This window comes from Hemicordylus capensis, chromosome 6, assembly GCF_027244095.1.
Source record: "Hemicordylus capensis ecotype Gifberg chromosome 6, rHemCap1.1.pri, whole genome shotgun sequence".
Lineage (NCBI taxonomy): Eukaryota > Metazoa > Chordata > Lepidosauria > Squamata > Cordylidae > Hemicordylus > Hemicordylus capensis.
Genome location: NC_069662.1, coordinates 69953259 through 70097437, shown reverse-complemented (window position 1 = coordinate 70097437; position 144179 = coordinate 69953259). Strand labels below are relative to the sequence as shown.

Here is a 144179-nt window from a genome sequence, read left to right as displayed (position 1 = left end):
CTTTCACATTCTAAGAAGCAGGGCAGTTTGGAATAAGCCGATCATTCGATGCCTATGCTAATGAAGTTTGCAACACCCGTACCCTCTTCCTCCACCCTGTCTGTCCTTGGCAGATAAGTAACTCAGCAAGGAATTTTCCATTCCACACTTGCAAACTCTATTAACCATTTCTTGACCAGTGCAAACCTGAGTTCTGTCTCACTCTTTTCGCAAAGACACTTTCCCATTCCATGAGAACAAAGTAATTACAAAGCAGCTTTCAGAAAAGGCATTTCCCCCTCATTCCACATTTCCCCCCTTAGAAGCCATTTTATGGCTTCTCTTCTTGAGGTACATAGCCATTATATGGGGAGCAGTTTCTTTTCTTACTATCGCTGAGATAGTGGATTGCAAAGCACTGGTTATACATAGTATTATGCAGGGCAACAGTAGCAGTATTAACACAACAATAGGAAAGATCATAAACGCAGATTTCAACCAGTTTAGATCCAGTGAGCCAATTCCATAAGTCCCAGTCTGTCACACTGCCGATCCTCTGAAGGCTCCCCTTCCTTTCACTTGACCACTGCTTTGGTCTGTAACAGAAAGACATCCCTCTCGGGAGAGACAGTTCAAGGCAATCCTGCTTATGCTAGAAATAAAAGACAGATGCATGTTTTACCAATTTCCCTCCCCTGGGTAGGGACAACATGCTGAAACTGAGTTCCTGAGTAGCCCAATACAATAAATAAACCTGAGGCTATTTTCAATTTGATCTTTTGGCATTTTCTTTCCAATTTATGTTTTTGTTTTCCTGCTTGCCCTCTTTTCTCCCCCCGAAGTCCAAAACAGAAGATAATGTCCTCATTTACTTCACCTGATGAGCAATCCTGAGCAGGAGGCAAAAACAATGAAAATCAAAAAGAGAAAATAATAATGTTCACATCCATACCCCCTTGTGGGTTTGTTGACTGTAAAGGCATTAAAATCCGACAGGTCAAACAGTCTTGTCTCTCGAGAGGCCACAACATAAGCTCCAGTGCTCGAATATCCAGCTGTTTCTCCAAAAAGTCCAGAGCGGTGTACTGCATAAGTCTGCTCTTTCACAACAACCCTTCGAAGCAGGCCAGGCCGTTTAAATAGCTGGCCCAGTGTCACCCAGCAGTGTGGTCGAATGAGGATTCAGACTCAGGTCTCCCTGGTCCTAGTCCACCACTCTAACCACTACGTTGGCTGCCTACATACTTACAGACTTCTGTCAGGGCAATCAATCTCCATCCAGTGTATCTGACTTCATTATTCGTCAGTGACATCTGGCCTTTGGGATTTTAACTGCCCCCATCTAAGCCACGTGTAGGTAGTGTTCCAGCTCTCCATCTTCAGCCTCATCACTAGCAAGCTTGGTAGGGCAACAATATCATCAGAAAAACCTATAAAAGAAACAGTCCTTGCCCCCCAAGAAAAATACTATACCTATTGAAACAGGATCAAAACCCCTTACGTGAGGTCCAGTGTCTCATGAAACAAACAGGCTTCCTAGTTAAAAGATAGCATCAAGAAAAATGTCCATAGTTTCGCCGAGGAGTGAAGCCTGTGATAAACACAGTCATTATCCAATCTCTAGTCAGGAGCTGTGAAAACAGGGTACGGATTGTACGACAACACACAAACTTGATTCCTATTAAACTGGGAGGTTTTCCAGGTAACATGCAAACCAGTCTTGTGGAACTCCCTTCCACTTGCAGGAGTGGCAAAACAAAATTCCTTTCACCAAATCTCATGTCTGGGATCTGGAATTTCAAGATCCAGTTGCTGTGAAGGCAAAGCAGGGCTGGCGGTGGGACAAATTTATAAATTTTGAAGCCTCAGACCCATTGATAATAGTTTACAGCAAAATCAATTAGCAGAAACATTTCATACATATTACAAAAATATAAAACAATAACTGCATTTGACTATCTGACTTAAAATCTTTTCCTTCTTACCCACAATGACAAGTTGCTGTTCAGAGATCTTCCTTTTCACTCAATATTGGGAGTGAGGAGACTACACTCCAGTCATAATTTAGCATTTGCATGTTGGAAACACTTTTCCATGTACAGTCTATACAAAAACAACTGAAACAGAGTTAGAGGAATCTAAGAGCCCCCTCTTTTTAGTCAAGCAATTTCATTACAGCCATAGGCCATACAGAAAATGTAAAGAAAATTAAAAGTATACATTAATACAGAACTTTTCTCCAAGCTCCCTTTAGCTCAAGAAAGTATTACAAGTTTGTAATAAGGAAATCACCATAAGCCAATACTACAGTATAAAATCACATTTGGCAAAAACAATTGCATCTGAATGACAAGGACACACACAATCAGACATTTGGGAGAATGGAGTGGACAGAACTCGCCCTTTCTTCAGCATATATATACAACCTAGCCTCTATATAGCAAATTACCAAAACACTCTCACATATATGACAAAAAAACACCCATCAGCAAAACAAATAGGCAGAAAGGCAGAATACCCTCTGCATTTTATCAAAACGTGGAATTTCACACAAAGCCTAATAGAAACAGAACTGAACAGAAATAAAGTTCTCAGGAACAGAATCTTCACAGAAGCATCTCTGGACACCCATAGAAACATACACACATATACACACCCACAGCTCCCCTGAAATTAGCATCAGTCACAGTTAACATTTAAACAAACATTTTTGATGGAAAACAGGGAAGTTCACATTTTAAATATCATTTTAAAAACACAACAAAATAAACAGCTACATATTTCAAACTGCATTTAAACAAAATAAACTGTGATATAACATTTAAGTCTGTTTAGGGCTTAACCCATGAGCAAGTTAACCAGTCAAGCGGAACAAAGAAACCCCAAGAAAACACAGTCACTAGCAAACTGGTCTATAAATCAACATTCTTTTCATTCCGTTGAAAACTTCCCTTTTGTCAACACCCCGGGTTGGTGTGAGCAGATGCAGGGACTTGGTGAACTGTCCCTGCCCCGGGAAATCAGTAAGTCAATTTGGATATACTCAATTAGGCCTGCCTCTACTACCTGAGCCCCAAGGAGCATAACGGGCTCCTATCCTGGCACATGTCACGTAACGTGCACAAGCTTTTTTCTCCTAAGTAGACATGTTGCAGACATGTAGGGATTCCTGCAGTAGCCTTGCGGGGCCATTTCTTCCCCTGTGGGTGGACTGATGGTAGTGTTCTACCAAAGTGTGTCCCAACCCTCTGGGCATTGCCTGCCTGCTGTCTGGCTGAAAGGACCAGCCCTGGTCCCTGGCTGGTGACTCAGCCATCCTGGTTTCATCCTCTGGGTGTTCTGGGTGCTGTGAGTCCCAGAGATCTGTGAGTTTGGACAACAGGATCCCCTGTCGGGCTGGATCTGCTTGCAGACCCTCAGCCACTCTTTGGGCTGCCTGGTCAGCCCTCCTGTTGCCTTGTGCCTTCCTGCCATCCCCCCTTTGGTAGCCCCTGCAGTGCATAACAGCCACTTGCTGGGTACACCAAACAACCTTGGGCAGGCAGAAGATCTCCTTACTGTGTCTCATCTTCTGGCCCCCTGTGCTGATGGTAACCGGTTTGTCCTCGCCCTCCTTGGGGAGGCCAGGCTGACAAAGTCTCCTGGCTCCTGCCTCTCGGGGGCCCCTGTGATGGTGGTCTTCCAACACCTGTCCCTGTGGCATCCTTCTGCCAGACTTGTTGTGACCACCGACCTGCAAGGCAGGAGTTTCCGGTTTCTCGTGGGGCACTCCTTCCCTTCCCTGTGACCCTCCTCTCTATCCTGACCTGTTCCTTCTCCTGCTCAACTTACCCATGCCTTCTGAAGTGGTGGCCGCCAAAAGTTAACCTTTTGTCTCTGGCCATGAGCCTTTCCTTGGGCATTCTCTGCCCAAGCCTACTGAAAGGCTCCTGGCTTCGTCCTGCGCTATCAGGACTTTGGTGGCCTCCGGTTTCCCGTCCCACCATGCCTTCCACTTCCTTTCTATCTCCTCTCCCCTATCTGCTGCTTTCCTTCTCTGCTCTCCTACAACCCTGCTTCTCCACCTTCTGTCTGTCCCTCCTTGTCCTACAACCACCCAAACACTACCTTCCTGGCTTCACAACAAGCAACTCCAAACAATATGCCAAACCTTCAGTACTTCACACTTTTCCTTTTCCTTTCCTTAAACCAGCCTCTTTCCATCTGCCTTTCAACAATTAACCAGCTTTACATCACATGCACCAAATAAACCTCCGGAAACGTCTCTACCTCTCTGCACCTTTCCAAGTGAATCTGTGCCAATCTCCTGCAACTTGCACTTCTCCTCTTGAGATTTACCTCCATCTCTGCTGGGCAAATGGTCCCAGCCTGCTTGCCTGGGCCTCTGCCCTCATGGCTACTCAGAGGGTTGCCTGTTGCTTGCAACAGCTCCTGAGCCATGGGGGAGGGCATTTGGTCTCAGGGCCAACCTGGTACCTATGTAGGGGTTTAGCCTGGGTCCCCTGTACTATATTCCACACCTTCTGGGTTACTAACATCTTCAGTTGGCCAGGATCATGATGATCCCATAATCTCCTGCCTTCCTGATTTCTGAGTTGGGGGAGAGAGCAAACTGCCTCCTTCCTACCGTGTTCCTAATTCCCACTGGCCTTGGGGATACAGAACCCCAAGTGCTTCACACGGTCCTGGCAGGCTTGGGCCTCTGGCTCTCGGGACTCTTGTAGCCTGAAGTCCCTCAGAGCCCCCCCAAGCCTGGCTTGAAGCTCTTCAGCATCGACCCTTCCCCTCCCATTGTTTTCCCAGAGGCGTGCTCTCTTACACTCTGAACAAACAGACAAGTGTGGGGGGGGGGACGGACTGCGGGTAAGGGATCCACGCAGTGAGGCACAAAAGGATTTTAGACAGACAAATTCACACTTCGCACCTCCAGTTTCCGCTCTCCTCCCGTCGCCGGGACAGAAAACGTACTCAGGAGTCCCGCCTCTGCCAGTGCAGGGCCACACTCGGGGTGGGTTTCCCCCTTTGGGGTCCCCCTCTGCACTCACCAAACTTTCAAACTGCACACATTCACACCAACTCCTCCCTTGTACCTCCTCCCAGAGCCTGTCCTGCTTTTAGGCAGTGCCCTCTGCCCACAGCGGCTCTTGACCTAGGGTGGGCTACTCCCTTGGTCTCCTACCCGTCCCGGGACTCCCAATACATCACCTGTCCGGACCCCTTGCGTTGGTGTGCCTCGTTCCGCGCCCGTCTTCGGTGGACTTGGGAGTCTGGGTCTCACGCCGCGAGGGTCAAAACCTTCCTTCTTACAATGGGAGAAGTGGCGCCGAAGGGTTGCTCTCCCACGACGTGAGAAAGGGACCCCCAAGTAGCCACCGATGGGCAGGTAAATCACCAGCAGACCATCCGAGTCACGGCACCAGTTTATGTTACCTGGGAGACCCCAGTTACCACAAACCAGACAGACAAGGATGATTGAAGGAAGCAATAGTCACCATTTATTGAACCAAAACCAGCGCTGGTGGCTCTTTCCTGTGCCTCGTGGCCTACCAGGAAAGACGCGCCAAATACCCAGTGCCTTGGGGTTTTATACCTTGGCATTGTTACACAGCTGGGCGTCCCCCATTCAGCCCGAGGGACCAATTAATTCATTACATTTACACATGTGTTTGCCTTGAGGCTGGACTTTGCCCTAAGTTTCGGTTCTTCAGCAGACAGATAAGCAAATTAAGAGAAGATTCTTTCACATTCTAAGAAGCAGGGCAGTTTGGAATAAGCCGATCATTCGATGCCTATGCTAATGAAGTTTGCAACACCCGTACCCTCTTCCCCCACCCTGTCTGTCCTTGGCAGATAAGTAACTCAGCAAGGAATTTTCCATTCCACACTTGCAAACTCTATTAACCATTTCTTGACCAGTGCAAACCTGAGTTCTGTCTCACTCTTTTCGCAAAGACACTTTCCCATTCCATGAGAACAAAGTAATTACAAAGCAGCTTTCAGAAAAGGCATTTCCCCCTCATTCCACACTGCCACTTCACCTGCCAGCCACTCCTGGCTCCCCGCCACCCTCCCTCCCTTTCTCCGTGACCTCCTTCGCTCTTCCCCATTGGGGATGGGTTTTTGAACTGCAGGTTCAGCAGTGAGGAGGGTGAAAAGGGAGCTGGTTCCTCCCACACTGCTGATCTGCAGTTCAAAGTCCCTCCGCATGGCAGTGAAGAGGAATGGGTGCATGAAAGAGGCAGTTCTGGCCTTGTCCCCGGATGCTGCCATCAGTGTCAAGGGTGTGGCCAGCAGCGCATGGACCTCACCTCGGGCAGCATCGGCACTGGAGCTGACACTGGATCTAGCGCTACAGCTGAGCGACTTTGAAAAAGCGGCTGTCTTTGAGAAGTAATTGCCAAGTGATGACCAAATGACGAGGGAGGAGAAGAATGCCGCCTCAAACCCCATTAAGTTTCTGAACTAGAGGGACCAATGGTCTGACTCAGTGGAAGGCAACTTCCTATGTAACTATGTTTAGGCCTCTCTTTAAGAGGGAGGAGAGGGCGCAGTGGGAAGGCACCGCAGCCAATCGAATGGAAAAGAGTGGCTGACATCCCGAGCAGCAAGAGGCTGCTGCTAACTCATCCAGAACGTTCCCAAGCAGCAGAGTGTGCATGCAGCAGGAGGGAGGAGCGATGTTCACTGTTCTCCCTGCCTCTGTCAGTATCCGTTGCCTTGCAAAAAGAGGTCCCTGAGGGATTTCTGGAAGGATGTACTTTCCGGATTGTAGGTATGTCTCAACGTTGAGATTCATATTTCAAAACACTTGATGGACATTCTGCCATCCATGGATGTCTCTCCCTCATGTGACTTCTGAACCTTGCTGAGAAGTAAAGTGAGCCGCCAAGTCAGTGTTGACTCCTGGCAAGCCCAGGGGCGCAATTCCAGTGCTTGCCCTAGGCGCTCTTTGCCCTAGATACGCCCCTGGGGGAGAGGAGCAATTCTGGCTGCTCTTTCCTGCCCCCATCAGTGCTCTTTACCTTCCTATGACGAATCTGTATGCAGTTGATGCAAGAATGCAGCCAGCCAGCAGGGCAGGCAGACGCTGTGTGGCCTGCTGGGCAACAAACAGCAGCACACAAACTACGGAACAGCAGCATGAAAACACCCAGCAGTTGCTGCTGCAAGTCTCCCTGCCACGTGGACCCTGCTTGGTGCGGGTGGCCCAGACAGCTCTCGGGCCTGGCCTGCGCTCTCCACCATCCAATGGGAGCACCCACCCGCCGCCCCCGTCCCACGCTGCCCAGAGATCTCGTGTGAGTGTGCTGCTGCAGCCTGTGCAAGTGAGTGGGGGGGGGGTTCGGGTGCCACTGGTCCGCTCGCCGGCCACCTGGGATCCGGAGATACCGGGACACCCCAGCGGCGCCCGCTGGTTGAATCTTGTGATGGTGGGGCATGGAAATTATGCCCCCTTCAGGGGGCGCCCAGAGCACGTGCCCTGGCTGCCCCACCCTGGATCCGCCTCTGCCCTCCGCTCCGGAACAATCTGGCTGAGTTAGGAGCAGATTTTCTGGTTGCTGCTCTGGATATCAGCCTGTAATAAATATAAGGTTGCGATGATGATGATGATGATGATGATGATGACGATAACGATGATGGTGATGAACAACTTTGTTAGCTATCCCATAACAAATTGTTGTCTGGGCGGCTGACAACATGAAATTAAAACATGAAATGAAAACATACAACACATTAAATCATAAGAGACCAAAAGGGGCAGGGGTGGGAGTGGGGAGAGGAAATACAAAATGCAATACAAAGACATTTTAAAACTCTTTTAAAATCAGTTTTAAAAAATCAAATTTGAAAATCAAAATTTTAAAAGTCCGACAGAACAAAAAGGTCTTTAGGTGGCATCTAAAAGAACAAAGTGAGGAAGCCAGTCGAAGCTCACTCAGGAAGCTATTCCATAAATGGGGAGTCAGCACCCAAAAGGCCCTCTCCCTAGTAGCCACCCACTTCACCTCCTTTGGCAAGGGCACTCAGAGGAGGGCCTCTGAAGAAGAACTTAAGGTCCTGGTTGGGACATATGGAGCAAGACACTTTGAACTTTGGGGCCGAAGTCCAGGGCCTCCAAAAGTGTTCTCTCTAACAGGGATTCGCAGATGTTGTTGACCACAGCTCCCAGAATCCCCAGCCAAAGGCTATTGCAGCCAAAGGCTATTGCTGGGAGTTGTAGTGAACAGTATCTGGAAATCCCTGCTAGAGGCAACACTGGCCTCCAAACCCCTTGGGGGGCCCCCAAATCCTTTTTAGTTTGTTTTGGGTGGTGTGGTCTCCACTGGCCCTCAATCGACCAGGCACTCAAGTATAACTGTGACCTGTTTCAGGTGCTTTAGAGACAGAGGGGGGAGTGGGGGGAGATATGTGGGATGGGAATATGTTAAGTTGTGTGTTGAAACATTTCTGCTAGTGCATATCTGCATAAGTGTATCTGTTTTATATTCTTACATTCTTGTGAGTTCAGTTGCTGTTTGTGCCCTCAAGAACCCACGTATTAAAAATATTGCATGTGTGTTTGTGTGTGTGTGTAGGGGCATGATGCTTAAGTTGCAGGGTGGGGTGCTCCAGAAACCTTTAGGTCCAGGCTCCAAAATTACCTAGGTGCAACCTTGCCTCTGATAGAGCAGACTGTTTGGAGTAAAGGTGTATGTGGTTGGTTTGTGTAGTGCTGTAAGCAAATGTGCTCAGGCTGGCCTAGATGCAGCAGATTCTCTTTAATGTCTGTTTTCATTCTGTCAGGTCCACAACACCACCCCTGTTTGCACCTCCGTCTATACCTCCATTTGCACCTCCATCCACACCTCCATCCGTATATCAGTCTGTACCTCCATCTGCACCTCCATCCTCACCTCCATCCGTACATCAGTCTATACCTCCATCTGCACCTCCACCTGTACCTCTATCTGCACCTCCATCCTCACCTCCATCCGGACATCGGTCTGTACCTCCATCCGCACTTCCATCCGTACATCAGTCCGTACCTCCATCTGCACCTCTGCCTTTACATGGGGTAAGTAAATGTAGAGTAATCTGGGCCTGCTTCTTCCTTTCATTAACCTTGTCATATTAGAGCTGGTCTGTAAGACAGCCTAGTACAAAGTACGATTGTCAGATACATTTTTTTCATGGTAGCTAATTTGCACAACCTTTTACTCATACCAGTTGACTCTACCCTACATGAACCATCCACTCCCCCTTTGAGCAGACTTAATATAGGATGCTCTGCATGCATTGCAATATACTTAGGCTTAAAACAATCACAAATGAATCAGTTCCCACTAAGACATAGTCAGAAAAGAAATGGAATCTCTGCTTGTTAAAGGTGGGCCAGAGAAAGTTGTTTTCAGTACTTCACCCACTCCCAGTCTCTGTCCGGGGCGTAGGATGGCTGGCAGCAACCCTGGACAGGCAGGTGCCTGCCCTTTTCCTGCCAATGCTGCCAGGCCGGACCCCCCGCCACGCAACGAGGTCTCCTCTGCCAGCACCGGGTCTCCCTACACACATACTGCTACTGCCGCTGCCTCCTCCTCTGATGTCAGGCTTGTCCCTGGCTGTGCTGTCCCCGGCCGGCCATAACCCTTCCACCCTGTGTCAGGACACCAATGCTGGAGGCGTTTCTGGGGCTGAGCAGCATGTGTAGCGCATCCAACTGGAGAGTGCATTCTGTGTTGGCCCAGCTGGGGGCTTCTTTGCCCTGCTTGCCAGGGAGATGAAGGAAGAATCCTACTGGGCCAGTGCAGAAAGCACTCGCCGACTGAATGGGCCATGCAGACACGTAATCTGGGTGGGGGAGGCAGGGCACATGCCCTAGGCGCCAGTTGCAGGGGAGCGCCAAGTGCTTGCCATGCCCCGCACTCAAGCATCACAGGTGTGTGTGCTTTTTTCAGGGTTGGTTTGTTTGTTTTGGAAAATCCCCCCTGCTGGGTGCCTGCTACCACCCCCACTCACGCAGCCGCGCAAGTCGCACAAGAGAGATCTGAGTCCCGGCAGAGAGCCTGCGCCCCCGCCCCTACCCCCACAGAGAACTGACTTTCCGATTATTTTTAGGGAGCGTTTGCTGCCTTAAAGCATCTATTCCCCTTTCTCTTCCTCCAGAGGGGGAAAATAGATGCTTTCAGGCACCAAGCCTGCCCTGAGATGAGACTGAAGAGCTCTCTTCAGCTCTTTAGAGGCCACACCCCTTTGCATGTGATGTCATCATGTGATACTTCACATGCAAAAGGGCGTGGCCTCGAGCTCTAAAGAGCCGGAGGGAGCTCTTCAGTCTCATTTCAGCGTAGGCTTGCTGCGTGAAAGCACCTCTTCACTCCAAGGTGTGCTCCTTATTCAGTAAACAAAATTTTGCAGGCAACCCCTCTCCCCATCCAGCTCAAATCCAATCTTCCTTTCTTTGGCTGGGTTTTCTCTGTGCTCTGTTGTTGGAGGGGGTTAGAGGGGAGGGGTGCGGAAGAGAGTAGGTCCTTAGCTGTGCTGGTTTGCCCTTCCAGCAGCTCATGGGTAATAGCTTTGCTGTCTGCTTTCGTGGAATAGGGATTTGCAAAAATAAATTGCTTTGAATTATTTTGTAGAAGGCATAACTCTTATGCAAGTAGTGTTCATGGTTCATCTTTAGTGATGTATTATAAAACTGTATTTAGTTTTTTGCACTGGGTTTTTTCTGTGTTTGTCCAGACAGTCAACAGTTGATGGTGACATGCTAGAGGGCTTTTTTCTTCTTCATTCCACAGATTAGCTGTAGAAGCTGTCTCAGGGCTAAGATGTGCCTTCTACAACAGACACATGTAATACTCTCTCGGGTGTGGCTGGTTGGGATTCAAATTACACATGGCCACTGGCAGTTGCGAGTTTCAGCAGAGAAATGGGTGGAGTGTTTTTTACCTCTGGCTGCTTTTTTCTCACATGGATGGAAAAGGAGCCTTGAGAGGGCAAATTTAAGGAGGAAAAAAATAACTGCTGGGGGGAAATATCATGATCCTTTGCTTTTTGTCCCTTTGCTCAGACGTATAGTTTTTCACTAGCTGATTTTAATTAAAAAAGCAAAACAGTTGCGGTGACTGGTACCTGCATCTATTGCATAATGTTGATTTGCCTCACTGTTCCACTGTAGTGCTGTTAGTGCAACTAACCGTTCTCGGCATGCAACTTTTGACACTTATAGATGCTCTGCAACACTTTCTTTTTCCTTTTGGATTGTAGCACTGTGTTCTGCTTCCTCCTGTTGTGGTCCAGGCCTGATTTATATACTGAATATGCTCATTAGCTAGCATACAAAATGAGGCCTGTCTCATAGTGTCACCAAGTGACCAAGTTCTTTTATATAGTGACCATGTAGGATCTGGACGCAAGGAAGAAAAGAGATCAAACCAAACCTAAATGATTCAATGGGCTTTATTGAGTATAAAAGAATAACAACATCAATCTAACTGAGCAGAAAGCAGAACATTCTATCAATATTACTAACAGTATTTCAACCCTAACCAGCAACAATATTCACCCAGTGTTCCTAACTAACACACATGTGTGTGTATTAAATCTTCCTAGAGCCTAATACAACTCAGATAGAGATGGAAAAAGGGGGGGGGGTAAGGAAGGTTGAGGACTGGCATGGTTTGGGGAGATCAGGAATTAGTAGAGGGACGAGGGGAATGGAGAAGAAGGGGAAAGGATGGAAGGATCCAAGGCTTGTAGAGGCAGCATATTACCAGGATCAGAGGCTTGAGAGTGGTGGATCTTTCAGCTGAAGGAGAAAAGCTGTTGGCTGGAGACAAGAGCTTTTGGATCAAGCATGCAGTTTGCTCAGAGCATGGCTGAGAGTCAGAGCACCATGGCTGGTGAAGTCTTGACTTCTCATTGTGCAGTGGAAGTCACAGACAGTTCCTGTCCATGGCCAGAGTTCCTGCCTCTAGCCCTACGGCTTGGGCAGCAAACCCTTAGATTGCTCATGAGCAGATCTTGCTTGTAGGCACAAGATTGCGTGGCACGTCTCATACTCGAATTAGAATTGTATAAACCAGCCCACTATCAGGAATTACGGTTTTGCAATAATTTCAGTCCGTAGGAGACCAGGTTTAGAGCGGGAATGCTGCAAGACACCTTGTCTGTGTAGCTGCAATCCTGTCAAAGATCTGTGAGAGCCAGAATTGGGCTGTGCTGGCAAACCACAAAGCAAGGTTTGAAGGTTATGGAGAAGCAATTGTGAAAACCAGCCCACAGTTTCTAGTTTGCCATTGTAATGGCAACAAAGAAATGTCTCCCAGATTCACTGGGGGAAACCCAATTTACTGAGTGCATTTTAATTTAATGATTTTATCTACTTCATATTTTCAGAAGTTCGGGTGCAGGAAGCGAGGGGGGAGGAAGCGAAACCGGAAGAAGAGAAACTGAGCGGGGAGGAACATGAACTGGAAAAGCCTGACCATTGTTATTTTTGTAAATTATTATTATTATTCCTATTATTGTTGTTGTTTTTATTGTTATTATTATTATTATTATTATTATTATTATTATTATTAAAAAAACATAATTTTGAAAGACACACCTCTTCTTCTCCTCCATGGTCTCTGCAGCAGGAGTTCTGCTTATATACCGAACAACATTTGGAAGCTTCGGAGGTTTTGTAGAGCATTCTGGTTCCTGCTCTGAAATGGGGAGACCTGTGCACTGTGCGTGCCTCTAGGGCAGGAAGAATACTCCTGTCCCTCAGTTACTTGACAATCATAACTCTAGCAGCATAACTCTAGCAGCAGCAGGGGCAGATCCGCCTGAGGACTTGCTCACCCACCATTCGCTGCCTCTGCTGCAGGCCCCCCACTGACCCCACCAACCACTGCCTCTGGTAGTAACTTGTGAAAGGCTTTGGTGTACGGGCTTAAGGGGAGGAGACTGCTTGGTGGAAGCAGTTTCTCATTGCCCAGCCCCCAGTTGCCAGTCTTGAAAGTGTTGGGAATTCTCTCTGGTAAGAGAATCCCTTTTTCATTACAGCAGAGTGTACAGAGGCACAACACAGCGGAATTTGGTTAGGCATGCGTGTATGCTGAGAGTAAAGTAACTTGGAGCCAGTTCATAGTTTCAAATCAATATAAAAGCCATTTATTAAAGAACTCCATTCTAGTGCAAAGCAGGAAGGAAGGAAGTTAGTCCCTAAGAGCAGCAATCTACATTTCAAAGGGATAGTGTCAGAGCAGTAGAGAAGGGATGACCAGTGTCTTGACCCTCTAGCCCTCTGACTCACTAGTCTGTCCTCCACTGTCTTTGAGACAAGAGACTGTGCAAAGTCCTTCACTTCCAACAGAAAGGTGGCCAAGGTAATGAGAAAAGGCTGCCAACTAGGAAACAGTCTCCTCAACCTGTGCCCCTTTAAATGCTGTGGAGGGTGTGAGGCTGTCATAGCTTTCCTCAGGTGAGCAAGAACCTGGGTCTGCTCCTACTTGGCAGGGAGAAAGTCCCGGAAGAGTAAGCTGAGTTTAGATCAGGGATGCTCAACTCTGGTCCTCCTGCAGATATTGGCTTCCAACTCCAATAATCCCTGTCTATTGGCTACTGTGCCTGTGGATTATGAGAGTTGTCATCCCAAAACAGCTGGGGGGCCTAAGTTGAGCAGGTCTGCCTTAGAGGTATCAAGTGTTCACAACACCTCTGACCACTGGCAGAGTAATTTGTCCCTCAGAGTTATCCCCTAGCGCCATGCCTTGACTTGCCCTGCTGCCACAGGGTCAAAAGGAGAGCCTGGCACATGCTAAACATGAAACATGCTTTCTCGTGCTAGTTGGATAGGACTTCATCATGCCAAGTCAGTAAGAGACTGTCTGTTACCAGGGCTTTGTTTCTTCCCAGTTTCTGGCCCGCTGAGTGACTAACTTGAGCATAACAGAGTGGCACTGGAGACACATCTCGGTACTTGGAGCGCTGCCTGCAGGAATTTAGATTGTACAAGTTCCAGAGCCACAATGTTGGGGAACGGGCCCAATTGGGCACCATCGAGCAGCTAGCTAGTGACTGGGCTGTGAACAGTTCAAGGGCCGCTGATACGTAATGGTCTCCTCTTGTCGGCAGGCATTTGAGAATGGCCGAGGCACTTCTCTGGACATTTAAAGCCAGGTGTTCTTTATAGCCTTTCCTAGAGCCACCAGAATGGAAAACTACTCCCAAGTCTTGGAAGCGTGCAGCTTGCTCAATCTTATGCCCCTCAATGTGCCAAGAGTGGATCTTGGGCCTCCTGACAAAGGCCATCATTTTAGTTTTGTGATCATTGATTTCCAGGCAGTTCTCCCTGCAGTGCAGCATCAGGGCCCTCAGTCTTCTTCTAAGGCCAATGGGGGGTCCTTGAGAGGATGGCTGCATCAACTACGTATAACAGGATGGCAATGTATCTCCCAGCGCGCTTTGGAGGGTGGAAATCTGGGTTGTTAAGCTGGCCCATCATAGAGTTAATGTAGAAGTCGAAGGGGAGTGGAGCCAGAATGCATCCTTGTTTGATGCCCTTCAGCTCTTGTGAGGTGGCCTTGGGGGCTACATCTCACCTGGAGTGATGTGTTCGCGTGCAGGGTGCGATGAAGTTATAGCAGGCGCCGGTCAATGGAGGAGGCTTCCAGCTTCTCCCTTCATTTGACTCGTGAGATGGAGTCGAATGCTGCCTTAAGGTCGATGAAGGCGGCATAGAGGGAGGTCACCCGGCAGGAAGCGTATTTCCCCATAAGGTGCTGTAGAACTAGGCACTGGTCGATGGTGGAACGCCCTTCCCTGAAGCCCGCTTGTTCCTCAGCAAGAAGATTTTCCTCCTCCAATCCATCTTTAAGCTTCCCGGATAGGTGTCTCGCATTAGGTTTGCTGATGGTATTGAGCAAAGTGACGGGTCTGTAATTGGCAGGATCATCCTTCTTGCCCCTTTTAAATATAAGGCAATGATCACTGCCCCCCCAGTCCTTGGGAATTTGGCCACTCGTGTCAACATTGGTGAAGTGCGAAGCCAGGACAGGGGCCCACCAGTCTAGCTTATTTTTAACGGCCTCTGGTGGAATAAGGTCCTCGCCTGGAGCCTTCCCCAGTCTTAACTGGGTGACTAGACTGTGAATCTTTGAGGTTGACACTGGTGCCCACGCTGGAGTGTCTTCAATGGCACAGGTGGAGTTTCTGCAAACAGCAGCAGGCTCTTTGCATAGGTCATGAAAATAGTTCTCCCTGTTCTCTGGATGAAGATGACAGTCCAGGTGATTTGGATCATAAGTGGGAGAGTGCTTTGTAAAGATGCCAGAACATGGCAGAATCTTTGGCTCTAATGGCCTGAATGAGACCCATCCAGGCATCTTTCATGGCATCTCTTTTCTTACGAAGCAGCAGAAGTTTGTGCTGTCTTTTCTGCAGAAGGAGATTCTGTACGGCCAACTGTCCAGAACTAGCTTTATAGACTTGATAGGTGTAGGGATGGGCTTTTGGGGCTTTAGCACAGTCCTTATCCAACCACTGCTTGGAGGCCTGTTGGCACTGTGCACGTAGCTGACAGATCTTGCGAGAGAGGAGCGGCTGTTATTCCTGGACGAGGGCATTGTAGGACACCAAAGGTGGAGAAGTAGGGTCGTTAGTTAGTGAGGATGATTGAATACGCTGCAGGTGGTCAGAGGCGAATAGCTCACTTAGTGTTGGATCCAGTTGTGGAGACCATTTAGCACGGCAATATGCTCCTCCCGCCAAGGATATGGTGGGATGATCATGGTTCTCCATAAGGGACTGATAGATGAAAGGCTTTAGAAGGAGCGAGATGGGGAGATGATCACTGTCAAATTTGGGGAAAACCTCAAAACCATCCACCAGAGGGAGAAGGTTCCCTGAAGCGATAAAGTAGTCAATCAGACACATCCCAGAGCCGGCCAGATAAGTGAAGCTGGAAAGATAGTCATTTTCAAGCGAGTCCTTCAGAATGAAGAGATTAAGTCGGGTGGTCATTAGACTCAAGCAGAGAACTGCATAACTTGAGCTTTGGTCCTTTGAAAGACGGATAAGAGGGAGCCCGTCTGCCTCGGGACTGGAAGCCTGAGGCTTCCTCCGTATCGGAGAGAGATAGATGTTAATTTTCAGCAGACTGCAGCAGCCAAATTGAATCAAAACTGCCATAGCATATTGTTTGAGTGGTGGAAGCAGCTTCGAGGATGCGTGTAGAGAGGTAGCAACAAGCACACCCAGGCCACCTTTGCACCTGCCACAGCCTGCCCCAGGTACAGCTCCAACTGTATAAGAGTGAAAGGCATTGAGTAATATCTCCCCGGATGAGTCGGAACAGCAAGTCCTGGGGACAAACAACAGGGCAGGCCTGCGGTCTTAATGTCCTGCTTGTGGGCTTTCATGAATCATCTGGCTGATCACTGTTGGAAACAGGATGCTGGACTAGATGCATCAATGCAACCCAGCAGAGCAATTCTTACATTTGTGTTAAGCTGATGAAAATGGTCTCTTTATCATTTGGCCACCTGCCTCTCTACCTAGTCTACCATTTCAAATTACAGAAAATTTAATCTACAATCCGATCTTCAGATGCAAAACAAAAGCACTTAAAAACAGAAATAACACCCAGCATCCCTGCCAGCCTCTACTATTCAGCACCCCCAGTTTCCTCCCCACACTTCTGAGATTTCACCAGGTACTAGACACACCTTTCAAGACCATCATTACAGCCTTGAGGACGGTAGATCTTCTTTTAGAAGAAAACGTCTCAGGACATTGAATTTCTTTCAAAATACTGTGCTTGTGCAATGCAACGGTAGAATCAGGGAGCACATAGACTTCAGGCACCTGCTGGATCCAAACACAGCTTTGATGTAATGCCTCATATGACCTCTGTAGCACAAGATGGAGCCACACTCCAGTAGCTCCAATCATGCAAGCAAAGCATCTCCGATGGGTGTGCCCAAGCACACCCACATCCATGCCATGTTTCAGGCAGGACTGAAGCTCACCTTCCATCCCTACCCCTGGGAGAAGAACTTTGTGCAAATCATCCAATACAGGATTCCCAACCTTTTTAAAAACAAGCATACCTTTTCTGCTCACAGACCAGTCCTTCAATTCAGATACCCTGTAGAGATTGTCTGTGTGTGTGTGTGTGTGTGTGTGTGTGTGTGTGTGTGTGTGTGTGTATTGATGGATGGATGGATGGATGGATTGATTGATTAAGTGCTGTCAACTCTTAGCAACCACATAGATCGATTCTCTCCAGGGTGATCTCTCAGTTCTCTCAGTGATGCATTCATTGCTGTCATAAGCGAGTCCATCCACCTTGTTGCTGGTTGTCCTCTTCTCTTTCCTTCAACTCCCCCCAGAATTATAGACTTCTCAAGGGAGCTGGGTCTTCGCGTAATCTGTCTGAAGTACGATAGTTTGAGTCTCATCATTTGTGCCTCGAGTGAAAATTCTAGATTGATTTGTTCTATGATCCATTGGTTTGTTTTCCTGGCTGACCATGGTGTCCTCAAGAGTCTACTCCTGCACCAAAGTTCAAAAGCGTCAATGCTTTTTCTATCTTGTTTCTTCAAAGTCCGCCTTTCACATCCATAGAATGTCATGGGGGAAACCATTGTCCAAACGATTCTAATCTTTGTAGGTGTAGACTCCTCACGGCATCTAAATATCCTTTCTGAGGCCTTCATTGCAACCCTACCAAGTGCTTGTCTGCGGCGTATTTCTTGACTGCTGGATCCTTTACTGTTGACAGTCGATCCTAAAAGGGAGAAGCTATCCACCACTTCAGTGTCTTCAGTGTCTATTCTGAGGCTGGTTGCTGTACCCCTTTCTTGTCTTTAGTTTAGTCTTCTTTAAATGTAATTGTAGTCCCATATTTTCACTGTGCTCCTTCACTTTCATTACTAGAGCCCCATTCTCAGCTCTCAGAGTGGTGTCATCAGTGTAGCGCAGCTTATTGTGTATCTATGCACACACAAATCTAAAGGTTACAGTTATGAAACAGCTTACTCCAGTCACTGGCTTACATCCAGACTCAGTTACTCAAGAGTACTCCCACTGAAATTAATCAACTTGTCCCACTAATTTCAAGAAGACTGCTGATGACTAACTTTCTCTGGATGTAGGTCTGTGGCTGGAGTAGCCTACTTCATGACTGTAGCATTAAAACTTGGCACTAATATTCCGTCGGTCAGGATGAGGGAAGGAGTACGCTGAGCTTCCGCACGTCGCCAGCCAGTCAGAAGCACAGGGAGAGAGCCTTCACCCTCCTCCCTCTCCTTCTACAATAGATACATCGCTGTGAACATGTTGGCTTCCAGCCGGCAGTCCTCAGATGAGGAACACATCGCGTGGCAGGAGGTCTCTGCATAGCCCCGAGAGCCCTTCAAGTACCACTAGGGGTACTAGTACCCCCTGTTGGGAACCCCTGTTCTATATACAGAGAGTTCTTTTTAAATTCATATCCAGGTCTCCATCTGTACCAGAGAGAGGCCCTTTCCACAGCAAGTCTGCACAGCTACAAATGGCAAAACGTAACCAATCACTATCTTGGCTTCAATGGCTGGTCTAGTTGCCTCATCACAGTAAGGATGACCTGCTGTTTTCACTGTCATTTCAGTGAAAAGAAGCTTTCATACCAAGTCTGCAGGTATGCTTCATTTAAGTGTCATGACTTCCCTTCATGGGTAGGTGAGAGAGTAAGCCAGTAGCTCATTGTGTGCTGAGCGTAGACAGAAGTCTGCCAATTGCTAATCACTTCTATAACCAAATGGTCTGGGAATTCACTACCTCGGAGAAGTGATGAACTAGTTTGATCTAATATGTAAGCAGCTCTCCACTGTAAATGTATTGGGTCTACGGATGTGGATTGGCTTTGGTAGCCAGCTCTTCATTGTTGCCAACTTCCTCCCCAGGGATGTCTGCTTGCCCAGCACAAAGCCAGACGACTCCTCCCTCCAAATTCCCAGTGTGTGGAGAACTCAGGAGTTGAGAGGAGTCTCTCATTTTGTGCTCGCCTACAGTATTGTTGCCGGAAATATTCCTAGTCACTCATGGTGACCTGCAAAACGTTGAGATATAAAGGCAGTTCACACAATGCTCCTGTTTTAGGATTGTGTGCAAGGGAAAGGCTGGAGAGAGAGAAGTGATTTCTGGGGGAGAGGAGCTGAGCCAGAGAGTGCCTTCCTACCCAGCTCGCATGTCCAGCAGTTTACCCAGGCAGGTAGAAACACATGTCTGTTCTAATCAGAGCCATGTGAACTGCCTCACAGAGTACCTTGAGGGGGATGAGGTTTGGAAAGGAAGCATGGGATGGATGGAAGTAGTGGGACTTCTATTATTTTATTATTATTATTATTATTATTATTATTATTACACTTTTATCCCGCTCTTCCTCCAATGAGCCCAGAGCGGTGAACTACATACTTGAGTTTCTCTTTCACAACAACCCTGTGAAGTAGGTTAGGCTGAGAGAGAAGTGACTGGCTTAGAGTTACCCAGCTAGTTTCTTTCTTTCTTTTTTCATTTCAATTTTTTTATTAACTTTTAACAATAACAGTAACTATAACAATCATAATAAACAGAGTTACAAGTTGACTTCCCGCGCACCTCTTTTCGTGATACCAACTATAAATTTTACCCTTATTGTAATATTAATTAAAAAGGAAAAACACAAATTTAAACCTTCCACCACCATTAATCTGCCCAACCTGCATTTCAAATTTCAAATCCTGCTGTAAGATCCATAGTAGGAAAATAATTCTTTAAATAAACCAAAAAAGGTTTCCAATCTTCCTTGAAGCGTTCTAAACTTTGGTCTCTGATCAGTGTTGTAAGTTTTGCCATTTCTGCATATTCTAAAGTTTTTATCAGCCAATCTTCTTTTGAAGGCAGTTCGTTAGTCTTCCATTTCTGTGCAGATAATATTCTGGCCGCCGTAGAAGCATACATAAAAAAAGTTAAATTATTTGTAGAAATTGCTCCTTGTGTTATTCCTAGCAGGAAGGATTCTGGCTTTTTAGGGAATGTCACTTTAAATATCTTCTTCAATTCATTATATATCATGTCCCAATAGGCCTTGGCCCTCCCACAGGTCCACCACATATGAAAAAAAGTACCTTCAGTATGCCCACACTTCCAACATTTATTTGAAACATTTTTATACATTAATGCCAGTTTTTTAGGCGTTAGATACCATCTATACATCGTTTTGTAATAATTTTCCTTCAAAGCATAACAAGCAGTAAATTTTAAATCACTTTTCCATAGCTTCTCCCACGCTGCCATTTCTATATTAAGTCCAACATCTTGAGCCCATTTTATCATAGTTGTTTTAACCAATTCCTCTCTAGTCTCCTCCAAAAGTAGTAATTTATACATTTTAGAGATCAATTTTTCATCGTCTTGACACAATCCCTTCTCAAAATTCGAAATCTGATCTTCAAATCCAACTTTAAGGTCTTTCTTATACACCTCATTTAACTGATAGTACTGAAACCAATCTCTAACCAAGTTTTGTAATTCAGTTAAAGATTTTAACTTACAATCGTTTCCCTGAAAATACAACAGATCTCTATATGTACCCCCAGACATCTGCATATTTACTTCTTTACGTGATAAATCTTCAATTGGGGATATCCATAACGGAGTTTTTGGTTCCAACCAATTTTTATATTTTAACCATACCCTCATTAAACTCCTTCTTACACAGTGATTCAAAAAATCTTTATGTGCTTTAGTGTTTTCATACCATAGATAAGCATGCCATCCAAACCTTCTATCAAATCCCTCCAGATCAAGGACTCTAGGGTTTCTCAATGTTATCCATTCCTTTAGCCATGTCAAACATACAGCATCAAAATACAACCTTAGGTCTGGCAAGGTAAGACCACCCCTTTCCTTTGCATCTGTTAAATTCTTAAAATTTATTCTTGGTCTTTTCCCCTGCCAAACAAATTTAGCTATATCCTTCTGCCATTGCCTAAAACAAGTCAAGTTATTAATTATAGGAATAGTCTGAAAGAGAAATAACATTTTAGGCAAAACATTCATCTTCACCACTGAAATTCTTCCCATCAAAGATAAATTCATTTTAGACCATCTTTGCAAATCTCTTTTCATTGAGTTCCATGTTTGAACATAATTATTTGAAAACAGCACAGAGTTATTATTTGTTAACCAAACTCCCAAATATTTCACTTTCTTCTCCACTTTTAACTCACTTATTTCACCAAATCTATCTTTACTTTCCTGATCAATATTTTTAGTCAGAACCTAAGTTTTAGTCTTGTTTATGTAAAATCCTGCCAACTGGCCAAATTGCTGTATCTTGTCCAAAAGTCTTTCAATCTTATCGATTGGATTCTCTAAAAATAACACAACGTCGTCTGCAAAGGCTCTCAGTTTGTATTCTTGTCTCCCGATTTTGGGACCATGTAATTCATCATCTTCCCTAACAGATCTACAAAGCACTTCTAAAACCAATATAAAAAGCAATGGAGAAAGTGGACAACCTTGTCTAGTCCCTTTTTGTATTCTACAATTGTCTGATAATTCTCCATTTACAATAATCTTGGCATATTGTTCCAAGTAGATAGTTTTAATTGCTCTAATGAAATGTTCACCGGCAGTTATTTCCTCTAATAAACCCCACATAAACTGCCACGAAATATTGTCAAAAGCTTTCTCTGCATCCAAAAAAATCATCGCCATCTGTTTTTCATTATGTTTTTCATAATACTCCAATACATTCAAAACTGTTCTAACATTGTCTCTCAGTTGTCTCTTTGGCAAAAAGCCAGCTTGATCCTCATGAATAAAGTCTCGTAGTACCACTTTCAGTCTTCTTGCCAAAACCGCAGCAAAAAGTTTATAATCATTATTTAAAAGTGATATTGGCCTATAATTTTTGACTAATGTTAAGTCTTGATCTGGCTTTGGGATTATTGTAATATTTGCATATTTCCACAAATCTGGCATAATCCCTTTTTGTAAAATGTCATTCATAGTCCATTGAAGAGGTTGTAAAATTTGATCTTTGAGTGACTTGTAATACAAAGCTGAGAGTCCATCTGGCCCAGGGGCCTTGTTGGATTTAGCTTGATTTATTGCTTCTATTATTTCCATAACTGTTATTGGAGCATTCATGATTTCTATTTGTTGAAGAGAAAGTTTTGGAATATTTTTAGTTCTAAGAAACTGCTTAATTTTTTTATCTTCTACTATTTTGCCTTGATATAATTCCGAGTAATATTTTAAAAATTCCATCCTTATTTCCTTTCCATTATAAGAGAGCCCATTTTTAGTTAATATTTTAGATAAATTTTTTTTCTTCCTCTCCAGTCTAATTTTCCAAGCCAGCAACTTGCCTGGTTTATTTGCAAATTCAAATGATCTTTGCTTGATATACTTCAGATTTTGCTCAAGTTCATTTGCTATTAGCATAGAGAGTTGTTGTTGTAAGATCTTAATAGCTTGAGAGATCTTCTTCTTATCTTTAGTGCATATCAATTCTCTTTCCTTTTTGGAAATCTGCATCAGTAGTACCTCTCTTTTCAATCCTCTTTGTTTTTAAAAATATGCATTTTGCTGTATGAAAAAACCTCTCATAACCGCTTTGCTTGCATCCCAAACAATTTTGTTGTCCAATCCTTGATTTAAATTCAATTCAAAATAATCCTTTAACTTCTTTTTGGCTTTCTCAACCACATCTGGTTTTTTCAAAAGATATTGATTCAGTCTCCACCTAAATGAGGTCGCTCCTTCCTTCTTCCATGCAAAACAAATCGGATTATGATCTGAAAATGTCCTAGGTAGAATGTCCATTGTTTTCATATGAGTTATAATGGTTTGGGATGTCCAGACCATATCTATCCTGGAATGTGACTGATATCTTTCCAAAAAGTAGGTATATTCTTTTGCATTTGAATTTTTAATTCTCCATAGATCATAGAGATCCATATGATCTACTAATTCAAAAAATGCTTTAGGAAGTTTACCTTGTAAATTCTTTTCTGATAAATCAGATTTTCTGTCCAAAACTGTCGAGACAACTCCATTAAAATCTCCCAATAAAAGCAAATTAGCATTTGATAGATCTGCCATCTTTTGATCCAAATAGTTATAAAATTCAACTTTCCTTTCATTAGGGGCATAGATTCCAATTATCACTGTTTTAATTCCAGATATTAAAACTTCCAATGCTAATATCCTACCTTCTTCATCTTTAAAAATCAATTTAGGTTCAAATTGTTGTTTGACATAAAATACTACTCCTCTTTTTTTTTCTTATCTGAAGAAACAAATTCTTGTCCCAGGGCTCTATTTACCAAAAATTTCCGATCATGTTTTCTAATATGAGTCTCTTGTAAACACACTATATCCAAATTTTGTTTCTTAAGAAAGTGGAAAACCCTGTTTCTCTTAATTTTTGAATTCAGACCAGTTATATTCCAAGATAAAAATCTGTAAGTTTGTTTATAATCTATATAGAGTGACTTAAGTTATATGTTTATGAAGCAGAATGTTCAGAAGATAAGTCTTTTTTGTATTTCCGCCAGAATTCTTGTGCTTTCAGGAGCTCAGTGAATCTATTCCTCTTGCTCTTGTAGAAGAAGGAGATTCCCTCTGGTAATTCCCATCCAAAACGTATTCCTTTAGCATTTAATGCATCAACCAAAAATTTGTAATCCTTACGTTTTCTTAGAATTCTGGCCGGAATCCCTTTCAAAATTTTTATCTGATGAGTTTGAATTGTTAAGGTTGTAGTAAAGTGAGCCTGAATGATTTTCTCTGCTATTGATTTGGTGGGAAAATGTACTATGCAGTCTTTGATTAATTTATTTCTTGTTGCAAAATCGAGTTTACACGAAAGGCTGTCTCAATCTGGGCATCCATCTCAACAACCGTAATTCCCAAAAGTGATGCAAGTTCCACTCCAAGTAATTTCCTAATGTTCTCATTAGGAATTTCAGGAATTCCTCTGAACCGTAAAAATCTCTCTTTTTGTCTTAATTCTAACAAAGCCATTTGATCCAGTAATTTTTCTCTGTCATCTTTCAGTGATTGCACATCTTTTTCTACAACATCAACCCTTAATTGAAATTCTTTATTGTCCTGTGCCAATTTTTTGACAGTCTCATCAATATTTGAGGTCCTATCATTTATCTCAGCCATATTTTGCTTCATTTGGGTTACATCAGAAATGACCTGTTTGAGGTCGGTGGCATTTGATGCCAAGGCAATTGCGTTTGACTGCAAAATTTGTTTCATCTCAATCAACGTCTGGTCCATGGCTGCAGCTACTTTAACTTCCCCTGCACTTGTATCTGGAAGTGAAAGTTTCCTTGCTTGTAGATGTGTTTGGCTTAGATGAGGTTTCTCCCTGCCTTTCATAATGACATGAAGGAGTTAAAGAAGAAAATCCTTTGCCCAAGTATGTTTGTCCTTGATCTCAAAACAGAAAGTAAAAACCTGAGCTTGTACTCAAATATAAACAATTGTGCAGCATATCAGTGGCCGTCAAAACTTTCTCACGGTAGCGTGGAGTATTTAAAAAAAAAAAAAAAAAAGACAGGAGAACGTCTCTTCTTTAAACTTGAAGAACAACAATCCCCACTGATAGAATTCTTTCCAGATATTAAAACCAGCAATTTAAGTTTCCAATCTTAGTAGTTAACAAACAGAAGAAGAAGGAAGGAGAAGGGGGGAAAAAAGAGAGAAAGTCCTTTCTTTAATTGTAATCCAAAAGAGAACTTACAGGCTTATCTGCGACGGCTTTCCCAGAAACGCAGGAGAATTTATCAATCACTGAGTCACTAAAGAGGTGAACTTCTTTGAACTTTTCACATTAATTATATCCAAGCCAAAGAGACTGTCCGCTCGGCAGCTTTAAAATTCCTGAGCAGGAGATTAGCAAAGATGGACCCCTTTTCCCTGCTGGTGAACTTGAGACAATAAATCGTGCTCTTAAGCCCGATCCATGTATCAAATTACCAGCATATTAGAAGACGTGGGTTATATTGAATCAAGCCTTTGATCTAGGATGATGAAGGGAGGATTTTGAAGACTCAAAATCCTCTTTTTCTTCCTGCTCAGTCCTCCCTTGTCAGAGAGGCAGCCACTGCGTTGGCGGTCCCAACCAGAAGTCAGAGTTACCCAGCTAGTTTCATGGCTGAGTGGGGATTAGAACTTGGGTCTCCCCAGTCCTAGTCCAGCACTCTAAGCACTACATCACGCTGGCTCTGCCTTTCCCTCTATTGCTCTCAAAATTCCAATTTGAACAATTTCAGAATATATCTAGTTTTGAAGAGGAGTAGAATAAAGAGGAGGAAGTGAGGTCTTCACTCAGGAGCCAATGTCTGAAGAATCCTGGCTATTTAACACAAATGTGTTATATAGATAGATAGATAGATAGATAGATAGATAGATAGATAGATATATCTCCCCCCCACAATGCACTACATGCACAATGCAATGGGGGATTTGCCTGTCAGATTCTGTATCTCCTAGGGCTGAACTCAGCCCAACGAGACACACAATAACCGGCAGCCAGGTTAAGGTTGCGCTTGCAAAATCTTAGCTAACAGCTGGGTTGGTTTGAAGGGTTAGGTAGGCGAGAAGCATCGGGATCCACGGGGATCCCGGCCTAACATCAGCTGGGCTGCCCTTGCCCGCGTTAGGCTGGTCATGAGAACAGTCCCATTGATTCTCAGGCCCAAGATACAGCATTCTTTAGACATTCACCCAGCTAGCATTGATTATTAGCTCAATCATTCTCAGCAACAAATTGACATGCCTAGATCTTCCTGTCCAGTCTTCTAGATTCTAGGCTCGGTTAGGATGTTGGATAACAGCTATCTTTATATGCATTGACAGTAATAAACTCAACTCAACTAAAACTAAGACATGCCTATATATCTCAGACCAATCTCTTTTTCTTATAACAGAAAGATATTGTCTTTCAGAGTTTCTTATGGCCGCCAAGAAAGCCCAGAAGCTTGCAGTACATCAAGCACTCTCGGACACATTTCGAAAGATCCTGCTTGTTGTTCTAGGCAAGGCCTTTTCCTTTAAAAAATAAAAACACATTTTTAAAATCCTGATTCTGTTCCACTCTTACCTGGGGTTCCAAGTGGTTTCCATCGACAGGACGGATCAGATTCTCACCTGCTTAGCTGAGTTTCTCCCAGACCATTTTCTGAGTCCTAGGTGGAAGAGCAGAGACACAAGTTACTGGCTTTAAAGCTTGGGATCTTCTCCAATGATGGTGGGAATTGTGGAGGAGGAGACTTGCCATCCAGAAATGCATGGTGACGAAGGCCAAGGGCAGCAAAGAGTGGGCTAAGGCATTCTTCATCCAGATGAGATGGCTCCCCCATGAGGCAAGGTGAGGTGACAGTCTCAGGCGGCACTTATGCCCTAGGATGGCAAGTGTAGGCACCCTGCCCCCTGCAGGTGTAGTCTCGCCTGCCTGCTATCACCGCCTCCCACCAGCTCCTCTACACTCTGTCACCCTCCTTTCAGGTGTCCTCCCCTTTATCCTGGCCCCGCTCCTGATGCAGACAGTGGTCTCTACCTCTTCTCCATTGCCCAGATGCCTCATCTTTTGAAAATTTATTTAATCTATTTTAATTGATTTTTACATTTAGATCCCACTCTCCTCCAAGCAGCTTAGCGTGGTGTACATGCCTTTTTTTATCCTCATGACAACCCTGTGAGGTAGTTTAGGCTGAGAGATATATGACTGGCCCAGAGTCACCCAGTGAGTTTCATGGTGGAAAGGGGATTCCAATTCGGGTCTTCCTGGTCCTAGTCCAAAACTCTAAACAATACACTCTGCTGGCTCTTCTGGGCATGTCACTGTATGAAACTGCAAGTCAGCAGTGGAGACAGAGAAAATGGTGCTTCTAGCATAGAGTGGTGGCCTCTCCTCATTGCTTCTGCTTTGCTAGCTACAGTAGCTGGTTCTCTACCCCCAACCCCATCAGCAGGGGAGACTTGTGCATAGGAAGAAGAAAACAAGAAGGAAACTGATCCAGCTACTGGAGCAAGAGAAGCAGTGGCAACAAAGAGTCAGAAGCCTACTCTGTGAGGAGCAGACACAGCTTGAGGAGGTGAGCAGGCTTTTCTAAACAGAACAATTAGCCTTCCCCCCTTCAAAACAACTAACAGGAGGAGGGGAGATTTTGAGGGGCTGTTTTGTCTTTAAGGAGTGTGTGTGTGTGTGTGTGTGTGTGTGTGTGTGTGATTTGCCAGAGCTAGCATTTGCCAAGGCTAGCAAACCCCAGTGTTTTTGTTTGTCCCGACCTGGAGGGGGCAGAGTCAGCTAGGGCTATGGGAGACCCCACATTCCTTTGACATTTCTTGGACCCACATCCTGTGCCTCAGTTGGAAGCCTACTCCCGACATAAGAAGTGAAGGCCCAAGAACATAGCGAACAGAGCATAGTGAACAGGGATAGCAAACAGGACGTTGGCATTTTGCAGTTGTTTAGCGGGAAGTGTGCGGAGGAGCCTGGAACAAGCCCCCATGATCACAAGGAGCGCAGAAGAGAAGAGAATGTAAGTACGAATCCCTCCATCATATTCTTGAGAAAGGCTGTTTGGACAGCTAAATAGCTGACCAGTAGAGCTGAGACCTATCCTAATAAACTATTGCTAAATACTGCAAACAGCCAACAAAAGCGGTACGGAGACAGAAAGTCAGCAGGGAAGGGGGCACTTCCCAGTGTATTGCACAGAGTGCCACATGTATGACTATTTGCCCCATGGGCCGAAGTCATGGGTGTGTGCTCGGTGCAATGAGCTCCTGGCTCTCAGGGAACAAATTTGTTCCCTTGAGACCAAGGTGGTGAATCTGGAGAAGCTCCGAGAGACAGAGAGGCATGCGGACGAGACCTTCAGGGACGCAGTCAAGACATCCCACTCCAGGGCTGATAGCTCCTCTGCTGTCAGGGAGAATGAAGGTCTCTGGCAAGGAAGACATTGGTCTGAGGAAGAGGGAAATGCTCCTTTAGGAGGGACCCCTTCATTGGAACATGAGCTCATATCCTTTCGCACAGGGGATACTCCTGCGGGGCGGGGCCTCTTTGTAGTGGGTAATTCAATCATTAGAGGTATAGATAGATGGGTTTGTGACCATGTGTTGACTGCACGGTGACTTGCCTGCCTGGTGTGAAGGTTGCGTACATCACACATCGTGATGCTGACGGGAGCTGGGCAGTATCTGGTTCGGCAAATTCCATCCCATCCTCGATAGAAAGGACAGGGAGGGGCGCCTTGGAGGTGGAGTAGCACTGTATGTTAGGGATAGAATCTAACAAGCTAGAAAACAGAGGTGGACTGGAGTCCTCCACAAAACCCTGTGGGTGACAATACAAGGCATGAAAGGAAACGTGCTACTGGGGACATGCTATTGCCCTCCGGATCAAAACGCTGACAGTGACTGGGAGTTGCAGGAGGAAATCAGGGAGGCGTCAAGAAAAGGCAGGGCTGTAATAATGGGTGACTTCAATTACCCACACATAGACTGGCTAAATTCAGTCAGGTAATGACAGAGAGGTCAAATTTCTAGATACACTCAATGACTGTGCCCTAGAACAGTTGGTCTTGAAACCAATCAGAGAGAAGGCGACCTTGGACTTAATCCTGAGTGGCACCCAGGACCTGGTGCGTGATGTCAGTGTCATCGACCCTTTAGGGAACAGTGACCATAGTGCCATCAAATTCAGCCTACGTACCGGGAGAGAATCACCAAGGAAGTCTAACACAGACATTTTGCATTTCAGAAGAGCAAACTTCTCCCAAATGAGGAGTATGGTGAAAAGAAAACTGAAAGGGAAAATCAGGAGAGTCACTTTGCTCCAGAATGCATGGAGTTTACTGAAATCCACAATACTAGAAGCCCAGTTAGATTGTATATCCCAAAGGAGGAAAGGTACCACTAAGTCCAGGAGGATGCCAGCATGGCTAACAGGTACTGTCAAGGAAGCCATCAAAGGGAAGAAGACTTCCTTTTGAAATTGGAAGGCCTGTCCAAACGAAGAGGACAGAAAGGAACACAAACTCTGGCAAAAGAGATGCAAGGTGACAATAAGGGAGGCAAAAAGAGAGTTTGAGGAACATTTAGCTAGAAGTATCAAGGGGGATAGGAAAAATGTCTTTCAATATATCAGAAGCGGGAAACCTGCCAGGGAGGCGGTTGGACAATGAGGGAGTGAAAAGGATGATTAAGGAGGATATGGAGGTTTCAGAGAAGCTCAATGAGTTCTTTGCGTCTGTCTTCATGGTAGAGGATACTGAACATATAGCTGTTCTTGAACCAGGCTTTTCGGGGATGGAGGCTAAAGAACTGAGTCAGATAGAAGTGACAAGAGATGATGTTCTAAACTGTCTGGGGGGAAAAAACAAACGAACATTGACTTGACTTTCAGATGCCTTCAGTTGCTTGTTCTCCCTCCATGCTCTCTTCACTCATCTGATACCTTCAGTCTCCATAAAATCCCCCATGCCCCAACTCTTTGGGGTAGAAAGCTGGTCCTGTGGTAGCGTGCATGAATTGTCCTGTTTGCTAAGCAGGGTTGACCTTGGTTTGTATTTGGATGAGTGAGCATTATGAGAGGAGAACTGGTCTTGTGGTAGCAAGCATGACTTGTCCCCTTAGCTAAGCAGTGTCCACCCTGGTCGCATATGAATGGGAGACTAGAAGTGTGAGCACTGTAAGATATTCCCCTCAGGGGATGGAGCCGCTCTGGGAAGAGCAGAAGGTTCCCAGTTCCCTCCCTGGCTTCTCCAAGATAGGTCTGAGAGAGATTCCTGCCTGCAACCTTGCAGAAGCCGCTGCCAGACTGCAAAGACAATAATGAGCTAGATAGAGCAATGGTCTGACTCAGTATATGGCAGCTTCCTAGTAATGGTCAAATTCTCCCCTTTGGGTTGGGGCTGTAGTCCTGTGGTAGATCATCTGTCTACATCTCTACAGAGCATCTGCTCTGTAGAAATGCTTTCCCATTTAAAGGAAGAATTTAAATGTACAAGTTCCCAAGTTGAATCCCCGGCATCTCCAGGTAGAGGTGGGTAAGACTCCTGCCTGGAACCTTGGAAAGTGGCTGCAAGTCAGTGTAGAAAATATTGAGCTAGATGGAGAATGGTCGGGTAGAGGCAGCTCCCTATGTTCCTAGGACTCTGCCCATCAACTTGTGTTCTACCCTATTATTCAAACTCCTGCCCTCCTGACTGCCCTTCTTCCTAATAAAAACTCTTGACTACACCGACATTTTGTAATGGTTGTTGCACGTTTGCCTTTGCCCTCCTCCACTCCCCTTCCCTTGTGTGCCTAGCCTTCCTGAGGGCCAAGCCAGATGTGATATAGGAGTTCCTGCTGCCAGATCTCTTGTGTCCTATCTAGTTGGACTCTGGATTGTAAGCCTGAGATCAGGGCACGTGTCTTCTTTTTGCTGCATGTAGAAGACCAAATAGCTGTCATGGACTCTTTAGAAAGACTAACATTAAAATCATCATTTCATTCCAAACCTTGAATAAAGGTGAGGAATGTTACAAAATAATAGACAAAAGGATTTTACTTCTAATTATTCCTTTGTTAAAACTTGGCCTTGTTAACTTGTCTGTTTCAGAGAATGGGAAAGTGGCAGTGGAGTATAGCTCTCCCCAGGAAGACCCCATTGACTGTTTAGCAGAAGAGGGACTGAAAGGTCTCATCCCATCATTCGCAGATGAGCCTCATCTTGCTATGACCTAGCAAGCTCAGCTCTTGAACATCTTAGCTTCATGAGTTGGGAGGAGTGAGTAGGGAATGAGCATTCTCTCTCATTTCAATGCATGGACTTTTAAATTCAATGGGCTACCTGTATGTTTATAGGAAACATAGGAAACATAGGAAACTGCCATATACTGAGTCAGACCATTGGTCTATCTATCTCAGTATTGTCTTCACAGACTGGCAGCGGCTTCTCCAAGGTTGCAGGCAGGAGCCTCTCTCAGCCCTATCTTGGAGAAGCCAGGGAGGGAACTTGAAACCTTCTGCTCTTCCCAGAGCGGCTCCACCCCCTGAGGGGAATACCTTACAGTGCTTTACACTTCTAGTCTCCCATTCAGATGCAACCAGAGCAGACCCGGCTTAGCTATGAAGACAAGTCATGCTTGCTACCACAAGACCAGCTCTCCTCTCCCGTCAGGTGCTTAGACCAAGGACGGACAGGTTCCTCGGGGGAGGGTAGACTGAAGATAGCCAGAGATAGCTGGGCTGAATGTTAGATGCTTGGAGCCACAGAGAGAGGACTCACTGGTCTCCCGCTGTCAGATCCTGGTTCAATGTGAGTTAACCACAGTGGGTTGACCAGAATTGCCTAGGAAATCTGCATTCTCAAAACCAGCTCCACAGGCAACCACACTAATCACTTTATGGCAACCACACTAATCACTTTATGCAATCCAGATCCCTGTATGTCAGTCAACAAGTGTTAGTTTCACATTCAGTTCTCCACAGAGCCAACAGCTCCAAATAGCTCAAGCCCATCAACTGATTGTCTGTGCATTTGGGCCTACATTGTTGCCATAGCAGTCATGCTCGGAGTTCTGCAAAAATGATGTCACTGCCGTGGAATGCTCAGGGTGCAGACTCTGATGTCCAACCGACGTTGGAGATCAAAAGATGGCAGGAATGGTTCAGCTCTGTAGTATGGTCCCTGTTGCAAGCAACAGCAACAGCAACTGCAATTTGCTGTTCATGATCTTTTTGGATTTATTTATGGGAGTTGGGCACCGCAGCCATAGGTTGGGTGCAGAAGCCATAGGGAATTATTCCAACCCGTGCCGTAGCACCGTAGAAGTCCTCAATCTTTGGAAAGTCACCAGACCTCCTAGACTCCACCGTGTGCCACCTCCCAGTGCGGCTTTCCACCTGTGAGTACTTCAACCTCACTTCCAGAACTCGGAGGATAGAACCCTTTTAGGGAGAGCCTTTCATTAGGAGTGATGTAGGTGGGATAAGATACTTCTTATTTCGAGGTAGCTTTACTGATGCCTTTTAAAAAAAGATTTGATACCCCTCTTTTCATCCAAAGGAACCAGAGCAGTTTACAACTCAATAATAACAATTTCGAAAAAGAAAGAAATGGGAACAGCCGTATAAATGGTATGAAGCACAAAAAGGGCCATAGATGGGGAAGGGGAGCCAAAGGGGTGAAGGAAACAGGGATCCCACTGCTCTGTTTAAAAAGGGGGGAAAGGACCCAATGCCTAGAGCGTTTCATAGCTACTGAACAGGCACTTCAGATGTGTCCCGAAAGAGCATTCAGCAGAATCATATAGCCAAACGAGCAGGCAATGGGGAAAAAGGTACAACAGGGATTCCAACAAGTAACGTCACCGCTTCCTTTGCCCAGGTTGATTCAGGCATACACGTTGACTAGGCACTCGCCTAGACAGAGGTGTAACTAGGGAAAATGGCGCCTAGGGCAAGCACTGAAATTGCGCCCCTATCCAAACAGGGATGATGGGACTTGTAGTCAACAATATCTGGAAATCCCTCTGAAAAGGAACACTGTACCATCTAGACATGGTTGTTGATCCAAACCTGAAAACATGAGCCATCTCAGGAAAAGACTTCAAACAACAGTCGGGAGTTATGCGAGGATTCCAAGTGTCATTTTCTCTGTCTCATCTCATGCTTTTTAAAAAACATGACTTTGTCCTAGAGGATCACCTGCCCAAATAGCCACTAGCAAAATAGGGGAAGAAGAAGTTGGTGGTGTGTGTGTGTGTGTGTGTGTTTGTGTGTGTGTATAAACCAGTGAATGATTCCTGCCAGCCTTTGTCTTATGATGACTGTTGGCTCATGATGGGGTATATGTGAATTCACCACACTAGTGCTTACTTTGACACCAAGAGGGAGGAGGATACATTAGTTTGCCACACTAGACAGAGGAATGTGCAACAGGAGCAGACAGCCAAGTTCTGCCAGGGCCCAAACCAGCCCCTGCCAGACTAAGAAATCCTTGTAATTTGCCCCTTCCTGTCACAAGCAGTGTGCTGTTGACTCTATTATTGACTCTAACTCTCAGATATCCCAGTCGTGGATGGAAAATTCAGGGTTACAAAATTACAAGAGACACATTTTCTACATGGAAGTTTCTTCTGTGCAGGTGCTGTGCAGAAACCCATGTGTAGTGACCGCCAGGGGCATAGCAAGGTTGGAATGGGCCAAGATGAGATTTCAAATTGGGCCCCCAGCCCCTCAAAGTCCAGGGCCTCCACACACCACAGGCCCCCAAGGATTTAAGTCGGATCTTTCAAAATACGTATGCTGCCTGGAAATACATTTCACTGAATACACACATGCACACTTCACAGTATATAGTGATATACATCGAGTACTATATATTTGTGCTACTTTTAATGCCTAGAACACACTAGCAACGCTAATGATTAAAATGGCCCCCTCGCTGCGGATTAGCAAAGGAGACTTTCAACCCTGCAGGGTGAGCCAATGTTTGTTTTCTCAGAATTCTGAACAAATTCAGAAAAGTTTGATCCAAGGAGATTTTTCACACCAGGCTTTTAAAGCCCTTTAACACACATCTCCTCTGGAATAGAGGTGCTGCATTCACATGTTGGCCAGATTTACCCTGAAGTCGCTGCAAGTTATTGGGGAGCAGTTCACACACAAGAAAAATAAAATAAAATAAAATAAAATAAAAGCACAACACATGCTTCACAGTTCTCACTCAGACCTTCTGGGTTGCAAAACAACTTGAACATAAGTGCATTTATGAATGGTTGAATGAAAATAAATAAAATATACTTGTTCCAGAAGTTTTGGTAATTTTCTGCCCTGAAACAAGCCACTTATAGGCCTTTTTAGATAGTTTTTGTTTTTAAAGCCAGCACATTTTCCAGTCTGCTTTCAATTAAATATTCAGAGATTTCTCAGTCTCGCCCCCCCACCCACCCCCATATCAAAGCCCTATGGCAAGCAGATTCCTATAGGGGTGGGGGGACCCCAAAAAGGAATTCACAGCCTACCTAGCAATAGCTGTTCTGGATGGTCTGGGCAGGGGGGCTGCTGCTGCTGCTGCTGCTTTGGAGAGCTCTGCCTGCTTCCTCCTTCCTTGCTTGGAGCCTACTTGAGTTCAGGCTTCAGGGAGGCCTACTGGGAGGCCTCTCTGGAAGCCCCGCCCACCCGCCGATCAGCTGAGAGGCGGGGAGAGAAGAACTCTGCAGTTTGCAGGCCTTGCCGATCCTAGGCCGGAGCTGGAGGCAAGTGGCTGGGGGGCCCTGGGGCTGGGCAGGGGGGCAATGGGGTGGGGGTGGCAGGAACTGGTGTGGCGCCCCCACCTCAGTGGCGCCCAGGGCACCTGCCCTGCCTGCCCCCCCCCCCCCGGTTCTGCCTATGCGCCTAGAGCAGCACAACTTGCATTGTGCCTGCACAGGAAGAAGTGTACAAACCAGGGCTCTTGTCTTGTTTCTGCCGTGGCCAGCCTCCTGCACAGAGTGAGAGCAGCATGACCCCGAATACGCTGCCACATCAAGATGTCCTGCCTTGCCCTGCCTGGAATGACAACCGATGGAGCTGGTGCTGCTGCTCCGTGTGTCGCTTAGGCTCTCCGGCACCCCCTATCCTGACCAGCACAGAGAAACCAGGCAACCTTTGCAGAACTTTGGGGAGGCTGCACAGTAGGGTTGCCGTGTGTTTTGTCCCCCCACCCCCGGCAGGAGTCCTCTGCCTTTTAACAGCTGCAACTGGTAGAAATCTTGACGGGAACGTCTTTGCATTACTGTAGCCCTAGGCTTGTTTTTATTTTTATTTTATTTTTTATTTTTTACCCTGCAAAAACAGCTTAATGTGAAAAATCCATCAGAAGATGCTACATAAGTCATTGTAATTGTGTGTGTGTGTGTGTGTGCGCGCGCGCATGCGGTGAGGGGAGGGGGCAACGTTCAGGACTTTATCAGCTTGATCTCCTTTAAGGCATCGTTGTCTAGATAGGGGCTTGAATTTACTCACAAGTAGCAGCTCTGCAAGGCCATAATGTGTATTGGGACCAGGATGTGGATGTAGAGGGTGTCTAACCCTTTCTGTGCCCTTTTCTGGTCTAAAATGATATATCTCAGTGGCTGTTTTCAGAGTTAGATAGCCATGGGGGTGCATTTTGTTAGTGCAGAAAGAATAGGTGAAACACCCCTAGCTCTGAGCCATGGTCCTGATACAATTTGCAGCTCCACAAAGCTGCTCTTTGTGAATAGATGTAAGCCCCTAACTTGATGAAGACACATTGAATGCCTTGCCTTGTTTGGTCTACACATTTTAGTCCACCACTCTCGTGCCAGTCTTCTAGCTGGTGGTGGGTGCTAGCTGCTTTTCCATTTGGGGTCACACACACTGCTACACAAAATGAACGAGGCAGCACAGATAATTCCTCTCAAGAGGGATTGTGTGGCTGTTAGGGCCTGGGGGGGGGACACTGAGAAGCTGGTGCTGGCAGTTGCAGTTGCTGGAGATGGTGGGGAGGGAGGGAGTCTCTCAGATGTTACTTCAGCACTCTCATCCCTCAACCTTGTGGTGGCCGCTTGGCTTATGGTAGGCCTTAGGGCCCCACCCCCCGCCCGTTGTTTTTGGACTACAGTTCCCATCATCCCCAGGCACAGTGGCCAATAGCCAAGGGATATGGGAATTGTAGGCCAGTATCTGCTGGAGGGCCAAAATTGAAGAGCCCTGGCTTATAGCGTCCGTGCCTTATGAGGGCTTCCTTCCCAGAATCCTCCAAGAGAAAACAAACCAGGGCAGCCTAAATCGAGGGGTTCCCACCCTTGGGTCCCCAGATGTTGTCTCCCATCGTCCCCAGGCCACCATGGTGAAGGCCATTATGGCCAACACAATGGAGTTGTAGTCAAACAACATCTAGAGACCTAAGGGTGGAGACCCTTGGCACAGATGACCTTCCTCAAGAGGAATGCGGGGCTTTTAGAGGCTGGTGGAAACACATAAGATGCACAGAAGCACAAAATCAAACTTTGTCTGACTCTTGGGAATCACCACTTGAAGGCATCCCACTTAGAAATATCGATTTCAACATCATTCCCTTGCCCCTGTCTGTTTCTCCCCCCTAGGGATTCCACTGGGAACCTTGTTTCGATTGGAAAACAAAGCTGGACTGTTGGGAGAACTCCTTTTATATTATCAACAATTTTGTAAGTTCACCATGATAACTTTTGCTAAACCTAAGTGGGCAGATAGCTCAGAACTAATATTTTCTTGCCAGATTGCTGAGGAGATGACTAGATCTACATCTGCCAAGTAGATTGATAAAGTTTTCAAAGCATGGGCAACACAGAGAGTTTGAGCTTGGGGTGGGGGATACATTTGGTAATACCTTAAGAATGAATGCAGATTCTTAAATATCTTTGTTCATTTTGAATTAGATATACATTCAAAATGGGACAGGGGTAGGGACTTCAAGATGAGATGGAGAAGCTTAAATCTCAGATTTTGTATGGGGTGTTATTATGTAAGCATGCAATTTCCAAGACCTCAGATATATGGATGGGTGGTAAAGATTGTCATCACAATTCAGCAAAGGAGATTGATCCCTGTAAGCAGCCTTCTGCATGCGTAATTGACATGGAAGGAGGTGTGCATTCACACTGTGACACTTACTCAGGCTGGATATTGAACTGGTACTGGTTAGATGCCTTTTGTTGTCTGTGGAAGGGGATGCACATCTCTGTCCAGACTTGTTGCTCATGACTGCAGCTGGACTGGAATTGGAGTGCAGGATGAAAGTATCATGCTTATGCCCAATCCATTAAGACAGAAAGAGAGGCTGTGATCCTGGCTGTGCGATGTTCTCAAACTTCCCTTCACCTCTCCAGGACTTTCCATGGCAACAGTTTGAGCAAACTTCAGGAGGGCTCACTTTCACTTACGCATCGGCGGTAAGTTCTCGTTTCTTGGAGTACGGTGATTGCTGACTCTCTGGGTCAAAACTGCGCACCCATATGTGATTTTCTCCCCGGGGTGAATGGTGGCGGGGCAGATCTTTGTCAGCATAGGGGGAATGGGCTAAGCCCCCTCCCTTACTGTGGTCTTGATCCAGCTCAGGACACGGCTATTTCAAAATGTCATGTAAAGTGGCTAATATGTTGACTATACTTATTAGACCAAGGATGGCCAACTGGAACTCTTGCCAGTTCCCAGGGCAATTTTTACGTGGCCTTACAATATTTTAATCAATGGGTGATAAAAGGTTTGCTGACAGTTTCGTGTATAACGAAAATAACAATATTTCCAACTCATAAGGAACAGAATTCTTCCATGCAATTACATCTGTCTCTGATCTTGGATGTAGCATGTCTAGAACACGTTAGTAGTTGACATACTGCACAAGGTTATATTATTATTATTATTATTATTATTATTATTATTATTATTATTAATTTGATTTATGTGCTTTTCCTATGTAATGTTTGAGCAGTTTCACAAGAGCATTTGAGCACTAAATGCATGAATTGTGCAAACACGGTTGTGCAATTGACAACCATTCTTTCCACTTTGTGCAACTACCTTTGTGCAGTCCTTGTGTGCATGAATGTTACATTGCAAGGTGTTAGATTGCAAGATTGTGTCTGAATGCATCGGTTTCATAACTAGGGAGCCTCTTCTGATAGATACATCAGCTTTATTTTGGAGTCTGCCCACTCATGATGGGATCAGGTTGTGCAGGAAAATACACTCCCACTTTCATATTTTCCCCGACCATACTGACCGCCACCTGGAGAATAGATTGGCCCTTGAGAATATAGAAGTTGGTCCCTTCCCGCTTAGACAGGGTAATCCTGCATTGTAGAACTCTGGATTTCCATCTAGAAAATGCAGCTCTGGCACAAATGAACTGTTTGACCTTGGGCAAGTTACTCTTGGCTTGGCTTTCCTGCTAGTTCAATGGAGTCAGCAAATGGGATTGCCAATGACCCACCCTGACATGGTCATCATGAGGGTAAATGAGACCATACATACAAGGCTTGTGCACAAAGTTGCTTCGGCACCGGCGGGGGTAATCCTTTAAGGGCGGGGGAGGGTGCACTCACCCCTCCCGCTGCATTTCCCCCACAGGCGCTCTGTTATTTTTAAGCCCATCGGGGCAGCAGCGTTCGTCCCTGCCGCCCCGTTGTCGTCATGGTCCGGAAGTGGCCCGAAGTAGCAAGTGTACGTGCGCCTGTTGTGTGCGCACGCGTACATGGCAGATGGGTGCGTGCGCACACGCGCTTGCTACTTCCGGCCATTTCCGGCCGACGACGACAACGGGACGGCAGGGAGGAACGCTGCCGGTGGGGGAAATGCGGTGGGAGGGGTGAGTGCACCCTCCCCCACCCTTAAAGGACTACCTATAGCGGGGGCTATTTGAAAACAGTGGGTCTAACTCTACTCCAAATGATATCCGAGAGAGTGCACAGCTTTCTTGGTGGCCCTTGCTCCTATGCCTTGAACAGTGAGGCTATTCCCAGGATCAGGAGAAATCGGGCTAGGGGAACTTAGCCCGATTTCTCCTGACCGCGAGAACCACCAGGTGGGCAGGCGAGCCGACCGCGAGAACCACCAGGTGGGCAGGCGAGCCCGGTGGCCTCCAGCCGGTTAACCCACCAAAACAACCCTCCCCTTCAACCGAGTTTGCGGAGCGAGTGCTCCGCAAACCCGGTTTTTAAAATCGTGAGTAGACCCCCAACCGGGAAGCTGAAAAGCAGCCTCCCGGCTCGGGGGTCCCTCCAGCATGCCCTGCCAGCTCGCGCCGGGCATGCTGGAGCTTCCAGGGGCCACGTGGCCCCCGAACTCACCAGCCCGTGTGAAGAGCCTCAGTGCTTGCACTGCTGACCTTGCAGGTAATGCTGTTTGTCCCCATGCCATTAAATGCTTCACCTGCTAATTTCTGCAGACCAAGCTGCTATTGAGAGTATGAGAGGAGGCCAAGGTCAGTTGGCAGTGAGGATTTCAGCACTACTGAGGTGTGCAAATCGTTTTATTTGGATTGAGGCTACAGAGCAGAATGGAAACAAACTCAGGGAGAATTACATTCTTACGCCAAGCTCCCAAGTTTCTAGCAATGCCTTGTTTGCTGAGCCTCAGAGCCAAACTGGACACCCATACATGCAGTTCTGAGCAGGAGCATGGAAGATCTGTTCCGTTTGGGGTTGTGTAGATTCCAGTAGCGGCTCGTGAATGCGCCCCTGGGAGGGGGGCGGCGGGAGGCATCTTTAAGGGAAAAAGTTGCTGCTTACCTCAGCAGCGTGCCTCCCAGCAGGGTAATCACCGCCTGCGGCGGGGAATCGCCGCCACCACTCACCTGGCGTAAATGGAGCCGCGCCCCCGCCAGCAGCCAGGTGAGTGGTGGTGGCGATTCCCTGCCACAGGGGCTGCTGGGAGGCACACTGTGGAGGGAAGCAGTGACTTTCTTTCCCCTTAAAGACGCCTCCCGCCTTCCCCCCAATGGCGCTTCACGAGCCATTGCTGGTAGATTCTTGTCTTCTCTTCAAGCTGACCAGGCCAGGCCAGGGGCACTGGATGAGAAAAGACAAAACAGAGAAGCCGAGTGCAAAAGGTGGAGTTGGACACACCTTTGTAGTCTCCCTAGTTTCATCATTGCTATGTGCTCTTTTAAACAGGGACTTGTCAAGTAATGCAATCCAGACCATTGAGACGAATTCATGTGAAGCTGTCCTGTTTGTGCAGTTTATGTAAGTCACTAAGCATCCAAACCAGAGGCGTATCTAGGGAAATTGGCGCCTAGGGCAAGCACTGAAATTGTGCCCCTATCCAAACAGGGATGATGGGACTTGTAGTCAACAATATCTGGAAATCCCTCTGAAAAGGAACACTGTACCATCTAGACATGGTTGTTGATCCAAACCTGAAAACATGAGCCATCTCTGTTCAAGACTTAGAACAACAGTCAGGAGTTATATGAAGATTCCAAGTGTCATTTTCTCCCTCTCATCTCATGCTTTTTAAAAAATATGACTTTGTCCTAGAGGATCACCTGCTCAAATAGGCACTAGCAAAATGGGGGGGGGGGGGAGGGAGAGAAGAAGGTGACAGGGTGGGGGTGGGGAGGCTATAAACCAGTGAATGATTCCTGTCAGTCTTTGTCTTGTGATGACTGTGGGCTTATGATGGGGTGTTGGGAATTCTCTCTGGTAGAGAAACTCTTTTTCATTCTAGCAGAGTGCACAGAGGCACCATACAGCGGATTTAGTTAGACATACGTGTATGCTGAGAGGAAAGTAACTTGGAGCCAGTTCATAGTTTCCAATCAATATATAAGGCATTGATTAGACAACTCCATTCTAGATAGGGCGCGCGGCCCCTTCGGCAGTTAGAAGAAGGCTGGTGCTGCTTTCTCTTTCCCTGCAGGGAAGAGCTGCTCCTGGGCTGTGTTGCGAACGCAGCACCAGTCTTAGCTCCTGAAAGGGCCGCGCAGCCCCTTCGGGAGCTAGTGATGCTGGCCCTGCGTTTGCAGCGCGCAGCCAGGAGCGACTCTTCCCTGCCTCCTTTGAACCCGTTGGCCCAGTGGTGGCTCCGCCCCTTCCAGGGTTGCAAAACAACTCGAACATAAATGCATTTATGAATGAATGCATGCATGCATGAATGAATAAATGAATGTAGTATTGTTCCAGAAGCTTTTGTAATTCTCTGCCCTGAAACAAGCCACTTATAGGCCTTTTTAGATAGTTTTTGTTTTCAAAGCCAGCAAATTTTCCAGTCTTTTAAAAATTAAATATTCAGAGACTTCTCAGTCTCCCCCCCACCTCCTATATCCAAGCCCTATGGCCGATCCTAGGCCGGAGGGCAAGGCAAGCAAGATGGCCAGTGGCTGAGGGGCCTTGGGGCTGGGCAGGTGGGCAATGGGGTGGGGGTTGCGGGCACTGGCATGGCACACCCCAGTGGCGCCTAGGGCACGTGCCCTGGCTGCCCCCGCCCCCAATTACATCCATGATAAAAACCATAAATGGGGATGGGGTGGGGGAGCACAGATGGATTCGGTTTCCACCCTGTGGTTCTGGCCCTACATCTCCCAAGCTTGAGAAAAGACAAAACAGATAAGCTGAGAGAGAAAGGTGGGGTTGGACACACCTTTGTAGTCTCCCTAATTTCATCATTGCTATGTGCTCTTTTAAGCAGGGACTTGTCAAGTAATACAATCCAGACCATTGAGACGAAGTCATGTGAAGCTGTCCTGTTTGTGCAGTTTATGTAAGTCATTCAGCATCAAAACCATCAATGGGGATGGGGTGGGGGAGCACGGATGGGTTAAGTTTCCACCCTGTGGTTCTGGTCCTATATCTCCCAAGCTTCTGCCCTAGAAGCAGTTTCCCTCCAAGAGGGTTCTGGGAGTCAGGCCTGCTGCTAGGGGCCACCGTCTCTGAGTGTGGGAGCTTTGACCCATAATTCCGGGTCTGTATGGGGTTGGGTTATTCATTGCTGAGCGATGTGTACTGTGCATGTGCTTCTTTAGAACTGTTTTCCATTTTTCTGGACTGCACACAGAGTTCTCAAAGCAAGGCTGAGCCAGATCTCAGTCCTGGAATCGATTCTCATATGTGATGCCTTGTTTCTAGAAATCTCTCTGCAAGAAGGCTCACTTGGTACCTGGTCTCGTGGTAGCAAGCATGACCTGTCCCCTTTAGCTAAGCAGGGTTGGATATGCATGGGAGACTAGAAGTGTGTGCACTGTAAGAGATTCCCCTCAGGGGATGGAGCCGCTCTGGGAAGAGCAGAAGCTTCCAAGTTCCCTCCCTGGCATCTCCAAGATAGGGTTGAAAGAGCGTGGCGTGAGCCCAAGATTGCCAGAGTCTGAGAGCGTGGCTTCCAGGCCAGCTTAAACAATGGCACTCTTCTTCATCTTAGAAATAGGCACTGGAGCTTCAGACAAGAGATGAATTAGCACCACTAGATGAGGGAGTTAGGAAAGAGTCTTTGGACATGAAAAAATGAATCCACTTTTTGCACCTTTTGAGGGGCAACCTTAAACTCACAGTAAAGCCTCATGGTAAAGCTTGCTGTTTGAATAACATCCTGGAAACAGCTGCCCCACTGGAAAGGACACCACCTTCATACTTTGCTGCAGGGGCTTCATGTGGCAATTCGACTCCCACCATCAGACAGGAATCTCAAAGGAAAGATAGTTTTTCCTATCCCATCTACCTTTAAAAAACATATTAAAATGTAATGCTTATTTTGTACCATGCAAAATCCTGTGCACAATGCTTGTTTCCAGAGACCTCAGCAGCAATCTCACTGAGAATCTCACTCATGGGTCATTCGAGGTCAGGAATGGAACACAGTTTATCAAGACGTAAGTGAATGCAAATGTGAAAATAGTCAACCTGTTATTGCAGAGTAAGGTACTTTCTTTGACCCCCGGGAAGGTTCAACCCGCCCCCCAACTCTTTTGAATGGCAGAGTTCAACCCTAGTAGATGTAGCATATGGTTATATTCATTCATTCATCCATCCATCCATTCATTCATTCATCTATCATATTTTTATACTGCCTGATATGTATATCTCCAGGTATACAGATATTAGATAGATAGATAGATAAGATAGAGATATGTCTATCTCTAGGTGGCGTGTAATGAAAAGAAGCTACGGCTTTGAAGGAGGCTTCCTCCAGTGCTTCTCTCTTTTGAGAAGTTATTAACCGCTGATGCCAGGGCTGGAAATTTGATGCACTGTGCAGGTCAAACATCTCTCCTCAGTGTCTTCAGAGACACTGGGAGGCAAATACCATGTGTGTGTTTGTGTGTGTATAGTGCAATCCAGATTGGGACGATCAGTAGAGCTGGAAGCTTGCTGGTGGCTCAGGGACAGGCTGCTGCCCTTGCACATGTGCCAGCCCTGCCCCCTGTATCAGCGTCAGATGCACACTGACACAGGGACCATGCTAGCTCTGGGAAGGGTGGGGGCATTGGCTGGCGGGGGGGCATGTGGTGCCTTGCCTGCTCCCAGGCTGCACTTTCTTTGTCAGCTGGGTGCTTTCTTCCTCTCTCCTGCGCGGAAGGAGGGGGTGGCAAATAGCTTAATCCGCCCCTGCCTCCTGGAACTTCTTCCTGCATTTTGCTCAGCTTGTGACCAGTGGGTCTAATTCCTCCCCACGGCAGGCTTCTCAACCATCATCCGCTGAAAGTCACTGATGATGCCAGTTTTTACAGGCTTCCCTCACTGAAGCTTCTGTAAGTACCTGAAATGAATTAGTTATTACCGTGATCACTGGTTTTTCTGCATCTTAGACGGACACTCTTCTTCAGGGCCACTGGGTGGTCCAGAAGAACTCATCAGACTTTCCCCTTTTCTTCTTCCTCTTCTTCCTCTTCTTCTTTTTTTTTTTTGGTGATGGTAAACTCTGAGGGTACATTTCTGACTATGTGAAAGTGCCTCTGAGTATATGCAGAGTATAGGGCATTTCCCTGTATCCTGTTTTTAATGCAGGGCTTCAACTCTAAAATGCATGATATAATTAGAAGAAGAAGAAGAGAATTTCTTGGAGTATGTGCAGATTGCCAAGTGTGTTTTGAGCCAAGATTTTGTGCCTGGAAAATAAGAATGAATGATAACGAATTAAGCTCCTTTGATCATGTGCAGGCTGCTTTTGTGTCATCACTGAATAAACTTGATCAGTCCTCATGCATTTGATACTGGAGGTCCAGCTTGCTGGTCGGAGGCATGATTTCAGGGCAGGCTGAAGCTAGTTACTCAGTGGTGAGAAAAATACACTGTTGACTAAACTGTACTGTTGACTAAACTGTTGGAGATTCTCTTGTGGTGAGAGAATCCCTTTCTCAATATAGCAGAGTGCACAGAGGCACAACACAGCGGTAGATTAGTTAGGCATGCGTATGTGCTGAGAGTAAAGTAACTTGGAGCCAATTCATAGTTTCAAATTAATATAAAAGACATTTATTAAGGAACTCCAATCTAGATAGGAAAGTGAGGATTTAGGATCTCTAATCTATCTATCTAACTAGATGCAAATGGATTCTGCATCCTCTCTGCACAAATGGTGCAGGGAGAGAACCTTGCCATGTTGCAAGGTAGGCGGGCAGGTAGCAAGAGAGAGAGGAAGGAGGAAGTCCCTGAGATTAGCAATCTACACATCAAAGGGATAGCATCAGAGCAGTGGAGAAGTGATGACAAATGTCTTGACCCTCTAGACCTCTGACTTACTAGTCTGTCCTCCACTGTCTGAGGCAAGAGACAGCGCAAAGTCCTTTAACTTTCCAACATAAACAGTACTCCAGAGCTAAGACTCCAGAGCTAAGCCATGATGCTTTCTCCCTTTTCTATTCTGCCTGATGTGGAGTTGTGTGGTTCAAAAGCAGCAAACCCAACAAGCTTCATGAAATCGGGTCTCCCTAGACATTATTTCTGCTACACCACACTGGCTTTCTCTTTCTCTTTGGTATCCTGCATTGCAAAAAGTCTCTCTCCTTATTTCAGAAACCTTCGTTCTACAGAAATGACCCCAAAGATATTGGAGGACCTGATCCAGACCTCCCTGCAATTGAAGACTCTGTAAGTACTATGTACACCCTTTTCCTTTTGCTGGTTGCCAAAGGAGAGAAGAAAAGAGACAAGTGGAAACGGGGAGTCAGCCTTGTTCTAACCCCCTCCTCCTCCTCAGCCCTCTAAGTAGGTCAATAGGGGCAACTTCAGAGGCTGTAGTTTTCCCTGCGAGGAGGACAGGAGGACGGTTGACCAATACTCACACTGCTACCAAGTTGCTAGCCAATCCACACTTCTTGCCCAACATGCTATCAGGCTTTGCTGTGGGAATGGAAGTCATGCTAGAGTGGTGGTTGAGGGAACAGGCATTCCTCAGACCCGTTACAGGGGCTTCTCAGCGAGGTGGTCAGAAATGACAGACAAGGAGGGGACGGAGCGCAGGGACGGAGCGCAGGTACTTCTCGGCTTCTCTGACTGTTGGGGTGTGCATGGCCATGGGGGCTGCCATAGAGAGTGGCTGCACTTCTGCATTTGCAGTGACATCACTGCCTGAAGCTTGTCTACCACTACCCAACTTCCCACTGAAATATGGAGCTACAGGACTGTTGGGTGTCTTCCAAGCTGTACGCTCAGTTCGTGTGGACCAATGGTGAGGGCATGCCCCCTGTGTGGGTTGAAGGAGTGCAGGAACATCCCCCAGAATCCTCTGCAAGAGACAGGAAGTGGCAGATATGCAGGGAGTCTGCAGGAGACAAAAAACACGGAAAAGATTCCCTGATGGTAAAAAGTCTGAAAACCACTTAGCTAGAGTCATGAGTATCTTTGGGCATCATTTTGAGACATCTCCCAGTTCCATCTTCTCCGGAAATAGCCCTTCATTGAAAAAGGTTTTCTTTCTTCCTTCTTTTCCTTCACAGGCTGAATGCTTTCCCTCACCAGCACTCAAACACAAATGGAGTGGGACCATAGCTTAATGACAGTGCTCTGCACATGCAGGGTCCCAGATTCACTCTCTGGCATTTCCAGTTAAAATAATCTCAGGGAACAGAGCTAGGAAAGACCTCCCTCTGAAGCACTGAAAAACCATTGCCAGTTAGAGTTAGAAAGCACTGAACTCAAGGGGCCAAGGATTTGCCACAGTATCAAGCAGCTTCCTACTTCTTCGGCAAGTAATAATTTCATCAGAAATTATTATCCCTCACAGCAAAGGGAGACTATGATCTCCCTCACAGCAAAGGGAGGAAGATAATATCCATTATCTCCCTCACAGCAAAGTCAGCTCAATCTTCCTCAGTATATGGAGATGGGAATATCCCTTCATAGGACAGTTTTGAGTTAGAAACATTTTCTGAAGAGATGTGGGGGATATGTGGAGAGCCCCCAAAGTGTGGGTCGGCATGGCACCCTCCTGAAAGGACTGGATTGGTTGTGGGGGTTGCCAGTTACTGTCCTCTCCTGCAAGAAATGCCAAGAAGCTGTGAGGAGTTCTGTCTTTTTCCTTCACAGCATCTTGCCTAACAAGGTGTTCTGCTGTCTTTGCCATCTGAAGGATGACATTGAAGTTTTGTCTGATACGATGAAGTTGGACTGCACCGACACGTGTACCACAAAGGAAAATCTCTGCGGTAGGCTAGTAGTAGTTGATGAAATTCTGTATTGTTTTGAATGTTAAAGAGCATTTCACAATTTCCCCTCTAAGCAGGGGAAAACCTGTTGCAAAATGAGCTCATCGGCAGAATGTATTAAGAAAGAACACCTCAAATGCCAATGATGCAAACTGCACAGAAATCAAAGTAGGTCTGCAAATGTCTCCTTTTGGGGATAAAGTGATTTTTGGACCTTTGCTTTGATTTCTGGAGTCCTTCCCTTGGTCCAAAATATGTATCCTTCCTCCATGATTCTAATTTGTGCAGAGTGACCTCTGAAAGTGTAAGGGTAATACTTTCTAGAGGCCCTTACTCTCCTTTTCGGGGGGGGGGGGTCAGCTTCCTGGGACTCTCATTATTTTTCAGCTTTGATTGCCAAACCAGGAATTGTACTGCAGAGAGTAAGAGTAGGTTCCTTTGACCACACTCCTGCCCTCTCTTTTCCCGGAGAGAAAACCGTCTTCCCCACTATGCTGTTGAGAGAGAGACTGAGCAACTGGGGAAGAGATGGCAGGTGGCGCCCTCTCTCTCTCTCTCTCTCTCTCTCTCTCTCTCTCTCTGATGGTGAGAAGGATTGGACTACTGGCGCTGCCCCTAGAGAGAATGCAAGCTACCAAATTCTACCCCCTTGCCTGTTGGGTGGGGTAGTGGGGAAGATTGGGCTTGCTGGACCCAATCCCCGCCACATGTTGTCTAGAGAGAAAAGACAGATATGCCAATAGATCAGGCCTGCTCAACTTAGGCCCTCAGCTGTTTTTGGACTACAACTCCCATAATCCCCTGCCACAGTGGTCAAGAGTCAGGGATTATGGGATTTGTAGGCCAACACCTGCAGGAGGCCCAAAGGTGAGCAGCCCTGCAATAGAGGCAGCTGCTTGTAGAAGGAGCAACCTCATCTTTTCACCCACTCTTGTGTACTCTCCCTCGGATCAGAAACTATGGCAGCTGCTCTTGGTAACAATCACCTTGCAGGAGCAGCCATCAGGAGTGCCTTCCTGCCACTCTGTCTCTAAGCAGCATGGAAGGCAAGCGAATGAGCAGCCACCGCTGCTTCCAAGCACTCACTTACGCTTTCCCTCTTGAAGGCTCTATCTGCTCCCTCACAGATTGAATGAACAACTGACCGAAAGGAAGCTGGGGCGGATGGCAGAGATCGCCTCTGCTTGTTCCTGTTCCTGTTCTCTCTCTCTCTCTCTCTCTCTCTCTCTCTCTCTCTCTCTCTCTTTCATGCAGTAGGAGAAATGGGGCTTCATCGAGAGGGAGAGGGAGCAGGCAAGCAATCGAGGCAACGGCTCCTTGCATGAGCAGGCCACTTGCACACTCCATCTTTGGTCATCACAGTGGTAGGGATGGGGGAGGAGAGCTGGTTTTCAGGTAGTGAGCATGAATTGTCCCCATTGTAAAGAAGGGCTTGGACTTGGTTGGGTGACTACATGTGAGCACGGTGAGATCTTCCCCTCAGGGAATGGGGTCATAGCTCAGTGGAAGAGCATCTGCATGCTCAGGTTCACTTCCTGGCTTCTCCAGATAGGTCTGGGAAAGACTCCTGCCTGAATCCTCAGAGAGCTGCTGCCAGTCAGTGTAGACAATATTGAGCTAGATGGGCCAAGGGTCTGACTCCCTCAAAGGCAGCTTCCCAAGTCCCCATGTTCTCCTGCTGCACCACCCAGAGAGGAGGGAGGGCGAGCGAATGGACAGCGGTGACTCGGCTTGCGCTTTCTGAGCAGTTCCATGGGGTTGAAGACTCCCTGTCAGGCATCTTGGAGAGACAGAGAGGAGGAACAAGCTCCAGGAGACAGCACGGCCCCCATTCTCCAGAGTCAGGAGAGGCTGCCTCCTTTCCTTGCCTGCCCTCTGAGGAGGAGTGTGGCTATTGGGACACACAAGCAAAAAAGGAGACCGCATCTCACGGGGCTCGCTGTGTAGCATTGATTGAAGCCCAATGCCTTTCAGCCTCAGAGCTCTTCAGGGGCAATCATTAGTCATCTTTCAAAAAGAGCTTGAGTGAAACGCCTTTGCCTGGTTACAAGCTACTTGCTCATAGGGGTGTGCACGAACCGGTCCGGAGGCCATGTAAGAGGTGGTCCGGCACCGAGGGGGGGTCTCCCTTTAAGGGCGGCGGGGGGGTAGAACTTACCCCTCCCGCCGCTCTCCCCCCTCCGGCGCTGTAGCGTTAAGTGAAGATTTTGGGGCGGCAGCCCTGCCCCCGTCCTTGTTAGGAAAGCCTTCGTAAGAGCACTCTCAGAGCAGCACGCATGCCTTTCCTGCAGAAAACATAGCGTACAGTTTGTCACTGAGACTGTTAAGCAGCAGCCTCATTTCTTTCTCACTCTCCCCCTCAAGTGCCTCGGAATTTTAGTTGGCCCCCCTCCCATGGAAGGTGGGCTCTTTTCAAATTCCAGCTCACATTCTAGCTCCCTCATTGGTTTACTGGAATGAGAGCTGCCTAAAAGGGTTACAGGAGGAAGATCCCATCCCTAGAGCAAGAGATGTTTGTGGGGAAACTGAAGAAATGCATATCAGTAACTGTCGTTTAAAGGTAAAGTGTGCCACTTCTTTGACTCCTGGTTTTCTTTGGTAGAATACAGGAGGGGTTTACCATTGCCTCCCCCATGGAGTGTGAGATGAAGCCTTTCAGCATCTTCCTCTCTCGCTGCTGCCCAATATAGTAGCAGCGGGGATCCGAACCGGCAACCTTCTGCTTGTCAGTCAAGCATTTCCCCGCTGCGCCACTTAAGGTGGCTCTGACTGCTCTTGACTTTCAGGCATAACCACACAACAGAGCGGGAGCCATACAGAGGCAATTTCTAAACGGGTTCCTCTTCTTAATGGATGTGTGGAAGGAGCATGCCAGAATACTGGTCTATCATCCTGCTCCTCTGCGCTGGCTGGCAGTCCTGCCACTGCCACTTCCTCCTTCCCTCCTCCTGGGTAGGGACTAAACCACCTGCTGCAGCCCCTTGCCTGAGATGCAGCGGGAAGGAAGGCTGGACTGCTTCTCTCTCGGGGACACTTGGTGCAGTTTGGGCTCACCTTGGCTCACCTGCCTCCTTTTGCTGCTGCCTCCTTTTCTGCCTGCTGGGAAAGCAAGGGACAGGAGTGGGGAGAGAGAAGAAAGGGACGCTGCAGCCAAGTGCCTGAGATGAATTCATGGCCCTGAAAGAGGGAGAGGAGGGGGCAGAGGCGATGGGATTGCTTGCCAGTGGAGCAAGAGGGATAGACCTGTGTGTGATTCACTGCTCTACTACAGGCCCATGTACTTATTATAAAAAGAGGCTCATTGTGCCTTGAACGTGGTCTAAGCTTGCTTATTCTATTTTATTGGTCTACACCTTTAAAGTGGTTTCAAGCCACCTAATGGCGCAGCGGGGAGGCAACTTGCCTCGGGAGCAAGAGGTTGCAGGTGTGAATCCCCGCTGGTATGTTTCCCAGACTATGGGAAAGACCTATATCGGGCAGCAGCGAGAGAGGAAGATGCTGAAAGGCATCATCTCATCCTGCGCGGGAGATGGCAATGGTCAACCCCTCCTGTATTCTACCAAAGAAAACCACAGGGCTATGCAGTCGCCAAGAGTCGACACCGACTCGACGGCACAACTTTAAAGTGGTTTCAAGCAGAGTCACTTTCCCCCTTCTGAGGGAACCCTGATAGAATTTTGAAAAGTGGGTGGAAGCTAAGGGTCTCTAATCGACAGTTCAGGTGGTACAAACGGATACAAGTTTGTCACGAGGAGAAAGCCTTGGGGATAGATCAGGAAATGCCTCTACTGGAGACTGTAATTAGTCCTTCAACACAGTGTTGCCAAATATCCTTCAGCGTCCACCTCATGCCTCCAATGAAGTAGATTCTTGCCTACAAAAACTCAGGACATTGTGTTAATGGAGCTACAAGGCTCTTTGTTGCTGTGATTTTGTCAGTCACACTTATAGACTTTCAAACAGCTAGAAACTTCCTTTAAAAAAATAAAGCCGAGATGTATGGTGCTTCCAGCAGCAATAAATTGTGCAACTTTCAGTGGAGTCTTGCTTACACAGACTCCCATCGGCTTCCATGCTGCTGCTTCTTCTCTGGCCACGCACTGATCAGAGACCTTGTGCTATTTTCTCAGCGCCACCTTAGGTTGCTATCTTGCTAACTGGTGCATCTTTGCTCTGCATGTCCTTGACAGGATGAAATGCAGTCACACATTTGTCCCTTTACAACTTCTCTTCTTGCAACTTGCTAATGATCTGAGCATCAGGTGCTTTTGGACATTGGATGATCCTGTTCTTTTCTTCTTGCTTCTGAGCAGAGAAAGATGAGGCTTTGAATAGGATGCAAAAAGAAGTAATGAGGGTGTTGGGAATCAGGAAGCTGAAGACCAGCAGTACACGGGGCAGGCCAAGGACAGCGTCGCTGCACAGGTCCGACCAAGCTGTTATGCAGTCCACACCTAGCATCCCCTGGTCGACAGCTACCATCATCCTGGATGGCGGAGCTCATGGTGAAACTCCCTGGCTTGAGGGAGACCATGATGAGGCTGACCTCAACAAGTGGCGCTCTTCCCTTATCCCAGTCACACTAGTGAGGAGCCGCTTAGCCCACGTGATCCGTAGGCTCAAAGTAGACTGCACAGAGTCCAAGGTCCAGCTGGCCTGTGCTAAGATGATTTCCAGGCTCACGATGCTGCTGAACCTCTTCAGTGAGAGAGAATACGTCAAGGAGACATCCTCCCTGTGGAAGTCATACTGCCGGCCTATGAAGAATGTCGCCAACCTGGCCACAGGAAATCCAAGAAAACGGGTGAATCCTGAGGTAAGGGGCAAAGCTTGTCAAGCCTGAGGGGTTGTCAAGCCTACTAATGCGTTGTCAGGAGGAGCTTGGGCAACGATCAGCTGACCTGGATGTGGCTCACTGGGTGTGAACAAGGGGAGGCAATGGGAGTTCACCTGGTACTGGCTTCTTGAAAGCATAGAGTCAAGCCATGAAACATTTGGGTTTGTCGTTCATGCTTTCTTTTCAAATTGCAATAAACTCTGTTCCAATTGAGACACGGCCTTTAAAAAGTGGTTGGGTAACCGATTCAGGCCATTTGAATTGGTTTTGAATTAATTTAAATATATTTCACACAGAAAAGATCACACTCTTTTGCAGAATATATTTCATGCAGAATAATATCAATCTCTCACTTCTATCTGTAAAATAAGTCCCACGATATCCATTGCACTTGAGAACGACAATGCATTCGTTCTCACGACCAGCACTAGCCATGCTAGTGCAGCCCCACCTGGGCAGATCTGCTCATGAGAACTGCCAGGATCGGTCCCAATCCCAGCACTCCTCGACTGGGTAGTCCAGGTGAGGTAGGAGGGTGTACATGCAGCCTTCTCCCTCACCATCTGGTCATGTGGGCAGCTGGGGTGCTGGCAGCTCCCTTCAGGCTGCTGGCAACCATTTTAATGATAGATGCCAAGGGAAGGAGCAACCCAGACTCTAGGGTTTCTCCATGCACAATGCTGCTGGTGTGGTGCTGCATTGTGGGATTCCTGGAGGCCAGGCTTTGCTTCCCCAGCCTCCAGATTGCTGCGCTGCTGCTCATCGCAGTGGCGATCATGTGGGTGGGGAGATGAATGGCAAGGTTGGGAGGGAATGGAGGTGATGAGGTGAAACCAACTGCTGGCCATTTGCTACCAATCTGTGATGTGAATGGAGGTTCTTACCATTTCTCTGTGATGCATTCAGATGATGTCACTAACCATCACACAATTACACAGCACCATCTGCTGGCCATTTGCTACCAATCTCTGATGGTCTCAAAAGACTTGATTCCCACCATGGATTGGTAGCAAATGGTCAGCAGGTAATGCTGTCAAATTTCACAATGGCCAACAAACCCGTCAGATCACCCCTTGGAGAAATTGTGTAAACTTCCATTTTCAAATAGAGTTGTTCTCTCTTTGGCAATGTACCCCATGTCTTGCATTCAGGAGAGTCCAGGCTTAATCTCTAGCCTCTTAGTTAAGGCTTCAGGGCTGAGAGCAGCTGTAAAAAGGAGTAGACAGTACTGGGTTGAATGGACCAATGTTTGACTTGGTAGAAGACAATTGCATATGTCCATATGAGAGCAAGTTCAATAGAGAGCAGTACAAGTGGTGTTTTTTATTCTGAGGGGGGTGGGGGGAGAAAAAGGTAGAAAGACAAAAAAGCCTGTTTTCCCTTTCCCTTTCCTTTGTCCCACCTTGCAGATTGCAAGCCAGGGAATCCCAGAATATGGCTATGGCAAAAGGCTGTTTGCTATTTCAGTGACTGCAGTGATAACGATGATCATGGCAGTAATTTGCCTGTTTGAGGTAAGCTAAAATGCATTTTTAAGTTGGATTTATGAACTGCCATATCCAAGGGCTTGGGGTGGGAAGCGAATGTCCCACAAAGACACAGTCCCCCCCAACTGAGGAAGAACTACTTTGACACGGGATATGCCAAATACTCATGCTTTGTAGAGAGCTTTCATTTGAGCCAGAGTTCATCCTGCCTCTACCTCTGGTGAACTCAGCTGCTGTTTCTAATCCCAGAGCTCCGACCTGAAGCGTGCAAAGACAGCAGGGCCTCTGAGCACGTTCAGTGTCTTTCCCTCACCCCTGAATACCCACAGGCATTTCCTCACAACAGGGATTAGAGTTGGGAGATCCAAGCAACAATGAGCTCCAACACCTCTCTTTTTTAGGAGCACTATCATGACAGGAATGCTAACAAACCAATTTCTTGGTTGACCACCCAAATCATTGGCTCTGGCCAGCTGCAGGAAATCTTTACGTGGTGGTTGGTTGCTCATGGTCTTTCCTCTCTTTTTCTTGACAAACAGATCTGTTCTCAGCTTTCTGCAATTAAGGATGGCACCCCTCAAAGGAAACGGTAAGCCTTGCTCAGGAATGCCTGGTCTTCTGTGATTCTGCAGTCTTGGGACTCTACGCACAGGACCTGGTCTCAAGCTCAGGATTTGGGTGTCCACTTCCATGTTAAAAAAAGAAAACCATTTTTTAGGCCTTAAGGCAGTGGATGAAAAGTTGAAAGGATGCAAACAGTGTCTGTCCGATCCTCCAGTGTTCAGTGGGCAGAACTTCTGTGTGCTGCAGAAGTCTCTGGCCATGTTCTTCAGCTACCCACACACTCCCAGACTTCATATTCCAAAACCTCTCCTCCTAGTGTCATTATGCCTTCTCCATTTTTGACATTTCAGGGTACAAATCTATCCCATGTGCACCATTTGCACAACCCTTTTCATGTAGGGGGAAATTGGTACGCCAGCTGTGACTACCACTAAAAAACACATATCACCCATTTCTTTGAGAGAACGTTTCATTCAGTTTGTTCCATTCTCTCCCTCCTCCATCTCCCCTGCTAACTTGGCAAAGAGGCACCTTTTAACATGATGGTTCTCTTTATTTAGCAGGGGGAGAGTAACTGGCCCTATCCACCCCCAGCACAGTGCCTCCAGTGACTGTAGCTGGTCTCTGTCTTATGTTTCTTTTAGATGGTGAGCCCTTTGGGGATAGGGATCTATCTTATTTGTTTGTTATATCTCTGCGTAAACCGCCCTGAGCCATTTTTGGAAGGGCAGTATAGAAATCCAATGAATAATAACTAAATAAATAAGCATTCCAAGGCAATGATCAGGCCTGGGTGTCAATTTCTTCTTTTTATTCTCATTCAAAGGCCCTTTCTAGGCAGAAAGAAGAAAGGTGCAAAACAGGTAAGGAGATAGCTTATGTTCTCCCATCGTCAACAGAGATATGGATTTTCTGGAAACCTTTGTTGGCAATTCATCTGAAAAAATTTCCCAAGCAAATTTCTCCTCATTTGCTGAATATTTGTGGGGGTGGTTTTGCCCCAAAAGCCAATAAATACTGTAGAAATTTTCCTGATTCCCTAAATAGACTGAGATCTCATTTTGCAAGTTATTTGATCTGATTATGCAAGTTCTTGATTTAAAAAACCAACCACTCTACACCATCTTAACTTCCCTTCATTGTACCTCATATGATTTTCAAGTATCCAAACAGAAATTTTAGAAATAGACATTTTTGTCCTCACCACAGCAGTATTCTTCACTTGACCTTTTTTCTGAAGGAGGCGATCTTCCATTCACTTTTCTGTGAAAGTGAATGTTATGTCCACTTAGAAACTATTTGATGACGAGAACTAAAGCTGCTCCTTGTCCCCGCGATGAAGACTCCTCCTCCTGCCCACAGAGGCACATTTCTTCCTCTGTATGGCCCCAATCTGGGTTCTTCCCTTTGGCATTCTAATGTCAAGAAATGGTGGGCATTACGATCATATATCCAGGATGTTTTCTAGACGGCAGTCAAAGATGCTCTGTATAGAACTTGCAAATCAATACAAGCTGAGAGTTTACAGAGAATCCAGACCCACCCCAAGATTGGTGCTGATTTTTCTCCTGGGATCTGATGGGGAGGTCACGTGGGGAAAAGGCCCTTGGTGCAATGTTTGCTGCACCCCCCTGTTGGCCACTCCTTGCTTTTGGTGATTAGCTCACATTCACCAGCAAATGAATTTGAAAAGGGGTGGGTTAATAACGAGAAGCAAGAGGTGGCCAGCAGGGGGCGCAGTGAAAATCGCACCAGCAGCCTCCTTCCCATGTGACCTCCCCATCAGATGCCAGAAGAAAAAAGCAACCATCTGCAGGAGGCTCTGGATTCTCTGTGCACTCTCAGCTGATATTCATTGGCAAGCTCCGTTTGTAGCATATTTTACTGTCATCTAGAAAACCTCTAAATAATGGCATGATAGCCACCCCAAACCCTGAAGTTGGTTTGTTGTGACTCATTGTCACGAGATTGTGACCCACGGACCCCTTCTTCTGCTCAGTCTTCCAGTGCAGGTTCTCCAGTGCTCGATAAGCCTCTTCGGCTCAAGGATTTGTATCAGAGTGTGGATAAAGTCGGGGGAAAGGAACAGCATGATGAGGAATCCTCAGGAGACAAGGCTATATTCAGCTGGGAGAGGTATAAACGAAAGGAATATTCTCAGATCTGCATGAGTTACAGAACATCCTATCTCTGATTGCTCCCACACTAGCCCTTTCCTTCAGAATCACTCTCTTTCAGTCACTCACTTGTTACAGAGAATCTAGATGACGTCATTTCTAGCCTGTTGCGTTCCGATGTTTTCAGCATCCCTCTCCTGTCCTCCCCCCCCCCCGGTGGACAGGCATTGCATTATTGAGGCTGTGCGTGGGAATGGGCTGTGCTTAATATCCGCTTTCATAGCCTGGGCACTGTCCAGATTACATGCTACAACCGTGTCACTACTGCCCCTTCAGTGTGCTTCCGTCCTGCCTGTGTTTCGGCATCGCGGTCCCTGCGCTGTCAGCAAGGTGGCGTTCTCGTTTCTGATGTCCAGGGGTGTCCCGCTAATAGGGAAAGGGAGACGAATGCCTCCTGGCCCACAGCCTCGGAGGGCCCCCCGCCACCCGCCCAGTCCTCGCCCTCTCCATTCTGCCGTGCAGCATGCCTGCAAGGGAGCGCAAAAGTAGCTGCCTGCCTGCCTGCCATCTCTCTCCCTGCTCCCTCGCCCATGCAGCATGCCTGCGAGAGCGAGAGGGAGCTGCTGGGAGCCCGAGTTCATGGAAGGAGGGAGAGAAGCAAACTTCCCCTTGGGGAAGCTTCCTCCTCCCCGACAGGCTGAGGCCGCTGAGAAGAATGGTTTGGATCGCTGCTGAGCTCTGTCCTGTTGTTGCGGGAGGGGGGCGATTCTATCTGCCTTCTATTGCCCAGGCTGGATCTGGAGCTGGAAGAGGGCGGGAGACACTGTCGAGAAGACAAGAACAATTAAGCCCCCACCCCGTTCATGTTGTTTTGCCCTAGTATTCTCTTCGCTTCAAGAGACAGTTAATGGCTTCCCCATTGGAACCGTTTGCCTGTCATTCAGCTGTAAAGCTGAATCAAATGTGGGACTTCGGCACTGGGCATAGATCTCTGTGCCCTCCCCCTGGCTTGTAGAAGCAGAAGGAATTGTGCAAACCTGGAAAGACATGATGCCATACTCTTTCATGTACGTCATTGATTCCAGTTGCAGGATTTCGCCTTACTTAGCACACCATTTGGATTTGCTCTTTCTAAAAGTGTAGCCAGTACCCTGTTCTCGATACAAGCGGTTCATCGCTAAGGCTATCTCTTTTCGACCACTAACACAATCTTGGCCATGATGCGAACCACTTTTGCAGGGCAAATTGGTGCAGTGTCGCTGTGCCAATACAGCCAGGTTCATAACAGCCAAACAGTCTTGGAGACATGATACCCAGTTGTGAAACCATTGGAGACCCTATTACTGCTCTGCAAGCGCCACATAACTTTGGCTCTTCTCTCTTTGTCAGAGTGCCACCAGCGCCACCTAGCCCGCCAGGTCCACCAACCCCGCCAGCAGTAGAACAATCGCCTCCAAGAAGGCCCAGCTCAAGAAGAATGTAAGTAATGGTGGTATTCTATCCAATGAGGCTATTCTCACGATGGAGGAAAACCGGGCGAAAGGAGCCCGGCCCTGTTTTCCATCCTCGTGAGACTCACCAGGCTCGCGGGTGAGCCCAGTGATTCTCTGGCAGCTAGCCCGCCAATGTAGCCCTCCTTTCAACCCAGCTGAGTGAGTGCTCCACTAACCCGGGTTTTCTGATCGAGTGGCGTCTTGGCATGGCTCCGTGCCACGGCCACACACAAGGAGACCTCCGCCGGGAGGCTCAAACAAGCCTCCTGATCCCAGGGGTCTCTCCAGTATTCCTCCATACACTCGCGTGGGTCATTCTGCTAACAAGCAGAAGGTTGCTGGTTCGAATCCCCGCAGGTACTATATGGGGCAGCAGCAATATAGGAAGATGCTGAAAAGCCATCATCTCATACTGCGTGGTAGGAGGCAATGTTAACCCCTCCTGTATTTTAGCCAAAGTAAACCCCAGGACACTGTGGACTCCAGAAGTCGAAATCCACTTGACGGCACACTTTACTTTACTTTTATTTTTGTGAGACTGCTCCCCCGTTCTTTACATTTTGAATGCCATTTTGAATACGTTTTGAATGCCAAATCACTACTTTGGGGGCAAATGGCCGCTTTGGTATGGTGGGGCAAATTTTCACATGGATAGAGCACAGTAGGAAAGTCTTGACTCTGCCCCTCGCTGCACAACACATTCCCAGATTGGGGCCCCCTGTGACAGAGTTCAAAGGGTCTGCTTCCAGGTTGCACTTGTCTTCTCATGATGGCTCTCATGTCATGTGCAGGTTGGCCATCATTTGCTCACCAGGGCGCTTTCCAGATTGTGAGCCGTGCACCGCAAAAAGCGGTGTAAACTGCAACGTTTTGTGGCGCCAAATTCAACCGACATTAGAGAGCCATTATAAGGGGGAAAGCCTCCTACAACGGGCAGACACAGCTATTATTTTATTTTATTTTTGCAATGCAGACGCAACATTATAGGGCTGTGACACAGCAATAAAATCCAAAAGGCGGCGTCGGAAATAGGAAAGGCACCTTCCTTACAACACAGGGGCTGTGATGTCAAAACACAGGCTCCACAGAAGCACACTGAAGGGACCCTTTGTGACAGTGTGATAGCGTGCAATCCGGAAAGCGCCCTGTTCACACACTTGGAATCAGTTCTGCATTTCAAGCACAATGACAGCAAAGGCTTCTGCTTGCAGAATAACAGTCCCGCTTGAGTGCCCTGCCCTTTGCCGGCCAGATGTCATTTCACCTGCCAGCCACTCCTGGCTCCCCGCCACCCTCCCTCCCTGTCTCCGTGACCTCCTTCGTTCTTCCCCATTGGGGATGGGTTTTTGAACTGCAGGTTCAGCAGTGAGGAGGGTGAAAAGGGAGCTGGTTCCTCCCACACTGCTGATCTGCAGTTCAAAGTCCCTCCGCATGGCAGTGAAGAGGAATGGGGGCATGAAAGAGGCAGTTCTGGCCTTGTCCCCGGATGCTGCTGTCAGTGTCAAGGGTGTGGCCGGCAGCGCATGGACCTCACCTCGGGCAGCATCGGCACTGGAGCTGACACTGGATCTAGCGCTACAGCTGAGCGACTTTGGAAAAGCTTCTGTCTTTGAGAAGTAATTGCCAAGTGATGACCAAATGACGAGGGAGGAGAAGAATGCCGCCTCGAACCCCATTAAGTTTCTGAACTAGAGGGACCAATGGTCTGACTCAGTGGAAGGCAACTTCCTATGTAACTATGTTTAGGCCTCTCTTTAAGAGGGAGGAGAGGGCGCAGTGGGAAAGCACCGCAGCCAATCAAATGGAAAAGAGTGGCTGACATCCCGAGCAGCAAGAGGCTGCTCCTAACTCATCCAGAATCTTCCCAAGCAGCAGAGTGCGCATGCAGCAGGATGGAGGAGCGATGTTCACTGTTCTCCCTGCCTCTGTCATTATCCATTGCCTGCAAAAAGAGGTCCCTGAGGGATTTCTGGAAGGATGTACTTTCCAGATTGTAGGTATGTCTCAACTTTGAGATTGATATTTCAAAACACTTGATGGACATTCTGCCATCCATGGATGTCTCTCCCTCATGTGACTTCTGAACCTTGCTGAGAAGTAAAGTGTGCCGTCAAGTCGGTGTTGACTCCTGGCAACCCCAGGGGCGCAATTCCAGTGCTTGCCCTAGGCGCTCTTTGCCCTAGATACGCCCCTGGGGGAGGGGAGCAATTCTGGCTGCTCTTTCCTGCCCCCATCAATGCTCTTTACCTTCCTATGAAGAATCTGTATGCGGTTGATGCAAGAATGCAGCCAGCCAGCAGGGCAGGCAGACGCTGTGTGGCCTGCTGGGCAACAAACAGCAGCACACAAACTACGGAACAGCAGCATGAAAACACCCAGCGGTTGCTGCTGCGAGTCTCCTTACCACGTAGACCCTGCTTGGTGCGTGCGGCCCAGACAGCTCTCGGGCCTGGCCTGCGCTCTCCACCATCCAATAGGAGCACCCACCCGCCGCCCCCGTCCCACGCTTCCCAGAGATCTCGTGTGAGTGTGCTGCTTCAGCCTGTGCAAGTGAGTGGGGGGGGGGTTTCAGGTGCCACTGGTCCACTCGCCGGCCACCTGGGATCCGGAGATACCGGGACCCTCCGGCGGCGCCCGCTGGTTGAATCTTGTGATGGTGGGGCATGGAAATTATGCCCCCTTCAGGGGGCGCCCAGAACACGTGCCCTGGCTCCCCCACCCTGGATCCGCCTCTGCCCTCTGCTCCGGAACAATCTGGCTGAGTTAGGAGCAGATTTTCTGGTTGCTGCTCTGGATATCAGCCTGTAATAAATTTAAGGTGGCGATGATGATGATGATGATGATGACGATAACGATGATGGTGATGAACAACTTTGTTAGCTATCCCATAACAAATTGTTGTCTGGACGGCTGACAACATGAAATTAATAGATGAAATGAAAACATACAACACATTAAATCATAAGAGACCAAAAGGGGCAGGGGTGGGGGTGGGGAGAGGAAATACAAAATGCAATACAAAGACATTTTAAAACTCTTTTAAAATCAATTTTAAAAAATCAAATTTGAAAATCAAAATTTTAAAAGTCCGACAGAACAAAAAGGTCTTTAGGTGGCATCTAAAAGAACAAAGTGAGGAAGCCAGGCGAAGCTCACTCAGGAAGCTATTCCATAAATGGGGTGTCAGCACCCAAAAGGCCCTCTCCCTAGTAGCCACCCACTTCACCTCCTTTGGCAAGGGCACTCAGAGGAGGGCCTCTGAAGAAGAACTTAAGGTCCTGGTTGGGACATATGGAGCAAGGCACTTTGAACTTTGGGGCCGAAGTCCAGGGCCTCCACCAGTGTTCTCTCTAACAGGGATTCCCAGATGTTGTTGACCACAGCTCCCAGAATCCCCAGCCAAAGGCCATTGCAGCCAAAGGCTATTGCTGGGAGTTGTAGTGAACAGTATCTGGAAATCCCTGCTAGAGGCAACACTGGCCTCCACACCCCTTGGGGGCCCCCAAATCCTTTTTAGTTTGTTTTGGGTGGTGTGGTCTCCACTGGCCCTCAATGGACCAGGCACTCAAGTATAACTGTGACCTGTTTCAGGTGCTTTAGAGACAGAGGGGGGAGTGGTGGGGGGAGTTATGTGGGATGGGAATATGTTACGTTGTGTGTTGAAACATTTCTGCTAGTGCATATCTGCATAAGTGTACATCTGTTTTATATTCTTACATTCTTGTGAGTTCAGTTGCTGTTTGTGCCCTCAAGAACCCACGTATTAAAAATATTGCATGTGTGTATGTGTGTGTAGGGGCATGATGCTTAAGTTGCAGGGTGGGGTGCTCCAGAAACCTTTAGGTCCAGGCTCCAAAATTACCTAGGTGCACCTTTGGCTCTGATAGAGCACAGACTGTTTGGAGTAAAGGTGTATCTGGTTGGTTTGTGTAGTGCTGTAAGCAAATGTGCTCAGGCTGGCCTAGATGCAGCAGATTCTCTTTAATGTCTGTTTTCATTCTGTCAGGTCCACAACACCACCCCTGTTTGAACCTCCATCTGCACCTCCATCCACACCTCCATCCGTATATCAGTCTGTACCTCCATCTGCACCTCCATCCTCACCTCCATCCACACTTCCATCCGTACATCAGTCCGTACCTCCATCTGCACCACCGCCTGCACCTCCGCCTTTACATGGGGTAAGTAAATGTAGAGTAATCTGGGCCTGCTTCTTCCTTTCATTAACCTCGTCATATTAGAGCTGGTCTGTAAGATAGCCTAGTACAAAGTACGATTGTCAGATACATTTTTCTCAAGGTAGCTAATTTGCACAACCTTTTACTCATGCCAGTTGACTATACCCTACATGAACCATCCACTCCCCCTTTGAGCAGACTTAATATGCTCTGCATGCATTGCAATATACTTAGGCTTAAAACAATCACAAATGAATCAGTTCCCACTAAGACATAGTCCGAAAAGAAATGGAATCTCTGCTTGTTAAAGGTGGGCCAGAGAAAGTTGTTTTAAGTACTTCACCCACTCCCAGTCTCTTTCTGGGGCGTAGGATGGCTGGCAGCAACCCTGGACAGGCAGGTGCCTGCCCTTTTCCTGCCAATGCTGCCAGTCCGGACCCCCCCCCCCCGCCACCCAAGGAGGTCTCCTCTGCCAGCACCAGGTCTCCCTACACACATACTGCTACTGCCGCTGCCTCCTCCTCTGATGGCAGGCTTGTCCCCGGCTGTGCTGTCCCCTGCCGGCCATACCCCTTCCACCCTGTGTCAGGACACCAATGCAGGAGGCGTTTCTGGGGCTGAGCAGCATGTGTGGCGCATCCAACTGGAGAATGCATTCTGTGTTGGCCCAGCTGGGGGCTTCTTTGCCTTGCTTGACAGGGAGAGGAAGGAAGAACCCTACTGGGCCGGCGCAGAAAGCACTCGCCGACTGAATGGGCCATGCAGACACGTAATCAGGGTGGGGCAGGCAGGGCACGTGCCCTAGGCGCTAGTTGCAGGGGAGCGCCAAGTGCTTGCCATGCCCCGCACCCAACCACCACAGTTGTGTGTGTTTTTTTCAGGGTTGGTTTGTTTGTTTTGGAAAATCCCCCCCTGCTGGGTGCCTGCTGCCACCCCCACTCACGCAGCCGCGCAAGTCGCACAACAGAAATCTGAGTCCTGGCGGAGAGCCTGCGCCCCCGCCCCTGCCCCCCCAGAGCACTGACTTTCCGATTATTTTTAGGGAGCGTTTGCTGCCTTAAAGCATCTATTCCCCTTTCTCTTCCTCCAGAGGGGGAAAATAGATGCTTTCAGGCAGCAAGCCTGCCCTGAAATGAGACTGAAGATCTCTCTTCAGCTCTTTAAAGCTCGAGGCCACACCCCTTTGCATGTGATGTCATCATGTGATACTTCACATGCAAAAGGGCATGGCCTAGAGCTCTAAAGAGCCGGAGGGAGCTCTTCAGTCTCATTTCAGGGTAGGCTTGCTGCGTGAAAGCACCTCTTCACTCCAAGGTGTGCTTCTTATTCAGTAAACAAAATTTTGCAGGCAACCCCTCTCCCCATCCAGCTCAAATCCTATCTTCCTTTCTTTGGGTGGGCTTTTCTCTGTGCTCTGTTGTTGGAGGAGATTAGAGGGGAGGGGGGCAGAAGAGGGTAGGTACTTAGCTGTGCTGGTTTGCCCTTCCAGCAGCTCATGGGTAATAGCTTTGCTGTCTGCTTTTGTGGAATAGGGAATTGCAAAAATAAATTGCTTTGAATTATTTTGTAGAAGGCATAACTCTTATGCCAGTAGTGGTCATGGTTCATCTTTAGTGATGTATTATAAAACTGTATTTAGTTGTCTGCACTGGGTTTTATGCTGTGTGTGTCCAGACAGTCAACAGTTGATGGTGACATGCTAGTGGGCTTTTTTCTTCTTCATTCCACAGATTAGCTGTAGAAGCTGTCTCAGGGCTAAGATGTGCCTTCTACAACAGACACATGTAATACTTTCTTGGGTGTGGGTGCTTGTGATTCGAATTACACATGGCCACTGGCAGTTGCGAGTTTCAGCAGAGAAATGGGTGGAGTGTTTTTTACCTCTGGCTGCTTTTTTCTCACATGGATGGAAAAGGAGCCTTGAGAGGGCAACATTAAGGAGGAAAAAAATAACTGCTAGGGGAAAATATCATGATCCTTTGCTTTTTGTCCCTTTGCTCAGACGTATAGTTTTTCACTAGCTGATTTTAATTAAAAAAGCAAAACAGTTGAGGTGACTGGTACCTGCATCTATTGCATAATGTTGATTTGCCTCACTGTTCCACTGTAGTGCTGTTAGTGCAACTAACCGTTCTCAGCGTGCAACTGTTGACACTTATAGATGCTCTGCAACGCTTTCTTTTTTCCTTTTGGATTGTAGCACTGTGTTCTGCTTCCTCCTCTTGTGGTCCAGGCCTGATTTATATACTGAATATGCTCATTAGCTAGCATACAAAATGAGGCCTGTCTCATAGTGTCACCAAGTGACCAAGTTCTTTTATATAGTGACCATGTAGGATCTGGACGCAAGGAAGAAAGGAGATCAAACCAAACCTAAATGATTCAATGGACTTTATTGAGTATAAAAGAATAACAACATCAATCTAACTGAGCAGAAAGCAGAACATTCTATCAATATTACTAACAGTATTTCAACCCTAACCAGCAACAATATTCACCCAGTGTTCCTAACTAACACATGTGTGTGTATTAAATCTTCCTAGAGCCTAATACAACTCAGATAGAGATGGAAAAAGGGGGGGGGGGTAAGGAAGGCTGAGGACTGGCATGGTTTGGGGAGATCAGGAATTAGTAGAGGGACGAGGGGAAAGGAGAAGAAGGGGAAAGGATGGAGGGATCCAAGGCTTGTAGAGGCAGCATATTACCAGGATCAGAGGCTTGAGAGTGGTGGATCTTTGAGCTGAAGGAGAGAAGCTGTTGGCTGGAGACAAGAGCTTTTGGATCAAGCATGCAGTTTGCTCAGAGCATGTCTGAGAGTCAGAGCACCATGGCTGGGGAAGTCTTGACTTCTCATTGCGCAGTGGAAGTCACAGACAGTTCCTGTCCATGGCCAGAGTTCCTGCCTCTAGCCCTACGGCTTGGGCAGCAAACCCTTGGATTGCTCATGAGCAGATCTTGCTTTTAGGCACAAGACTTCGTGGCACGTCTCGTACTCGAATTAGAATTGTATAAACCAGCCCACTATGAGGAATTACGGTTTTGCAATAATTTCAGTCCGTAGGAGACCAGGTTTAGAGCGGGAATGCTGCAAGACACCTTGTCTGTGTACCTGCAATCCTGTCAAAGATCTGTGAGAGCCAGAATTGGGCTGTGCTGGCAAACCACAAAGCAAGGTTTGAAGGTTATGGAAAAGCAATTGTGAAAACCAGCCCACAGTTTCTAGTTTGCCATTGTAATGGCAACAAAGAAATGTCTCCCTGATTCACTGGGGGAAACTCAATTTACTGAGTGCATTTTAATTTAATGATTTTATCTACTTCATATTTTCAGAAGTTCGGGTGCAGGAAGCGAGGGGGGAGGAAGCGAAACCGGAAGAAGAGAAACTGAGCAGCGAGGAAGGTGATCTGTGAAACACCAACCTTTGTTTTTTTTGTAAATATAATTATTTCTGTATATTATTATTATTTCTATTATTGTTATTGTTACTGTTGTTATTATTATAATTAAAAACACATTATTCTGAAAGACAAACCTCTTCTTCTCCTCCATGGTCTCTGCAGCAAGAGTTCTGCTTATGTACAGAACAACATTTGGAAGCTTCGGAGGTTTTGTAGGGCATTCTGGTTCCTGCTCTGAAATGGGGAGACCTGTGCACCGTGCGTGCCTCTAGGGCAGGAAGAATACTCCTGTCCCTCAGTTACTTGACAATCATAACTCTAGCAGCATAACTCTAGCAGCAGCAGGGGCAGATCCGCCTGAGGACTTGCTCACCGACCTTTCGCTGCCTCTGCTGCAGGCTCCCCACTGACCCCACCACCTACTGCCTCTGGTAGTAACTTGTGAAAGGCTTTGGTGTACGGGCTTAAGGGGAGGAGGCTGCTTGGTGGCAGCAGTTTCTTGCCCAGCCCCCAGTTGCCAGTCTTGAAAGTGTTGGGAATTCTCTCTGGTAAGAAAATCCCTTTTTCATTACAGCAGAGTGCACAGAGGCACAACACAGCGGAATTTGGTTAGGCATGCGTGTATGCTGAGAGTAAAGTAACTTGGAGCCAGTTCATAGTTTCAAATCAATATAAAAGGCATTTATTAAAGAACTCCATTGTAGATAGGAAAGTGAGGAGTTAGGATCTCTAATCTAGCTAGCTAGCTGGATACAGATGGATTCTGCATCTCTGCACACATGGTTCAGGGAGAGGAGCTTACATGTTCCAAGGTAGAAGGAAAAGGAAGAGAAGGGGGAGAGGAAGGAAGTGGCTGGAAGGAAAGAAGTGTCCCTGAGAGTAGCAATCTACATTCCAATGGGATAGTGTCAGAGCGGTAGAGAAGGGATGACCAGTGTCTTGACCCTCTAGCCCTCTGACTCACTAGTCTGTCCTCCACTGTCTTTGAGACAAGAGACTGTGCAAAGTTCTTCACTTCCAGCAGAAAGGTGGCCAAGGTAATGAGAAAAGGCTGCCAACTAGGAAACAGTCTCCTCAATCTGTGCCCCTTGAAATGCTGTGGAAGGTGTGAGGCTGTCATAGCTTTCCTCAGGTGAGCAAGAACCTGGGTCTGCTCCTACTTGGCAGGGAGAAAGTCCCGGAAGAGTAAGCTGAGTTTAGATCAGGGATGCTCAACTCTGGTCCTCCTGCAGATATTGGCTTCCACCTCCCATAATCCCTGTCTATTGGCTACTGTGCCTGGGGATTATGAGAGTTGTCATCCCAAAACAGCTGGGGGGCCTAAGTTGAGCAGGTCTGCCTTAGAGGTATCAAGTGTTCACAACACCTCTGACCACTGGCAGAGTAATTTGTCCCTCAGAGTTATCCCATAGCGCCATGCCGTGACTTGCGATGCTGCCACAGGGTCAAAAGGAGAGCCTGGCACATGCTAAACATGAAACATGCTTTCTCGTGCTAGTTGGATAGGACTTCCTGATGCCAAGGCAGTAATAGACTGTCTGTTACCAGGGCTTTGTTTCTTCCCAGTTTCTGGCCCGCTGAGTGACTAACTTGAGCATAACAGAGTGGCAGTGGAGACACATCTCGGTTCTTGGAGTGCTGCCCGCAGGAATTTAGACTGTACAAGTTCCAGAGCCACAATGTTGGGGAAGGGGCCCAATGGGGCACCATCGAGAAGCTAGCTAGTGACTTGTCTGTGAAGAGTTCAAGGGCCGCGGATACATAATGGCCTCCTCTTGTCGGCAGGCATTTGAGAATGGCAGAGGCACTTCTCTGGACATTTAAAGCCAGGTGTTCTTTATAGCCTTTCCTAGAGCCACCAGAATGGAAAACTACTCCCAAGTCTTTGAAGCATGCAGCTTGCTCAATCTTATGCCCTTCAATGTGCCAAGAGTGGATCTTGGGCCTCCTGACAAAGGCCATCATTTTAGTTTTGTGATCATTGATTTCCAGGCAGTTCTCCCTGCAGTGCAGTGTCAGGGCCCTCAGTGTTCTTCTAAGGCCAATGGGGGTCCTTGAGAGGATGGCTGCATCAGCCACGTAGAACAGGATGGCAATGTATCTCCCAGCGTGCTTTGGAGGGTGGAAATCTGGGTTGCTGAGCTGGCCCATCATAGAGTTAATGTAGAAGTTGAAGGGGAGTGGAGCCAGAATGCATCCTTGTTTGATGCCCTTCAGCTCTTGTGAGGTGGCCTTGGGGGCTACATCTCACCTGGAGTGATGTGTTCGCGTGCAGGGTGCGATGAAGTTATAGCAGGCCCCGGTCAATGGAGGAGGCTTCCAGCTTCTCCCTTCATTTGACTCGTGAGATGGAGTCGAATGCTGCCTTAAGGTCGATGAAGGCAGCATAGAGGGAGGTCACCCGGCAGGAAGCGTATTTCCCGATAAGGTGCTGTAGAACTAGGCACTGGTCGATGGTGGAACGCCCTTCCCTGAAGCCCGCTTGTTCCTCAGCAAGAAGATTTTCCTCCTCCAATCCATCTTTAAGCTTCCCGGATAGGTGTCTCGCATTAGGTTTGCTGATGGTATTGAGCAAAGTGACGGGTCTGTAATTGGTAGGGTCATCCTTCTTGCCCCTTTTAAATATAAGGCAATGATCACTGCCCCCCCAGTCCTTGGGAATTTGGCCACTCGTGTCAACATTGGTGAAGTGCGAAGCCAGGACAGGGGCCCACCAGTCTAGCTTATTTTTTACGGCCTCTGGTGGAATAAGGTCCTCGCCTGGAGCCTTCCCCAGTCTTAACTGGGTGACTAGACTGTGAATCTTTGAGGTTGACACTGGTGCCCACGCTGGAGTGTCTTCAATGGCACAGGTGGAGTTTCTGCAAACAGCAGCAGGCTCTTTGTATAGGTCATGAAAATAGTTCTCCCAGATCTCTGGATGAAGATGACAGTCCAGGTGATTTGGATCATAAGTGGGAGAGTGCTTTGTAAAGAAGCCAGAACATGGCAGAATCTTTGGCTCTAATGGCCTGAATGAGACCCATCCAGGCATCTTTCATGGCATCTCTTTTCTTACGAAGCAGCAGAAGTTTGTGCTGTCTTTTCTGCAGATGGAGATTCTGTGCGGCCAACTGCCCAGAACTAGCTTTATAGACTTGATAGGTGTAGGGATGGGCTTTTGGGGCTTTAGCACAGTCCTTATCCAACCACTGCTTGGAGGCCTGTTGGCACTGTGCACGTAGCTGACAGATCTTGCGAGAGAGGAGCTGCTGTTATTCCTGGACGAGGGCATTGTAGGACACCAAAGGTGGAGAAGTAGGGTCGTTAGTTAGTGAGGATGATTGAATACGCTGCAGGTGGTCAGAGGCGAATAGCTCACTTAGTGCTTGATCCAGTTGTGGAGACCATTTAGCACAGCAATATGCTCCTCCCGCCAAGGATATGGTGGGATGATCATGGTTCTCCATAAGGGACTGATAGATGAAAGGCTTTAGAAGGAGCGAGATGGGGAGATGATCACTGTCAAATTTGGGGACAACCTCAAAACCATCCACCAGAGGGAGAAGGTTCGCTGAGACGATAAAGTAGTCAATCAGACACATCCCAGAGCCAGGCAGATAAGTGAGGTTGGAAAGATGGTCATTTTAAAGCGAGTCCTTCAGAATGAAGAGACCTGCATAACTTGACCTTTGGTCCTTTGAAAGACAGATAAGAGGGAGCCCGTCTGCCTCGGGACTGGAAGCCTGAGGCTTCCTCCGTATCGGAGAGAGATAGATGTTAATTTTCAGCAGACTGCAGCAGCCGAATTGAATCAAAACTGCCATAGCATATTGTTTGAGCGGTGGAGGCAGCTTCGAGGATGCGTGTAGAGAGATAGCAACAAGCACACCCAGGCCACCTTTGCATCTGCCACAGCCTGCCCCAGGTACAGCTCCAACTGTATAAGAGTGAAAGCCATTGAGTAATATCTCCCCGGATGAGGCTGAATAGCAAGTCCTGGGGACAAACAACAGGGCAGGCCTGCGGTCTTAATGTCCTGCTTGTGGGCTTTCGTGAATCATCTGGCTGATCACTGTTGGAAACAGGATGCTGGACTAGATGCATCTATGCAACCCAGCAGAGCAATTCTTACATTTATGTTAAGATGATGAAAATGGTCTCTTTATCATTTGGCCACCTGCCTCTCTACCTAGTCTACCATTTCAAATTACAGAAAATTTAATCTACAATCCAATCTTCAGATGCAAAACAAAAGCACTTAAAAACAGAAATAACACCCAGCATCCCTGTCAGCCTCTACTATTCAGCACCCCCAGTTTCCTCCCCACACTTCTGAGATTTCACCAGGTACTAGACACACCTTTCAAGACCATCATTACAGCCTTGAGGACGGTAGATTTCTTTTAGAAGAAAACGTCTCAGGACATTGAATTTCTTTCAAAATACTGTGCTTGTGCAATGCAACGGTAGAATCAGGGAGCACATAGACTTCTGGCAGAGGAGTGGTTGGCCTGCTGGATCCAAACACAGCTTTGATGTAATGCCTCATATGACCTCTGTAGCACAAGATGGAGCCACACTCCAGTAGCTCCAATCATGCAAGCAAAGCATCTCCGATGGGTGTGCCCAAGCACACCCACATCCATGCCATGTTCCAGGCAGGATTCAAGCTCACCTTCCATCCCTACCCCTGGGAGAAGAAGTTTGTGCAAATCTTCTAATACAGGATTCCCAACCTTTTTAAAAACAAGCATACCTTTTCTGCTCACAGACCAGTCCTTCAATTCAGATACCCTGTAGAGATTGTCTGTGTGTGTGTGTGTGTGTGTGTGTATTGATTGATGGATGGATTGATTGATTAAGTGCCATCAAGTCGGTGTCACCTCTTAGCAACCACATAGATAGATTCTCTCCAGGGTGATCTCTCAGGTCTCTCAGTGATGCATTCATTGCTGTCATAAGCGAGTCCATCCACCTTGTTGCTGGTTGTCCTCTTCTCTTTCCTTCAACTCCCCCCAGAATTATAGACTTCTCAAGGGAGCTGGGTCTTTGCGTAATCTGTCTGAAGTACGATAGTTTGAGTCTGGTCATTTGTGCCTCGAGTGAAAATTCTAGATTGATTTGTTCTATGATCCATTGGTTTGTTTTCCTGCCTGACCATGGTGTCCTCAAGAGTCTACTCCCGCACCAAAATTCAAAAGCGTCAATGCTTTTTCTATCTTGTTTCTTCAAAGTCCGCCTTTCACATCCATAGAATGTCATGGGGGAAACCATTGTCCAAACGATTCTAATCTTTGTAGGTGTAGACTCCTCACGGTATCTAAATATCCTTTCTGAGGCCTTCATTGCAACCCTACCAAGTGCTTGTCTGCGGCGTATTTCTTGACTGCTGAATCCTTTACCGTTGACAGTCGATCCTAAAAGGGAGAAGCTATCCACCACTTCAGTGTCTTCAGTATCTATTCTGAGGCTGGTTGCTGTACCCCTTTCTTGTCTTTAGTTTAGTCTTCTTTACATGTAATTGTAGTCCCATTTTTTCACTGTGCTCCTTCACTTTCATTACTAGAGCCCCATTCTCAGCTCTCAGAGTGGTGTCATCAGTGTAGCGCAGCTTATTGTGTATCTATGCACACACAAATCTAAAGGTTACAGTTATGAAACAGCTTACTCCAGTCACTGGCTTACATCCAGACTCAGTTACTCAAGAGTATTCCCATTGAAATTAATCAACTTGTCCCACTAATTTCAAGAAGACTGCTGATGACTAACTTTCTCTGGATGTAGGTCTGTGGCTGGAGTAGCCTACCTCATGACTGTAGCATTAAAACTTGGCGCTGATATTCCGTCGGTCAGGATGAGGGAAGGAGTACGCTGAGCTTCCGCAAGTCGCCAGCCAGTCAGAAGCACAGGAAGAGAGGCTTCACCCTCCTCCCTCCCCTTCTACAATAGATACATCGCTGAGAACATGTTGGCTTCCAGCCGGCAGTCCTCAGATGAGGAACACATCGCGTGGCAGGAGGTCTCTGCATAGCCCCGAGAGCCCTTCAAGTACCACTAGGGGTACTAGTACCCCCTGTTGGGAACCCCTGTTCTATATACAGAGAGTTCTTTTTAAATTCATATCCAGGTCTCCATCTGTACCAGAGAGAGGCCCTTTCCACAGCAAGTCTGCACAGCTACAAATGGCAAAACGTAGCCAATCACTATCTTGGCTTCAATGGCTGGTCTAGTTGCCTCATCACGGTAAGGATGACCTGCTGTTTTCACTGTCATTTCAGTGAAAAGAAGCTTTCATACCAAGTCTGCAGGTATGCTTCATTTAAGTGTCATGACTTCCCTTCATGGGTAGGTGAGAGAGCAAGCCAGTAGCTCATTGTGTGCTGAGCGTAGACAGAAGTCTGCCAATTGCTAATCACTTCTATAACCAAATGGTCTGGGAATTCACTACCTCGGAGAAGTGATGAACTAGTTTGATCTAATATGTAAGCAGCTCTCCACTATAAATGTATTGGGTCTACGGATGTGGATTGGCTTTGGTAGCCAGCTCTTCATAGTTGCCAACTTCCTCCCCAGTGATGTCTGCTTGCCCAGCACAAAGCCAGACTCCTCCTCCCTCCAAATTCCCAGTGTGTGGAGAACTCAGGAGTTGAGAGGAGTCTCTCATTTTGTGCTCGCCTACAGTATTGTTGCCGGAAATATTCCTAGTCACTCATGGTGACCTGCAAAACGTTGAGATATAAAGGCAGTTCACACAATGCTCCTGTTTTAGGATTGTGTACAAGGGAAAGGCTGGAGAGAGAGAAGTGATTTCTGGGGGTGAGGAGCTGAGCCAGAGAGTGCCTTCCTACCCAGCTCGCATGCCCAGCAGTTTACCCAGGCAGGTAGAAACATATGTCTGTTCTAATCAGAGCCATGTGAACTGCCTCACAGAGTACCTTGAGGGGGATGAGGTTTGGAAAGGAAGCATGGGATGGATGGAAGTAGTGGGACTTCTATTATTATTATTATTATTATTATTATTATTATTATTATTATTATTATTACACTTATATCCCGCTCTTCCTCCAAGGAGCCCAGAGCGGTGAACTACATACTTGTGTTTCTCTTTCACAACAACCCTGTGAAGTAGGTTAGGCTGAGAGAGAAGTGACTGGCTTAGAGTTACCCAGCTAGTTTCTTTCTTTTTTTTTCATTTCAATTTTTTTATTAACTTTTAACAATAATAGTAACCATAACAATCATAATAAACACAGTTACAAGTTGACTTCCCGCGCACCTCTTTTCGTGATACCAACTATAAATTTTACCCTTATTGTAATATTAATTTAAAAGGAAAAACACAAATTTAAACATTCCACCACCATTAATCTGCCCAACCTGCATTTCAAATTTCAAATCCTGCTGTAAGATCCATAGTAGGAAAATAATTCTTTAAATAAACCAAAAAAGGTTTCCAATCTTCCTTGAAGCGTTCTAAACTTTGGTTTCTGATCAGTGTTGTAAGTTTTGCCATTTCTGCATATTCTAAAGTTTTTATCAGCCAATCTTCTTTTGAAGGCAGTTCGTTAGTCTTCCATTTCTGTGCATATAATATTCTGGCCGCCGTAGAAGCATACATAAAAAAAGTTAAATTATTTGTAGAAATTGCTCCTTGTGTTATTCCTAGCAGGAAGAATTCTGGCTTCTTAGGGAATGTCACTTTAAATATCTTCTTCAATTCATTATATATCATGTCCCAATAGGCCTTGGCCCTCCCACAGGTCCACCACATATGAAAAAAAGTACCTTCAGTATGCCCACACTTCCAACATTTATTTGAAACATTTTTATACATTAATGCCAGTTTTTTAGGCGTTAGATACCATCTATACATCCTTTTGTAATAATTTTCCTTCAAAGCATAACAAGCAGTAAATTTTAAATCACTTTTCCATAGCTTCTCCCACGCTGCCATTTCTATATTATGTCCAACATCTTGAGCCCATTTTATCATAGTTGTTTTAACCAATTCCTCTCTAGTCTCCTCCAAAAGTAGTAATTTATACATTTTAGAGATTAATTTTTCATCGTCTTGACATAATCCCTTCTCAAAATTCGAAATCTGATCTTCAAATCCAACTTTAGGGTCTTTCTTATACACCTCATTTAACTGATAGTACTGAAACCAATCTCTAACCAAGTTTTGTAATTCAGTTAAAGATTTTAACTTACAATCGTTTCCCTGAAAATACAACAGATCTCTATATGTACCCCCAGACATCTGCATATTTACTTCTTTACGTGATAAAGCTTCAATCGGGGATATCCATAACGGAGTTTTTGGTTCCAACCAATTTTTATATTTTAACCATACCCTCATTAAACTCCTTCTTACACAGTGATTCAAAAAATCTTTATGTGCTTTAGTTTTTTCATACCATAGATAAGCATGCCATCCAAACCTTCTATCAAATCCCTCCCGATCAAGGACTCTAGGGTTTCTCAATGTTATCCATTCCTTTAGCCATGTCAAACATACAGCATCAAAATACAACCTTAGGTCTGGCAAGGTAAGACCACCCCTTTCCTTTGCATCTGTTAAATTCTTAAAATTTATTCTTGGTCTTTTCCCCTGCCAAACAAATTTAGCTATATCCTTCTGCCATTGCCTAAAACAAGTCAAGTTATTAATTATAGGAATAGTCTGAAAGAGAAATAACATTTTAGGCAAAACATTCATCTTCACCACTGAAATTCTTCCCATCAAAGATAAATTCATTTTAGACCATCTTTGCAAATCTCTTTTCATTGAGTTCCATGTTTGAACATAATTATTTGAAAACAGCACAGAGTTATTATTTGTTAACCAAACTCCCAAATATTTCACTTTCTGCTCCACTTTTAACTCACTTATTTCACCAAATCTATCTTTACTTTCCTGATCAATATTTTTAGTCAGAACCTAAGTTTTAGTCTTGTTTATGTAAAATCCTGCCAACTGGCCAAATTGCTGTATCTTGTCCAAAAGTCTTTCAATCTTATCGATTGGATTCTCTAAAAATAACACAACGTCGTCTGCAAAGGCTCTCAGTTTGTATTCTTGTCTCCCGATTTTGGGACCATGTAATTCATCATCTTCCCTAACAGATCTACAAAGCACTTCTAAAACCATTATAAAAAGCAATGGAGAAAGTGGACAACCTTGTCTAGTCCCTTTTTGTATTCTACAATTGTCTGATAATTCTCCATTTACAATAATCTTGGCATATTGTTCCGAGTAGATAGTTTTAATTGCTCTAATGAAATGTTCACCGGCCGTTATTTCCTCTAATAAACCCCACATAAACTGCCACGAAATATTGTCAAAAGCTTTCTCTGCATCCCAAAAAATCATCGCCATCTGTTTTTCATTATGTTTTTCATAATACTCCAATACATTCAAAACTGTTCTAACATTGTCTCTCAGTTGTCTCTTTGGCAAAAAGCCAGCTTGATCCTCATGAATAAAGTCTCGTAGTACCACTTTCAGTCTTCTTGCCAAAACCGCAGCAAAAAGTTTATAATCATTATTTAAAAGTGATATTGGCCTATAATTTTTGACTAATGTTAAGTCTTGATCTGGCTTTGGGATTATTGTAATATTTGCATATTTCCACAAATCTGGCATAATCCCTTTTTGTAAAATGTCATTCATAGTCCATTGAAGAGGTTGTAAAATTTGATCTTTGAGTGACTTGTAATACAAAGCTGAGAGTCCATCTGGCCCAGGGGCCTTGTTGGATTTAGCTTGATTTATTGCTTCTATTATTTCCATAACTGTTATTGGAGCATTCATGATTTCTATTTGTTGAAGAGAAAGTTTTGGAATATTTTTAGTTCTAAGAAACTGCTTAATTTTTTTATCTTCTACTATTTTGCCTTGATATAATTCCGAGTAATATTTTAAAAATTCCATCCTTATTTCCTTTCCATTATAAGAGAGCCCATTTTTAGTAAATATTTTAGATAAATTTTTTTTCTTCCTCTCCAGTCTAATTTTCCAAGCCAGCAACTTGCCTGGTTTATTTGCAAATTCAAATGATCTTTGCTTGATATACTTCAGATTTTGCTCAAGTTCATTTGCTATTAGCATAGAGAGTTGTTGTTGTAAGATCTTAATAGCTTGAGAGATCTTCTTCTTATCTTTAGTCCATATCAATTCTCTTTCCTTTTTGGAAATCTGCATCAGTAGTACCTCTCTTTTCGATCCTCTTTGTTTTTTAAAATATGCATTTTGCTGTATGAAAAAACCTCTCATAACCGCTTTGCTTGCATCCCAAACAATTTTGTTGTCCAATCCTTGATTTAAATTCAATTCAAAATAATCCTTTAACTTCTTTTTGGCTTTCTCAACCACATCTGGTTTTTTCAAAAGATATTGATTCAGTCTCCACCTAAATGAGGTCGCTCCTTCCTTCTTCCATGCAAAACAAATCGGATTATGATCTGAAAATGTCCTAGGTAGAATGTCCATTGTTTTCATATGAGTTATAATGGTTTGGGATGTCCAGACCATATCTATCCTGGAATGTGACTGATATCTTTCCAAAAAGTAGGTATATTCTTTTGCATTTGAATTTTTAATTCTCCATAGATCATAGAGATCCATATGATCTACTAATTCAAAAAATGCTTTAGAAAGTTTACCTTGTAAATTCTTTTCTGATAAATCAGATTTTCTGTCCAAAACTGTCGAGACAACTCCATTAAAATCTCCCAATAAAAGCAAATTAGCATTTGATAGATCTGCCATCTTTTGATCCAAATAGTTATAAAATTCAACTTTCCTTTCATTAGGGGCATAGATTCCAATTATCACTGTTTTAATTCCAGATATTAAAACTTCCAATGCTAATATCCTACCTTCTTCATCTTTAAAAATCAATTTAGGTTCAAATTGTTGTTTGACATAAAATACTACTCCTCTTTTTTTTTCTTATCTGAAGAAACAAATTCTTGTCCCAGGGCTCTATTTACCAAAAATTTCCGATCATGTTTTCTAATATGAGTCTCTTGTAAACACACTATATCCAAATTTTGTTTCTTAAGAAAGTGGAAAACCCTGTTTCTCTTAATTTTTGAATTCAGACCATTTATATTCCAAGATAAAAATCTGTAAGTTTGTTTATAATCTATATAGAGTGACTTAAGTTATATGTTTATGAAGCAGAATGTTCAGAAGATAAGTCTTTTTTGTATTTCCGCCAGAATTCTTGTGCTTTCAGGAGCTCAGTGAATCTATTCCTCTTGCTCTTGTAGAAGAAGGAGATTCCCTCTGGTAATTCCCATCTAAAACGTATTCCTTTAGCATTTAATGCATCAACCAAAAATTTGTAATCCTTACGTTTTCTTAGAATTCTGGCTGGAATCTCTTTCAAAAATTTTATCTGATGAGTTTGAATTGTTAAGGTTGTAGTAAAGTGAGCCTGAATGATTTTCTCTGCTATTGATTTGGTGGGAAAATGTACTATGCAGTCTTTGATTAATTTATTTCTTGTTGCAAAATCCGAGTTTACACAAAAGGCTGTCTCAATCTGGGCATCCATCTCAACAACCATAATTCCCAAAAGTGATGCAAGTTCCACTCCAAGTAATTTCCTAATGTTCTCATTAGGAATTTCAGGAATTCCTCTGAACCTTAAAAATCTCTCTTTTTGTCTTAATTCTAACAAAGCCATTTGATCCAGTAATTTTTCTCTGTCATCTTTCAGTGATTGCACATCTTTTTCTACAACATCAACCCTTAATTGAAATTCTTTATTGTCCTGTGCCAATTTTTTGACAGTCTCATCAATATTTGAGGTCCTATCATTTATCTCAGCCATATTTTGCTTCATTTGGGTTACATCAGAAATGACCTGTTTGAGGTCGGTGGCATTTGATGCCAAGGCAATTGCGTTTGACTGCAAAATTTGTTTCATCTCAATCAACGTCTGGTCCATGGCTGCAGCTACTTTAACTTCCCCTGCACTTGTATCTGGAAGTGAAAGTTTCCTTGCTTGTAGATGTGTCTGGCTTAGATGAGGTTTCTCCCTGCCTTTCATGATGACATGAAGGAGTTAAAGAAGAAAATCCTTTGCCCAAGTATGTTTGTCCTTGATCTCAAAACAGAAAGTAAAAACCTGAGCTTGTACTCAAATATAAACAATTCTGCAGCATATCAGTGGCCGTCAAAACTTTCTCACGGTAGCGTGGAGTATCAAAAAAAAAGAAAGAAAGAAAGAAAGAAAAAAAACAGCAGAACGTCTCTTCTTTAAACTTGAAGAACAACAATCCCCACTGATAGAATTCTTTCCAGATATTAAAACCAGCAACTGAAGTTTCCAATCTTAGTAGTTAACAAACAGAAGAAGAAGGAAGGAGAAGGGGGGGGGGAAAAAGAGAGAAAGTCCTTTCTTTAATTGTAATCCAAAAGAGAACTTACAGGCTTATCTGCGACGGCTTTCCCGGAAACGCAGGAGAATTCATCAATCACTGAGTCACTAAAGAGGTGAACTTCTTTGAACTTTTCACATTAATTATATCCAAGCCAAAGAGATTGTCCGCTCGGCAGCTTTAAAATTCCTGAGCAGGAGATTAGCAAAGATGGACCCCCTTTCCCTGCTGGTGAACTTGAGACAATAAATCGTGCTCTTCAGCCCGATCCACATATCAAATTACCAGCATATGAGAAGACGTGGGTTATATTGAATCAAGCCTTTGATCTAGGATGATGAAGGGAGGATTTTGAAGCCTCAAAATCCTCTTTTTCTTCCTGCTCAGTCCTCCCTTGTCAGAGAGGCAGCCACTGTGTTGGCAGTCCCAACCGGAAGTCAGAGTTACCCAGCTGGTTTCATGGCTGAATGGGGATTTGAACTCAGGTCTCCCCAGTCCTAGTCCAGCACTCTAAGCACTACATCACGCTGGCTCTGCCTTTCCCTCTATTGCTCTCAAAATCCCAATTTGAACAATTTCAGAATATATCTAGTTTTGAAGAGGAGTAGAACAAAGAGGAGGAAGTGAGGTCTTCACTCAGGAGCCAATGTCTGAAGTATCCTGGCTATTTAACACAAATGTGTTATAGATAGATAGATAGATAGATAGATAGATAGATAGATAGATAGATAGATATATCTCCCCCCCACAATGCACTACATGCACAATGCAATGGGGGATTTGCCTGTCAGATTCTGTATCTCCTAGGGCTGAACTCAGCCCAACGAGACACACAATAACCGGCAGCCAGGTTAAGGGTGCGCTTGCAAAATCTTAGCTAACAGCTGGTTTGGTTTGAAGGGTTAGGTAGGTGAGAAGCATCGGGATCCACGGGGATCCCGGCCTAACATCAGCTGGGCTGCCCTTGCCCGCGTTAGGCTGGTCATGAGAACAGTCCCTTTGATTCTCAGGCCCAAGATACAGCATTCTTTAGACATTCACCCAGCTAGCATTGATTATTAGCTCAATCATTCTCAGCAACAAATTGACATGCCTAGATCTTCCTGTCCAGTCTTCTAGATTCTTGGCTCGGTTAGGATGTTGGATAACAGCTATCTTTATATGCATTGACAGTAATAAACTCAACTCAACTAAAACTAAGACATGCCTATATATCTCAGACCAATCTCTTTTTCTTATAACAGAAAGATATTGTCTTTCAGAGTTTCTTATGGCCGCCAAGAAAGCCCAGAAGCTTGCAGCACATCAAGCACTCTTGGACGCATTTCGAAAGATCCTGCTTGTTGTTCTAGGCAAGGCCTTTTCCTTTTAAAAATAAAAACACATTTTTAAAATCCTGCTTCTATCCCACTCTTACCTGGGGTTCCAAGTGGTTTCCATCCACAGGACGGATCAGATCCTCACCTGCTTAGCTGAGTTTCTCCCAGACCATTTTCTGAGTCCTAGGTGGAAGAGCAGAGACACAAGTTACTGGCTTTAAAGCTTGGGATCTTCTCCAATGATGGTGGGAATTGTGGAGGAGGAGACTCGCCATCCAGAAATGCATGGTGACGAAGGCCAAGGGCAGCAAAGAGTGGGCTAAGGCATTCTTCATCCAGATGAGATGGCTCCCCCATGAGGCAAGGTGAGGTGACAGTCTCAGGTGGCACTTATGCCCTAGGATGGCAAGTGTAGGCACCCTGCCCCCCCTGCAGGTGTAGTCTCGCCTGCCTGCTACCACCGCCTCCCACCAGCTCCTCTACACTCTGTCACCCTCCTTTCAGGTGTCCTCCCCTTTATCCTGGCCCCGCTCCTGATGCAGACAGTGGTCTCTACCTCTTCTCCATTGCCCAGCTGCCTTATCTTTTGAAAATTTATTTAATCTATTTTAATTGATTTTGACATTTAGATCCCGCTCTTCCTCCAAGCAGCTCAGCGTGGTGTACATGCCTTTTTTTATCCTCACGACAACCCTGTGAGGTAGTTTAGGCTGAGAGAGATATGACTGGCCCAGAGTCACCCAGTGAGTTTCATGGTGGAAAGGGGATTCGAACTCGGGTCTTCCTGGTCCTAGTCCAACACTCTAAACACTACACTCTGCTGGCTCTTCTGGGCATGTCACAAATTGGCTTGCTTGTTTGTTGTCTATTCCTCTCCTGCAGCACTTAGGAGCAGGAAGATGAACTGTGCATTAGGCCTTGTTCCTCGAACACAGGACAGGGTAGTAGATGGACGTCCTGTCACCATTGGGTTGGACTGGAAATGCAGATAGGGACTGCCCTCTGGTAGCTGCTGCTGCTGATGGTTGGTTTCCCTGGGTCACTGTTGATGGAGACTCCCTTGGGATCACATTCTGGTGATGGATCCAGGTATTCCTTCGATCTGGGAAGGACCAATCCTTCTTGGAAAGACAATTCAAGGCATTGTTGGTTGCAAACCTGTTTACTTGAGAGAAAGACAGGCAAGTGAGTTGCCAATTCCCTCCCCCCCCCATGTAGGGACAGCATCCTGAGACTAAGTCTCTGGGTGCCAACCATTAGCACAAAAGGAAAAGTCAAGTTTTCAAGGCAAATAATACAAAGGATGGACAAAACCTGAGGCTAATTCAATTTGGTCTTTTGGCAATTTTTCCCCCCTTTTTCCCGATTTATATTTTTGTTTCCCTGTTTGCCTTGGGACCCCCTTTCCCTGAAGACCAGAACAGGGGATGATGTCTTCATTTAAGGCTTGGTGGCTTGTGTTGTAGGCTGGTTTCTGATCACGAGAACAAAACAGCAATCCTGGGCAAAAGCAAAGCAATAAAATCAAAAAGAAAAAGGCATTCACATTTTTCACCCCCCTTGTGAGTTTGGGGTTTTGAGGAGGCATTAAAGCCTTTCAGGTCAAGCATAGTCACTGCTAACAAAGTCCAGTTTCCATGTGGCATCTCACATTCTCTTCTGCATCCTGTTCTTCCTCCTTACAACAACCCTGTGAGGCAGGCCAAATCATTTGAGTTGTAGGCTCTGTGTTGCCCAGCAAGTGTCTTGGCTGAATGAGGATTTGGACTCGTTTTTCCCCGGTCCTATTCCAGCACTCTAATCACTGCACTATGTTGGCTGACAATCATACTTACAGTCCTTTGTCAGGGCAATCAATCTCCATCCAGTATAACTGACTTCATTCTCCACCGTCAGTAACATCTGGCTTTGGGATCTTCATCTAGGTCACGTGTAGATAGTTGTGGTGTCCCAGTTCTCCATCTTTAGCCTCATAATTAACAAGTCACTGATGGATTCAAGTTTGGGTTTGACATTTCTGTAAAGCAAAAACAACCTCTCGAGACAAGGAAAAAGATTGCCCACACAGGTAAAGTCAATCCCTGTCCTCTGTCTACCCACAGCTTGGGCATTACCTGACTTGGTATGTCCAGTGAGATACTATACCTTGGTAAAGTAGGATTGTTTACTACACAAATTACACAGGCTGTTGCCACATGTTCTGCAAAAGGGTACATCCAAGAGGCACAAAAGTGTCTTTGTATTGACTAGGAAAAACCAAAGGATTGGTTCTGCAAGAATTCCACATCCATCTGCTGTTCTTTACCAGCCATCCTCTTCTAAATGCGCCCCCCCACCCTGCTGTGGTGCAAAGTCGATGTCCTTTTTCTGAATATGGGGGGGGGGGTTGTGCCAAGATAGTTAGCACAGGAATCTAAGATGCTTGGAAACAGAAATAGAAGGAGCAGCGGTTTTAGCTGCAGCATCTGCCATCCAATTACCCTTTGTCACTGGGTCATTTCCCTCTGGTGACCTCTGGTATGGATGACTGCAACCTCTTCTAGTAGTGTAACAGCAGTCTAGAGTTCTGATCTCTGTGTCCCATATTTTACTTCCTTGTTTCCCACCGTTAAAAATCTTCTTTCTTTCCAAGTGGCTCCATGAGTTGTGTAAAAATTACCTTGAAGGTGATGAGCTCTGCAAGCTGTGCTGAGATACCTGGAGAAAGAGCATGGTCAGTCACTTCTCCATAGCCAGCTTACGTTGTCCATCTTACATGAAGCTGCCTCCATCTGTGTACAGTTCATCTTTACGATCAGGATGGCTTGGCATAGATGCAGTCCACAGCTTGCAAGCAATCATGTTCTTGGTCTTCTGTAGGCTCAAAAGGAAGTAAAGTAGCTGGATTAAGAATAAAGTAGTAGCCATGGAAACCCCAGAATTCCCCAACAAAGTCACATGATATTCAGTCATGTGTGAGGGAGTCAGCCATCTACTGCCCCAGACTAATCCCTTTTAGCTGGGAAATTTCCAAGGTGAATTGCAAACCGGTGCTTTGGAACTCCTTGCCACTTGCAGGATTGGCAAAACAAAATTCCTTTCATAAAATCTCATGTCTGGGGTTTTAGGATTCAGCTGCTGTGAAGGCAAAGCAGGGCTGGTGGATGAGTCAAATTAAAAAATTTTTGAACCTTAGACCATTTGATCATTATTTCTCAGTTTACATCAAATTCAGCTAGCAGAAATGTTGCATAGATTTTGCAAAAACATGACAGTAATACAATTAGACTAATTTATCTTAAAATCCATTTTTCCTTCTCACCCACAATTACAAACTGCTGTTCAGAGAACCTCTTTCCCCCTCCCATCCGGAAATGGGCGGAGTTGACATTGTTCATCAGGGATCAGCTTTCATTTGTGAGGAAGAATTTGGAAGGGAAACTTCCGGTTTAGAGAAAAGTTTTTTGTTTTTTTGTCCCCCCCCCCCCTTCTTCAGAAAATAGGTAAGATAGACCACGCCAAGGAAATCAGTAAACATAACATATAAAGGCTTATGATACTCAGTAGTGGCAGAAATATAACAATCAACTTAACATAAGAATGAAATAGAGCTTGCTCTCATGCCTAATGCATTTAGCCATAAGCAGCACTTCTGCAGAGGTGGGAAGATTCAGCCCTCAGTTGGCCAGCTGACTGCTGAAAGCTCCCCCTGCTGCATAACTGCTAATTTTGGAATTCAATGTCAGAGCAGAGCAAGTTTGGTCTGGAGCAGTTTACAGAAAAAAAACACATGTCACTAGAATAAATACATTCACAAATACAACAGAATAAACAGAATAAATACAACAGAAACCTCATCTTCACAGAGATGAGCTATAAGATTGATGTGGGTTGAATTCCTATACAGAACCAGAGCTTTGGGCTCCCTCTCAGAAACATGCGCGCACGCACACACAGAGAGGCTTGTCTTGTGTATTTCACAGAACAAAGGACTAAACAAAAGAAAACTCCGTATGAGTCACAAAGAATTTTATAACATTTTCAATATGTTAGCCATAAACTCAGTTAAGAAAGTAGCTTAAATAGAACAAACTTATCACAGCCATCCATAAAAACAACCTGTAATTCTATATTACCTTTCCACATCACAATCTTATAACTTACTGGTGCTTTTCAAGCATTTTTCTTTTTGTTGTTGTTAACAACCTCTAACCAAAATCCTTTTACGTGTCTCCTTCTAGTTTTCCCCCCCTTTTGTCTGCAATTCCCATATGCATTCAAAACTCCATTTTCTTTCCTCTTTTCCAACTCAAGCAGTTGAAGAGAGATAGAAAAAAAGAAAAAGAGAACAAAAGCAGCCTTTTGTTCAGAGAAACTTTTGCAGCTAGAACACTGTTATCTTTTGGCTTGGTTACAACAGGACAATGGCAGAGACTGTTTGCAGACTGTTTGCAACACAAGGACAAAGTTTGGAAACAGAACACAGAGACAACATGATTTTAGCAAAAGACAATCATTTTTCCCCTCTTTAATAATTTCCCCAGACCCCTTGTTTTCCATAGCATGTTGGAAAGGAGAAGCTGCTTGGGGCACTTGCTATTTCTACTTCCCATAGTCCCCCGCCCCCTCGTTTGCTCGTGCTTGGGCCGTTTATTTTTGACTCAAAGTCGCCCCTCCCTTGGGCTTTTGGCTTGTTGCCCCTCTCTTGGGCAGTAAGCTTAAGATTGCCCCTCTTGGGCAGCCCTTCTTCGGCTGTTGGGTAGCCCTTCTTCGGCTGTAAGATTTCCCCCCTTGATTGGGCTGAAGATTGCCCCTGCCTGGGCTTTTTCCCCTTTGCCCCTCTTGGGCTGAGGAGAACCAAAAGATGTCTTTGGATTTCACTCTCTCACTCACTCACTCTCTCTGTTCACACTTTCATTCACTCTTGCCTCGATTCCCAGATGTGGTGCGTTGTGACGACTGGCGCATCCCGGGCCCATGAGAATCCTCCACAGACAAAATGCTATGAGACGCGCTGGATCTCATTGTCCCCTGGCGGGTCAGATTGTCCACCCAGAGTAACATCCGACTGTCACGGCACCAAGTTGATGTGAATACCGGTTCGTCCCTGGGTCCGCCTTTTTGCCAATCAAACAGACTCAGTGGGGATCAATTAGAGGCAATTTTATTTGCTGCTGCAGCCAGCAAGGTAAATCAATGGGCTATTGCTCTGCATTGAAATATAAATTGGTTATAGGTGCATCTTACATTTATACAGACAATCTGAATGATGTTGACACCCTAGACATAGTATACTTGGCAACAAAATGGTGGACTAAGTATCTAGTACGCATGCGAAAGATTCATTGTTCACCTGGTGATCACTCCTTATTTGGTTACATCCTGTTTTCTTTAACTGTCAGCAAAGAACAGTGAGCATTCATCTGGTGAGAACCAAGTTTCTTTAGATACAATTTAGTGGAGAAATTACGTTGATCATGTGAGGCCGTGCCTTGAGCTGGCCTGGGGTTACTTTAAGTTAGAGTGAGGTATTCTAAGTAAAATGGAGTTTCTTTGGTTTTCTAAAACACATCACATTCATTCATAAATGCACTTAAATTCAAGTTGTTTTGCAACCCAGAAAGTCTGAGTGAGAACTGTGAAGCATGTGCTGTGCTTTTATTTTATTTTTCTTGTGTTTGAACTGCTCCCCAATAACTTGCAGGGACTTCAGGGTAAATCTGGCCAACATGTGAATGCAGCACCTCTATTCCAGAGGAGATGTGTGTTAAAGAGCTTTAAAAGCCTGGTGTGAAAAATCTCCTGGAATCAAACTTTTCTGAATTTGTTCAGAATTCTGAGAAAACAAACATAGGCTCACCCTGCAGGGTCGAAAGTCTCCTTTGCTAATCTGCAGCGAGGGGGCCATTTTAATAATTAGCCTTGCTAGTGTGTTCTAGGCATTAAAAATAGCATAAATATATAGTACTCGATGTATTTCACTATATACTGTGAAGTGTGCATGTGTGTATTCAGTGAAATGTATTTCCAGGCAGCATACTTATTTTGAAAGATCCAACTTAAATCCTTGGGGGCCTGTGGTGTGTGGAGGCCCTGGACTTTGAGGGGCTCTGGGCCCATTTTAAAATCTCACCTTGGCCCATTCCAACCTTGCTATGCCTCTGAATGGCTCATGTTTTCAGGTTTGGATCAACAAACATATCTAGATGGTACAGTGTTCCTTTTAACAGGGATTTCCAGATATTGTTGACTAGAAGTCCCATCATTCCTGTTTGGACAGGGGCGCAATTTCAGTGCTTGCCCTAGGTGCCATTTTCCCTGGTTAGGCCTCTGGGCCTGGGGGTGGGGTGTGTGTGGAAATTCTCTCTCACCAGCTCCTCAGTGAAAGTACACACTCCAGAGCTGCCTGGCTACCAACTTTCTAGCCTGCTGCTACCAGTCTGTGTGGAGAATAGTTAGAAGGATGGATTGGACCAATGGGCTGACTCGGGAAAAGGCAGCTTACTAGAAGGTTGCTAAATCTCTTGTATGCCTTTTCTTCGGTCTTCAGCACAGACAAGTGAGAGCATCAGAGCCCAGGGCAAGAGGGAAGGGGGGAGCTGGCAGGCTCAGGGCAATACACATGCCTCAGGCAAAGAATCTACATTTCCTCTGGCTCTGCTGGCTTTAAACAAAGATCCGCAGCTCTTTTCCTGTTGCACCCTGCTGGCTTTTCTGGTTTCTTTTTGTTTCTGGCTTCTAGCTAAGCTCAGTCTCTGACTAGTTTTACAATATGTGTTTAAACAAATGAGCACATGCAAAGTGCAACTCTCTCTCTCTCAAATCCCCTGGGAGAAGGTAGGAACATCCTTAATTAAACAGAGAGAGACAACAACAGACCTCCTTTGGAGAAAAAGTACTGAAGAAGAGTCTCCCTGCCTCTGGCCAGCAGCACACACACACTGAACCCCGCCGTCTCGGCCTGCAGCCCCACTCCCCAGGCTCCAGCAGCAGTCTCCGTCTCCGTCTCCAGCCGCTGTCCTCCTCCTCCTCCTCCTCCTCCTTCTCTCGCCTCCTCAGCATGCCTGCCGGCTGCCTGCCTGCTTGCGCACCCCAATGTGATCACACCAGGCAGGCAGAGCGGTGTGGGCAGTTGCACGCACCCCCAACTGACTGAGTGGCTGTGAGAGAGAAGGGGAGGCAGAGCAGAGCAGCCCCCGTGTGCATCCCAAACACCTCACCAGGCCAGGCAGGCTGAGCCAGAAGCCCAGGCGGTGGCTGCTGCTGCTGAGTGAGGGGAGAGCAGGCTGCTCTTGCCTCTCCGCTCACCCCGATCCCCCCCCCGCCCCAGGTGTTGGTTTATGCAGATTTACACACACACACATATACCCCACGGAGAGAGAAGAGAGAGAGAAAAATAAAATAAAACAAAGGTAGTACCACAAAGTCATTACAAAGGTGGAAGGGGAAATCGCATTTGTCTATTTTCCCCTTCTGACCAAAGGCAACCCCCCCCCTGCACACAATCTTCTTCTCTCGTGATCATCCTGCTGCCACAAGCTCTGAGGGAAGGAGCCAAGAGGGAAAAGAATCACATGCTGTGGTGCAGGGCCCCCGCCTGCGAAGTTTATGTTAGCCATGGGGGTGCTTGGCGAAAGAAGGGTCTAATTTCTCCCCCGCCCCAACTGCCCACCAATGTCTCCCTATACAAGCAGCCGTGAGAACTGCTCCTGCTGAGAGGTGGCCGCCTCCCTCCGCTCCAAATCTGCTTTTCGAGGCTCTCTGCACTGCAGGGTAGGGCGCGTGCGAGACATACACACAAACACACGAGAGAGAGAGAGAGAGATTAGAGCAGAGGAGCACTTTACTTTGTCTGGAGATAATGTGTGTGTTTGTATGCGGTTGATGCAAGAATGCAGCCAGCCAGCAGGGCAGGCAGACGCTGTGTGGCCTGCTGGACAACAAACAGCAGCACACAGCAGCAGCAGACAGCTCAGACAGCTCTCGGGCCCGGCCTGCGCTCTCCACCATCCAATGGGAGCACCCACCCGGCGCCCCCATCCCACGCTGCCCAGAGATCTCGTGTGAGTGTGCTGCTGCAGCCTGTGCAAGTGAGTGGTGGTGGTGGGGGTTCGGGTGCCACTGGTCCGCTCGCCGGCCACACTGGATCCGCCTCTGCCCTCCGCTCCGGAACAATCTGGCTGAGTTAGGAGCAGATTTTCTGGTTGCTGCTCTGGATATCAGCCTGTAATAAATTTAAGGTGACGATGATGATGATGATGATGATGACGATGATGGTGATGAACAACTTTGTTAGCTATCCCATAACAAATTGTTGTCTGGGCGGCTCAAAACATGAAATGAAAACATGAAATGAAAACATATAACACATTAAATCATAAGAGACCAAAAGGGGCAGGGGTGGGGGTGGGGAGAGGAAATACAAAATGCAATACAAAGAAATTTTAAAACTCTTTTAAAATCAGTTTTAAAAAATCAAATTTTAAAATCAAAATTTAAAAAGTCCGACAGAACAAAAAGGTCTTTAGGTGGCATCTAAAAGAACAAAGTGAGGAAGCCAGGCGAAGCTCACTCGGGAAGCTATTCCATAAATGGGGTGTCACCACCCAAAAGGCCCTCAACCTAGTAGCCACCCGCCTCACCTCCTTTGGCAAGGGCACCCAGAGGAGGGCCTCTGAAGAAGTACTTAAGGTCCTGGTTGGGACATATGGATCAAGGCACTTTGAACTTTGGGGCCGAAGTCCAGGGCCTCCACCAGTGTTCTCTCTAACAGGGATTCCCAGATGTTGTTGACCACAGCTCCCGGAATCCCCAGCCAAAGGCCATTGCAGCCAAAGGCTATTGCTGGGAGTTGTAGTGAACAGTATCCGGAAATCCCTGCTAGAGGCAACACTGGCCTCCACACCCCTGGGGGGTCCCAAATCCTTTTTAGTTTGTTTTGGGTGGTGTGGTCTCCACTGGCCCTCAATGGAAACGCACTCAAGTATAACTGTGACCTGTTTCAGGTGCTTTAGAGACAGAAGGGGGAGAGATATGTGGGATGGGAATATGTTAAGTTGTGTGTTGAAACATTTCTGCTAGTGCATATCTGCATAAGTGTACATCTGTTTTATATTCTTACATTCTTGTGAGTTCAGTTGCTGTTTGTGCCCTCAAGAACCCACGTATGAAAAATATTCCATGTGTCACAGTGTCTGTGTGTGTGTGTGTGTGTAGGGGGGATGATGCTTAAGTTGCAGGGTGGGGGTGAGGGGTGGGGTGCTCCAGAAACCTTTAGGTCCAGGCTCCAAAATTACCTAGGTGCACCTTTGCCTCTGATAGAGCACAGACTGTTTGGAGTAAAGGTGTATGTGGTTGATTTGTGTAGTGCTGTAAGCAAATGTGCTCAGGCTGGCCTAGATGCAGCAGATTCTCTTTAATGTCTGTTTTCATTCTGTCAGGTCCACAACACCACCCCTGTTGGCACCTCCGTCTGTACCTCCATCCACACCTCCATCCATACATCAGTCTGTACCTCCATCCGCACCTCCATCCATACATCAGTCTGTACCTCCATCCGCACCTCCATCCATACTTCAGTCCGTACCTCCATCCTCACCTCCATCCGTACATCGGTCCTTACCTCCATCTGCACCACTGCCTGCACCTGCGTATGTACATGGGGTAAGTGAATGTAGAGTAATCTGGTCCTGCTTCTTCCTATCATTAACCTCGTCATATTAGAGCTGGTCTGTAAGACAGCCTAGTACAAAGTACGATTGTCAGATACATTTTTTTCAAGGTAGCTAATTTGCACAACCTTTTACTCATGCCAGTTGACTATACCCTACATGAACCATCCACTCCCCCTTTGAGCAGACTTAATATGCTCTGCATGCATTGCAATATACTTAGGCTTAAAACAATCACAAATGAATCAGTTCCCACTAAGGCACAGTCAGAAAAGAAATGGAATCTCTGCTTGTTAAAGGTGGGCCAGAGAAAGTTGTTTTAAGTACTTCACCCACTCCCAGTCTCTGTCCGGGATATAGGAAGGCTGGCAGCAACCCTGGACAGGCAGGTGCCTGCCCTTTTCCTGCCAATGCTGCCAGGCCTGACCCCCCGCCACGCAACAAGGTCTCCTCTGCCAGCACCGGGTCTCCCTACACACATACTGCTACTGCCGCTGCCTCCTCCTCTGATGGCAGGCTTGTCCCCGGCTGTGCTGTCCCCGGCCGGCCATAACCCTTCCACCCTGTGTCAGGACACCAATGCAGGAGGCGTTTCTGGGGCTGAGCAGCATGTGTGGCGCATCCAACTGGAGAGTGCATTCTGTGTTGGCCCAGCTGGGGGCTTCTTTGCCCTGCTTGCCAGGGAGAGGAAGGAAGAACCCTACTGGGCCGGCGCAGAAAGCACTCGCCGACTGAATGGGCCATGCAGACACGTAATCTGGGTGGGGCAGGCAGGGCACGTGCCCTAGGCGCCAGTTGCAGGGGAGCACCAAGAGCTTACCATGCCCCGCACCCAACCACCACAGTTGTGGTTTTTTTTCCCAGGGTTTGTTTGTTTGTTTTGGAAAATCCCCCCCTGCTGGGTGCCTACTGCCACCCCCACTCACGCAGCCGCACAGGTCGCACAACAGAGATCTGAGTCCCGGCGGAGAGCCTGCGCCCCCGCCCCTACCGCCCCCCCCCCGAGCACTGACTTTCCAATTATTTTTAGGGAGCGTTTGCTGCCTGAAAGCGTCTATACCAGAGAGGAAGAGAAAGGGAAAATAGATGCTTTCAGGCAGCAAGCCTGCCCTGAAATGAGACTGAAGAGCTCGCTTCAGCTCTTTAGAGCTCAAGGCCACACTCCTTTGCATGTGATGTCATCATGTGATTCATCACATGCAAAAGGGCGTGGCCTAGAGCTCTAAAGAGCCGGAGGGAGTTCTTCAGTCTCATTTCAGGGTAGGCTTGCTGCGTGAAAGCACCTCTTCACTCCAAGGTGTGCTCCTTATTCAGTAAACAAAATTTTGCAGGCAACCCCTCTCTCCATCCAGCTCAAATCCTATCTTCCTTTCTTTGGGTGGGCTTTTCTCTGTGCTCTGTTGTTGGAGGAGATTAGAGGGGAGGGGGGCAGAAGAGGGTAGGTACTTAGCTGTGCTGGTTTGCCCTTCCAGCAGCTCATGGGTAATAGTTTTGCTGTCTGCTTTTGTGGAATAGGGATTTGCAAAAATAAATTGCTTTGAATTATTTTGTAGAAGGCATAACTCTTATGCCAGTAGTGGTCATGGTTCATCTTTAGTGATGTATTATAAAACTGTATTGAGTTGTCTGCACTGGGTTTTATGTTGTGTGTGTCCAGACAGTCAACAGTTGATGGTGACATGCTAGAGGGCTTTTTTCTTCTTCATTCCACAGATTAGCTGTAGAAGCTGTCTCAGGGCTAAGATGTGCCTTCTACAACAGACACATGTAATACTTTCTTGGGTGTGGGTGCTTGTGATTCGAATTACACATGGCCACTGGCAGTTGCGAGTTTCCACAGAGAAATGGGTGGAATGTTTTTCACCTCTGGCTGCTTTTTTCTCACATGGATGGAAAAGGAGCCTTGAGAGGGCAACATTAAGGAGGAAAAAAATAACTGCTGGGGGGAAATATCATGATCCTTTGCTTTTTGTCCCTTTGCTCAGATGTATAGTTTTTCACCAGCTGATTTTAATTAAAAAAGCAAAACAGTTGAGGTGACTGGTACCTGCATCTATTGCATAATGTTGATTTGCCTCTCTGTTCCACTGTAGTGCTGTTAGTGCAACTAACCGTTCTCAGCGTGCAACTGTTGACACTTATAGATGCTCTGCAACGCTTTCTTTTTTCCTTTTGGATTGTAGCACTGTGTTCTGCTTCCTCCTGTTGTGGTCCAGGCCTGATTTATATACTGAATATGCTCATTAGCTAGCATACAAAATGAGGCCTGTCTCATAGTGTCACCAAGTGACCAAGTTCTTTTATAAAGTGACCATGTAGGATCTGGACACAAGGAAGAAAGGAGATCAAACCAAACCTAAATGATTCAATGGGCTTTATTGAGTACAAAAGAATAACAACATCAATCTAACTGAGCAGAAAGCAGAACATTCTATCAATATTACTAACAGTATTTCAACCCTAACCAGCAACAATATTCACCCACTGTTCCTAACTAACATATGTGTGTGTATCAAATCTTCCTAGAGCCTAATACAACTCAGATAGAGATGGAAAAAGGTGGGGGGAGGAGGTAAGGAAGGCTGAGGACTGGCATGGTTTGGGGAGATCAGGAATTAGTAGAGGGACGAGGGGAAAGGAGAAGAAGGGGAAAGGATGGAGGGATCTAAGGCTTGTAGAGGCAGCATATTACCAGGATCAGAGGCTTGAGAGTGGTGGATCTTTCAGCTGAAGGAGAGAAGCTGTTGGCTGGAGACAAGAACTTTTGGATCAAGCATGCAGTTTGCTCAGAGCATGGCTGAGAGTCAGAGCACCATGGCTGGGGCAGTCTTGACTTCTCATTGTGCAGTGGAAGTCACAGACAGTTCCTGCCCATAGACAGAGTTCCTGCCTCTAGCCCAGCGGCTTGGGAAGCAAACCCTTGGATTGCTCATGAGCAGATCTTGCTTGTAGGCACAAGATTGTGTGTAGGCACAAGACTGCCTGTAGGCAAAAGACTTCTAATTATTCTAGTTCTCTGTCCAGTAAGACTGTTCTTTATAGTGGTATTTTCCTTTGATCTCTCATAGAGTCTATTCAAATCTCCTCATCTTTCCCTGGGTCCCCAAAATGGTGACAACTTGCTGTTACCTTCTGGATATCATCTTTTAATTATTCAGCCAGTCCAGAGAGATCTCAAGCTCATCTTCTGTTAGCTGCTATCTTGAGGAGGGGACATTGCCCAAAGCAAATCTGCATCTCTGAGTTGCAAATGGGCCCCTTCTCTTGTCCCAGATTTGCTAGCCTGATCCCAAAAGGTGTTAAAGGTCAGGAGTTAGTGAGAGAATTAGTTCTATTTGTGTGAGACAGCCATTACATTATTTCTTGTGTACCTCTAGCTAGTGTGTCATTCTAACTAGAGAATATTCCTTAAAGTACATAAAAGGGGTACATGTGTGAGACGAGTTAATCAATACATTTGACTGAGGCAGAAGCATCCTGTCAGTGAGGAAAAGGGATAATTTCAGCAGTGTGAGACTGGTCATTAAGCCTGACCCATTGAGTCTCTTGTGAGTTCCACAAACACTGATAACCAATGCTAGATTACCCCTGCCTTTACAAATCATTTACCGGGCAGTCATGAGATCTGGGCATCATGTTCACCTCAAGTTCAGGAATTTAATTGAACTCTTAATATAAAATGAAATCAGACACAGGCCTGAATTCCATAGACTTCTGGGTTGGTACCTCTGAGTCTAAGGTTGGGGTACATGTGCCCCAACACTCCAGGGGGTGTTGAGTGGGTAGTTTACCACTCCACCAGATCTATGAGGCAATTAGAAAGGGCTAAGGCTTCTCCTAAAAGGTAAAACCATGTGGGGGGGCAGGGGCGTAAGAAGGCTGGAGTGGGCCCAGAGACAACATTTTAAAATCGGCCCCTCACTGACACACACACACACACACACACACACACACACACACACACACACACTTCACAATAGATAGTCATGTGACTTGCCTGTGGGGCGCCCCTCGAGGCGTGGGGGCCCCCAGGCAGCTGCCTACCCTTGCCTAATAGTAGTTACGCCCCTGAGGGGGGCATATGGACTACAGATGGCTTTCTGGGGTTCTGCACCTTGTCTGCAACTTCATTCCTTTATGTGCTTTATTAAGGCAGCCCCCATTCCATCAAGGAGGGGAGGCTTATTCAGTAATTGGCAGTAGCCTGTGGTGGTGCATGTTTATGAAAATAAATGCAAAATCAAAATATGGTTAAGTTGAGAAGAATACATATATTTAAATATAAAGGTCATAAAAAGGAAATATGCTGGAAGCTAACGTTAGCATTTTTAGTTTGTTAAAAATGGAATTTGTGATTTAAGTCTTGTCTTTTAACAGAGTTGACTATTAAAATGTGCAGTAAATCATGTGTAATTGAAAAAGGGTTGTAATTGTAAATGTAAGTGGAAAAGGTTGTTCTACATCTGAAAGTTGAAGACACTTTCTAGAATTTACAATAAGTTTTTCATTTACTGCCAGGCATGCACACCAATGTAGAAACAGACTTGTATTAAGGTGCATAAACAATGCAGTCACCAAAAGAAACCTGAAAAAGCTTAATATGCAGAGACTGCTTCTATGAGGCTGATGAGTACAGGTGTAATTGATGGATTTCTTTGTGACTTTTCCTGAGAGCTAGCATAGTGTAGTGGTTAGAGTGTTGGACTAGGCCTGGGAAGACCTGAGTTTGAATCCTCATTCAACCATGAATCTCACTGGGTGACTTTGGGCCGGTCATGTATCTCTCGGCCTAACCTACCTCACAGGGCTGTTGTGAGGATAAAAAAAACCCCATGTACACCACTCTGAGCTCCTTGGAAGAAGAGCGGGATATAAGTGTAAATATAAATTTAAAAAATGGGCACATGGATAAACAAAATCTCCCTTCCTATGCTGTTTGCTCTGATTGATAGGAAGGGGAAAGGAGGGGACAGTTTGATTAACATTCCAGAATTGTTCCTAAGTGTACCCCTTATGAATCAATGTATTAGTTTCTCTCTCTTCCTTGCCCTAGCCTTACAGCAATAGCCCTGCCTGCTAATTTGGTGTATCTTACTCAGAAGATGGAGTGGGTTTTTTGTTTGTTTTTATTGCGTGTTGTAGCTGTATGTGCATGTAGGCTGACTTGTGTTTTGGAGGAGGCACTGAGGCTGTAAGGCCCCACTCCGAATGCAGGTGTGCGCACACTGCCTTGATAGTGGTTAGAGTGCTGGACCAGGACTGGGGAGACCCGAGTTCAAGTCCCCATTCAGCCATGAGACGTGCTGGGTGACTCTGGGCCAGTCACTTCTCTCTCAGCCTAACCTACTCCACAGGGTTGCTGTGAGGAGAAACTGAAGTATGTACACTGCTCTGGGCTCTTTGGAGGAAGAGTGGGATAGGAAAAACGTGAATGCTGCTGCTTGGTGGCAGATAGCAGCTGGCGGTGGGGGGGAGGGCAGGGGGGTTGCTAATACACACTGCTGGATTTGGAATGCAATGAACATGCTGATCAGGGAATGTAAGGACTCCATCCAGTCTCCAGTCCCTCTCTGAATAGCTGATAGGTGTGGTGATTCCTGCTTTCTGAAGAAGGCTGTATCTGTGCTGCCTCAGCACTTTGCATCAGTGAAAGCATGTAAGGTGCAGTTTTAATTTTTAGTGCCATCATTTGTTAATTAAAAGATGAACAAGTTTGACTTTTATTTTTGAGGTGATATTCTGGTGAAGTTATCTGAAAGATGAGTGTCAGATATTTGGGGGGTGGGGGGGCGCAATTTCAGTGCTTGCCCTAGGCGCTATTTGCCCTAGCTACGCCTCTGGGGCCATGTCACAACAGGGAAGGAGATAGGTGCAGCATCAGGTAGCAGTTGGGGGGGGAGGGTTCCCTGGGGGGAGGCTGCACCCAGGTGGGGCCCACGGCCGAGGGGCAGTCCCCCCTACTCCATTTCATCCCTACACACCTGGTCTCTGTGATGGGATTCTCAAACAAGATTTGTGGGGTGGAATCCAGAGCTGCATTTCTAGCACCTGAACAGCCTTCCGTTTTTCAGACCTGAGGACGAGATCTAGGAAGGGATCTGAAGAAGACATCTGCTTTTGAAAAACATTTTTCTGACATGTCTTTAGTTATGAAGGGAAACAGGAGCGCACACAGCTCCCAAACCTGGGTAGGACCCGTCTCCTACTCGAATTAGAATTGTATAAACCAGCCCACTATGAGGAATTATGGTTTTGCAACCATTTCAGTCCGTAGGAGACCAGGTTTAGAGCGGGAATGCTGCAAGACACCTTGTATGTGTACCTGCAATCCTGTCAAAGATCTGTGAGAGCCAGAATTGGGCTGTGCTGGCAAACCACAAAGCAAGGTTTGAAGGTTATGGAAAAGCAATTGTGAAAACCAGTCCACAGTTTCTAGTTTGCCATTGTAATGGCAACAAAGAAATGTCTCCCAGATTCACTGGGGGAAACCCAATTTACTGAGTGCATTTTAATTTAATGTTTGTATCTACTTCATATTTTCAGAAGTTCGGGTGCAGGAAGCGAGGGGGGAGAAAGAGAAGCTGGAAGAAGCGCAACTGAGCGGGGAGGAAGGTGATCTGCAAAAGACCAACCTTTGTTATTTTTGTAAATTATTATTATTATTATTGCTGCTATTGTTATTGTTACTGTTATTATTATTATTATAATTATAATTAAAAAACACATACTTCTGAAAGACACACCTCTTCTTCTCCTCCATGGTCTCTGCAGCAAGAGTTCTGCTTATGTACAGAACAACATTTGGAAGCTTCGGAGGTTTTGTAGAGCATTCTGGTTCCTGCTCTGAAATGGGGAGACCTGTGCACCATGCGTGCCTCTAGGGCAGGAAGAATACTCCTGTCCCTCAGTTACTTGACAATCATAACTCTAGCAGCATAACTCTAGCAGCAGCAGGGGCAGATCCGCCTGAGGACTTGCTCACCCACCATTCGCTGCCTCTGCTGCAGGCCGCCACTGGCCTTTGTGACCTCTGCTCACTGCCACTGTTAAGGCTTGCTGGCTTCTCTTTGCCAGCTGCAACACAGTATAATAATGTCACTGCCCAGCACCTGTTATGCCTGAGATGGGCTCATACCAGAGTGATATCATGTTACAGCCAGCGAAGGAAAGGAAAGTGGCTGCGACTGTAGTGGTGAGCAGAGGCCAGTGGCAGGTGGGCGGGCTGTGGTGGCAGTGATCGTGGCCACGGGGAACCCCCTCTGACTCCACTACAAAGGAGAATTACAAGACGCTAACACCAGCTGGAGAAGGAGCAAACGTCTCCTTAATAGGGCTGATGGATCCTGAACCCGCTTTGCACGGTGCCAGCTAGACTCCAACGCCGGCCGGCCGGACCGGCTGCTGACACTTCCCATCCAAGCCTCCGAAAGGCACTATGAGATGTGGGGGTGGTGCTGGCAACCCTCCCTCTGTGCGGGGTGCCTTTACAAAAGGCTTGGTAAGGCTCTGATTGGGAGCTTCCCATCCCAACTTTGCAAAGCCGTTTGCAAAGGTGTGATATGGTGGGGGCTGCCAATCCTCCCTCCTCAGGGGGAGTCTTTGCAGAGCTTTGCAAAGGTCCCATAGGGACCTTTGCGCAGTGTCTAGAGAGAGGCACCATGAAGGAAGAGAAGGCTGATAGCAGCTTTCCCTCCTTAGCAGCGCACTTCCAGCACCTCGCGAAGATCCAGTGGGGAGACCCCCACGTAACCTGTGAAAGGCTTTGGTGTACGGGCTTAAGGAGAGGAGGCTGCTTGGTGGCAGCAGTTTCTCATTGCCCAGCCCCCAGTGGCCAGTCTTGAAAGTGTTGGGAATTCTCTCTGGTAAGAGAATCCCTTTTTCATTACAGCAGAGTGCACAGAGGCACAACACAGCGGAATTTGGTTAGGCATGCGTGTATGCTGAGAGTAAAGTAACTTGGAGCCAGTTCATAGTTTCCAATCAATATACAGGTGAAACTCGGAAAATTAGAATATCGTGCAAAAGTCCATTAATTTCAGTAATGCAAATTAAAAGGTGAAACTGATATATGAGACAGACGCATTACATGCAAAGTGAGATAAGTCAAGCCTTAATTTGTTATAATTGTGATGATCATGGCGTACAGCTCTTGAAAATAATATCGGACCTCTGAAAAGTATAAGCATGCATATGTATTCAGTACTTGGTTTGGGCCCCTTTTGCAGCAATTACTGCCTCAATGCGGCGTGGCATGGAAGCTATCAGCCTGTGGCACTGATGAGGTATTATGGAAGACCAGGATGCTTCATTAGCGGCCTTCAGCAATTCTGCATTGTTTGGTCTCATGTCTCTCATCCTTCTCTTGGCAATGCCCCATAGATTCTCTATGGGGTCAGGTCAGGAGAGTTTGCTGGCCAATCAAGCACAGTACACTGTATACTTTTCAGTGGTCCAATATTGTTCTATTCTACAATCCTTGTCTTCTTGGTTCCATGTAATATTCTAATTTTCTGGGATTGTGGATTTGGGGTTTTCATGAGCTGTACGCCATGATCATCACAATTATAACAAATTAAGGCTTGACTTATCTTGCTTTGCATGTAATGCATCTGTCTCATATATCAGTTTCACTTTTTAATTTGCATTACTGAAATTAATGGACTTTTGCACGATATTCTAATTTTCCGAGTTTCACCTGTAGTATTATTATTATTATTATTACACTTATATCCCGCTCTTCCTCCAAGGAGCCCAGAGCGGTGTACTACATACTTGAGTTTCTCTTTCACAACAACCCTGTGAAGTAGTTTAGGCTGAGAGAGAAGTGACTGGCCCAGAATCACCCAGCTAGTTTCATGGCTGAATGGGGATTTGAACTCAGGTCTCCCCAGTCCTAGTCCAGCACTCTAACCACTACACCATGCTGGCTCTGCCTTTCCCTCTATTGCTCTCAAAATCCCAATTTGAACAGTTTCAGAATACATCTAGTTTTGAAGAGGAGGAGAACAAAGAGGAGGAAGTGAGGTCTTCACTCAGGAGCCAATGTCTGAAGTATCTGTGCTATTTAACACAAATGTGTTAAATATATATTTTCCACAATTCACTACATGCACAATGCAATGGGGGATTTGCCTGTCAGATTCTGTATCTCCTAGGGCTGAACTCAGCCCAACGAGACACACAATAACCGGCAGCCAGGTTAAGGGTGCGCTTGCAAAATCTTAGCTAACAGCCGGGTTGGTTTGAAGGGTTAATAATCGAATTATTATTATTATTATTATTATTATTATTATTATTATTATTATGTAGGCGAGAAGCATCGGGATCCACGGGGATCCCAGCCTAACATCAGCTGGGCTGCCCTTGCCCGCGTTAGGCTGGTCATGAGAACAGTCCCATTGATTCTCAGGCCCAAGATACAGCATTCTTTAGACATTCACCCACCTAGCATTGATTATTAGCTCAATCATTTTCAGAAACAAATTGACATGCCTAGATCTTCCTGTCCAGTCTTCTAGATTCTTGGCTCGGTTAGGATGTTGGATAACAGCTATCTTTATATGCATTGACAGTAATAAACTCAACTCAACTAAAACTAAGACATGCCTATATATCTCAGACCAATCTCTTTTTCTTATAACAGAAAGATATTGTCTTTCAGAGTTTCTTATGGCCGCCAAGAAAGCCCAGAAGCTTGCAGCACATCAAGCAATCTCGGACGCATTTCGAAAGATCCTGCTTGTTGTTCTAGGCAAGGCCTTTTCCTTTAAAAAATAAAAACACATTTTTAAAATCCTGCTTCTGTCCCACTCTTACCTGGGGTTCCAAGTGGTTTCCATCCACAGGACGGATCAGATCCTCACCTGCTTAGCTGAGTTTCTCCCGGACCATTTTCTGAGTCCTAGGTGGAAGAGCAGAGACACAAGTTACTGGCTTTAAAGCTTGGGATCTTCTCCAACGATGGTGGGAATTGTGGAGGAGGATTCTTGCCATCCAGAAATGCATGGTGACGAAGGCCAAGGGCAGCAAAGAGTGGGCTACGGCATTCTTCATCCAGATGAGATGGCTCCCCCATGAGGCAAGGTGAGGTGACAGTCTCAGGCGGCACTTATGCCCTAGGATGGCAAGTGTAGGCACCCTGCCCCCCTGCAGGTATAGTCTCACCTGCCTGCTACCACCGCCTCCCACCAGCTCCTCTACACTCTGTCACCCTCCTTTCAGGTGTCCTCCCCTTTATCCTGGCCCCGCTCCTGATGCAGACAGTGGTCTCTACCTCTTCTCCATTGCCCAGCTGCCTCATCTTTTGAAAATTTATTTAATCTATTTTAATTGATTTTTACATTTAGATCCCACTCTCCTCCAAGCAGCTTAGCGTGGTGTACATGCCTTTTTTTATCCTCACGACAACCCTGTGAGGTAGCTTAGGCTGAGAGATATATGACTGGCCCAGAGTCACCCAGTGAGTTTCATGGTGGAAAGGGGATTCGAACTCGGGTCTTCCTGGGCCTAGTCCAACACTCTAAACACTACACTCTGCTGGCTCTTCTGGGCATGTCACTGTATGAAACTGCAAGTCAGGAGTGGAGACAGAGAAAATGGTGCTTCTAGCATAGAGTGGTGGCCTCTCCTCATTGCCTCTGCTTTGCTAGCTACAGTAGCTGGTTCTCTCCCCCCCAACCCCATCAGCAGGGGAGACTTGTGCATAGGAAGAAGAGAACAAGAAGGAAACAGATCCAGCTACTGGAGCAAGAGAAGCAGTGGCAACAAAGAGTCAGAAGCCTACTCTGTGAGGAGCAGACACAGCTTGAGGAGGTGAGCAGGCTTTTCTAAACAGAACAAGTAGCCTTCCCCCCTTCAAACCAACTAACAGGAGGAGGGGAGATTTTGAGGGGCTGTTTTGTCTTTAAGGAGTGTGTGTGTGTGTGTGTGTGTGTGTGTGTGTGTGTGTGTGTGTGTGATTTGCCAGAGCTAGCATTTGCCAAGGCTAGCAAACCCCAGTGTTTTTGTTTGTCCCGACCTGAAGGGGGCAGAGTCAGCTAGGGCTGTGGGAGACCCCACATTCCTTTGACATTTCTTGGATCCACATCCTGTGCCTCAGTTGGAAGCCTACTCCCGACATAAGAAGTGAAGGCCCAAGAACATAGCGAACAGAGCATAGTGAACAGGGATAGCAAACAGGACGTTGGCATTTTGCAGTTGTTTAGCGGGAAGTGTGTGGAGGAGCCTGGAACAAGCCCCCGTGATCACAAGGAGCGCAGAGGAGAAGAGAATGTAAGTACGAATCCCTCCATCATATTCTTGAGAAAGGCTGTTTGGACAGTTAAATAGCTGACCAGTAGAGCTGAGACCTATCCTAATAAACTATCTCTAAATACTGCAAACAGCCAACAAAAGCGGTACGGAGACAGAAAGTCAGCAGGGGAGGGGGCACTTCCCAGTGTATTGCACAGAGTGCCACATGTATGACTATTTGCCCCATGGGCCGAAGTCATGGGTGTGTGCTCGGTGCAATGAGCTCCTGGCTCTCAGGGAACAAATTTGTTCCCTCGAGACCAAGTAGGTGAATCTGGAGAAGCTCCGAGAGACAGAGAGGCATGCGGACGAGACCTTCAGGGACGCAGTCAAGACATCCCACTCCAGGGCTGATAGCTCCTCTGCTGTCAGGGAGAATGAAGGTCTCTGGCAAGGAAGACATTGGTCTGAGGAAGAGGGAAATGCTCCTTTAGAAGGGACCCCTTCATTGGAACATGAGCTCATATCCTTTCGCACAGGGGATACTCCTGCGGGGCGGGGCCTCTTTGTAGTGGGTGATTCAATCATTAGAGGTATAGATAGATGGGTTTGTGACCATGTGTTGACTGCACGGTGACTTGCCTGCCTGGTGTGAAGGTTGCGTACATCACACATCGTGATGCTGACGGGAGCTGGGCAGTATCTGGTTCGGCAAATGCCATCCCATCCTCGATAGAAAGGACAGGGAGGGGCGCCTTGGAGGTGGAGTAGCACTGTATGTTAGGGATAGAATCTAACAAGCTAGAAAACCGAGGTGGACTGGAGTCCTCCACAAAACCCTGTGGGTGACAATACAAGGCATGAAAGGAAACGTGCTACTGGGGACATGCTATTGCCCTCCGGATCAAAACGCTGACAGTGACTGGGAGTTGCAGGAGGAAATCAGGGAGGCGTCAAGAAAAGGCAGGGCTGTAATAATGGGTGACTTCAATTACCCACACATAGACTGGCTAAATTCAGTCAGGTAATGACAGAGAGGTCAAATTTCTAGATACACTCAATGACTGTGCCCTAGAACAGTTGGTCTTGAAACCAATCAGAGAGAAGGCGACCTTGGACTTAATCCTGAGTGGCACCCAGGACCTGGTGTGTGATGTCAGTGTCATCGACCCTTTAGGGAACAGTGACCATAGTGCCATCAAATTCAGCCTACGTACCGGGAGAGAATCACCAAGGAAGTCTAACACAGACATTTTGCATTTCAGAAGAGGAAACTTCTCCCAAATGAGGAGTATGGTGAAAAGAAAACTGAAAGGGAAAATCAGGAGAGTCACTTTGCTCCAGAATGCATGGAGTTTACTGAAATCCACAATACTAGAAGCCCAGTTAGACTGTATATCCCAAAGGAGGAAAGGTACCACTAAGTCCAGGAGGATGCCAGCATGGCTAACAGGTACTGTCAAGGAAGCCATCAAAGGGAAGAAGACTTCCTTTTGAAATTGGAAGGCCTGTCCAAACGAAGAGGACAGAAAGGAACACAAACTCTGGCAAAAGAGATGCAAGGTGACAATAAGGGAGGCAAAAAGAGAGTTTGAGGAACATTTAGCTAGAAGTATCAAGGGGGATAGGAAAAATGTCTTTCAATACATCAGAAGCGGGAAACCTGCCAGGGAGGCGGTTGGCCCATTAGACAATTAGGGAGTGAAAAGGATTATAAGGTGGATACGGAGGTTTCAGAGAAGCTCAATGAGTTCTTTGCGTCTGTCTTCATGGTAGAGGATACTGAACATATAGCTGTTCTTGAACCAGGCTTTTCGGGGATGGAGGCTAAAGAACTGAGTCAGATAGAAGTGACAAGAGATGATGTTCTAAACTGTCTGGGGGGAAAAAACAAACGAACATTGACTTGACTTTCAGATGCCTTCAGTTGCTTGTTCTCCCTCCATGCTCTCTTCACTCATCTGATACCTTCAGTCTCCATAAAATCCCCCATGCCCCAACTCTTTGGGGTAGAAAGCTGGTCCTGTGGTAGCGTGCATGAATTGTCCTGTTTGCTAAGCAGGGTTGACCTTGGTTTGTATTTGGATGAGTGAGCATTATGAGAGGAGAACTGGTCTTGTGGTAGCAAGCATGACTTGTCCCCTTAGCTAAGCAGTGTCCACCCTGGTCGCATATGAATGGGAGACTAGAAGTGTGAGCACTATAAGATATTCCCCTCAGGGGATGGAGCCGCTCTGGGAAGAGCAGAAGGTTCCCAGTTCCCTCCCTGGCTTCTCCAAGATAGGTCTGAGAGAGATTCCTGCCTGCAACCTTGCAGAAGCCGCTGCCAGACTGCAAAGACAATAATGAGCTAGATAGAGCAATGGTCTGACTCAGTATATGGCAGCTTCCTAGTAAGGGTCAAATACTCCCCTTTGGGTTGGGGCTGTAGTCCTGTGGTAGATCATCCGTCTACATCTCTACAGAGCATCTGCTCTGTAGAAATGCTTTCCCATTTAAAGGAAGAATTTAAATGTACAAGTTCCCAAGTTGAATCCCCGGCATCTCCAGGTAGAGGTGGGTAAGACTCCTGCCTGGAACCTTGGAAAGTGGCTGCAAGTCAGTGTAGAAAATATTGAGCTAGATGGAGAATGGTCGGGTAGAGGCAGCTCCCTATGTTCCTAGGACTCTGCCCATCAACTTGTGTTCTACCCTATTATTCAAACTCCTGCCCTCCTGACTGCCCTTCTTCCTAATAAAAACTCTTGACTACACCGACATTTTGTAATGGTTGTTGCACGTTTGCCTTTGCCCTCCTCCACTCCCCTTCCCTTGTGTGCCTAGCCTTCCTGAGGGCCAAGCCAGATGTGATATAGGAGTTCCTGCTGCCAGATCTCTTGTGTCCTATCTAGTTGGACTCTGGATTGTAAGCCTGAGATCAGGGCACGTGTCTTCTTTTTGCTGCATGTAGAAGACCAAATAGTTGTCATGGACTCTTTAGAAAGACTAACATTAAAATCATCATTTCATTCCAAACCTTGAATAAAGGTGAGGAATGTTACAAAATAATAGACAAAAGGATTTTACTTCTAATTATTCCTTTGTTAAAACTTGGCCTTGTTAACTTGTCTGTTTCAGAGAATGGGAAAGTGGCAGTGGAGTATAGCTCTCCCCAGGAAGACCCCATTGACTGTTTAGCAGAAGAGGGACTGAAAGGTCTCATCCAGGTAAATTGAAGCCTCATCTCATCATTCGCAGATGAGCCTCATCTTGCTATGACCTAGCAAGCTCAGCTCTTGAACATCTTAGCTTCATGAGTTGGGAGGAGTGAGTAGGGAATGAGCATTCTCTCTCATTTCAATGCATGGACTTTTAAATTCAATGGGCTACCTGTATGTTTATAGGAAACATAGGAAACATAGGAAACTGCCATATACTGAGTCAGACCATTGGTCTATCTATCTCAGTATTGTCTTCACAGACTGGCAGCGGCTTCTCCAAGGTTGCAGGCAGGAGCCTCTCTCAGCCCTATCTTGGAGAAGCCAGGGAGGGAACTTGAAACCTTCTGCTCTTCCCAGAGCGGCTCCATCCCCTGTGGGGAATACCTTACAGTGCTTTACACTTCTAGTCTCCCATTCAGATGCAACCAGAGCAGACCCAGCTTAGCTATGAAGACAAGTCATGCTTGCTACCACAAGACCAGCTCTCCTCTCCCGTCAGGTGCTTAGACCAAGGACAGACAGGTTCCTCGGGGGCGGGTAGACTGAAGATAGCCAGAGATAGCTGGGCTGAATGTTAGATGCTTGGAGCCACAGAGAGAGGACTCACTGGTCTCCCGCTGTCAGATCCTGGTTCAATGTGAGTTAACCACAGTGGGTTGACCAGAATTGCCTAGGAAATCTGCATTCTCAAAACCAGCTCCACAGGCAACCACACTAATCACTTTATGGCAACCACACTAATCACTTTATGCAATCCAGATCCCTGTATGTCAGTCAACAAGTGTTAGTTTCACATTCAGTTCTCCACAGAGCCAACAGCTCCAAATAGCTCAAGCCCATCAACTGATTGTCTGTGCATTTGGGCCTACATTGTTGCCATAGCAGTCATGCTCGGAGTTCTGCAAAAATGATGTCACTGCCGTGGAATGCTCAGGGTGCAGACTCTGATGTCCAACCGACGTTGGAGATCAAAAGATGGCAGGAATGGTTCAGCTCTGTAGTATGGTCCCTGTTGCAAGCAACAGCAACAGCAACTGCAATTTGCTGCTCATGATCTTTTTGGACTTATTTATGGGAGTTGGGCACCGCAGCCATAGGTTGGGTGCAGCAGCCATAGGGAATTACTCCAACCCGTGCCGTAGCACCGTAGAAGTCCTCAAGCTTTGGAAAGTCACCAGACCTCCTAGACTCCACCGTGTGCCACCTCCCAGTGCGGCTTTCCACCTGTGAGTACTTCAACCTCACTTCCAGAACTCGGAGGATAGAACCCTTTTAGGGAGAGCCTTTCATTAGGAGTGATGTAGGTGGGATAAGATACTTCTTATTTCGAGGTAGCTTAGCTGATGCCTTTTAAAAAAAGATTTGATACCCCTCTTTTCATCCAAAGGAACCAGAGCAGTTTACAACTCAATAATAACAATTTCGAAAAAGAAAGAAATGGGAACAGCCGTATAAATGGTATGAAGCACAAAAAGGGCCATAGATGGGGAAGGGGAGCCAAAGGGGTGAAGGAAACAGGGATCCCACTGCTCTGTTTAAAAAGGGGGGAAAGGACCCAATGCCTAGAGCGTTTCATAGCTACTGAACAGGCACTTCAGATGTGTCCCGAAAGAGCATTCAGCAGAATCATATAGCCAAACGAGCAGGCAATGGGGAAAAAGGTACAACAGGGATTCTAACAAGTAACGTCACCCCTTCCTTTGCCCAGGTTGATTCAGGCATACACGTTGACTAGGCACTCGCCTAGACAGAGGCGTAACTAGGGAAAATGGCGCCTAGGGCAAGCACTGAAATTGCGCCCCTATCCAAACAGGGATGATGGGACTTGTAGTCAACAATATCTGGAAATCCCTCTGAAAAGGAACACTGTACCATCTAGACATGGTTGTTGATCCAAACCTGAAAACATGAGCCATCTCAGGAAAAGACTTCAAACAACAGTCGGGAGTTATGCGAGGATTCCAAGTGTCATTTTCTCTGTCTCATCTCATGCTTTTTAAAAAACATGACTTTGTCCTAGAGGATCACCTGCCCAAATAGCCACTAGCAAAATAGGGGAAGAAGAAGTTGGTGGTGTGTGTGTGTGTATAAACCAGTGAATGATTCCGGGCAGCCTTTGTCTTATGATGACTGTTGGCTCATGATGGGGTATATGTGCATTCACCACACTAGTGCTTACTTTGACACCAAGAGGGAGGAGGATACATTAGTTTGCCACACTAGACAGAGGAATGTGCAACAGGAGCAGACAGCCAAGTTCTGCCAGGGCCCAAACCAGCCCCTGCCAGACTAAGAAATCCTTGTAATTTGCCCCTTCCTGTCACAAGCAGTGTGCTGTTGACTCTATTATTGACTCTAACTCTCAGATATCCCAGTCATGGATGGAAAATTCAGGGTCAATTTTCAAGAGACACATTTTCTACATGGAAGTTTCTTCTGTGCAGGTGCTGTGCAGAAACCCATGTGTAGTGACCGCCAGGGGCATAGCAAGGTGGGAATGGGCCAAGATGAGATTTCAAATTGGGCCCCCAGCCCCTCAAAGTCCAGGGCCTCCACACACCACAGGCCCCCAAGGATTTAAGTCGGATCTTTCAAAATACGTATGCTGCCTGGAAATACATTTCACTGAATACACACATGCACACTTCACAGTATATAGTGATATACATCGAGTACTATATATTTGTGCTACTTTTAATGCCTAGAACACACTAGCAACGCTAATGATTAAAATGGCCCCCTCGCTGCGGATTAGCAAAGGAGACTTTCAACCCTGCAGGGTGAGCCAATGTTTGTTTTCTCAGAATTCTGAACAAATTCAGAAAAGTTTGATCCCAGGAGATTTTTCACACCAGGCTTTTAAAGCCCTTTAACACACATCTCCTCTGGAATAGAGGTGCTGCATTCACATGTTGGCCAGATTTACCCTGAAGTCGCTGCAAGTTATTGGGGAGCAGTTCACACACAAGAAAAATAAAATAAAATAAAAGCAAAACACATGCTTCACAGTTCTCACTCAGACCTTCTGGGTTGCAAAACAACTTGAACATAAGTGCATTTATGAATGGTTGAATGAAAATAAATAAAATATACTTGTTCCAGAAGTTTTTGTAATTTTCTGCCCTGAAACAAGCCACTTATAGGCCTTTTTAGATAGTTTTTGTTTTTAAAGCCAGCACATTTTCCAGTCTGTTTTCAATTAAATATTCAGAGACTTTTCTGTCTCGCCCCCCCACCCACCCCAATATCAAAGCCCTATGGCAAGCAGATTCCTATAGGGATGGGGGGACCCCAAAAAGGAATTCACAGCCTACCTAGCAATAGCTGTTCTGGATGGTCTGGGCAGGGGGATGCTGCTGCTGCTGCTGCTGCTTCAGAGAGCTCTGCCTGCTTCCTCCTTCCTTCCTTCCTTCCTTGCTTGGGGCCTGCCCAGTTCAGGCTTCAGGGAGGCCTACTGGGAGGCCTCTCTGGAAGCCCCGCCGATCAGCTGAGAGGCGGGGAGAGAAGACCTCTGCAGTTTGCAGGCCTTGCCGATCCTAGGCCGGAGCTGGAGGCAAGTGGCTGGGGGGCCCTGGGGCTGGGCAGGGGGGCAATGGGGTGGGGGTGGCAGGAACTGGTGTGGCGCCCCCACCTCAGTGGCGCCCAGGCCACCTGCCCTGCCTGCCCCCCCTCCCCCAGTTCTGCCTATGCGCCTAGAGCAGCACGACTTGCATTGTGCCTGCACAGGAAGAAGTGTACAAACCAGGGCTCTTGTCTTGTTTCTGAGGTGGCCAGCCTCCTGCACAGAGTGAGAGCAGCATGACCCCGAATACGCTGCCACATCAAGATGTCCTGCCTTGCCCTGCCTGGAATGACAACCGATGGAGCTGGTGCTGCTGCTCCGTGTGTCGCTTAGGCTCTCTGGCACCCCCTATCCTGACCAGCACAGAGAAACCAGGCAACCTTTGCAGAACTTTGGGGAGGCTGCACAGTAGGGTTGCCGTGTGTTTTGTCCCCCCACCCCTGGCAGGAGTCCTCTGCCTTTTAACAGCTGCAACTGGTAGAAATCTTGACGGGAACTTCTTTGCATTACTGTAGCCCTAGGCTTACTTTTATTTTTATTTTATTTTTTATTTTTTACCCTGCAAAAACAGCTAAATGTGAAAAATCCATCAGAAGATACAACATAAGTCATTGTAATTGTGTGTGTGTGTGTGTGCGCGCGCGCGTGCGGTGAGGGGAGGGGGCAACGTTCAGGACTTTATCAGCTTGATGTCCTTTAAGGCATCGTTGTCTAGATAGGGGCTTGAATTTACTCACAAGTAGCAGCTCTGCAGGGCCATAATGTGTATTGGGACCAGGATGTGGATGTAGAGGGTGTCTAACCCTTTCTGTGCCCTTTTCTGGTCTAAAATGATATATCTCAGTGGCTGTTTTCAGAGTTAGATAGCCATGGGGGTGCATTTTTGTTAGTGCAGAAAGAATAGGTGAAACACCCCTAGCTCTGAGCCATGGTCCTGATACAATTTGCAGCTCCACAAAGCTGCTCTTTGTGAATAGATGTAAGCCCCTAACTTGATGAAGACACATTGAATGCCTTGCCTTGTTTGGTCTACACATTTTAGTCCACCACTCTCGTGCCAGTCTTCTAGCTGGTGGTGGGTGCTAGCTGCTTTTCCATTTGGGGTCACACACACTGCTACACAAAATGAACGAGGCAGCACAGATCATTCCTCTCAAGAGGGATTGTGTGGCTGTTAGGGCCTGGGGGGGAACACTGAGAAGCTGGTGCTGGCAGTTGCAGTTGCTGGAGATGGTGGGGAGGGAGGGAGTCTCTCAGATGTTACTTCAGCACTCTCATCCCTCAACCTTGTGGTGGCCGCTTGGCTTATGGTAGGCCTTAGGGCCCCACCCCCCGCCCGTTGTTTTTGGACTACAGTTCCCATCATCCCCAGGCACAGTGGCCAATAGCCAAGGGATATGGGAATTGTAGGCCAGCATCTGCTGGAGGGCCAAAATTGAAGAGCCCTGGCTTATGGTGTCCGTGCCTTATGAGGGCTTCCTTCCCAGAATACTCCAAGAGAAAACAAACCAGGACAGCCTAAATCGAGGGGTTCCCACCCTTGGGTCCCCAGATGTTGTCTCCCATCGTCCCCAGGCCACCATGGTGAAGGCCATTATGGCCAACACAATGGAGTTGTAGTCAAACAACATCTAGAGACCTAAGGGTGGAGACCCTTGGCACAGATGACCTTCCTCAAGAGGAATGCGGGGCTGTTAGAGGCTGGTGGAAACACATAAGATGCACAGAAGCACAAAATCAAACTTTGTCTGACTCTTGGGAATCACCACTTGAAGGCATCCCACTTAGAAATATCGATTTCAACATCATTCCCTTGCCCCCATCTGTTTCTCCCCCCTAGGGATTCCACTGGGAACCTTGTTTCGATTGGAAAACAAAGCTGGACTGTTGGGAGAACTCCTTTTATATTATCAACAATTTTGTAAGTTCACCATGATAAGTTTTGCTAAACCTAAGTGGGCAGATAGCTCAGAACTAATATTTTCTTGCCAGATTGCTGAGGAGATGACTAGATCTACATCTGCCAAGTAGATTGATAAAGTTTTCAAAGCATGGGCAAGACAGAGAGTTTGAGCTTGGGGTGGGGGATACATTTGGTAATACCTTAAGAATGAATGCAGATTCTTAAATATCTTTGTTCATTTTGAATTAGATATACATTCAAAATGGGACAGGGGTAGGGACTTCAAGATGAGATGGAGAAGCTTAAATCTCAGATTTTGTATGGGGTGTTATTATGTAAGCATGCAATTTCCAAGACCTCAGATATATGGATGGGTGGTAAAGATTGTCATCACAATTCAGCAAAGGAGATTGATCCCTGTAAGCAGCCTTCTGCATGCGTAATTGACATGGAAGGAGGTGTGCATTCACACTGTGACACTTACTCAGGCTGGATATTGAACTGGTACTGGTTAGATGCCTTTTGTTGTCTGTGGAAGGGGATGCACATCTCTGTCCAGACTTGTTGCTCATGACTGCAGCTGGACTGGAATTGGAGTGCAGGATGAAAGTATCATGCTTATGCCCAATCCATTAAGACAGAAAGAGAGGCTGTGATCCTGGCTGTGCGATGTTCTCAAACTTCCCTTCACCTCTCCAGGACTTTCCATGGCAACAGTTTGAGCAAACTTCAGGAGGGCTCACTTTCACTTACGCATCGGCGGTAAGTTCTCGTTTCTAGGAGTACGGTGATTGCTGACTCTCTGGGTCAAAACTGCGCACCCATATGTGATTTTCTCCCCGGGGTGAATGGCGGCGGGGCAGATCTTTGTCAGCATAGGGGGAATGGGCTAAGCCCCCTCCCTTACTGTGGTCTTGATCCAGCTCAGGACACGGCTATTTCAAAATGTCATGTAAAGTGGCTAATATGTTGACTATACTTATTAGACCAAGGATGGCCAACTGGAACTCTTGCCAGTTCCCAGGGCAATTTTTATGTGGCCTTACAATATTTTAATCAATGGGTGATAAAAGGTTTGCTGACAGTTTCGTGTATAACGAAAATAACAATATTTCCAACTCATAAGGAACAGAATTCTTCCATGCAATTACATCTGCCTCTGATCTTGGATGTAGCATGTCTAGAACACGTTAGTAGTTGACATACTGCACAAGGTTATATTATTATTATTATTATTATTATTATTATTATTAATTTGATTTATGTGCTTTTCCTGTGTAATGTTTGAGCAGTTTCACAAGAGCACTTGAGCACTAAATGCATGAATTGTGCAAACACGGTTGTGCAATTGACAACCATTCTTTCCACTTTGTGCAACTACCTTTGTGCAGTCCTTGTGTGCATGAATGTTACATTGCAAGGTGTTAGATTGCAAGATTGTGTCTGAATGCATCGGTTTCATAACTAGGGAGCCTCTTCTGATAGATACATCAGCTTTATTTTGGAGTCTGCCCACTCATGATGGGATCAGGTTGTGCAGGAAAATACACTCCCACTTTCATATTTTCCCCGACCATACTGACCGCCACCTGGAGAATAGATTGGCCCTTGAGAATATAGAAATTGGTCCCTTCCCGCTTAGACAGGGTAATCCTGCATTGTAGAACTCTGGATTTCGATCTAGAAAATGCAGCTCTGGCACAAATGAACTGTTTGACCTTGGGCAAGTTACTCTTGGCTTGGCTTTCCTGCTAGTTCAGTGGAGTCAGCAAATGGGATTGCCAGTGACCCACCAAGACATGGTCATCATGAGGGTAAATGAGACCATACATACAAGGCTTGTGCACAAAGTTGCTTCGGCACCGGCGGGGGTAATCCTTTAAGGGCGGGGGAGGGTGCACTCACCCCTCCCGCTGCATTTCCCCCACAGGCGCTCTGTTATTTTTAAGCCCATCGGGGCAGCAGCGTTCGTCCCTGCCGCCCCGTTGTCGTCATGGTCCGGAAGTGGCCCGAAGTAGCAAGTGTACGTGCGCCTGTTGTGTGCGCACGCGTACATGGCAGATGGGTGCGTGCGCACACGCGCTTGCTACTTCCGGCCATTTCCGGCCGACGACGACAACGGGACGGCAGGGAGGAACGCTGCCGGTGGGGGAAATGCGGTGGGAGGGGTGAGTGCACCCTCCCCCACCCTTAAAGGACTACCCCCGCCGGTGCGGGGGCTATTTGAAAACAGTGGGTCTAACTCTACTCCAAATGATATCTGAGAGAGTGCACAGCTTTCTTGGTGGCCCTTGCTCCTATGCCTTGAACAGTGAGGCTATTCCCAGGATCAGGAGAAATCGGGCTAGGGGAACTTAGCCCGATTTCTCCTGACCGCGAGAACCACCAGGTGGGCAGGCGAGCCCGGTGGCCTCCAGGAGGTTAACCCACCAAAACAACCCTCCCCTTCAAGCGAGTTTGCGGAGCGAGTGCTCCGCAAACCCGGTTTTAAAAATCGTGAGTAGACCCCCGACCGGGAAGCTGAAAAGCAGCCTCCCGGCTCGGGGGTCCCTCCAGCATGCCCTGCCAGCTCGCGCCGGGCATGCTGGAGCTTCCAGGGGCCACGTGGCCCCCGAACTCACCAGCCCGTGTGAAGAGCCTCAGTGCTTGCACTGCTGACCTTGCAGGTAATGCTGTTTGTCCCCATGCCATTAAATGCTTCACCTGCTAATTTCTGCAGACCAAGCTGCTATTGAGAGTATGAGAGGAGGCCAAGGTCAGTTGGCAGTGAGGATTTCAGCACTACTGAGGTGTGCAAATCGTTTTATTTGGATTGAGGCTACAGAGCAGAATGGAAACAAACTCAGGGAGAATTACATTCTCACGCCAAGCTCCCAAGTTTCTAGCAATGCCTTGTTTGCTGAGCCTCAGAGCCAAACTGGACACCCATACATGCAGTTCTGAGCAGGAGCATGGAAGATCTGTTCCGTTTGGGGTTGTGTAGATTCCAGTAGCGGCTCGTGAATGCGCCCCTGGGAGGGGGGCGGCGGGAGGAATCTTTAAGGGAAAAAGTTGCTGCTTACCTCAGCAGCGTGCCTCCCAGCGGGGTAATCACCGCCTGCGGCGGGGAATCGCCGCCACCACTCACCTGGCGTAAATGGAGCCGCGCCCCCGCCAGCAGCCAGGTGAGTGGTGGTGGCGATTCCCTGCCGCAGGGGCTGCTGGGAGGCACACTGTGGAGGGAAGCAGTGACTTTCTTTCCCCTTAAAGACGCCTCCCGCCTTCCCCCCAATGGCGCTTCACGAGCCATTGCTGGTAGATTCTTGTCTTCTCTTCAAGCTGACCAGGCCAGGCCAGGGGCACTGGATGAGAAAAGACAAAACAGAGAAGCTGAGTGCAAAAGGTGGAGTTGGACACACCTTTGTAGTCTCCCTAGTTTCATCATTGCTATGTGCTCTTTTAAACAGGGACTTGTCAAGTAATGCAATCCAGACCATTGAGACGAATTCATGTGAAGCTGTCCTGTTTGTGCAGTTTATGTAAGTCACTAAGCATCCAAACCAGAGGCGTATCTAGGGAAATTGGCGCCTAGGGCAAGCACTGAAATTGTGCCCCTATCCAAACAGGGATGATGGGACTTGTAGTCAACAATATCTGGAAATCCCTCTGAAAAGGAACACTGTACCATCTAGACATGGTTGTTGATCCAAACCTGAAAACATGAGCCATCTCTATTCAAGACTTAGAACAACAGTCAGGAGTTATGTGAAGATTCCAAGTGTCATTTTCTCCCTCTCATCTCATGCTTTTTAAAAAACATGACTTTGTCCTAGAGGATCACCTGCTCAAATAGGCACTAGCAAAATGGGGGGGGGGGAGGGAGAGAAGAAGGTGACAGGGTGGGGGTGGGGAGGCTATAAACCAGTGAATGATTCCTGTCAGTCTTTGTCTTGTGATGACTGTGGGCTTATGATGGGGTGTTGGGAATTCTCTCTGGTAGAGAAACTCTTTTTCATTCTAGCAGAGTGCACAGAGGCACCATACAGCGGATTTAGTTAGACATACGTGTATGCTGAGAGGAAAGTAACTTGGAGCCAGTTCATAGTTTCCAATCAATATATAAGGCATTGATTAGACAACTCCATTCTAGATAGGGCGCGCGGCCCCTTCGGCAGTTAGAAGAAGGCTGGTGCTGCTTTCTCTTTCCCTGCAGGGAAGAGCTGCTCCTGGGCTGTGTTGCGAACGCAGCACCAGTCTTAGCTCCTGAAAGGGCCGCGCAGCCCCTTCGGGAGCTAGTGATGCTGGCCCTGCGTTTGCAGCGCGCAGCCAGGAGCGACTCTTCCCTGCCTCCTTTGAACCCGTTGGCCCAGTGGTGGCTCCGCCCCTTCCAGGGTTGCAAAACAACTCGAACATAAATGCATTTATGAATGAATGCATGCATGCATGAATGAATAAATGAATGTAGTATTGTTCCAGAAGCTTTTGTAATTCTCTGCCCTGAAAGAAGCCACTTATAGGCCTTTTTAGATAGTTTTTGTTTTCAAAGCCAGCAAATTTTCCAGTCTTTTAAAAATTAAATATTCAGAGACTTCTCAGTCTCCCCCCCACCTCCTATATCCAAGCCCTATGGCCGATCCTAGGCCGGAGGGCAAGGCAAGCAAGATGGCCAGTGGCTGAGGGGCCTTGGGGCTGGGCAGGTGGGCAATGGGGTGGGGGTTGCGGGCACTGGCATGGCACACCCCAGTGGCGCCTAGGGTACGTGCCCTGGCTGCCCCCGCCCCCAATTACGTCCATGATAAAAACCATAAATGGGGATGGGGTGGGGGAGCACAGATGGATTCGGTTTCCACCCTGTGGTTCTGGCCCTACATCTCCCAAGCTTGAGAAAAGACAAAACAGATAAGCTGAGAGAGAAAGGTGGGGTTGGACACACCTTTGTAGTCTCCCTAATTTCATCATTGCTATGTGCTCTTTTAAGCAGGGACTTGTCAAGTAATACAATCCAGACCATTGAGACGAAGTCATGTGAAGCTGTCCTGTTTGTGCAGTTTATGTAAGTCATTCAGCATCAAAACCATCAATGGGGATGGGGTGGGGGAGCACGGATGGGTTAAGTTTCCACCCTGTGGTTCTGGTCCTATATCTCCCAAGCTTCTGCCCTAGAAGCAGTTTCCCTCCAAGAGGGTTCTGGGAGTCAGGCCTGCTGCTAGGGGCCACCGTTTCTGAGTGTGGGAGCTTTGACCCATAATTCCGGGTCTGTATGGGGTTGGGTTATTCATTGCTGAGCGATGTGTACTGTGCATGTGCTTCTTTAGAACTGTTTTCCATTTTTCTGGACTGCACACAGAGTTATCCAAGCAAGGCTGAGCCAGATCTCAGTCCTGGAATCGATTCTCATATGTGATGCCTTGTTTCTAGAAATCTCTCTGCAAGAAGGCTCACTTGGTACCTGGTCTCGTGGTAGCAAGCATGACCTGTCCCCTTTAGCTAAGCAGGGTTGGATATGCATGGGAGACTAGAAGTGTGTGCACTGTAAGAGATTCCCCTCAGGGGATGGAGCCGCTCTGGGAAGAGCAGAAGCTTCCAAGTTCCCTCCCTGGCATCTCCAAGATAGGGTTGAAAGAGCGTGGCGTGAGCCCAAGATTGCCAGAGTCTGAGAGCGTGGCTTCCAGGCCAGCTTAAACAATGGCACTCTTCTTCATCTTAGAAATAGGCACTGGAGCTTCAGACAAGAGATGAATTAGCACCGCTAGATGAGGGAGTTAGGAAAGAGTCTTTGGACATGAAAAAATGAATCCACTTTTTGCACCTTTTGAGGGGCAACCTTAAACTCACAGTAAAGCCTCATGGTAAAGCTTGCTGTTTGAATAACATCCTGGAAACAGCTGCCCCACTGGAAAGGACACCACCATACTTTGCTGCAGGGGCTTCATGTGGCAATTCGACTCCCACCATCAGACAGGAATCTCAAAGGAAAGATAGTTTTTCCTATCCCATCTACCTTTAAAAAACATATTAAAATGTAATGCTTATTTTGTACCATGCAAAATCCTGTGCACAATGCTTGTTTCCAGAGACCTCAGCAGCAATCTCACTGAGAATCTCACTCATGGGTCATTCGAGGTCAGGAATGGAACACAGTTTATCAAGACGTAAGTGAATGCAAATGTGAAAAGAGTCAACCTGTTATTGCAGAGTAAGGTACTTTCTTTGACCCCCGGGAAGGTTCAACCCGCCCCCCAACTCTTTTGAATGGCAGAGTTCAACCCTAGAAGATGTAGCATATGGTTATATTCATTCATTCATTCATTCATTCATCCATCCATTCATTCATTCATCTATCATATTTTTAATCTGCCTGATATGTATATCTCCAGGTATACAGATATTAGATAGATAGATAGATAAGATAGAGATATGTCTATCTCTAGGTGGTGTGTAATGAAAAGAAGCTACGGCTTTGAAGGAGGCTTCCTCCAGTGCTTCTCTCTTTTGAGAAGTTATTAACCGCTGATGCCAGGGCTGGAAATTTGATGCACTGTGCAGGTCAAACTTCTCTCCTCATTGTCTTCAGAGACACTGGGAGGCAAATACCATGTGTGTGTTTGTGTGTGTATAGTGCAATCCAGATTGGGACGATCAGTAGAGCTGGAAGCTTGCTGGTGGCTCAGGGACAGGCTGCTGCCCTTGCACATGTGCCAGCCCTGCCCCCTGTATCAGCGTCAGATGCACACTGACACAGGGACCATGCTAGCTCTGGGAAGGGCGGGGGCATTGGCTGGGGGGGGGCATGTGGTGCCTTGCCTGCTCCCAGGCTGCACTTTCTTTGTCAGCTGGGTGCTTTCTTCCTCTCTCCTGCGCGGAAGGAGGGGGTGGCAAATAGCTTAATCCGCCCCTGCCTCCTGGAGCTTCTTCCTGCATTTTGCTCAGCTTGTAACCAGTGGGTCTAATTCCTCCCCACGGCAGGCTTCTCGACCATCATCCGCTGAAAGTCACTGATGATGCCAGTTTTTACAGGCTTCCCTCACTGAAGCTTCTGTAAGTACCTGAAATGAATTAGTTATTACCGTGATCACTGGTTTTTCTGCATCTTAGACGGACACTCTTCTTCAGGGCCACTGGGTGGTCCAGAAGAACTCATCAGACTTTCCCCTTTTCTTCTTCCTCTTCTTCCTCTTCTTCCTCTTCTTCCTCTTCTTCTTCTTTTTTTTTTTTGGTGATGGTAAACTCTGAGGGTACATTTCTGACTATGTGAAAGTGCCTCTGAGTATATGCAGAGTATAGGGCATTTCCCTGTATCCTGTTTTTAATGCAGGGCTTCAACTCTAAAATGCATGATATAATTAGAAGAAGAAGAAGAGAATTTCTTGGAGTATGTGCAGATTGCCAAGTGTGTTTTGAGCCAAGATTTTGTGCCTGGAAGATAAGAATGAATGATAACGAATTAAGCTCCTTTGATCATGTGCAGGCTGCTTTTGTGTCATCACTGAATAAACTTGATCAGTCCTCATGCATTTGGTACTGGAGGTCCAGCTTGCTGGTCGGAGGCATGATTTCAGGGCAGGCTGAAGCTAGTTACTCAGTGGTGAGAAAAATACACTGTTGACTAAACTGTACTGTTGACTAAACTGTTGGAGATTCTCTTGTGGTGAGAGAATCCCTTTCTCAATATAGCAGAGTGCACAGAGGCACAACACAGCGGTAGATTAGTTAGGCATGCGTATGTGCTGAGAGTAAAGTAACTTGGAGCCAATTCATAGTTTCAAATTAATATAAAAGGCATTTATTAAGGAACTCCATTCTAGATAGGAAAGTGAGGATTTAGGATCTCTAATCTATCTATCTAAGTAGATGCAAATGGATTCTGCATCCTCTCTGCAGAAATGGTGCAGGGAGAGAGAACCTTGCCATGTTGCAAGGTAGGCGGGCAGGTAGCAAGAGAGAGAGGAAGGAGGAAGTCCCTGAGATTAGCAATCTACACATCAAAGGGATAGCATCAGAGCAGTGGAGAAGTGATGACAAATGTCTTGACCCTCTAGACCTCTGACTTACTAGTCTGTCCTCCACTGTCTGAGGCAAGAGACAGTGCAAAGTCCTTTAACTTTCCAACATAAACAGTACTCCAGAGCTAAGACTCCAGAGCTAAGCCATGATGCTTTCTCCCTTTTCTATTCTGCCTGATGTGGAGTTGTGTGGTTCGAAAGCAGCAAACCCAACAAGCTTCATGAAATCGGGTCTCCCTAGACATTATTTCTGCTACACCACACTGGCTTTCTCTTTCTCTTTGGTATCCTGCATTGCAAAAAGTCTCTCTCCTTATTTCAGAAACCTTCGTTCTACAGAAATGACCCCAAAGATATTGGAGGACCTGATCCAGACCTCCCTGCAATTGAAGACTCTGTAAGTACTATGTACACCCTTTTCCTTTTGCTGGTTGCCAAAGGAGAGAAGAAAAGAGACAAGTGGAAACAGGGAGTCAGCCTTGTTCTAACCCCCTCCTCCTCCTCAGCCCTCTAAGTAGGTCGATAGGGGCAACTTCAGAGGCTGTAGTTTTCCCTGCGAGGAGGACAGGAGGACGGTTGACCAATACTCACACTGCTACCAAGTTGCTAGCCAATCCACACTTCTTGCCCAACATGCTATCAGGCTTTGCTGTGGGAATGGAAGTCATGCTAGAGTGGTGGTTGAGGGAACAGGCATTCCTCAGACCCGTTACAGGGGCTTCTCAGCGAGGTGGTCAGAAATGACAGACAAGGAGGGGACGGAGCGCAGGGACGAGCACCACACTCGGCTTCTCTGACTGTTGGGGTGTGCATGGCCATGGGGGCTGCCATGGAGAGTGGCTGCACTTCTGCATTTGCAGTGACATCACTGCCTGAAGCTTGTCTACCACTACCCAACTTCCCACTGAAATATGGAGCTACAGGACTGTTGGGTGTGTTCCAAGCTGTACGCTCAGTTCGTGTGGACCAATGGTGAGGGCATGCCCCCTGTGTGGGTTGAAGGAGTGCAGGAACATTCCCCAGAATCCTCTGCAAGAGACAGGAAGTGGCAGATATGCAGGGAGTCTGCAGGAGACCAAAAACACGGAAAAGATTCCCTGATGGTAAAAAGTCTGAAAACCACTTAGCTAGAGTCATGAGTATCTTTGGGCATCATTTTGAGACATCTCCCAGTTCCATCTTCTCCGGAAATAGCCCCTCATTAAAAAAGGTTTTCTTTCTTCCTTCTTTTCCTTCACAGGCTGTATGCTTTCCCTCACCAGCACTCAAACACAAATGGAGTGGGGCCATAGCTTAATGACAGTGCTCTGCACATGCAGGGTCCCAGATTCACTCTCTGGCATTTCCAGTTAAAATAATCTCAGGGAACAGAGCTAGGAAAGACCTCCCTCTGAAGCACTGAAAAACCATTGCCAGTTAGAGTTAGAAAGCACTGAACTCAAGGGGCCAAGGATTTGCCACAGTATCAAGCAGCTTCCTACTTCTTCGGCAAGTAATAATTTCATCAGAAATTATTATCCCTCACAGCAAAGGGAGGAAGATAATATCCATTATCTCCCTCACAGCAAAGTCAGCTCAATCTTCCTCAGTATATGGAGATGGGAATATCCCTTCATAGGACAGTTTTGAGTTAGAAACATTTTCTGAAGAGATGTGGGGGATATGTGGAGAGCCCCCAAAGTGTGGGTTGGCATGGCACCCTCCTGAAAGGACTGGATTGGTTGTGGGGGTTGCCAGTTACTGTCCTCTCCTGCAAGAAATGCCAAGAAGCTGTGAGGAGTTCTGTCTTTTTCCTTCACAGCATCTTGCCTAACAAGGTGTTCTGCTGTCTTTGCCATCTGAAGGATGACATTGAAGTTTTGTCTGATACGATGAAGTTGGACTGCACCGACACGTGTACCACAAAGGAAACTCTCTGCGGTAGGCTAGTAGTAGTTGATGAAATTCTGTATTGTTTTGAATGTTAAAGAGCATTTCACAATTTCCCCTCTAAGCAGGGGAAAACCTGTTGCAAAATGAGCTCATCGGCAGAATGTACTAAGAAAGAACACCTCAAATGGCAATGATGCAAACTGCACAGAAATCAAAGTAGGTCTGCAAATGTCTCCTTTGGGGGATAAAGTGATTTTTGGACCTTTGCTTTGATTTCTGGAGCCCTTCCCTTGGTCCAAAATATGTATCCTTCCTCCATGATTCTAATTTGTGCAGAGTGACCTCTGAAAGTGTAAGGGTAATACTTTCTAGAGGCCCTTACTCTCCTTTTCGGGGGGGGGGGGTCAGCTTCCTGGGACTCTCATTATTTTTCAGCTTTGATTGCCAAACCAGGAATTGTACTGCAGAGAGTAAGAGTAGGTTCCTTTGACCACACTCCTGCCCTCTCTTTTCCCGGAGAGAAAACCGTCTTCCCCACTATGCTGTTGAGAGAGAGACTGAGCAACTGGGGAAGAGATGGCAGGTGGCGCCCTCTCTCTCTCTCTCTCTCTCTCTCTCTCTCTCTGTGATGGTGAGAAGGATTGGACTACTGGCGCTGCCCCTAGAGAGAATGCAAGCTACCAAATTCTACCCCCTTGCCTGTTGGGTGGGGCAGTGGGGAAGATTGGGCTTGCTGGACCCAATCCCCGCCACATGTTGTCTAGAGAGAAAAGACAGATATGCCAATAGATCAGGCCTGCTCAACTTAGGCCCTCAGCTGTTTTTGGACTACAACTCCCATAATCCCCTGCCACAGTGGTCAAGAGTCAGGGATTATGGGATTTGTAGGCCAACACCTGCAGGAGGCCCAAAGGTGAGCAGCCCTGCAATAGAGGCAGCTGCTTGTAGAAGGAGCAACCTCATCTTTTCACCCACTCTTGTGTACTCTCCCTCGGATCAGAAACTATGGCAGCTGCTCTTGGTAACAATCACCTTGCAGGAGCAGCCATCAGGAGTGCCTTCCTGCCACTCTGTCTCTAAGCAGCATGGAAGGCAAGCGAATGAGCAGCCACCGCTGCTTCCAAGCACTCACTTACGCTTTCCCTCTTGAAGGCTCTATCTGCTCCCTCACAGATTGAATGAACAACTGACCGAAAGGAAGCTGGGGCGGATGGCAGAGATCGCCTCTGCTTGTTCCTGTTCCTGTTCTCTCTCTCTCTCTCTTTCATGCAGTAGGAGAAATGGGGCTTCATCGAGAGGGAGAGGGAGCAGGCAAGCAATCGAGGCAACGGCTCCTTGCATGAGCAGGCCACTTGCACACTCCATCTTTGGTCATCACAGTGGTAGGGATGGGGGAGGAGAGCTGGTTTTCAGGTAGTGAGCATGAATTGTCCCCATTGTTAAGAAGGGCTTGGACTTGGTTGGGTGACTACATGTGAGCACGGTGAGATCTTCCCCTCAGGGAATGGGGTCATAGCTCAGTGGAAGAGCATCTGCATGCTCAGGTTCACTTCCTGGCTTCTCCAGATAGGTCTGGGAAAGACTCCTGCCTGAATCCTCAGAGAGCTGCTGCCAGTCAGTGTAGACAATATTGAGCTAGATGGGCCAAGGGTCTGACTCCCTCAAAGGCAGCTTCCCAAGTCCCCATGTTCTCCTGCTGCACCACCCAGAGAGGAGGGAGGGCGAGCGAATGGACAGCGGTGACTCGGCTTGCGCTTTCTGAGCAGTTCCATGGGGTTGAAGACTCCCTGTCAGGCATCTTGGAGAGACAGAGAGGAGGAACAAGCTCCAGGAGACAGCACGGCCCCCATTCTCCAGAGTCAGGAGAGGCTGCCTCCTTTCCTTGCCTGCCCTCTGAGGAGGAGTGTGGCTATTGGGACACACAAGCAAAAAAGGAGACCGCATCTCACGGGGCTCGCTGTGTAGCATTGATTGAAGCCCAATGCCTTTCAGCCTCAGAGCTCTTCAGGGGCAATCATTAGTCATCTTTCAAAAAGAGCTTTAGTGAAACGCCTTTGCCTGGTTACAAGCTACTTGCTCATAGGGGTGTGCACGAACCGGTCCGGAGGCCATGTAAGAGGTGGTCCGGCACCGAGGGGGGGTCTCCCTTTAAGGGCGGCGGGGGGGGTAGAACTTACCCCTCCCGCCGCTCTCCCCCCTCCGGCGCTGTAGCGTTAAGTGAAGATTTTGGGGCGGCAGCCCTGCCCCCGTCCTTGTTAGGAAAGCCTTCGTAAGAGCACTCTCAGAGCAGCACGCATGCCTTTCCTGCAGAAAACATAGCGTACAGTTTGTCACTGAGACTGTTAAGCCACAGCCTCATTTCTTTCTCACTCTCCCCCTCAAGTGCCTCAGAATTTTAGTTGGCCCCCCTCCCATGGAAGGTGGGCTCTTTTCAAATTCCAGCTCACATTCTAGCTCCCTCATTGGTTTACTGGAATGAGAGCTGCCTAAAAGGGTTACAGGAGGAAGATCCCATCCCTAGAGCAAGAGATGTTTGTGGGGAAACTGAAGAAATGCATATCAGTAACTGTCGTTTAAAGGTAAAGTGTGCCACTTTTTTGACTCCTGGTTTTCTTTGGTAGAAAGTGGAGTGTGAGATGAAGCCTTTCAGCATCTTCCTCTCTCGCTGCTGCCCAATCTAGTAGCAGCGGGGATCCGAACCGGCAACCTTCTGCTTGTCAGTCAAGCATTTCCCCGCTGCGCCACTTAAGGTGGCTCTGACTGCTCTTGACTTTCAGGCATAACCACACAACAGAGCGGGAGCCATACAGAGGCAATTTCTAAACGGGTTCCTCTTCTTAATGTATGTGTGGAAGGAGCATGCCAGAATACTGGTCTATCATCCTGCTCCTCTGCGCTGGCTGGCAGTCCTGCCACTGCCACTTCCTCCTTCCCTCCTCCTGGGTAGGGACTAAACCACCTGCTGCAGCCCCTTGCCTGAGATGCAGCGGGAAGGAAGGCTGGACTGCTTCTCTCTCGGGGACACTTGGTGCAGTTTGGGCTCACCTTGGCTCACCTGCCTCCTTTTGCTGCTGCCTCCTTTTCTGCCTGCTGGGAAAGCAAGGGACAGGAGTGGGGAGAGAGAAGAAAGGGACTCTGCAGCCAAGTGCCTGAGATGAATTCATGGCCCTGAAAGAGGGAGAGGAGGGGGCAGAGGCGATGGGATTGCTTGCCAGTGGAGCAAGAGGGATAGACCTGTGTGTGATTCACTGCTCTACTACAGGCCCATGTACTTATTATAAAAAGAGGCTCATTGTGCCTTGAACGTGGTCTACGCTTGCTTATTCTATTTTATTGGTCTACACCTTTAAAGTGGTTTCAAGCCACATAATGGCGCATCGGGGAGGCAACTTGCCTCGGGAGCAAGAGGTTGCAGGTGTGAATCCCCGCTGGTATGTTTCCCGGACTATGGGAAAGACCTATATCGGGCAGCAGCGAGAGAGGAAGATGCTGAAAGGCATCATCTCATCCTGCGCGGGAGATGGCAATGGTCAACCCCTCCTGTATTCTACCAAAGAAAACCACAGGGCTATGCGGTCGCCAAGAGTCAACACCGACTCGACGGCACAACTTTAAAGTGGTTTCAAGCAGAGTCACTTTCCCCCTTCTGAGGGAACCCTGATAGAATTTTGAAAAGTGGGTGGAAGCTAAGGGTCTCTAATCGACAGTTCAGGTGGTACAAACGGATACAAGTTTGTCACGAGGAGAAAGCCTTGGGGATAGATCAGGAAATGCCTCTACTGGAGACTGTAATTAGTCCTTCAACACAGTGTTGCCAAATATCCTTCAGCGTCCACCTCATGCCTCCGATGAAGTAGATTCTTGCCTACAAAAACTCAGGACATTGTGTTAATGGAGCTACAAGGCTCTTTGTTGCTGTGATTTTGTCAGTCACACTTATAGACTTTCAAACAGCTAGAAACTTCCTTTAAAAAAATAAAGCCGAGATGTATGGTGCTTCCAGCAGCAATAAATTGTGCAACTTTCAGTGGAGTCTTGCTTACACAGACTCCCATCGGCTTCCATGCTGCTGCTTCTTCTCTGGCCACGCACTGATCAGAGACCTTGTGCTATTTTCTCAGCGCCACCTTAGGTTGCTATCTTGCTAACTGGTGCATCTTTGCTCTGCATGTCCTTGACAGGATGAAATGCAGTCACACATTTGTCCCTTTACAACTTCTCTTCTTGCAACTTGCTAATGATCTGAGCATCAGGTGCTTTTGGACATTGGATGATCCTGTTCTTTTCTTCTTGCTTCTGAGCAGAGAAAGATGAGGCTTTGAATAGGATGCAAAAAGAAGTAATGAGGGTGTTGGGAATCAGGAAGCTGAAGACCAGCAGTACACGGGGCAGGCCAAGGACAGCGTCGCTGCACAGGTCCGACCAAGCTGTTATGCAGTCCACACCTAGCATACCCTGGTCGGCAGCTACCATCATCCTGGATGGCGGAGCTCATGGTGAAACTCCCTGGCTTGAGGGCGACCATGATGAGGCTGACCTCAACAAGTGGCGATCTTCCCTTATCCCAGTCACGCTAGTGAGGAGCCGCTTAGCCCACGTGATCCGTAGGCTCAAAGTAGACTGCACAGAGTCCAAGGTCCAGCTGGCCTGTGCTAAGATGATTTCCAGGCTCACGATGCTGCTGAACCTCTTCAGTGAGAGAGAATACGTCAAGGAGACGTCCTCCCTGTGGAAGTCATACTGCCGGCCTATGAAGAATGTCGCCAACCTGGCCACAGGAAATCCAAGAAAACGGGTGAATCCTGAGGTAAGGGGCAAAGCTTGTCAAGCCTGAGGGGTTGTCAAGCCTACTAATGCATTGTCAGGAGGAGCTTGGGCAACCATCAGCTGACCTGGATGTGGCTCACTGGGCGTGAACAAGGGGAGGCAATGGGAGTTCACCTGGCACTGGCTTCTTGAAAGCATAGAGTCAAGCCATGAAACATTTGGGTTTGTCGTTCATGCTTTCTTTTCAAATTGCAATAAACTCTGTTCCGATTGAGACACGGCCTTTAAAAAGTGGTTGGGTAACCGATTCAGGCCATTTGAATTGGTTTTGAATTAATTTAAATATATTTCACACAGAAAAGATCACACTCTTTTGCAGAATATATTTCATGCAGAATAATATCAATCTCTCACTTCTATCTGTAAAATAAGTCCCACGATATCCATTGCACTTGAGAACGACAATGCATTCGTTCTCACGACCAGCACTAGCCATGCTAGTGCAGCCCCACCTGGGCAGAGCTGCTCATGAGAACTGCCAGGATCGGTCCCAATCCCGGCACTCCTCGACTGGGTAGTCCAGGTGAGGTAGGAGGGTGTACATGCAGCCTCCTCCCTCACCATCTGGTCATGTGGGCAGCTGGGGTGCTGGCAGCTCCCTTCAGGCTGCTGGCAACCATTTTAATGATAGATGCCAAGGGAAGGAGCAACCCAGCCTCTAGGGTTTCTCCATGCACAATGCTGCTGGTGTGGTGCTGCATTGTGGGATTCCTGGAGGCCAGGCTTTGCTTCCCCAGCCTCCAGATTGCTGCGCTGCTGCTCATCGCAGTGGCGATCATGTGGGTGGGGAGATGAAAGGCAAGGTTGGGAGGGAATGGAGGTGATGAGGTGAAACCATCTGCTGGCCATTTGCTACCAATCTGTGATGTGAATGGAGGTTCTTACCATTTCTCCGTGATGCATTTGGATGATGTCACTAACCATCACACAATTACACAGCACCATCTGCTGGCCATTTGCTACCAGTCTCTGATGGTTTCAAAAGACTTGATTCCCACCATGGATTGGTAGCAAATGGTCAGCAGGTAATGCTGTCAAATTTCACAATGGCCAACAAACCCGTCAGATCACCCCTTGGAGAAATTGTGTAAACTTCCATTTTCAAATAGAGTTGTTCTCTCTTTGGCAATATACCCCATGTCTTGCATTCAGGAGAGTCCAGGCTTAATCTCTAGCCTCTTAGTTAAGGCTTCAGGGCTGAGAGCAGCTGTAAAAAGGAGTAGACAGTACTGGGCTGAATGGACCAATGTTTGACTTGGTAGAAGACAATTGCATATGTCCATATGAGAGCAAGTTCAATAGAGAGCAGTACAAGTGGTGTTTTTTATTCTGAGGGGGGTGGGGGGAGAAAAAGGTAGAAAGACAAAAAAGCCTGTTTTCCCTTTCCCTTTCCTTTGTCCCACCTTGCAGATTGCAAGCCAGGGAATCCCAGAATATGGCTATGGCAAAAGGCTGTTTGCTATTTCAGTGACTGCAGTGATAACGATGATCATGGCAGTAATTTGCCTGTTTGAGGTAAGCTAAAATGCATTTTTAAGTTGGATTTATGAACTGCCATATCCAAGGGCTTGGGGTGGGAAGCGAATGTCCCACAAAGACACAGTCCCCCCCAACTGAGGAAGAACTACTTTCACACGGGATATGCCAAATACTCATGCTTTGTAGAGAGCTTTCATTTGAGCCAGAGTTCATCCTGCCTCTACCTCTGGTGAACTCAGCTGCTGTTTCTAATCCCAGAGCTCCGACCTGAAGCGTGCAAAGACAGCAGGGCCTCTTGAGCACGTTCAGTGTCTTTCCCTCACCCCTGAATACCCACAGGCATTTCCTCACAACAGGGATTAGAGTTGGGAGATCCAAGCAACAATGAGCTCCAACACCTCTCTTTTTTAGGAGCACTATCATGACAGGAATGCTAACAAACCAATTTCTTGGTTGACCACCCAAATCATTGGCTCTGGCCAGCTGCAGGAAATCTTTACGTGGTGGTTGGTTGCTCATGGTCTTTCCTCTCTTTTTCTTGACAAACAGATCTGTTCTCAGCTTTCTGCAATTAAGGATGGCACCCCTCAAAGGAAACGGTAAGCCTTGCTCAGGAATGCCTGGTCTTCTGTGATTCTGCAGTCTTGGGACTCTACGCACAGGACCTGGTCTCAAGCTCAGGATTTGGGTGTCCACTTCCATGTTAAAAAAAGAAAACCATTTTTTAGGCCTTAAGGCAGTGGATGAAAAGTTGAAAGGATGCAAACAGTGTCTGTCCGATCCTCCAGTGTTCAGTGGGCAGAACTTCTGTGTGCTGCAGAAGTCTCTGGCCATGTTCTTCAGCTACCCACACACTCCCAGACTTCATATTCCAAAACCTCTCCTCCTAGTGTCATTATGCCTTCTCCATTTTTGACATTTCAGGGTACAAATCTATCCCATGTGCACCATTTGCACAACCCTTTTCATGTAGGGGGAAATTGGTACGCCAGCTGTGACTACCACTAAAAAACACATATCACCCATTTCTTTGAGAGAACGTTTCATTCAGTTTGTTCCATTCTCTCCCTCCTCCATCTCCCCTGCTAACTTGGCAAAGAGGCACCTTTTAACATGATGGTTCTCTTTATTTAGCAGGGGGAGAGTAACTGGCCCTATCCACCCCCAGCACAGTGCCTCCAGTGACTGTAGCTGGTCTCTGTCTTATGTTTCTTTTAGATGGTGAGCCCTTTGGGGATAGGGATCTATCTTATTTGTTTGTTCTATCTCTGCGTAAACCGCCCTGAGCCATTTTTGGAAGGGCAGTATAGAAATCCAATGAATAATAACTAAATAAATAAGCATCCCAAGGCAATGATCAGGCCTGGGTGTCAATTTCTTCTTTTTATTCTCATTCAAAGGCCCTTTCTAGGCAGAAAGAAGAAAGGTGCAAAACAGGTAAGGAGATAGCTTATGTTCTCCCATCGTCAACAGAGATATGGATTTTCTGGAAACCTTTGTTGGCAATTCATCTGAAAAAATTTCCCAAGCAAATTTCTCCTCATTTGCTGAATATTTGTGGGGGTGGTTTTGCCCCAAAAGCCAATAAATACTGTAGAAATTTTCCTGATTCCCTAAATAGACTGAGATCTCATTTTGCAAGTTATTTGATCTGATTATGCAAGTTCTTGATTTAAAAAACCAACCACTCTACACCATCTTAACTTCCCTTCATTGTACCTCATATGATTTTCAAGTATCCAAACAGAAATTTTAGAAATAGACATTTTTGTCCTCACCACAGCAGTATTCTTCACTTGACCTTTTTTCTGAAGGAGGCGATCTTCCATTCACTTTTCTGTGAAAGTGAATGTTATGTCCACTTAGAAACTATTTGATGACGAGAACTAAAGCTGCTCCTTGTCCCCGCGATGAAGACTCCTCCTCCTGCCCACAGAGGCACATTTCTTCCTCTGTATGGCCCCAATCTGGGTTCTTCCCTTTGGCACTCTAATGTCAAGAAATGGTGGGCATTACTATCATATATCCAGGATGTTTTCTAGATGCCAGTCAAAGATGCTCTGTATAGAACTTGCAAATCAATACAAGCTGAGAGTTTACAGAGAATCCAGACCCTCCCCAAGATTGGTGCTGATTTTTCTCCTGGGATCTGATGGGGAGGTCACGTGGGGAAAAGGCCCTTGGTGTAATGTTTGCTGCACCCCCCTGTTGGCCACTCCTTGCTTTTGGTGATTAGCTCACATTCACCAGCAAATGAATTTGAAAAGGGGTGGGTTAATAACGAGAAGCAAGAGGTGGCCAGCAGGGGGCGCAGTGAAAATCGCACCAGCAGCCTCCTTCCCATGTGACCTCCCCATCAGATGCCAGAAGAAAAAAGCAACCACCTGCAGGAGGCTCTGGATTCTCTGTGCACTCTCAGCTGATATTCATTGGCAAGCTCCGTTTGTAGCATATTTTACTGTCATCTAGAAAACCTCTAAATAATGGCATGATAGCCACCCCAAACCCTGAAGTTGGTTTGTTGTGACTCATTGTCACGAGATTGTGACCCACTGACCCCTTCTTCTGCTCAGTCTTCCAGTGCAGGTTCTCCAGTGCTCGGTAAGCCTCTTCGGCTCAAGGAGAGTGTGGATAAAGTCGGGGGAAAGAAACAGCATGATGAGGAATCCTCAGGAGACAAGGCTATATTCAGCCGGGAGAGGTATAAATGAAAGGAATATTCTCAGATCTGCGTGGGTTACAGAACATCCTATCTCTGATTGCTCCCACACTAGCCCTTTCCTTCAGAATCACTCTCTTTCATTCACTCACTTGTTACAGAGAATCTAGACGACGTCATTGCTAGCCTGTTGCGTTCCGATGTTTTCCGCATCCCCCTCCTGTCTCCCCCCCCCCCCCGGTGGACAAGCATTGCATTATTGAGGCACATGAGGAGTGGTTTGATGACAACGTGGTTGATTATGATGCTCTGCCATTTCCTGGCCCTGGTGGCTACTATATGTCCTGCAATGTCTCTTCCACAATTGTTTTTCAATAGAGGTTTGCCAGCTTTGAGGTGCTGATGTGGGAAGTTGCATTGAGGGACTCCTTGGGCAGCTTGGTATTGTTTTATTTTTTGTTTTTTAAATGAAACCTTTCTCTAATGTGCAAGAACATAAATAAACTTGGGAAATGGAGGACAAAATGATGGGGTTGATAGGGTGGATTGCCATGCCTCTCTCCCACCATTTCCCAGAATGAGCCTGCAAATGAGCTTTTCCTGACTCCCGAACTCATGCTGAATTTAAACAGCTGCCCTCTGCATTAATCCCCTCCCTACATATATGTAGGAGTCCATGCCATCGAACGCAAGGGGATTGACTTCAATCTGAGTAGACGTGCGTGGGAATGGGCTGTGCTTAATATCCGCTTTCATAGCCTAGGCACTGTCCAGATTACATGCGACAACCGTGTCACTACTTCCCCTTCAGTGTGCTTCCGTCCTGCCTGTGTTTCGGCATCGCGGTCCCTGCGCTGTCAGCAAGGTGCTGCTCTCGTTTCTGATGTCCAGGGGCGTCCCGCTAATGAGGCAAAGGGAGACGAGTGCCTCCTGGCCCACAGCCTCGGAGGGCCCCCCGGCCAGTCCTGGCTCTCTCCATTCTGCCGTGCAGCATGCCTGCAAGGGAGCGCAAAGGCAGCTGCCTGCCTGCCTGCCTGCCATCGCTCTCCCTGCTTCCTCGCCCATGCAGCGTGCCTGCAAGGGAGCGCAAAGGCAGCTGCCTGCCTGCCTGCCTGCCATTGCTCTCCCTGCTTCCTCGCCCATGCAGCGTGCCTGCAAGAGCGAGAGGGAGCTGCTGGGAGCCCGAGGTCATGGAAGGCGGGAGAGAAGCAAACTTCCCCTTGGCGAAGCTTCCTCCTCCCCGACAGGCTGAGGTCGCCGAGAAGAATGGTTTGGATCGCTGCTGAGCTCTGTCCTGCTGTGGCGGGAGGGGGGCGATTCTATCTGCCTTCTATTGCCCAGGCTGGATCTGGAGCTGGAAGAGGGCGGGAGACACTGTCGAGAAGACAAGAACAATTAAGCCCCCACCCCGTTCATGTTGTTTTGCCCTGGTATTCTCTTCGCTTCAAGAGACAGTTAATGGTTTCCCCATTGGAACAGTTTGCCTGTCATTCACCTGTAAAGCTGAATCAAATGTGGGACTTCGGCACTGGGCATAGATCTTTGTGCCCTCCCCCTGGCTTGTAGAAGCAGAGGGAATTGTGCAAACCTGGGAAGACATGATGCCATACTCTTTCATGTACGTCATTGATTCCTGTTGCAGGATTTCGCCTTACTTAGCACACCATTTGGATTTGCTCTTTCTAAAAGTGTAGCCAGTACCCTGTTCTCGATACAAGCGGTTCATCGCTAAGGCTATCTCTTTTCGACCACTAACACAATCTTGGCCGTGATGTGAACCACTTTTGCAGGGCAAATTGGTGCAGTGTCGCTGTGCTAATACAGCCAGGTTCATAACAGCCAAACAATCTTGGAGACATGATACCCAGTTGTGAAACCATTGGAGACCCTATTACTGCTCTGCAAGCGCCACATAACTTTGGCTCTTCTCTCTTTGTCAGAGTGCCACCAGCGCCACCAAGCCCGCCAGGTCCACCAAGCCCGCCAGCGGGAGTACAATTGCCTCCAAGAAGGCCCAGCTCAAGAAGAATGTAAGTAATGGTTGTATTCTATCCAATGAGGCTATTCTCATGATGGAGGAAAACCGGGCGAAAGGAGCCCAGCCCTGTTTTCCATCCTCGTGAGACCCACCAGGCTTGCGGGTGAGACCAGTGATTCTCTGGCAGCTAGCCCGCCAATGTAGCCCTCCTTTCAACCCAGCTGAGTGAGTGCTCCACTAACCCGGGTTTTCTGATCGTGTGGCACCTTGGCATGGCTCCGTGCCACAGCCACACACCAGAAGACCTCCTCCGGGAGGCTCAAACAAGCCTTCTGATCCCGGGAATCTCCCCAGGATTCCGCCATACACTCGCGTGGGTCATCCTGCTAACAAGCAGAAGGTTGCTGGTTCGAATCCCCGCAGGTACTATATCGGGCAGCAGCATAATAGGAAGATGCTGAAAAGCCATCATCTCATACGGCGTGGTAGGAGGCAATGTTAACCCCTCCTGTATTTTATCCAAAGTAAACCCCAGGACACTGTGGACTCCAGGAGTTGAAATCGACTTGACGGCACACTTTACTTTACTTTTATTTTTGTGAGACTGCTCCCCCGTTCTTTACCTTTTGAATGCCATTTTGAATACATTTTGAATGCCAAATCACCACTTTGGGGGCAAATGGCCGCTTTGGTATGGTGGGGCGAATTTTCACATGGATAGAGCACAGTAGGAAAGTCTTGACTCTGCCCCTCGCTGCACAACACATTCCCAGATTGGGGCCCCCTGTGACTGAGAGTCCAAAGGGTCTGCTTCCAGGTTGCACTTGTCTTCTAATGATGGCTCTCAGGTCATGTGCAGGTTGGCCATCATTTGGTCACCAGGGCGCTTTCCAGATTGTGAGCCGTGCACCGCAAAAAGCGGTGTAAACTGCAACGTTTTGTGGTGCCAAATTCAACCGACATTAGAGAGCCATTATAAGGGGGAAAGCCTCCTACAACGGGCAGACATAGCTATTATTTTATTTTATTTTTGCAATGCAGATGCAACATTATAGGGCTGTGACACAGCAATAAAATCCAAAAGGCGGCGTCGGAAATAGGAAAGGCACCTTCCTTACAACACAGGGGCTGTGATGTCAAAACACAGGCTCCACAGAAGCACACTGAAGGGACCCTTTGTGACATTGTGATAGCGTGCAATCTGGAAAGCGCCCTGTTCACACACTTGGAATCAGTTCTGCATTTCAAGCACAATGACAGCAAAGGCTTCTGCTTGCAGAATAACAGTCCCACTTGAGTGCCCTGCCCTTCGCCGGCCAGATGCCACTTCACCTGCCAGCCACTCCTGGCTCCCCGCCACCCTCCCTCCCTGTCTCCATGACCTCCTTCGCTCTTCCCCATTGGGGATGGGTTTTTGAACTGCAGGTTCAGCAGTGAGGAGGGTGAAAAGGGAGCTGGTTCCTCCTACACTGCTGATCTGCAGTTCAAAGTCCCTCCGCATGGCAGTGAAGAGGAATGGGGGCATGAAAGAGGCAGTTCTGGCCTTGTCCCCGGATGCTGCTGTCAGTGTCAAGGGTGTGGCCGGCAGCGCATGGACCTCACCTCGGGCAGCATCGGCACTGGAGCTGACACTGGATCTAGCGCTACAGCTGAGCGACTTTGAAAAAGCTGCTGTCTTTGAGAAGTAATTGCCAAGTGATGACCAAATGACGAGGGAGGAGAAGAATGCCGCCTCGAACCCCATTAAGTTTCTGAACTAGAGGGACCAATGGTCTGACTCAGTGGAAGGCAACTTCCTATGTAACTATGTTTAGGCCTCTCTTTAAGAGGGAGGAGAGGGCGCAGTGGGAAGGCACCGCAGCCAATCGAATGGAAAAGAGTGGCTGACATCCCGAGCAGCAAGAGGCTGCTGCTAACTCATCCAGAACGTTCCCAAGCAGCAGAGTGTGCATGCAGCAGGAGGGAGGAGCGATGTTCACTGTTCTCCCTGCCTCTGTCATTATCCATTGCCTGCAAAAAGAGGTCCCTGAGGGATTTCTGGAAGGATGTACTTTCCGGATTGTAGGTATGTCTCAACTTTGAGATTGATATTTCAAAACACTTGATGGACATTCTGCCATCCATGGATGTCTCTCCCTCATGTGACTTCTGAACCTTGCTGAGAAGTAAAGTGAGCCGTCAAGTCGGTGTTGACTCCTGGCAACCCCAGGGGCGCAATTCCAGTGCTTGCCCTAGGCGCTCTTTGCCCTAGATACGCCCCTGGGGGAGGGGAGCAATTCTGGCTGCTCTTTCCTGCCCCCATCAGTGCTCTTTACCTTCCTATGATGAATCTGTATGCAGTTGATGCAAGAATGCAGCCAGCCAGCAGGGCAGGCAGACGCTGTGTGGCCTGCTGGGCAACAAACAGCAGCACACAAACTACGGAACAGCAGCATGAAAACACCCAGCAGTTGCTGCTGCGAGTCTCCTTACCACGTAGACCCTGCTTGGTGCGGGCGGCCCAGACAGCTCTCGGGCCCGGCCTGCGCTCTCCACCATCCAATGGGAGCACCCACCCGCCGCCCCCGTCCCACGCTGCCCAGAGATCTCGTGTGAGTGTGCTGCTGCTGCTTCAGCCTGTGCAAGTGAGTGGGGGGGGGGTGCGGGTGCCACTGGTCCGCTTGCCGGCCACCTGGGATCCGGAGATACCGGGACCCTCCGGCGGCGCCCGCTGGTTGAATCTTGTGATGGTGGGGCATGGAAATTATGCCCCCTTCAGGGGGCGCCCAGAGCACGTGCCCTGGCTGCCCCACCCTGGATCCGCCTCTGCCCTCCGCTCCGGAACAATCTGGCTGAGTTAGGAGCAGATTTTCTGTTTGCTGCTCTGGATATCAGCCTGTAATAAATTTAAGGTGGCGATGATGATGATGATGATGATGATGATGACGATAACGATGATGGTGATGAACAACTTTGTTAGCTATCCCATAACAAATTGTTGTCTGGACGGCTGACAACATGAAATTAAAACATGAAATGAAAACATACAAGACATTAAATCATAAGAGACCAAAAGGGGCAGGGGTGGGAGTGGGGAGAGGAAATACAAAATGCAATACAAAGACATTTTAAAACTCTTTTAAAATCAGTTTTAAAAAATCAAATTTGAAAATCAAAATTTAAAAAGCCCGACAGAACAAAAAGGTCTTTAGGTGGCATCTAAAAGAACAAAGTGAGGAAGCCAGGCGAAGCTCACTCAGGAAGCTATTCCATAAATGTGGTGTCACCACCCAAAAGGCCCTCTCCCTAGTAGCCACCCACTTCACCTCCTTTGGCAAGGGCACTCAGAGGAGGGCCTCTGAAGAAGAACTTAAGGTCCTGGTTGGGACATATGAAGCAAGGCACTTTGAACTTTGGGGCCGAAGTCCAGGGCCTCCACCAGTGTTCTCTCTAACAGGGATTCCCAGATGTTGTTGACCACAGCTCCCAGAATCCCCAGCCAAAGGCCATTGCAGCCAAAGGCTATTGCTGGGAGTTGTAGTGAACAGTATCTGGAAATCCCTGCTAGAGGCAACACTGGCCTCCACACCCCTTGGGGGCCCCCAAATCCTTTTTAGTTTGTTTTGGGTGGTGTGGTCTCCACTGGCCCTCAATGGACCAGGCACTCAAGTATAACTGTGACCTGTTTCAGGTGCTTTAGAGACAGAGGGGGGAGTGGTGGGGGGAGATATGTGGGATGGGAATATGTTAAGTTGTGTGTTGAAACATTTCTGCTAGTGCATATCTGCATAAGTATATCTGTTTTATATTCTTACATTCTTGTGAGTTCAGTTGCTGTTTGTGCCCTCAAGAACCCACGCATTAAAAATATTGCATGTGTGTATGTGTGTGTAGGGGCATGATGCTTAATTTGCAGGGTGGGGTGCTCCAGAAACCTTTAGGTCCAGGCTCCAAAATTACCTAGGTGCACCTTTGCCTCTGATAGAGCACAGACTGTTTGGAGTAAAGGTGTATCTGGTTGGTTTGTGTAGTGCTGTAAGCAAATGTGCTCAGGCTGGCCTAGATGCAGCAGATTCTCTTTAATGTCTGTTTTCATTCTGTCAGGTCCACAACACCACCCCTGTTTGAACCTCCATCTGCACCTCCATCCACACCTCCATCCGTATATCAGTCTGTACCTCCATCTGCACCTCCATCCTCACCTCCATCCGTACATCATTCTATAGCTCCATCTGCACCTCCACCTGTACCTCTATCTGCACCTCCATCCGCACTTCCATCCGTACATCAGGCCGTACCTCCATCTGCACCTCCGCCTTTAAATGGGGTAAGTAAATGTAGAGTAATCTGGGCCTGCTTCTTCCTTTCATTAACCTCGTCATTTTAGAGCTGGTCTGTAAGACAGCCTAGTACAAAGTACGATTGTCAGATACATTTTTCTCAAGGTAGCTAATTTGCACAACCTTTTACTCATTCCAGTTGACTATACCCTACATGAACCATCTACTCCCCCTTTGAGCAGACTTAATATAGGATGCTCTGCATGCATTGCAATATACTTAGGCTTAAAACAATCACAAATGAATCAGTTCCCACTAAGACATAGTCAGAAAAGAAATGGAATCTCTGCTTGTTAAAGGTGGGCCAGAGAAAGTTGTTTTAAGTACTTCACCCACTCCCAGTCTCTTTCTGGGGCGTAGGATGGCTGGCAGCAACCCTGGACAGGGAGGCGCCTGCCCTTTTCCTGCCAATGCTGCCAGGCCTGTCCCCCCGCCGCCCGACGAGGTCTCCTCTGCCAGCACCGGGTCTCCCTACACACATACTGCTACTGCCGCTGCCTCCTCCTCTGATGGCAGGATTGTCCCCGGCTGTGCTGTCCCCTGCCGGCCATACCCCTTCCACCCTGTGTCAGGACACCAATGCAGGAGGCGTTTCTGGGGCTGAGCAGCATGTGTGGCGCATCCAACTGGAGAGTGCATTCTGTGTTGGCCCAGCTGGGGGCTTCTTTGCCTTGCTTGACAGGGAGAGGAAGGAAGAACCCTACAGGGCCGGCGCAGAAAGCACTCGCCGACTGAATGGGCCATGCAGACACGTAATCAGGGTGGGGCAGGCAGGGCACGTGCCCTAGGCGCCAGTTGCAGGGGAGCGCCAAGTGCTTGCCATGCCCCGCACCCAACCACCACAGTTGTGTGTGTTTTTTTCAGGGTTGGTTTGTTTTGTTTTGGAAAATCCCCCCCTGCTGGGTGCCTGCTGCCACCCCCACTCATGCATTTGCGCAAGTCGCACAACAGAACTCTGAGTCCCGGCGGAGAGCCTGCACCCCCGCCCCTAGCCCCCCAGAGCACTGACTTCCCGATTATTTTTAGGGAGCGTTTGCTGCCTTAAAGCATCTATTCCCCTTTCTCTTCCACCAGAGGCGGAAAATAGATGCTTTCAGGCAGCAAGCCTGCCCTGAAATGAGACTGAAGAGCTCTCTTCAACTCTTTAGAGCTCAAGGCCACACCCCTTTGCATGTGATGTCATCATGTGATACATCACATGCAAAAGGGCATGGCCTAGAGCTCCAAAGAGCCGGAGAGAGCTCTTCAGTCGCATTTCAGGGTAGGCTTGCTGTGTGAAAGCACCTCTTCACTCCAAGGTGTGCTCCTTATTCAGTAAACAAAATTTTGCAGGCAACCCCTCTCCCCATCCAGCTCAAATCCTATCTTCCTTTCTTTGGCTGGGCTTTTCTCTGTGCTCTGTTGTTGGAGGGGGTTAGAGGGGAGGGGGGCAGAAGAGGGTAGGTACTTAGCTGTGCTGGTTTGCCCTTCCAGCAGCTCATGGGTAATAGCTTTGCTGTCTGCTTTCGTGGAATAGGGAATTGCAAAAATAAATTGCTTTGAATTATTTTGTAGAAGGCATAACTCTTATGCGAGTAGTGTTCATGGCTCATCTTTAGTGATGTATTATAAAACTGTATTTAGTTGTCTGCACTGGGTTTTATGCTGTGTGTGTCCAGACAGTCAACAGTTGATGGTGACATGCTAGAGGACTTTTTTCTTCTTCATTCCACAGATTAGCTGTAGAAACAGTCTCAGGGCTAAGATGTGCCTTCTACAACAGACACATGTAATACTCTCTTGGGTGTGGGTGGTTTTGATTCGAATTACACATGGCCACTGGCAGTTGCGAGTTTCAGCAGAGAAATGGGTGGAGTGTTTTTTTACCTCTGGCTGCTTTTTTCTCACATGGATGGAAAAGGAGCCTTGAGAGGGCAACATTAAGGAGGAAAAAAATAACTGCTGGAGGGAAATATCATGATCCTTTGCTTTTTGTCCCTTTGCTCAGACGTATAGTTTTTCACTAGCTGATTTTAATTAAAAAAGCAAAACAGTTGAGGTGACTGGTACCTGCATCTATTGCATAATGTTGATTTGCCTCTCTGTTCCACTGTAGTGCTGTTAGTGCAACTAACCGTTCTCAGCGTGCAACTGTTGACACTTATAGATGCTCTGCAACGCTTTCTTTTTTCATTTTGGATTGTAGCACTGTGTTCTGCTTCCTCCTGTTGTGGTCCAGGCCTGATTTATATACTGAATATGCTCATTAGCTAGCATACAAAATGAGGCCTGTCTCATAGTGTCACCAAGTGACCAAGTTCTTTTATATAGTGACCATGTAGGATCTGGACGCAAGGAAGAAAGGAGATCAAACCAAACCTAAATGATTCAATGGGCTTTATTGAGTACAAAAGAATAACAACATCAATCTAACTGAGCAGAAAGCAGAACATTCTATCAATATTACTAACAGTATTTCAACCCTAACCAGCAACAATATTCACCCAGTGTTCCTAACTAACACATGTGTGTGTATTAAATCTTCCTAGAGCCTAATACAACTCAGATAGAGATGGAAAAAGGTGGGGGGAGGAAGGCTGAGGACTGGCATGGTTTGGGGAGATCAGGAATTAGTAGAGGGACGAGGGGAATGGAGAAGAAGGGGAAAGGATGGAAGCATCCAAGGCTTGTAGAGGCAGCATATTACCAGGATCAGAGGCTTGAGAGCATTGGATCTTTCAGCTGAAGAAGAAAAGCTGTTGGCTGGAGACAAGAGCTTTTGGATCAAGCATGCAGTTTGCTCAGAGCATGTCTGAGAGTCAGAGCACCATGGCTGGGGAAGTCTTGACTTCTCATTGCGCAGTGGAAGTCACAGACAGTTCCTGTCCATGGCCAGAGTTCCTGCCTCTAGCCCTACGGCTTGGGCAGCAAACCCTTGGATTGCTCATGAGCAGATCTTGCTTGTAGGCACAAGACTGCGTGGCACGTCTCGTACTCGAATTAGAATTGTATAAACCAGCCCACTATGAGGAATTACGGTTTTGCAATAATTTCAGTCCGTAGGAGACCAGGTTTAGAGCGGGAATGCTGCAAGACACCTTGTCTGTGTACGTGCAATCCTGTCAAAGATCTGTGAGAGCCAGAATTGGGCTGTGCTGGCAAACCACAAAGCAAGGTTTGAAGGTTATGGAAAAGCAATTGTGAAAACCAGCCCACAGTTTCTAGTTTGCCATTGTAATGGCAACAAAGAAATGTCTCCCAGATTCACTGGGGGAAACCCAATTTACTGAGTGCATTTTAATTTAATGATTTTATCTACTTCATATTTTCAGAAGTTCGGGTGCCGGAAGCGAGGAGGGAGGAAGCGAAGATTGAAGAAGCGCTACTGAGCAGGGAGGAAGGTGATCTCTGAAACACCAACATTTGTTATTTTTGTAAATATGATTATTTTTGTATATTATTATTATTATTATTATTATTATTATTATTATTATTATTATTATTATTATTATTTCTATTATTGTTATTGTTACTGTTATTATTATTATAATTAAAAAACACATTATTCTGAAAGACACACCTCTTCTTTTCCTCCATGGTCTCTGCAGCAAGAGTTCTGCTTATGTACAGAACAACATTTGGAAGCTTCGTAGGTTTTGTAGGGCATTCTGGTTCCTGCTCTGAAATGGGGAGACCTGTGCACCGTGCGTGCCTCTAGGGCAGGAAGAATACTCCTTTCCCTCAGTTACTTGACAATCATAACTCTAGCAGCATAACTCTAGCAGCAGCAGGGGTAGATCCGCCTGAGGACTTGCTCACCGACCTTTCGCTGCCTCTGCTGCAGGCCCCCCACTGACCCCACCAAACACTGCCTCTGGTAGTAACTTGTGAAAGGCTTTGGTGTACGGGCTTAAGGGGAGGAGGCTGCTTGGTGGCAGCAGTTTCTTGGCCAGCCCCCATTTGCCAGTCTTGAAAGTGTTGGGAATTCTCTCTGGTAAGAGAATCCCTTTTTCATTACAGCAGAGTGCACAGAGGCACAACACAGCGGAATTTGGTTAGGCATGCGTGTATGCTGAGAGTAAAGTAACTTGGAGCCAGTTCATAGTTTCAAATCAATATAAAAGGCATTTATTAAAGAACTCCATTCTAGATAGGAAAGTGAGGAGTTAGGCTCTCTAATCTAGCTAGCTAGCTGGATACAGATGGATTCTGCATCTCTGCACACATGGTTCAGGGAGAGGAGCTTACATGTTCCAAGGTAGAAGGAAAAGGAAGAGAAGGGGGAGAGGAAGGAAGTGGCTGGAAGGAAAGAAGTGTCCCTGAGAGTAGCAATCTACATTCCAATGGGATAGTGTCAGAGCGGTAGAGAAGGGATGACCAGTGTCTTGACCCTCTAGCCCTCTGACTCACTAGTCTGTCCTCCACTGTCTTTGAGACAAGAGACTGTGCAAAGTCCTTCACTTCCAAGAGAAAGGTGGCCAAGGTAATGAGAAAAGGCTGCCAACTAGGAAACAGTCTCCTCAACCTGTGCCCCTTGAAATGCTGTGGAGGGTGTGAGGCTGTCATAGCTTTCCTCAGGTGAGCAAGAACCTGGGTCTGCTCCTACTTGGCAGGGAGAAAGTCCCGGAAGAGTAAGCTGAGTTTAGATCAGGGATGCTCAACTCTGGTCCTCCTGCAGATGTTGGCTACAACTCCCATAATCCCTGTGTATTGGCTACTGTGCCTGGGGATTATGAGAGTTGTCATCCCAAAACAGCTGGGGGGCCTAAGTTGAGCAGGTCTGCCTTAGAGGTATCAAGTGTTCACAACACCTCTGACCACTGGCAGAGTAATTTGTCCCTCAGAGTTATCCCATAGCGCCATGCCTTGACCTGCCCTGCTGCCACAGGATCAAAAGGAGAGCCTGGCACATGCTAAACATGAAACATGCTTTCTCGTGCTAGTTGGATAGGATTTCATCATGCCAAGTCAGTAATAGACTATCTGTTACCAGGGCTTTGTTTCTTCCCAGTTTCTGGCCCACTGAGTGACTAACTTGAGCATAACAGAGTGGCACTGGAGACACATCTCGGTACTTGGAGTGCTGCCTGCAGGAATTTAGATTGTACAAGTTCCAGAGCACAATGTTTTGGAAGGGGACCAATTGGGCACCATCGAGCAGATAGCTAGTGACTGGGCTGTGAACAGTTCAAGGGCCGCTAATACATAATGGCCTCCTCTTGTTGGCAGGCATTTGAGAATGGCAGAGGCACTTCTCTGGACATTTAAAGCCAGGTGTTCTTTATGGCCTTTCCTAGAGCCACCAGAATGGAAAACTACTCCCAAGTCTTTGAAGCGTGCAGCTTGCTCAATCTTATGCCCCTCAATGTGCCAAGAGTGGATCTTGGGCCTCCTGACAAAGGCCATCATTTTAGTTTTGTGATCATTGATTTCCAGGCAGTTCTCCCTGCAGTGCAGTGTCAGGGCCCTCAGTCTTCTTCTAAGGCCAATGGGGGGTCCTTGAGAGGATGGCTGCATCAACCACGTATAACAGGATGGCAATGTATCTCCCAGCGCGCTTTGGAGGGTGGAAATCTGGGTTGCTAAGCTGGCCCATCATAGAGTTAATGTAGAAGTTGAAGGGGAGTGGAGCCAGAATGCATCCTTGTTTGATGCCCTTCAGCTCTTGTGAGGTGGCCTTGGGGGCTACATCTCACCTGGAGTGATGTGTTCGCGTGCAGGGTGCGATGAAGTTATAGCAGGTGCCGGTCAATGGAGGAGGCTTCCAGCTTCTCCCTTCATTTGACTCGTGAGATGGAGTCGAATGCTGCCTTAAGGTCGATGAAGGCGGCATAGAGGGAGGTCACCCGGCAGGAAGCGTATTTCCCGATAAGGTGCTGTAGAACTAGGCACTGGTTGATGGTGGAACGCCCTTCCCTGAAGCCCGCTTGTTCCTCAGCAAGAAGATTTTCCTCCTCCAATCCATCTTTAAGCTTCCCGGATAGGTGTCTCGCATTAGGTTTGCTGATGGTATTGAGCAAAGTGACGGGTCTGTAATTGGTAGGGTCATCCTTCTTGCCCTTTTTAAATATAAGACAATGATCACTGCCCCCCCAGTCCTTGGGAATTTGGCCACTTGTGTCAACATTGGTGAAGTGCGAAGCCAGGATAGGGGCCCACCAGTCTAGCTTATTTTTAACGGCCTCTGGTGGAATACGGTCCTCGCCTGGAGCCTTCCCCAGTCTTAACTGGGTGACTAGACTGTGAATCTTTGAGATTGACACTGGTGCCCACGCTGGAGTGTCTTCAATGGCACAGGTGGAGTTTCTGCAAACAGCAGCAGGCTCTTTGTATAGGTCATGAAAATAGTTCTCCCTGATCTCTGGATGAAGATGACAGTCCAGGTGATTTGGTTCATAAGTGGGAGAGTGCTTTGTAAAGATGCCAGAACATGGCAGAATCTTTGGCTCTAATGGCCTGAATCAGACCCATCCAGGCATCTTTCATGGCATCTCTTTTCTTACGAAGCAGCAGAAGTTTGTGCTGTCTTTTCTGCAGAAGGAGATTCTGTGCGGCCAACTGTCCAGAACTAGCTTTATAGACTTGATAGGTGTAGGGATGGGCTTTTGGGGCTTTAGCACAGTCCTTATCCAACCACTGCTTGGAGGCCTGTTGGCACTGTGCACGTAGCTGACAGATCTTGCGAGAGAGGAGCTGCTGTTATTCCTGGACGAGGGCATTGTAGGACACCAAAGGTGGAGAAGTAGGGTCGTTAGTTAGTGAGGATGATTGAATACGCTGCAGGTGGTCAGAGGCGAATAGCTCACTTAGTGCTTGATCCAGTTGTGGAGACCATTTAGCACAGCAATATGCTCCTCCCGCCAAGGATATGGTGGGATGATCATGGTTCTCCATAAGGGACTGATAGATGAAAGGCTTTAGAAGGAGCGAGATGGGGAGATGATCACTGTCAAATTTGGAGACAACCCTCAAAACCCTCCACCAGAGGGAGAAGGTTCCCTGAGGCGATAAAGTAGTCAATCAGACACATCCCAGAGCCGGCCAGATAAGTGAAGTTGGAAAGATGGTCATTTTAAAGCGAGTCCTTCAGAATGAAGAGATTAAGTCTGGTGGTCATTAGACTCAAGCAGAGACCTGCATAACTTGAGCTTTGGTCCTTTGAAAGACGGATAAGAGGGAGCCCGTCTGCCTCGGGACTGGAAGCCTGAGGCTTCCTCCGTATCGGAGAGAGGTAGATGTTAATTTTCAGCAGACTGCAGCAGCAGAATTGAATCAAAACTGCCATAGCATATTGTTTGAGTGGTGGAAGCAGCTTCGAGGATGCGTGTAGAGAGGTAGCAAGAAGCACACCCAGGCCACCTTTGCATCTGCCACAGCCTGCCCCAGGTACAGCTCCAACTGTATAAGAGTGAAAGCCATTGAGTAATATCTCCCCGGATGAGTCTGAATAGCAAGTCCTGGGGACAAACTACAGGGCAGGCCTGCGGTCTTAATGTCCTGCTTGTGGGCTTTCATGAATCATCTGGCTCATCACTGTTGGAAACAGGGTGCTGGACTAGATGCATCAATGCAACCCAGCAGAGCAATTCTTACATTTGTGTTAAGATGATGAAAATGGTCTCTTTATCATTTGGCCACCTGCCTCTCTACCTAGTCTACCATTTCAAATTACAGAAAATTTAATCTACAATCCAATCTTCAGATGCAAAACAAAAGCACTTAAAAACAGAAATAACACCCAGCATCCCTGCCAGCCTCTACTATTCAGCACCCCCAGTTTCCTCCCCACACTTCTGAGATTTCACCAGGTACTAGACACACCTTTCAAGACCATCATTACAGCCTTGAGAACAGTAGATCTTCTTTTAGAAGAAAACGTCTCAGGACATTGAATTTCTTTCAAAATACTGTGCTTGTGCAATGCAACGGTAGAATCAGGGAGCACATAGACTTCTGGCAGAGGAGTGGTTGGCCTGCTGGATCCAAACACAGCTTTGATGTAATGCCTCATATGACCTCTGTAGCACAAGATGGAGCCACACTCCAGTAGCTCCAATCATGCAAGCAAAGCATCTCAGATGGGTGTGCCCAAGCACACCCACATCCATGCCATGTTTCAGGCAGGACTCACCTTCCATCCCTACCCCTGGGAGAAGAACTTTGTGCAAATAATCTAATACAGGATTCCCAACCTTTTTAAAAACAAGCATACCTTTTATGCTCACAGACCAGTCCTTCAATTCAGATACCCTGTAATGATTGTCTGTGTGTGTGTGTGTGTGTGTGTGTGTGTGTGTGTGTATTGATGGATGGATGGATGGATGGATGGATGGATTGATTAAGTGCCGTCAACTCTTAGCAACCACATAGATAGATTCTCTCCAGGGTGATCTCTCAGGTCTCTCAGTGATGCATTCATTGCTGTCATAAGCGAGTCCATCCACCTTGTTGCTGGTTGTCCTCTTCTCTTTCCTTCAACTCCCCCCAGAATTATAGACTTCTCAAGGGAGCTGGGTCTTCACGTAATCTGTCTGAAGTACGATAGTTTGAGTCTCGTCATTTGTGCCTCGAGTGAAAATTCTAGATTGATTTGTTCTATGATCCATTGGTTTGTTTTCCTGGCTGACCATGGTGTCCTCAAGAGTCTACTCCTGCACCAAAGTTCAAAAGCGTCAATGCTTTTTCTATCTTGTTTCTTCAAAGTCCGCCTTTCACATCCATAGAATGTCATGGGGGAAACCATTGTCCAAACGATTCTAATCTTTGTAGGTGTAGACTCCTCACGGCATCTAAATATCCTTTCTGAGGCCTTCATTGCAACCCTACCAAGTGCTTGTCTGCGGCGTATTTCTTGACTGCTGGATCCTTTACTGTTGACAGTCGATCCTAAAAGGGAGAAGCTATCCACCACTTCAGTGTCTTCAGTGTCTATTCTGAGGCTGGTTGCTGTACCCCTTTCTTGTCTTTAGTTTAGTCTTCTTTACATGTAATTGTAGCCCCATATTTTCACTGTGCTCCTTCACTTTCATGACTAGAGCCCCATTCTCAGCTCTCAGAGTGGTGTCATCAGTGTAGCGCAGCTTATTGTGTATCTATGCACACACAAATCTAAAGGTTACAGTTATGAAACAGCTTACTCCAGTCACTGGCTTACATCCAGACTCAGTTACTCAAGAGTACTCCCACTGAAATTAATCAACTTGTCCCACTAATTTCAAGAAGACTGCTGATGACTAACTTTCTCTGGATGTAGGTCTGTGGCTGGAGTAGCCTACCTCATGACTGTAGCATTAAAACTTGGCACTAATATTCCGTCGGTCAGGATGAGGGAAGGAGTACGCTGAGCTTCCGCACGTCGCCAGCCAGTCAGAAGCACAGGGAGAGAGGCTTCACCCTCCTCCCTCCCCTTCTACAATAGATACATCGCTGTGAACATGTTGGCTTCCAGCCGGCAGTCCTCAGATGAGGAACACATCGCGTGGCAGGAGGTCTCTGCATAGCCCCGAGAGCCCTTCAAGTACCACTAGGGGTACTAGTACCCCCTGCTGGGAACCCCTGTTCTATATACAGAGAGTTCTTTTTTAATTCATATCCAGGTCTCCATCTGTACCAGAGAGAGGCCCTTTCCACAGCAAGTCTGCACAGCTACAAATGGCAAAACGTAACCAATCACTATCTTGGCTTCAATGGCTGGTCTAGTTGCCTCATCACAGTAAGGATGACCTGCTGTTTTCACTGTCATTTCAGTGAAAAGAAGCTTTCATACCAAGTCTGCAGGTATGCTTCATTTAAGTGTCATGACTTCCCTTCATGGGTAGGTGAGAGAGCAAGCCAGTAGCTCATTGTGTGCTGAGTGTAGACAGAAGTCTGCCAATTGCTAATCACTTCTATAACCAAATGGTCTGCGAATTCACTACCTCGGAAAAGTGATGAACTAGTTTGATCTAATATGTAAGCAGCTCTCCACTGTAAATGTATTGGGTCTACGGATGTGGATTGGCTTTGGTAGCCAGCTCTTCATAGTTGCCAACTTCCTCCCCAGGGATGTCTGCTTGCCCAGCACAAAGCCAGACTCCTCCTCCCTCCAAATTCCCAGTGTGTGGAGAACTCAGGAGTTGAGAGGAGTCTCTCATTTTGTGCTCGCCTACAGTATTGTTGCCGGAAATATTCCTAGTCACTCATGGTGACCTGCAAAACGTTGAGATATAAAGGCAGTTCACACAATGCTCCTGTTTTAGGATTGTGTGCAAGGGAAAGGCTGGAGAGAGAGAAGTGATTTCTGGGGGAGAGGAGCTGAGCCAGAGAGTGCCTTCCTACCCAGCTCGCATGCCCAGCAGTTTACCCAGGCTAGTAGTATAGGGGCATACCTGCTGTCAAAAACCATGTGCTTTTGTTTACAAACAAAAGCACGTGGCTGGAGGATGACGTCACAGTGACGTCACGGGGGGCTTGCAGCTGTCAAAATCCGCTTACGTCACCGGAAATACATCATCAGAAGGGGCTGAGGAGACCCCCACGTGACCGGAAAGGGTCAGAAGTGGGGGACGCCCTTACCCCCGGAAGTCTGGCACCTACCCTAACACAGCTACCCCAGAATATGTCCAGACATGTCCGAATTTGGGCATGTGACCCCTCTACGAACACGCCTAGCCACCCTGGACCAATAGGAACAGGTTTCAGGCTCCGGAGAGGCCCGAGTGAGCGGGTGTGATAATGGTCGGGTGGCCATTTTGTGCAACTTTATTGGTCGAAAAGGCCCAGAGGAGACCCCACGTGGTCGGGAAGGGCCAGAAGTAGGGGAACGCCCTCACCCCGGAAGTCTGGCACCCACCCTACCACCCCTACCCCAGAATATGTCCAGACATGTCAGAAGGTGGACATGTGACCCCTCTACGAACACGCCTAGTCAGCCTGGACCAATAGGAATAGGTTTCAGGCTCCGGAACGGTCCGAGTGCGCAGGCGTGATAATGGTCGGGCGGCCATTTTGTGCAACTTTATTGACCGTATCGGGGTCAAGTGAGCTCTCTACGAACACGCCTGGCCATTCTGATTCAGTAGGAATACCCCGTTTCTTTCTGAGCCACTTTGTTTTTGCCGACCCACGGTTTGAGCGATCATGGGTTCCCCAGAGAGATCCTTGGAGGATATTGTACAAGAAACAATTGTAAACCCTACCCCGAGAAAGCGGTATATTAGTACAAGTTCTGATGATGAGAAATTCCCACCAGCTAAGCGTCCCGAAGAAGAAGACCAAGAACTTTATGAAATCTGGCAGGGAATCTTGGAAGATGCAGCGGCAGAATCTTTTGGAGCTCAGGTAAATAAACACTGTTGGTGTTACAGACTTGGGGAGTATGTGAGAGTTCCCAGGGCTGCAACATAAAAACTGTGTTCTTTAATGTTTTCCCAGGAGGGTGAAGACCGCGGCCTTGACACACTGCCTCTAGCAATATGGAACTATACAGAGCCCGGGAACATGCATATCAGGGTGCGTATGGAGAATTTAGGGGTGGGGATATCTCTTTTAAAAGAAAGATAGAAAGAAATAGTAATAACAGCATACCTTCCCCATCCTACAGAATCCTCCCGCTGTGAGAACGCATCAACCCAGCCATGTTACTATGCAGAATTTCCTAGGACTACAAGTGGATGATTCAGA

General features: G+C 47.0%; 1 protein-coding gene and 1 long non-coding RNA gene across 2 annotated transcripts; both read left to right on the top strand.

Moving 5' to 3' along the window:
• The first annotated feature begins 8769 nt into the window (after window positions 1–8769).
• LOC128329174 (uncharacterized) lies at window positions 8770–12559 on the top strand. The gene is made up of 2 exons (XR_008309551.1): window positions 8770–9034; window positions 12352–12559. It is a non-coding gene; the product is annotated as an uncharacterized LOC128329174 (long non-coding RNA).
• Window positions 12560–52999: 40440 nt separating this feature from the next.
• LOC128331343 (uncharacterized) lies at window positions 53000–136095 on the top strand. Its single transcript, XM_053264685.1, has 6 exons — window positions 53000–53021; window positions 53834–53859; window positions 54996–55132; window positions 56503–56592; window positions 60613–60787; window positions 135851–136095. Exons 1-6 carry the CDS (start codon window positions 53000–53002, stop codon window positions 135905–135907), a joined length of 507 nt encoding a protein of 168 aa, XP_053120660.1. The 3' UTR covers window positions 135908–136095.
• The last annotated feature ends 8084 nt before the right edge of the window (window positions 136096–144179 follow it).

Coding starts and splice junctions, on each gene's coding strand:
- LOC128331343 (XM_053264685.1), top strand. CDS start 53,000: ATGGCACCCCTCAAAGGAAACG. Junction 53,022..53,833: donor GGCACCCCTCAAAGGAAACG/GTAAGCCTTGCT, acceptor GGCCCTTTCTAG/GCAGAAAGAAGAAAGGTGCA. Junction 56,593..60,612: donor AGGCCCAGCTCAAGAAGAAT/GTAAGTAATGGT, acceptor TCATTCTGTCAG/GTCCACAACACCACCCCTGT.